This window comes from Rana temporaria, chromosome 3 (genome assembly GCF_905171775.1).
Source record: "Rana temporaria chromosome 3, aRanTem1.1, whole genome shotgun sequence".
Taxonomy (NCBI): Eukaryota; Metazoa; Chordata; class Amphibia; order Anura; family Ranidae; genus Rana; species Rana temporaria.
This window is the reverse complement of record NC_053491.1, coordinates 421,638,119-421,754,058: the sequence shown is the minus strand read 5'-3', so window position 1 is coordinate 421,754,058 and position 115,940 is coordinate 421,638,119. Positions and strand designations below refer to the sequence as shown.

Below are 115,940 nucleotides of genomic sequence, written 5' to 3'. Positions count from 1 at the left end.
GGCATGGCTGGGGGGCAGAGACTAGAAGTCAGCTGACTGGTGAGGAAAGTGAAGTGGGAGGGGCTGAAGGAGACCCCATCTCCTGATTTCAGCATAGGTGTCACTGCTGCGAGACACCGCTGTAGTACGGGTTCCAGGCTACGAAAATAATTTTACTGTTAGGGGTCCCCACAATTTGTGAAATGTTATTAAGGGGTCACGACACTAGAAAGGTTGGGAACCACTGCCCTAGAATCACGAAAGGTGGATTTGATTTGCTACGGTCAGGACCATTCTTTCAGACATATCTTCTATCAGGCTTTTCCAGTAAAGCAGTACAAAGAGCACTGATGATGTCACCTAGTTACAGTATTTTGCCCTTTGCCCGCTCTTATTACATTAGCCTGTGCTGGTCATTGGGCTTTCATCCTGACATCCAGAGGACCATGTGCTCTTCATTATATTAGATAGAAAAGTCATATGGAGTCTCTGTACGCTTTGTAATTCTTTCTGTCAGTTTAACTTCCACCCTCCTGTTGCATGAACTTGCTGTATATAATCAGATGGATACAAGGGAATATTGTATTCCTCGTAATTATATACTATGTATGGCTGTTAAGTGCCTTCCTTTGCATCATCGCCATAACCTTGTTTTATAGACAATGTTCTCAGGAGATTTTGATGTCAGATGACTTCACTCTAAATTGACATACTCTGCTCTCTGCTTCACTTTGCCCTAGTTTTGATGGTGGAGTTGGTATGCACCACTCACAGGGAGATCCACCTTTATTGGTGCCCATAGGCCCTTATTACATTAGGATGTACACCCCAAAGCTCACATGCCTTTCTCTGCAGACTCAGCTGCATGGGGCAGTGAATGAATGGGAAGTCCTCTGTGCTGGGGGGCTTCCTGTTCATTCACAAACTAAAGCATAGTAAACACGGCTTACTATGCTTCAGTTATGATTGAACAAAGTGAGTGAGTGTGTTCACTGGGTTCATTTAGAAAAGGAATGGGCTGGTAAATGACATTATTGATTAGACCCTTCTCCCACACTCCATCCTGAAACAGAGAAGCCAGCGTCACTGTGGTTGGGTGTGGGGGGAAGCCAGGGCAGTAGGGGAAATCAGCACCACACAGAGTGATTAGGGTGTGCCCAGGCATACCTGGCACACCCCCTGCGCACGCCTATGTTGGTGCCATATTTGTGGATGACTAAGGGCCCGTTCCAAACCTTAATGTGATGACTGCATTCACTTCCTTTTTAGGCTTTCATCTTCTAATTTTCAGCAGGTCTGTTGTTTTTCAAAAGCACAAGCTCTCAGTCAAAATGTATCAGTTTACATAGAGGAAACAAACCGCTTAACACTGGTAGGGGTGCTTTTATTTATGCAAAACCTTTTTCCCAAAAAGAAAAAAGAAACTGTTTGATGTAGCCCTTATCAAGTGTGAGCTGGAGTTTGCTTTAATTTGTCAGTGTATCTAAATCTGCTAATACATTTAACACTCGCCTCCCCCTAGAGCAGTGATGGGGGACCTTGTCACCCCAGATTAACTACATTTCCCATGCTGCTTATGCACTCTGCAGTGTAGTTCAGCATCATAGGAAATGTAGTTCTAAAACATCTTGGGTGCCAAGGTTCGCCATCACCGCCCTAGACTGACAATTCTGTTGTCTGCTGTGCTTGATTCCATTGCTGCTACCACTATTTCAGATTAAACAATGGTTGAACTCTTTCAGATGTCAGATTGAACTATTTCAGATTGAATGATGGTTAAACTCTTTTAGGTTTTAGGTTGAAGGAGGTTGTTGAGTGTCGTTCAATCTACTTCCTGTGAACCAAGGCTCTAGTGGACAAACTCCATGAGGGTTGTGTCATCCCATCAGGTTTCCTGCACCACTCCTGTGGAAACCTAGGCTTGTCATAGTGATTTTGAGCCTAAGTTCACACAGGAGAATTGTGGGAATCCTCCCTGCACGATGGAGTTCCACCAGCTAAGATGGATATGATTGTGGACAAGCTTTTGATCCTAGCCAGCACACCTGCCACCAGCAGTCGGTATCCAAATGCAACTGGATCCAAACTCACATTAAGGAAGGCCCGGAATGGATAGACCCCAAAGAAAAATAATGCAGGGCCGGCATGACAAGGGGGAGAGGAATGGCAAGACAGCGGTTAAGCCGTGGAGCGAGGGAGCTGAATGTAGTAGGAGGAGGAAGGAGCATGCAGCCGGGGGGCGGAGCAATATAAAAGGAGTGGGCGGGAGCGGAGGAGTCATTCGGGGATGTGTAGCAAAGAGAGAGGAAAAATTCCCACCAACCCTCCCGATGTTTTGCAAACGTTTTCTTCTGTGTTGTTGGTTTTGTTCTTTTTCTTTCAGGTTTTCTGGATTCTGGTCGTCATAACAGCTGGAGAAGGCGGTGTCTTTGGTCTTTGACGGTGGCTAAAATCAGATGGTATGGTAAATGGTGGGGGCTCATCGTTTGTATGTGCCCCTCGGTTGTATTCCAGTGGAATGGTGTCTGTTGGAATACGGTGATGGTTGCACTGCGGGAGGGGGTTGTCTCCGAGCTGGTTACGGCTGGAGGCCTGGTTATGGAAAAATTATGGCCCGCAGTGTAGTGGTGGAAAGTGAGAAGTTTCCGGGGTGCCGTCAGAGACCAATAGACTGGTAGTAAAGAAATGTGATTTAAAATGTGGTTTTACATGTTAATGGTTTTTACATGATAATGGAAAGTTATTTGATTAACGTTTTAAGGTGGAGTTAATTTTGAATATTGGTTAATAAAAAAGGCTGTTGTGGCCATTTATACTCCAAGTCTGGTGTGGTCTATTACTATTAGTATAAAATGGTGTATGGTTATGGTTAGGGGTATGGAAGGGAGGTAATAGACTGGGTTATAAAAGGTGACGCAAGTTGGGATTATCTCTAGTACACTGGTCATGAAGATTTATGGCCTGGTCACAAGGTTTGGTAAGGAGAGTTATGTGAGAGCATGCACGAGGTCCACGCTAGGTGCTCGGTGGGACCCCATTCTGTTTCTGGGAGTGAGGTATGCTGGGCTGGTGGAGTAGACTCAGGCTCAGTCACTTTTCAGAGGAACACTATATTTTAATACTGCACACAACGAAAACTCATCTCTAAGTCGGGGAACTGCCTTACTGTTTGATTCTTCACATGACTGCAGTCTACGCTTGGTCACGGGCATTGATGAGCATGCTCCTTGCGAAAAGGTAACCCTACATGCCAATTCTAAAGACAGAAGATGAGAATGACAACCCAGAAGCTTATCCCTGGTGGCATATATTGTCCTAGCTGGGACCAGGGTGTGGAACAAGGACAAAGATATGCCATGACGGAGAGATGATTTATAATGGACCTGGTAAAAACTGATGCCTCGTACACACGAGCGGTTTTCCTGGCAGGAAAACTGCCATGAGAGCTTATAGTCGGGAATCCCTGCCGTGTGTATGCTCCATCGCAGTTTTCCCGACAGGAAAACCACCGGGCGGGAAAAAAGAGAACATGTTCCTTATGGGGAAAACCTGCGTTGGAGCATACACATGGCCGGGTTTCCCGACCAAAGCTCTCATGGCAGTTTTCCTGTCGGGAATCCCAGCCATGTGTAGGGGGAAAAAGCTACCGAGCAGGTTCTTGGTTTTACCCTCAGTTTTCCCGGCTGAATTTTTACCGCCGAGAAAAACGATCGTGTGTACAAGGCATGAGAGTCAGCACAGCTGGAGATACTTATTCCTAAAAATAGCAATTTATTTTAATAAAGTACAGGAACTTTTACATCCTGCAGCAAACAGACCGACGTTCACAAAGAGTCACGTTTACTATACAATGTCATAGTCTCATCTCAATAAACTTGGTTTCTGCTGGAAATAAAAGAACATATTATAGGCTCCTGCTACTTCCCGCAGTTGGTGGATTTCAGTTAGTGAACACGACAGCAGTCCAAAGTCCAACAAAGCTCTGTAACTACTAACCAAACACATCATATAAATACATTGCATGCCATAAAGTAGGACTTTGAGAAGCTCCCAGCATTCCGCTCTGTACATTTATGGGCATATATTTATAGAAATGCAATCTATCAGATATTCTGCATACTAGCTCTGCATTCCGCTCTGTGTCTTTTATTATGGTCTGGTATATACATGTGCAGTACATAGTTGGCAACAGTCCCTAACATCACGGGACAGTCATTGATTTCATTATTTTCACCCAGGGATTTTAGTTGTTGGAGACGACCTGATTTTTATGTTAGCGGACTGTAAAAATTATTTTTCTTTTTGTTTCTCTATAAAGTAATATGAGGGTTCTTCAAAAAGTTTCTGCACATTTTTTTTAACTCTTTTAATTAAGAATTTCAAAAACAAATTTTATCACTTTTATACATACCGTGTTTCCCTGGAAATAAGGTGTATTGCATATCAATTAATTAGAGGATTGCAAATCAATCAAACGGGACAACTATGTACACAACACTTCTCCAATCTCTTCCTGCACAACTCTTGCTTCTCAGGAACAGCTACCACTCAGCCAGGCCCAAGTAACTTTCCCTTTGCAGGCAGGGACCGCAGGTCCCTATGGTGTAGCAAAAAAAATAGGAAGTCTTTTTGTGCTAGCTGTTCTATAAGTGGACTACTGCTCCCAGTCAGCCATCTTCAGGCCCTGCCAGTCCTCCTGGCTGCAGTGGCCCGACTCCACTGCCCATGACATTGCAGTCCTCACTACTGGCTCTGCACTTATCTCTGAGTGCAATCTCCCAGTCCTCTTGTCTGCACATGTCAGTCGTCAGCCCTCCTGGCTGCAACCGATGGTTCCCTCCTGAAGACTTGCCCGGCAGTACTAACTCCTCCTGTCCTCTCTTGCTCCACCTGTGCCTTCTGTTCAGAGCATCCACAATTTCCTTGAGGCTCCTTCTAGCATCCTCTAGAACAACGTTTCTCAACCAGTGTGCCGCGGCACACTGGTGTGCCGTGAAGAGTCCCCAGGTGTGCCGCAGAAAAATTACCCCCAATATAGGCATCTATGGCAGCCATCTGATGTTTTAACTACTGCTGGCCACTTGGTTAATATTTGTTATTACAGCGGTGCTGGTTAGCTGTGTAAAGCTCACTTCCTGCTGCCACAGGCACTCGGGAAGCTATGCTGGCTGTGCGGGCCTTCCGACAGCGTCCTGCCAACCTATTACGTCATCTCGTTGCTATAGGAGGGTCGGGCGCACACACCGCTATCTGTGACGTGTGAGCCGCGGGTGTCAGAGTAGATGCTGGCTGGCGTGCGTTTCCCTGAGGGGAGGAGAAGAACAACACGAGTAGAGGTGAAAGAACAGTGAGGAAACAAAACAGTGAGGAGACACAGGTACAGTACTTGTCATTTTCAATGTATGATAGTTTTATTGCAGGCATTGTGTTTCTAAAAAAAAAAAAAAAATACATAACACTTGTTTTTTTTAAATGTAATATGATATACATGGGCTATGTGGGTTATTATTGATAATGATAACTGTATATTTCAATACTGCAGTTTGGCCGCAGTGCAGGTGTAGCGCGGTTTTCATGTGGTTTCTCATTGACTCAGAAAATGTACCAAAAATGTACTACATAATAGAAGTTTATAAGAAACCACATGAAAACCGTGAAACCGTACCCTGTGCTACACCTGTGCTGCGGCCAAACTGCAGTATTGAAGTATACAGTTATCATTATCAATAATAACCCACATAGCCCATGTATATTATATAAAAAATAAATAAAATCACCATGCCTGCAATGGAATGAGTCAATGTGAAAGTGCCCTAATTGTAACAAGTGTTATGTAGGTTTTTATTTTTTTCCCCACAAGACCACAATTCGTTACAGATTTGGAATGGTTTGCAGATATCAGCCATAACCTTGGTATTGTTTTTTTCAGCCAGTGGCTGGCTTTCTCATGAAAGCGTTCCGAGCAGCTCTTGAGCCACTGGAACGATTTCAGAAGCGGCGGGAGGTGAAGTCCCCCCCTTCCACCGTCTTGCCTGAGAAACAATCCAATGGAGTGGCCAGCTAACCCCAGAGGCGATGAAAGAGTAGATTCCCCTTGATTGCCTTGAAGGACCGAAGCGACGCCATGACTTTCAGTCCAGGCTGGAAGTAAACTATTTTTATTTATTTTTTTAAAGCAATAGATCAATCTTTTTTTTTATTTAATTTTTTTTAATCTTTTTGCTTTTAAAGGTAAAGGAGAGATATGAGGTATTTTTGACCCCAGAGCTCTCCATATGGAGGACCTGTCATCACTATGGCCCAGATTCTCAAAGGACTTACGACGGCTCAGCGCCATGTACGCCATCGTAAGTCCTAATCTGACCCGTTTCTTAGAATCAGTTACGCATAGATATCCATTAGATCCGACAGGCGTAAGTCTCTTATGCCGTCGGATCTAAACTGCATTTGTTTTTTTTTACTGCTAGATGGCGCTTCCGTCGAATTCCGCGTCGAGTATGCAAATTAGCTAGATACGCGAATTCCCGAACGTACGTGCGGCCGACACAGTAAAGTTACAACGTTTACGCTAGGCTTTTCCCGGCGTAATGTTGCCCCTGCTATATGGCGGCATAAGTGCAGCGCAACAATGTTAAGTATGGCCGTCGTTCCCGCATCGAAATTTGAAAAAGTTACGTCGTTTGCGTAAGTCATCCGTGAATGGGGCTGGACGTCATTTACGTTCACATCGAAACCAATGACGTCCTTGGGGCATACTTTGGAGCAATCCACACTGGGAAATTCCACGGACGGCGCATGCGCCTTTCCGAAAAAAAAGTCAATCACGTCGGGTCACAGTAGTTTTGCATAAAACATGCCCCCTGATCCAAATTTGAATTAGGCGGGCTTACGCCGGCCGAATTACGCTACGCCGCCACAACTTACGGAGCAAGTGCTTTGAGAATACAGCACTTGCCTGTCTAAGTTGCCGAGGCGTAACGTAAATCGGATACGTTACGCCGCCGCAAGGATACGCCGTTCTACAAGAATCTGGCCCTATATCTATTAGACCTGGTTCACACTGGGGCGACTCATCAGGCGACGCAGCCGCCTGACAAGTCGCTTCCCATTCTAGTGAATAGAACCGCTCTAATAGGAGCGACGCAAGTCGCTCCGACTTAGAAAAAGGTTCTTGTACTACTTCGGGGGCGACTCGGGGTGACCTGCATTGACTTCTATACAAAAGTCATTTTGCAAGTCGCCTTAGATGTCGTCTTCATGTCGCCTGGCCGAGTCGCCCCTGAAGTCGTGCCGCCCTTGTGTGAACCGGCTCTTACAAAGAATGTTTACATCTCTTGTAACAGAAATAAAGTGATATAAAAACAAACAAAAAAATGTAAAAGAGACAGGGAAAATAAAAAAAAGTTTAATAAATAAGACAAGGTGTTTAACCTCTTGACCACTGGGCACTTAAACCCCCTTCCTGACCAGACCAATTTTCAGCTTTCGGTGCTCTCACAATTTGAATGACAATTACTCCGTCATACAACATTGTACCCATTTGAAATTGTTGTCCTTTTTTTCACACAAATAGAGCTTTCTTTTGGTGGTATTAGATCACCTCTGGGTTTTTTATTTTTTGCGCTATAAAAGAAAAACGACCGAAAATTCTGTAAAAAAATAAAAAAAAAACTTGTTTCTGTCATATTCGCAGGTTATTTCTCACACACATCATATGCATACCACGAATAACACCCCAAAACACATTCTGCTATTCCTCCCGAGTATGGCGATACCCCATGTGTGCAACTTTTACACGGCGTGGCCACATACAGAGGCCCAACATGCAGGGAGCGCCAACAGGCGTTCTGGAACACCCAGGCCAATTCTGACATTTCTCTCCTACATGGAAAAATCACAATTTATTTGCTAGAAAATTACATAGAACCCCAAAACATTATATATGCGGAGTATTGGGGTATTGCGGAGTATTGGGGTATTGCGGAGTATTGGGGTATTGCGGAGTATTGGGGTATTGCGGAGTATTGGGGTATTGCGGAGTATTTGGGTATTGCAGAGTATTGGGGTATTGGGGGTATTGCAGAGTATTGGGGGTATTGCGGAGTATTGGGGTATTGCGGAGTATTTGGGTATTGCAGAGTATTGCAGAGTATTGGGGTATTGCAGAGTATTGGGGTATTGCAGAGTATTTGGGTATTGCAGAGTATCGCGCAGGGTATTGCAGAGTATCGCGCAGGGTATTGCAGAGTATCGGGGTATTGCAGAGTATCGGGGTATTGCAGAGTATCGGGGTATTGCAGAGTATCGGGGTATTGCAGAGTATCGGGGTATTGCAGAGTATCGGGGGGTATGGCAGAGTATCGGGGGGTATGGCAGAGTATCGGGGGGTATGGCAGAGTATGGGGGGGTATGGCAGAGTATGGGGGGGTATGGCAGAGTATGGGGGGGTATGGCAGAGTATGGGGGGGTATGGCAGAGTATGTATGGGGGGGTATGGCAGAGTAAGTATGGGGGGTATGGCAGAGTAAGTATGGGGGGTATGGCAGAGTAAGTATGGGGGGTATGGCAGAGTAAGTATGGGGGGTATGGCAGAGTAAGTATGGGGGGTATGGCAGAGTAAGTATGGGGGGTATGGCAGAGTAAGTATGGGGGGTATGGCAGAGTAAGTATGGGGGGTATGGCAGAGTATTGCTGAGCTGGGAGGGATGGCTGGATCTGTGACTGCAGTTGTCACAGATCCAGCCACAGCACTGCTGACACCCCGCGCTCCCCCCCCTCCTCTCCTCTCGCACTGTACCGAACGGTACAGAGAGGAGAGGGAGGAACCGGCGTCATCAAATGACGCCGGTTTGTTTACAAGTGATCGCTCCGTCATTGACGGAGCGATCACGTGGTAAACAGCCGCGATTCGCGGCAATTTACCGTGATCCGTGATGTGCCGGGTCTTCTAGACCCGGCGAGCACGGACACTTCCGCGAGCGCGCCCCAGGGGACGCGCAAACGCGGAAGTGCACGAGGACGTCCCAGGGACGTCCTGTCACAGTAACTCGACCGCGCTGTAGCAGTATTTTTGCTATGGCGCGGTCGGCAAGTGGTTAAAGTGTTGCTTATGGAGATTTTTAAGTACCAAAGTTTGTCATCATTCCATGAGTGTGCGCAGCATGACATGTTAGGTATCTATTTACCATAACATCATCTTTCATATTATACCCCGAAATTGTGGTATATATTGTGTTTTGTTTTAATTCATTGAAGTGAATTTTTTACAAAAATAAATGTGTTTGCAAAACCACTGTGCAAATAGCATGTGGCATATTTTTTTTCCACATTTTTGGTTTAGTGTGCCTCGAGATTCTGAAAGATTTTAAAGGGTGCCTTGGTTGAAAAAAGGTTGAAAAACACTGCTCTAGAAGGAAGAGGGAGGTCTCAGTGATGCTGCCTGTGAGTAACCAGCTGCTAACTCTGAGCCACTTCCAGCCCACACAAACCAAAACAAACAGCCCTGCTTAAATTTGCCTATAATCCAAAAAAAAAAAAAAAAATCTAGCACCTACCTATGTACGTATGTTATAACACTGAGGCTGGATTCACACTTGTGCGGTGCAAATTCCAGCACTGTTATCTCTGCAAAGAGATAACAGAGCTGTTCAGCGGTTCCTGTGCGTTGTAGCTGCGAATTTGCTGACCTGGGAGAGGGAAGGGAGGAAGTGTAGTGAGCAGGGAGAGAATTCCTGTTCAGAGCGGAACACATCTCCGAATCAGATGCGTTCCCATAGAAGATAATGTGCAGACAATTCGCACCGCAATGCCTAAAAAATGCACAACGTTTTTGGGCTATGAGCAGTGTGAATGCATCGCACATATGTGAACCAGCTTCATTAAAATCATTGGGCCAAATCCACAAAAGGGATACGACGGCGTAATTGCTGTTACGCCGTCGTATCCCTGTTCCTAACTATGGAACTGATCCACAGAATCAGTTTTCCATAGTTAGGCAGAGGATCCGGCATGTATAAGGGACTTACACTGCCGGATCTTAGGATGCAGTACCGCATCCACCGCTGGGGGCATTTTGTGTCGAAATGCCGCCTCGGGTATGCAAATTAGCACTTACGGAGATCCACGAAGCTTTTCAGCTTCGTTTTTTCTCCGTAAGTTTTAGTTTGCATACGCAAAATTAGGGCTGCTTTTACATGGTGTAAAGTTAGTACACCATGTAAAAGCAGACCTTTCTGTCCAGCGACGCGATCTTTTTTAAATTTAGAATTTTTTTTTTCCCGCCGTATCTTTTTTTTTTTCCGACGCAACTTTATTGACCCGTCGCAATCGACAAAGCTCGACGTAACATAATTTCGCTCTATGCACGTCGGGAAAATGATGTCACGAGCATGCGCAGTACGGCCGGCGCGGGAGCGCGCCTAATTTAAATGGGAATCGCCCCCATTTGAAGAGGAACGCCTTGCGCCGGTGGAATTTAAGTTACACAGCCGAAAATTTCTAGGTAAGTGCTTTGTGGATCGGGCACTTAGGTAGAATTTTTAAGGCAGTGTAACTTAAATGGGAATTTTTACGTTACGCCGGCTCTTTGTGGATCTGGCCCATTGTATTTTAAAATGTTATGCTTACTTCGCATCCAATTCGCATAGGTGTGAATAGGACCTAAAGGACTGACCACAGCCGAGCCGACAGGAGCGTGGGCTAGGAAACAAATGCAGTTTTCTCATATCCCCAAGATCAAATGAGCATTTAACCTTTGCAGTGTGGGGAAGGGGCTTTAAAAATTTATATTTTAAAATATTTTTTTAGGAACAGTTTACTGACTGGTATGGTACCAGCTGATTGGAGAAAAGTCATGTAGCACCAATCTTTAAAAAAGGACCAAGATATATCCCTGGGAACTACCGACCAGTTAGCCTAACGTCAATAGTATGCAAGCTCTTGGAGGGGATAAAGGACTATATACAAGATTTTAGTAATTAAAACGGTATCATTAGCATTAATCAGCATGGGTTCATGAAAAAACATTCTTGCCAAAAAATCTTTTAACCTTCTATGAGGAGGTGAACTGCCATCTAGATGAAGGAAGGCCTGTAGACGTAGTGGATTTTGCAATGGGATTTGATACAGTTGCCCACAAACATTTACAATACTATACAAGCTAAGGTCTGTCGGCATGGACCATAGGGTGAGTACATGGATTGAAAACTGGCTACAAGGGCGAGTTCAGATGGTAGTGATAAATGGGGAATATTCCGAATGGTCCAATGTGGAAAGTGGGGTGCCCCAGGGTTCTGTCCTGGGACCAATCCTATTTAATGTATTCATAAATGATCTGGAGGATGTGATAAACAGCTCAATCTCTGTATTTGCGGGTGATACTAAGCTAAGCAGGGTAATAGCTTCTCCGCAGGATGTGGAAACCTTGCAAGAAGATCTGAACAAATTAACGGGGTAGGCAACTAAGTGGAAAATTAGGTTTAATGTGGAAAAATTTCAAATAATGCATTTGGTGGCAAATACATGAATGCAATCTACTCACTAGGGGAGAACCTCTGGGGGAACCTAGGATGTAAAAGGACCTGGGGGTCCTAGTACATGACAGGCTCAGCAATTGCATGCAATGCCAAGCTGCTGCAAGCAAAGCCAATAGAATATTGGCATGCATTGAAAGGGGAATTAACTCCAGAGAGAAAACGATAATGCTCCCACTCTACAAGACTCTGGTCTGGCTGCACCTAGAGTGCAGATCTGGGCTCCAGTCCTCAGGAAGGATCAGTGTTGCCAACCGTCTGTATTTTTATGGACAGTTCGTAAAAACGGGCACTTTTTTCCTCGTTCGTAAATGTCCATGGTTGCGGGAATGTGCCAGTAAAAATAGCCGAGATCGGTTCGGCTTGGAACTGCGCATGGAGATTGGAGGCAGGGGGTGATTGGAGGCAGGGGGTGATGGTGGCTGCGGTGGCACTGCAGAGGGGAATGGAGGCAGGGGGCAATGGAGACAGGGGGAGATTGGAGGCAGGGGCAGATTGGAGGCAGGGGGTGTTAGTGGCAGGGGGTGATTGGAGGCAGGGGGTGATTGGAGGCACCGCAGAGGGGGATGGTGGCACCGCAGAGGGTGGGGGATGGAGACAGGGGTTGTTGGTGGCACCGCAGAGGGGGATGGAGGCAGGGGGCAATGGAGACAGGGGGAGATTGGAGGCAGGGGCAGATTGGAGGCAGGGGGTGATTGGAGGCAGGGGGTGTTGGTGGCACCCCAGAGGGGGATGGTGGCACCGCAGAGGGTGGGGGATGGAGACAGGGGTTGTTGGTGGCACCGCAGAGGGGGGTGGAGGCAGAGCACGATGGAGGCAGGGGGTGATTGGAGGCAGGGGGACTGGGGGAGGTTGGAGGCAGAGGTAGATTGGAGGAAGGGGGAGATTATGGCACCACAGAGGGGGTGAAAGCAGGAGGTGTTGGTGGCAGAGGGGGATGGAGGCAGGGGGTGATGTGACTAAATAATTTGCCCTTATTATATTGAAAATAACAAAAATATGTTTTTTACCTTAATATCTACCTTAAATCACATTGCTATTTGCCTAGCGTACTTGTTTGTAGCCTAAATACTGAAATTTGCACCTAAAAATGTAACTTTTGTGAAATGCCAGTAAAAACGTGGCTGCGCCAGTAAATTTCGGGTGTCGTGCCAGTAAATTTCAATCTGGTAGGTTGGCAACACTGGGAAGGATGTGCTGGAAATGGAGTCCAGAGAAAGGCAACAAAACTAATAAAGGGTCTGGAGGATATTAGTTATGAGGAAAGATTACGAGCCCTGAACGTATTCTCTCTGGAGAAGAGACGATTGAGAGGGGATATGATACAATGTACAAATACCATATTGGCGACTGCACAATAGGGATAAAACTTTTCCATGAAAGGGCATTTAAAATGACTCGCGGCCATTCACTAAAATTAGAGGAGAAGCAATTTAACTGGAAACTGCGTAAAAGGCTCTTTACGGTAAGAGCGGTAAGAATGTGGAATTCTCTTCCACAAGCAATGGTTTCAGTGGGGAGCATCGATGATTTAAAAAAACTATTAGCTAGGCACCTAAACGACCAAAACATACAGGGTTATACAATGTAATATTGACATAAAATCACACACATAGGTTGGACTTGATGGTCTTTTTTCAACCTCACCAACTAACTCCCTATAAAAGGCTGCTCTCTCTATAGTAGCTGGTCATACTGCAGTGATCTCCGCTGACCCTGAGGCCTCGTACACACGACCGTTTTCATCGACAGAATCCATCAAGAAACTTGGTGGGAGAGCTTTTTTGCCGAGGAAATCGGTCGTGTGTATGTTTTTCATCAAGGAAACTGTTGAGGAACTCGACGAGAAAAAAAGAAAACAAGTTCTCTTTTCCTCAACGGGAGTCTCAATTTCCTCGTCATGTTCCTCGTCAGGCTGGTTTTCGACGAGAAACACGTTCGTGTGTATGCTAAGAAACCCGCGCATGCTCAGAATAAAGTATGAGACGGGAGCGCCCCTTCGGTAAAAGTAGCGTTTGTAAAGGAGATAGCACATTTGTCACGCTGTAACAGTCTGAAAAGTGCAAATCGTCTCTTACCAAAATTTTACTTAACACGCAGTAACATGAGATTAGCAAAAGCAGCCCCAAGGGTTGTGCCAGTGGAATCGAACTTCCCCTGCCGTTGTATGTGTTCTACGTCACCGCGTTTGAGAACAAGGAGATTTGGTCTTGACAGTGTGTACGCAAAGAAAGCTTGACAAGTTTCTCGACAAGCCTGACAAGGAACTCGTCGAGGAAAACGATGTGTCTTTTCCGACGAGTTCCTCAGTCGTGTGTACGAGGCCTGAGTGTTCCACTCATAGGTCTAGGAATTGGTGTCAGCATATTTTCTATAAGCATGCAGAATAAAAGGTGTATATATAGTGTACAGCAGGATGAGCTGGCCACAACCCCATCCAGGAATCTCAGGTGGCCTGATTCATACGGTGTGGATGTGGAATGTGAACACCACTTCACCTCACCTCACAGCTCTGCCTTGGGCACTGGGCACAGTGACAGGTAGAGGCACGGCTCTTCTATAAGGAACACCGCGATCTCCACACCTAAGGGAGGGTAGAACACCAGACAAGGGTGAGAAAGTGAACAGAATGAAATGGTACAAATACATAATATCCAGGCTGGAGGGGGAGCAGAGGAGAGATGGGGGAGGGAGAGTAATAAAAAACCCATTAAAATAACCACGACAACTGATTATGCTAAAATCACACAGACCCACAATATTGTAGCTGAGCTAGTCATTTATGTTGACATCTTCACTAAATAAAAACAGTATTTAACCAACTTATCAACTTTTATAAATAGAAAATAAGGGGCAGATTTAGTAAGAAATATTGAAAATCAACATAGCACAATGACCTGTTAGGCCCCTTTCACGTGGATGAATGAAGAGATCCTGAATTGGATCAGTACAGAAATGGGTGACCATATGTGACTTCTCTGTCCATTTTTTTTTCTTCTTGTGCTGAAGATAAACAGACCCATATAGCTAGATTCATAGAGATGGCCGCAACTTTAAGGTGGCGTAGCCTAGCATATTTACGCTACGCCGCCTTAAGTCAGAGAGGCAAGTACTGTATTCTCAAAGTACTTGCCTCCTAACTTACGGCGGCGTAGCGGAAAATGCGGCGGGCGCAAGCGTGTCTAATTCAAAATAGGCTGAGGGGGCGTGTTGTATGCTAATTTGCTTTGACCCGACGTGATTGACGTTTTTTTGGAACTGTGCATGCGCCGTGCGCCTACATTTCCCAGTGTGCATTGCGGCTAAGTCCGCCGCACGGGCCTATTGATTTCGACGTGGACGTAAATTACCTAAATCCCTATTCACGGACGACTTACGCAAACAACGTAAAATTTTCGAATTTCGAAGTGGGAAGGGCGGCCATACTTTAACATTACTATTCCAACTATTTGATGGAATAACTATAGGCCTGAAAATGCCTTACGTAAATGGCGTATCTGTACTGCGTCGGCCGGGCGTACGTTCGAGAATAGGCGTATCTAGTGATTTACATATTCTACGCCGACCGCAATGGAAGCGCCACCTAGCGGCCAGCCTAAATATTGCACCCTAAGATAGGACGGCGCAAGCCGTCCTATCTTAGATAGGTTTAAGTGTATCTCTGTTTGAGAATACACTTAAACTTAGGTGGGCGTAAATTCCGAGTTAGGTCGGCGTATCTACTGATACGCCGACCTAACTCTACCTAAATCTAGCTAATATACTCCTTCTGGGTGGTTGAATAAAAATTGATGTACATCCATTTATTTCTGTTCAGATCTGCAAAATCAGACCTGGATGCAAACATATTGTATTCGGTGTGAAGAACTTGAGTGGACCCGATTGTAAATGGACGCACATCTATTTACCTCCAGACACCCATAGGGATATATTAGATGTCATGTCCGTATTAATGGGGCCTTATGTGCATAGAAAAATTCAAATAATTTCCCTGAACAGTTCCAGCTATGTAAAAGACTAGCTTAACAACTCTGATTACTAGCATTCACTTTGGAAAGTGAAAATACACTTTAATTGGTAAACAGCCTTTACTCCGTTAGTAAATCATGCATGTTGTCTCACACAGCTCAGTCGTCTTCTCCTGCGTCTCACTCTGTGACCTTCCAGTGTAAAAATCCCTCAACCAGCACATATCTCTCCCCATCACTCCCCCCCTCTCTCTCTCTCTCTTTCTCTCTCTCCCCCTCTCCTTCCAGTGTAAAAATACCTCACACAGCTGTTTCCTCTCACTTTTTAACCACTTCAGCCCAGGAAGATTTGCCTGCTTATTGGCCAGGCCATTTTTTGCCATACGGCACTGCGTCGCTTTAGCTGACAATTGCGCGGTCGTGCAACGTTGTACCCAAAGTCCTTTTTTTCCACAAATGAAGCTTTCTTTTGGTGGTATTTGATCACCTCTGCGGTTTTTATTTTTTGCGCTATAAACAAAAAAGAGTGACAATTTTGAAAAAAAAAAAAACACAATATTTTGTACTTTTTGCTATAATAAATATCCCCAATTTAAAAAAAAAAAAGCATTTTTTTTCTCAGTTTAGGCCGATATGTATTCTACATATTTTTAGTAATAAAAATTGCAATAAGCGTATATTAATTGGTTTGCGCAAAAGTTATAGCGTCTACAAATTATGGGAAAGATTTATGGCATTTTTATTATTATTATATTTTTTTACTAGTAATGGCGGTGATGTGCTTTTTTTTATCTGGACTGCGACATTATGGCGGACACATGCAGCGGTTCTTCCTCAGTGCAGCAGGCATGCACCTACTATCGCTGCTTAAAGGGCCGACATACAGCAAAGACGGCTCGTGGGAACAAGCCAACCTGCCACAGTATAATGATGGCGGCTGGTCGGCAAGCGGTTAACCTGCCTCACCTAACCATCTCAGTGCACTGAACAGAGTGATTAGTGGAGGTAGGAAGATGGGGGAAGTGCTTCCCCTGCCTGTAGCAAACTGCAGACATCATTTTTCTAGGAAGCTCCTCCCCTCTAATAAGAAAGCCCAGTACTGTCTGTTTAACCACTTGCCTACTGGGCACATACACCCCCCTCCTGCCCAGATGAAATTTTAGCTTCCGGCACTGCGTCGCTTTAATTGGCAATTGCGCGGTCGTGCGACATGGCTCCCAAACAAAATTGACATCCTTTTTTCCCCACAAATAGAGCTTTTTTTTGGTGGTATTTGATCGCCTGTACGGTTTTTATTTTTTGGGCTATAAAAAAAAAAAAAAAGAGCGTAAATTTTGAAAAAAAACACAATATTTTTTACTTTTTGCTATAATAAATATCCCATTTTTTTTTTAAAAAAATGTTTTTATCTCAGTTTAGGCCGATACGTATTCTTCTACATATTTTTGGTAAAAAAAAAAAAAATTGCAATAACCCTATAGTGACTGGTTTGCGCAAAAGTTATATTGCCTACAAAATAGGGGACATAATTATGATTTTTTTTTTTTTTTTTTACTAGGAAGGGCGGCGATCTGCAATTTTTTTCGGGACTGCGACATTATAGCAGACACATCGTACACTTTTGACACATTTTTGGGATCATTCACATTTATACAGTGAACAGTGCTATAAATATGCATTGATTACTGTATAAATGTGACTGGCAGGGAAGGGGTTAACCACTAGGGGGCGGAGAAACGGTTAAATGTGTAGCCTAGTGAGTGTTCTAACTGTAGGGGGAGGGGGGTGACTGGGGGAGGTGACCGATCTGTGTCCCTATGTACAAGGGACACAGCATCAGTCTCCTCTCTCCCTGACAGGACGTGGATCTCTGTGTTAATACACAGAGATCAACGGTCCTGCTCAGTTACTGGGCAATCGCGGGTGCCCGGCGCCACGCGCATTGTGTTCCCAGTAACGCGACGGGTGTGCACGCCCCCTAGCGGCTTTAAATGTCATATGTCATATGTCATATGACGTCCTGTCAGAACAATAGAGTATTCCGCCCGCCGTCATTTGGCGGGCGGGTGTCAAGCGGTTAAAGTGGAATTCCTGCCTAACACTAACTATGTCCAAAGTGGTCCCTCCCCCTCCTATCACCTATTCTGACTAACCTGTGTATGAAAGCTATATACTTACCTATTTTCAGCCAGACACATGACCGTGTCTGCCATTGGCAGCTGCAGGGGAGAGGAGAAAGCATACCAACAATTGATGTAATGCCTGGGAGTGGTGATGTAACCCAGTGTTTCTCAACTCCAGTCCTCGAGGCGCCCCAACAGGTCATGTTTTCAGGCTTTCCATTTTTTTGCACAGGTGATTTGATCAGTTTCACTGCCTTAGTAATTACCACAGCCAATTCATCTCAGGGAAATCCTGAAAACATGACCTGTTGGGGCGCCTTGAGGACTGGAGTTGAGAAACACTGATGTAACCCATAGCTTGCATGGCCCATCCATTGTCGGCACTGCCTCCTCTCCTCTACAGTCGCCGCTGACTGACACAGGGGATCCAGATCCCATGAGTGGAGCAGAGTAGGCTGAAGATAGGCAAGTATACACACTTTTATTTCACACAGATTAGGCAGCATAAGTAGCAGGAGGGGGAGGGAGCATTTGTAAGAATAGTTAGTGTTAGGCAGGAATTCTACTTTAATTCTAGCCTGCTGCTGCTAGGATTGAGGTGGGTCTGCTATGCATGCCTGTAGAGTCAGCACAGCTGCAGAAAATCCACCACAGCATGTATAGTGCCACCTGCTGGCTGCCTGTGGTAAATATGAAATGCTCATTTTACCTTAAGTCTTTAACCAACCTATTTGAAGGCTAGGGCCCTGAGAAAATGTCCAGAATGTCTGAGTATAGGGGGGGGAGGTGAATTTCCCACAATCCAATGCTCAGACCCTGATTGGGTAATCACCAGAATGAAGCACATGCAAGGTAATTACAGTTACTTTTGCTCTCAACAGAACTGTGAAGCCATCAAGTGTCTGATGACATAACTGATCACATGTGCAGCATCCAACAGAGGCCAAGATGGCAGATTCCTTGGCTGTAAAGGAGAGGAGGGTTTAGTTCCTCTTTAAGTAATTATATATATTTTTTTTTTACGAATTGCTGTTCAGCAATAAATGCAGGAATATGTAATGATATCTGACATCTGGTAAACTGATATATCACTATATTATAATATCAGTTCCCTGCCCCCCCCAGCTATTGCAACCTCTATAGCCCCAGCCTGTCCATCCCTTGGATTCCTCATTCCGCTACAAGCTGAGACAACACAGAGCTGTGACTTTTTGGATCAGGGGGAAAATTCCACATCTTGGACAGAATTTTTCTTTTAACCTTCCCAGCCCTTCACTTCCTTTTTATGAATATCTTTCATGTCTGCTGATCTCTTCTCATGCCACTGGTTATCATTATGTTGTCTCATGTAATATCCCTTCAATTATCATGAATTAATTTAGGTTTGCGTGTTTCCTTGTCTATCCTGAATATCACATGTTCATTTAGACTTTGCTAAAGGGCAACTCCACTTTCATGAAAAATATAGCAAATACAAAAATAAAATAAAAAATGTAGCATATATAGTTACTGTATTATAATTTTGTTATTAAAAATTACTTTGTAGATGCTGTATTTTTTTTTTAAAACTCAATGCAGTTTGGCAACCTGGAGGCCAACTGTACGCAGTAGGCGTACAGAACTTCCCAAGAAATTTAATTTCCCGCATGTGTTATTGACTAACTGATTTTCCCAGAAGTTTGCATTAAAAAACAAATAACATTTTAGGCATCCTCTGCAAACGGAATTATATTTTTGGTTAGATACATAAGGGCCAATTACTTCTAAAGGGATGCTTACACAGCAACTTTCCTCATTAGAAGACCATACTGTAAGTGCATCAGCTGATTAGACTGAATGCAAACACTCCCATTTACAGCCAGACTACCAAGGACATAGTGGCACTCTTAAAGTTGTTGTAAACTCTGTTACATAACTTGTACCTACAGGTAAGCCTATAATAAGGCTTACCTGTAGGTACTGTAAATATCTCCTAAACTTGCACAGTTTAGGAAATATCCACTATATACGCTGCTGCCGACAAAATTGTTTTTTCCGTTTGTTATTTTCGTTTTTTTGTTGGAAATTCAGGAAATAAAAAATAAAAAAAATTGTTTTTGTTTCATTCGGTTTTTTTTTTGTTTTTCGTAAATTCGGGAAAATCGAAAAAAAAAAATTCATTTTTTTTTGCTTTTTTCGTAAATACGGGAAATTCGAGAATTCGGAAATTCGAAAATTCGGAATTTTCGGATTTCCGAAAAAGCAAAAAAACGAAAGAAACAGAAAAAACGAAATTTCCGAAAAAAATAGAATGAAACGAAAATGAAAAAAAAAATCGGAAATTCTAAAAATTCGGAAATTTCATATTTTCGAATTTTAGATTTTCGAACTTTAGACTTTTGAATGTTACAATTTCGAATTTTAGATTTTTGAATTTTAGAATTTTCAAATTTTTCAATTTTCGAATTTTTAATTTTCGAATTTTTAATTTTCGAAAATTCGAAAGTGAAAAATTCGTAAATTCAAAAATTTGAATATTCAAAATTTCGAAAATGAAAAATTCTAAATTTCGAAATTCGAAAATTCAAAATTCGAAAAATAAAAAATTTGAATATTCGAAATTTCAAAAATGAAAAATTAGAAAATGAAAAATTTCGAAAATTCGAAAATCGAAAATGAAAAATTAGAAAATTCGAAAAATAAAAAAATCGCAAATTCGTATATTCAAAAATGAAAAATTCGAAAATTGAAAAATTCGAAAAATAAAAAATTAGAAATTCTACAATAAAAAATGAAAAATTTGGAATTTCCAAAATTCTAAAATTTGAAAATGCGAATTTCCGAAATTCGGAAATACGAAAATTCGGAAATTAAAAATCGCCAGAATCTGCGAACTCGGAAGTAACTCTGGTGAAAGATGTTGGCCATGGGAGCAAAGTGTGGGTGCCACTGCTGGGCTTTGTTCTAAGGTAAGTGTTTAATAATGAGCTAGTATACTAGCTCATTATGACTTTGTCTTGCAGGTTTTTTTTTTTAGAGAATGTGTTGACGTTTCAACAACATTTTATATTCCTGATATGTGCCTGGTGTACCATGTACTTGTTTGGAAATGTATTTTGTTCTCTTTGTATTGCGTCTTCTGTGTAAAATCCCTGCTGTTCCTGCCAGTCCCTCTGCTTTCCAATTAAAAACTGGCCACACTAGGTATGTGAGCTCAGAGTTGCCAGTGTTCTAGCTATGCTGAGAATTCAGTCTGCTCTCCTCTAATTCCAGCTAGAATAGTATTAGTGAGCGCTCAAAAGAGGGATAGCAGCTAGCACAAAATAAGGTGATCGGCCAAACTTAGATATAAACACAAAATGTGAAAAAAAAACACAATACAACACAAAACAATACAAATGCACTATACTGTAAGTGACTAATAAAGTGCCAAAATTAGTGCCAAAATGAATACGCAACCAATGATTAGGGATAAGCTTCGTATTCGAGTCAAACTCACGTTCGACTCGAACATCGTATGTTCGATCGCTCGTCGAATTACGAACGTTTTGGGCCATTTGCGCCAAATTCAAGTGGCGTTTCACGGCCCATAATTTACATCGCAGTGCATTGCTGGCTGATGATTGGCCAAGCATGCACTATGACCCGCATGCTTGGCCAATCACAGCTTGCAAAAAACGGAGAGCCATAATTGGCCAAAGCCAGGGTGGCTTTGGCCAATTATGGCTCAGGGGGTTTAGTACACGCCCCACACTATAACAGGCCGCCTGCAGGTCGGCCTTGTGTAGTGTGTTGCGGTGGTTAAGAGAGAGAAGACAGAGAGAGAGAGTGTCATTTTTTGTAGGTAGATAGAGCAGGCAGGCAGGCAGGCTAGTCAGTTAAAGTTACAGTGTGTAGAGGATATATATGCATCCCAGGTGTTGTATATATATTTTTTTACACTGTATAATTTAGCTAGATCTGCTCTTTCTAATTTACTGGCAGGCAGGTGATTGTGCTAGCTGCAGTATTCTCACGTGGTGTATTGCCCGTGTCTTCTGCAGTGTGCACCTGAAGATACTTGGTGTGTGTACTGCCTGTGTCCTCTGCATTGTGCACCTAAAGCTACGTGGTGTGTGTACTGTCCGTGTCCTCTGCACATTGTGCACCTAACGTAAAGCTGGTGTTTCTCATATTTATTCCTAGAGTCAGGGATCTGCTCATATTAATACTACAGGCAGAGGATATTGCTGCAAGTACTTTCACGTGGTGTACTGTCTGTGTCCTCTGCAGTGTGCACCTAAAGCTACGTGGTGTGTGTACTGTCTGTGTCTGTGCTATTTTTCTCAATGATTTTCATCCATATTGCAGGGACCAGACATTACATTAAAGCCGCAAGCAGTTTTAAATGACTTTTTTCTTATAGTAATCTAATTTTGTGCAGGGACAGTTATAAACACGTGCCACTTCACAGGCATACTATAGACATCCAGCAGGTACAATATTTAAAGGAATTTTTCTTTTTTTTTTTTCACTTTAAGCATCATTAAAATCACTGCTCCAGAAAAAACACGACCGTTTTTAAAACTTTTTTTCCATTGATACATGTTCCCTGGGGCAAGACCCGGGTTCTCAAAGACGCTTTACGATAATAACTTGCATATTAGGCTTTAAAATGAGCACTTTTGAATTCGAACGTTCTAAATGTTCGGTCCGTTCGAAGGTTCTGGTGTGAACCGAAGGGGGGGGGGGGGGTGTTCGGCTCATCCCTACCAATGATAAATAATTATTCAAATACTTAGGTGCTACCTCAAATAAATTATATACAAATAAAAATCCGTCTCTAATAGTGCAAAAAAATTGTGAAGGAGAAGGTCAAAGTTTGCACATGTTGAATTTGGAACTATTTTTTTGCACTATTAGCACTTTATAAAAGACTGCTTTTTATTTGCATGTAATGTATTTGGGGTAGCACCTAAGTATATGAATATATATAATTTTTTTTTATTATTATTGTTATTACTGGTTGCATATTAATTTTGGCACTACTTTTAGCACTTTATTCATAGATCATAGTGTATTTGTATTGTTTTGAGCGCTGCACTATCACGTTTTGCTCTCCTCCAATGATTAGACTTGCAATCATTTCCCCCGCACAATGACATGCCCCCACACAGCCATTTACTGGGAAGATGTCTGCCGTTTCTCCTCCCCCAGCTGTCTGAGCCCCCTTTGCAGCCGAGAACAGAAGGTATGTGATTACTTATAAAAAAAAGAAAAGCTATTTATAATGTTTTTTTAGATGTTTACACAAATGTTTTGCCTTTTATTTCTATTTTTAACTGCATGGGTTGTTTTATGAGGGGATTTTTTTCTTAAACCGGAGTTCCAGGCTTTTTCACTTTATTAAAAGTTAGCAGCTACAAAATGTATAGCTGCTGACTTTAAAAAAAAAAAAACAGTCACCTGTCTCATGGTCCAGCGATGCAGGCACCTAGAGCCTTGCTACTCCCCCCCTCCTCGTCATGGAGTTAAGCCTATTACACACAGTTTTTTTTTAAGTTTAACAGTGGACTGAACAAAATAAAAAGTGTAGCTCGCTGTACTATCTGAATTTAGTACAGCGATCTCCCTGCTAAGCTATTGTATTTTTACCAAAACACAGCGATCAGCGCTTGCAGCCATTGGCTGCAAGTGCTGATCGAATGCTGGTCGGCTGCTGGCTTTCCAGCATGCCCGTTCGACAGAAGCCAGACGTTAGTGCTGTATACACCGGCTGAATCTTGGACAGTTTCTGTTGAACTGGCTGATATCTGTCTCATAAAGTTGTATAGAAAGATGCTTCTAGATTTTTTGTTAGGTTAAACAATATTTATTGCAATATTGCAATACCAGCTCATTTCATCAGCCTGCATAATGCAAGGGCTCAGATGTACCACAGCCCTCCAATTTATTTGGTGCAAAAAAAAAAGAAAAATGTCTGTGCATTCAAAAGCATATACAAAGAAACCTAGTATGGATAAGACCATAATACCATCCTTGTTTATTCATCTACTTTTTCTAAAATAGATTTACAGGGATTGTATACCTAAAGGAAACATACTGAGAGAGATATGTAGGCCATTGCCAACTTCCTGCTAAAAATAATAGTTGCCTGGGTACTACCATGCTACGCAGAGCTTTTTTTCTCAGAAAATAGGTGCAGGAACTCAACTACGACCAGTTCAAATTTCACAAACAGTAGAAGGGTCTTAAAGGGGCATTAAATACCAGAATTGCATTACATACAGAGTGCAGAGTTCAGGGGGGTTACAAAGCTGTCACCTGTAAACACAGAAAGTGGACTTATGTGTTTACAAGTGATTGTGGTGAGCAGGCACCAAAGGGTCTGAGCCAGAGGTGGTGGAACTGAGATCCCCCAAGTTCCCCCTGAAAAAAAGCCCTGATACTACGACTGTAAGAGAGGCATTAAAAGGATGTCACTAATCTCCTTTAGGAAGTTCCTTGTTTGGTCAGTGAACTTTTTTTAGTAAAGAGACAGCTCCTTGAGGTGTGTGGCATGATTTAGGGCACTTGTGATGAGATCTGGAGATTTGGAGGCCATGACTTCGATCTCTCTAGAGAGTGGTAAATGAGAAGTCCCCATATAGTCAGTATCTGGGTTCTCCCAACCAGGAGCAGAATAGCATTGTTGAATGTGCTCCTTTGAGCATTCCTCTTTATTTTAGAAGTGAAGAGGAAGAACATTTGGCCTCTGTATGGAGTAAGGCTCCTAGAATTCCAGTGGAAACGTTGATCTTAATATGATACGCATACTCTGAAGTGAAAAGTAGCTGTTGTAAATTCTGTGCATGCCAGAATATCAATCCAGTAAAACATTAAATTCAGACCTTAAATACAGTTATGTGGACATTGAACACTCTTTTACTTCAAAAAGAAACCTGGTCAAAACATTATACAGTTACTTTAAAAGGGAAATGGCCAACGAGAAGTCAATAGTGCAGAGACTGAGGAGACCACTGGAGAAGCAACTGGGGCCAGAAAACCTAAGCGCAATCAGACAACTTGAAGTACTTCCTGTGAGAATTTGAAGTTCATCTACGGAAGCCTGGAGAGAAAGAAAGGGATGGCTGATCTGCTGGGTATATGGGAGGGGCAGGGATGAAATGCCCATAAAACTGAGCCTAGCCTAGTGATGTCCTATACGTGGCAAACTGGGCAAGCACTAAGGCAGAGCTCAGCTGCATGAGGCCTAGTAAGGTCCTGCCCATGGTAAAGAAAAGCAAGTAGCATTGGGCACAGCACATACTTGCAGAGAAGCATCCCTTCTACCTAATATATACATTTCATCCAGGACACAAAAAAAAAACACTAGGCTTGTAAGATTGTAAGATCAGCTATACTATCAGCAAAACAAGAAAGAATAAGGTGCATTTAAAAGCTTGAAACAAGGAACATACATGGGAAAATAAGATGGCGTTATGGGGTATGGTCAAAACCAGAAAATACATTATGGACAAATTGGAGGGTGAAATCATTGGGACAAAAATATGGTATATAGTAAGAAAAATATTAGTAATTTTCCCTCAGTTGCAATGCTCTGTTCACTGACAAGGTAGGTTGCATCAACTAGTCCCCCATCGGCTGAAGGCCATGGCTAGTGTATGCCAGAAGGTTATTTCATCAATCTCTTCCTTGTAATCCAGCGTCCCCCATCAGCTGAAGGCCATGGCTAGTATATGCCGGAAGGTTATTTCATTAATCTCTTCCTTGTAATTCAATGAAATCACTGAATCAGAGGGGTTGGCACTACCAGTCCAAGAAGGATTCCGTAGAATGTCCAGAAGCACTTGAAAGTGAAGCCTCCAGGACTAAGAAGTCACATATGGAACAACATAATTTCCAGGGAAGGTTCCAAATTGCTGTGTTCTCCAGCAGACACCTGAGAAAGGGAAAGATGGATGACTTACACATTCCGGAAATATACTATATACTGTCAGGATCTTTTATTCCAGTCCAGTGTCACTTACCTACATACCACCCATCCTCACACTGCTGTGTCACAGTCACCACATCCCCTGCCAGCAACTGCAGCTCATCCGAGTTATTAGGAGAGAAAGGAAATACTGTCCGGTACCTAAAAACAGCAAGAAATTATATTTCTTGAGTAACATCTTCAGTAACATAATCCTACATACATGATTGGTACCACTGTAAAATCTTGAAAGGGACAACAATCCCTGATCTTTAAATTTTACTAACACTTCAACTGTAAAGATTTGGTTACAAAAGGCTATCAGAAGTAGTCTGTGGTATTGCCTGTGGTCTCCATGCAGGTGATTACTGACTTGCCATGCATTCTTCTGCACTTTGCTCTGTGTAGAGTCGGTCATCTTAGTATTGGAGAAGATTTTACTACCTCTTGCCATCGGTGGCGACAGGTTGTCTTGTTTGTCGCCCTTCCCAAATATACAGTACCAGGTGCCACTGCTCTGAACTGATGACTGCTAATCTGATGTGGGTTAAGTTCATAAGTAGCAGGAGAGGTGCAGAAAGCACAGATCCACAGTACAGATGAAGCAAAAACAAGGAGATCCTTGCACTGCAAATGCTCAAACACACCTTCCCCTCCAGCAAGAAGAAAAGTAAGCAGCACAGTAGTGACATCACTAAATCTCACTCCAAACCCATGACTAGTAGTCACAGGCATGCTTAGCTGATCTCACACTGCAGATTTACAGCTACGAGTCTTGTCACAGGAATGGACTGCTATTTTTTTAGGAGAAATTAAAGGCCAAAAGGTACATTTTCAGCCTACTGTTTAGGCACAACTGCCATTTCTGTATGTTTTCTATAGGATAGTAGATCTGCACTTTTTAAGTTCAGGACCACACAGGCTTTGTTTTAGCAGAAGCTGCATCCTATTAATTATATATTTATACCTGTAGCATTACCCCTGGAGGAGCTGCTGGTTGTTTTGGGTGGCACATTTACCTTCTGGCTCCCCCCAATTCCTAGGGGTGGATGATGCGTATTGCATTTGGTAGAAGTAAAGGAATGTCCCAGCCGGGTAAAAACAAAAAAACTTGTGGTGAGGAAAGTAAAGTTGAAGAAGAAGAGAGAACAGCAGATTCAGGCGTGATGATAGGGAAACAGTCCTGCTCCCAAGCATAACACTTCTCTGCGCCACTTCTGCCTGAGTGGGTCTAGTGTACCCGGACAGGCCTCTCTCACTGACCTGGCAGCCGGAGTATCACTCGGACAATTATAGGATAAAGCCTCTGCCACAGACCCTCCTTGGTGAACTTGAACTTGAGGAAAAGTCTCTGCCACAGACCCTCCTCGGTGAGCCTCAGAAAGATACCTCTGCCACAGGCCCTTTCTGGATTGTAATCACGGAGATATCCCTCCTTAGATGAATTACGCCTGAATCTCCTTCAACTTGTCGCCCAGGTACCGACTGACAGGTGATCAATCCCTCTGTGTCCAGCTACCTTGATCCCTGGTGGTTTGTTGAGGCCCTTTTGGATCGCCAGCTTCTCAATGGCGCTCCTCAGACAGACTCCCCACCGAACACTCACTGGGTCCCCGTCGCTGTTTAGATGCTCCGGGCCAACATGGTCCCGGAACCAGGAACACCGCGTGGCACGCACGCCCCGGCCAGGTAGGCCATATCGCCGGGGCGCCATGATGTGGTCACCCTAAAGGTGGGTGCAACACTCTCGAAGAAGACCCAGAACTCCACTGCTACCACCTGCAGCACCGGGGCTCGAAGAACACCCCAGCACAATAGAATAGCCACCGGCAAAGCCCATCTGAGACAGAGACCCCTGTTTTGCACTTAAAAATCTGGATCAGAGTTTAACTACACTCTGATCTACCTCTAAATTTAACTAGCCACGGTACCATAAAGTACACAGGCGCTACATACCATTTATAGAGTATTAAAGCGAGCCAGTTAAAAGCTGACGTTTAGCCATAAAAATAAAATATTCTATGTAGATTTATTGAGTTAACTTACCTGTAATGAAGGTTGTACCATGTCATGCAGGCAGCTGGATCTTGTAGAAAACCTTACTGCAGGGATGCCCTGTAATCTTCCTGTCGCTAAACTTCCTGTGCTACAAGGTTAATTGCTTTGGGTCTTCTGTGAAGCTGCTGTGAAAAAGTTCCCGAACTCACCCTCTTCTCCCACTTCCTCCATTGAGAAACATTCTTTTTTTCACTGCTTTTATTGCCTGTAACACAATCTATGAATGATGGAGAGTCTGAGAAGTCACAATATTCTCTCTCCCATTTACAGATCGAGTTTTAAACAGGTAACAGCAGGAAGGGGTTCATCATGTGGAAATTTTTCACAGCAACTTCAGAGAAGACCCAAAGTTCCAAGAAAGGAAGAGGACAGTCCACCCCTGCACAGAAGGTTTTGACTGGTTCCAACTGTTTGCACAATATGGGAAATACTTAATTACAGTTAAGTTAGGTCACAAAAGAGATAGAGAATGTGTTTTTTTTAATAGCTCAGCTTTAATTGTACCAAACTAGCAATATAAGTGCAAAGCAAGCCCCCGAAGCTGACTGCCGATACATCTTTTTGATTTCAGTGAGAACCCAGGGCATTCATAGAGAGTACTGTATGTGTAAACACTCCCAATTACCTGCTGCCAACTTCCAATGCCTTGGTGTGCAACTCTGAAGTCAAGACAAAACGTATTTCAAACTTGAGTTAGGCGTCACAGGTGTAGTTGCACATTATATGTACTATAATAAGTGACCCTGCAGCCAACTGGGCCAACAGCTCTCTCAAAAACAGAAACAGGGTAGGATACCAACCGCACATAACAGGTCCCCAATATACTGGTTCCTGTGCTGGACATCAAAGTTTGAGCCTATATTAGTGGTATCAAGCAACTGTCCGAGGGTCAGATATATGTTCCAGGGTGTACACCTATGTGATACCACTAATATAGGCTCAAACTTTGATGTCCAGCACAGGAACCAGTATATTGGGGACCTGTTATGTACGGATGGTATCCTACCCTGTTTCTGTTTTTGAGAGAGCTGTTGTCCCAGTTGGCTGAAGGGTCACTTATTATAGTACAGATAATGTGCAATTACACCTGTGACGCCTAATTCAAGTTTGAAATACGTTTTGTCTTGACTTCAGAGTCAGTGCACGATTCCTTGTCGGTTGTATCATACCGCCTGCTATACGTGCCCTTTGGATGCATCCATCGAGAGACCATCTGTTATATAACCACTTGTTCTCTGTTACACACTTTTCTACAAAATCCTTGTCATCGTCCTGAAGAAGCCTCACGGCGAAACGTGCGTCGGCGACTTCTAAGGATTTTGTGTACAGTGGTCATTTCTTGCATTTGTATTTTATTATTATGTGCTTTTGTATATTATACTGATGACATTAAAAGGTTATTTTTAAATATACTTCCTTGGCCTCAAAGTCCGACCATCAATATCTACTTGTAGTTATTGTTCTTCTTCTACTATATATATGGATGCGGCCCATGTGAGTGCCACCCCTTTTGTATTCCAACTTTCCCCTCTTTCCCTTTCTCTTCCTCTAGCCCTCCATTCTTCTCTCTCTCTATCCCCAATCCTTTTTTCATTTAGCATAGGCTGCAATGTAACATCTAAAGATTGAACTTAGTGTGCTCCCCTACCAATCAAGTGTCCTATTATGCCCTTGTTTGCTAAACGACAAATTTGTAGTTTGTAGCTAGACCTAAACACAAAACTATTTAGCCCAAAATTGAAGAATCTCAAAAAAAAGTCTCCTCACCCAAAGGGATTTTAAAGAGCTAACAAGTATGATGGATATTCCCCATCATTTATATGTCTTGGGTTCTAACACAACTTACATAGTCCCCTGGAGCTTCTGCAGTTTATTGGATGCAGGTGCCTTGACAACACATGGTTTTTCTCTGAGTGTGACACCATCGGAGACCTGATAAGGAAAATAATTTAATTGGTTTGAATATACTGTTTATGTAGTGAAGCCGTTTCAAAATGATCACTGGAGTTTTTCTACATCCTGGCACACGTAGTGGCAGACTCAGGCACCCAGCCATGCCTGGCCATCCATGTCCTCCATCGTTTGCCTGCAAGGGGACAGTGTACTAAATGCTTGTTTTTAAAAGATTGTAGTAGAACAGAAAAAAAATAAATGCAAGAACATTTTTACAAGGGAGTTGTTCAGCCTCAGACGTCAAGCAGGAAGGTTTTTTTTTTTTTTTTTTTTTTTAGAATCTATCTGTTTCACCCTAGAAGCCAAGGAACATGTATGCATAATTATGTTGTATTTACACCAGGGATCAACACAATCTAAAACCTTCCAGCAGGGCTGGACTGGGACAAAAATTTGGCCCTGGACTTCATCCAGACTGGCCCACTTTGACAGGTCTCTCCCATGGCGGCCGAACAACTCCCGCATCCCTCCCCCGGCCTCCCAAGCTCCCTCTCCCCCTTCACTAGCCACTAGCCGTTCTACTTTATTAGAGTAGAACGGCTGGTACTGGTACTCTTATAGGCAGTACCAGTGGGGAAGCCAGACATTATTTCACCCGGGGCAAAAAATCTGTTTGGTGCCCCCCTTATGGGAAAAGATTAGGCAGAAGTGAGAAACTCCCAGGCCATAGCTGTTGAGTCAGCTGTCTGTCCCCTCCCCCATGTTCCTCTGTCGTCCCCCCTGCTCCTCTGGTCCTCCCCCTGCTTCTTTGTCCCCCCAGGTGGGCGCTGCAGGGAGGGAGAGAAGGTGAGCACTGCAGGAAGGGAGAGACAGAGGGGCGGAGGGGGGCGGCGGTCCGCTGTCACTGAAACCGGCCCACTGAGCCATCGGCCCACCGGGAAACTCCCTGTAGTCCCAATGGCCAGTCCAACCCTGCCTTCCAGTAATGAACACCAGCATGCCCTAACATATAGACATACTCTAGTAGTTATCACAAAACGGCTGTCATATTAACCATTTGTGCTGAGAAAAGTTGTTTTTAAAGCTGAACTCTGGGCACAAAACTTTTCATTTAAAAACACTACACAATAAGTATAAATCCTCTTTAGGTGCACCAATTGCCTTTATTACCTTGTAAAATCAGTGATGACATCATCATTGTGCTGCATATAACCTGTGCTGAGAGCAGAGCTGTGGGAGGGACCCCTAGCAGGTCCATCCACTACAGGCTGCATGCAGAAAACTACAGGAAGGGGCGGATACTAGACCAGTCACCCTGCTCAGAAGAGAGCAGCAGCGCCCAGTCTTTATTATAGGAAGCCCCTACACAAAGATAAAGTCTTCACACTGGATTACTGCACAGATATGGAAGAAATATATAAGTAACTCAAGTAGGAATTCACATGCCTATTTAGACAATGTTAGCTTATCCCGGAGTTCAACTGTAAGTATTTAAAGCAAATGTATAGTCAAAACTTTTTATGGTTTTGGAATTAACAGAATTGCTATCAAGTTTTTATTGTGGTCTGTGTCCCTGCTAGAAAGATTCACTATATAAACCTTCACTGTTCTATTCAAACTTTGGCTTGGTTCACACCTATGCAGCTTGCATTTGATCCTTTTCTGCAGTGCTTTTTGCTGGGTGTTTTGCTTTTTTGAACACACGATTTTACCGCAAATTTCGTTTTTCATTTTTTATTCTATTTTCTTTTCAACCAATTTGTTGTTCAGTAGATTAAAAAACACATGAATTGTGGCAAAATCGTGGCAAAAACACACTATGGGCTAGATTCAGGTAGGGTGGCGCATTTGTGCGGCGTAGCGTATCGTATTTACGTTACGCCGCCGTTAATCAGAGAGGCAAGTGCTGTATTCACAAAGCACTTGCCTCCTAAGTTACGGCGGTGTAGCGTAAATGGGGCCGGCGTAAGCGCGCCTAATTCAAATGAGAATGAGGGGGGCGTGTATTATGTAAATGTGTGGTGACCCGACGTGATTGACGTTTTTTACGAACGGCGCATGAGCCGTCCGTGTACATATCCCAGTATGCATTGCTCCAAAGTACGCCGCAAGGACGTATTGGTTTCGACGTGCACGTAAATTACCTCCAGCCCCATTCAGGGACGACTTACGCAAACAACGTAAAATGTTCAAATTTCGACGCGGGAACGATGGCCATACTTAACATTGGCTACGCCACCTAGGGGGCAGCTTTATCTTTACGCGGCGTATCTCTTACAGAAACGGCATATCTTTACTGCGACGGGCAAGAGTACGTTCGTGAATCGGCGTATCTAGCATTTACATATTCTACGTCAAAAGCAACGGAAGCGCCACCTAGCGGCCAGCGGAAAAATTGCACCCTAAGATACGACGGCGCAGGCCGTCGTATCCTAGCTAGGTTTAAGTGCATCTCAGTTTGAGCATACACTTAAACTTACGACGGGCTTAGATTCGGAGTTACGTCGGCGTATCTACCGCCGGCTTAATTCTTTGTGAATCTAGCCCTATATGCTTTTCTGCAGCTTCTCCATTGAAGTCTATTGAACTAAAAAAGCAAAAAAAACACCAATTTGCATTTAAAAAAAAGTCCTTGACTCTTTCCAAAAATGCAATGGTCAAAAAAGCATTCATGTGAACGTGTCCTATATGAAAACATGTTAAATGAACTGCAGTGCGTTTCTGCAAAACACACCAAAAAAAGCATAGAAAACCAATTTTTCTGATCCTAACAGGCCTGAATGGACAATTTCCAGGCGTCAAGCACTGGCACATGGAGCAGGGAGGAACTTGCTAAGGCTGGATTCACACCTATGCATTTTGTAGATTTACACTACCGAACGTGTTTCATAGGAAACCATGTTAAATGAACTGTAGTGCAAATATGCAAAAAGCACTAAAACTGCATATATGTGAATCCAGCCTAAGTCCTGTAAAAGATTCAACTTTTATAAAGTCAAAACTGGGGAGTCTCCGGGTGTTTTGGCTGAAAGCAGCAAAGAGCACGGGTTAGGCAAATAGGGGCAACCTCATGTCTGTAGTTCCAAAACGTGTTACTGTGCCCCGTATGGGCAAGTACGGGTACACTTTTTATCATGGACAGTTTTCTTGCAAAGTAATACCTTTACAGTTGGCTTAGTTGTTTTACAAACTACCTTTCTATGAAACCAATCAGATTATTTCCTTTCAGCCATATAGCACTTGATCAATGACCTTGAGAGTCTGGTCCTCCCCTCAGTCTATGTCTAAGTTGAGAGTCAGTGTGTTAGATGTTGTTAGTACTGACCTGCACTATAGGCTTTGTACCTTTCATTGCCTTAACTTGAGGGATCTCCTTCTTTTTCTCCAAAGGCCCATCTTTGATCTGCACATAGTTTGCTGGAAACAGACCAAGACGTGGAGAACCTTCAACTCGCCCTTCAAACCACCTACCATCCACCCTGCGAGTTATGGAGACAAGCTGACCCTGTCACAGAGACAACAAAAGAGGCACATTGACACACATACAAGGACCAACACAGTTAGGGGGATCTGAGCGGGTACAGCACATGCAGGGATTGGACTGATCACAGACTGAATACAGTATTATTTGGACATGAGCACACAAACAAATACATACTTTTATTTTTATTGTGTTAAAATGGGATATAGAGAGATACAAGTTCAATGGTAAGCATGAGAAGTACAGCCACTTTGGGGATGTCATTCCACAGTTTAGTCGTTTGAGCATTACATCTTGCACAGTGGTGCAATCATGCATAACGAATGATCGCCTCAAGCAGGTCTTGGAGGAAACTAATGGATAGGATACCCGGGGGTATGAGGGAAGGATTAAGGGTGGGATAAGGGTAGGGTGACCAGACATCCCCAGATTGAGGACACTGTCCCAGGACCAAGTCTGTCCCCAGTTTTGGCCCCGGGTTGGATTTGAACAGGGACAATTTCAAAGACAGTCAGTGCAAAATAATAATAATAAAAAAATCTGAATACCCCCCCCCCCCCCCCGCTCCTCCTAGCTTAGGGGGTGTATTTTTTTCCATTATCTGTGCCCCTTTCTGATGATCATGTGCTGGTCATATCGGAGGGAATATTTCTTCAGTTTCGGGTGCATGCCCATTCAGCTCCGCTTGCATGTTCTTCTGCCTTGGCTCAAGTCCCGGCAAGTCTCCTTGCCTTCCCTGGCGGAGTGATCTTCCTCCGCTCCCCACCCAGTAGTAGCCGTGGCCTGGAGAGTAAGACTTGAGAGGCTGTGAGGCGGGCGGCGGCAATGGGCAGAGAGTCGCTGATTGCCGCCATTACTATCCGTCCCCGGATTTCATTTAAAAAATCTGGTCACCTTAGATAAGAGACATGGATAAGGGGCAGAGGAGCTAATAAAAGCACCTCCCTGAGGAGCAGGAATAGGGTTGCCACCTTCTTCTTCAAGCCAAACTCGAACTCTTTTTGCGGCACAGGGCATTTTTTTTTTGCAGTAAACACTATAGGACTATAAAAGACCTGGGACACATTTGGGTGCCCCAAAGAAAGTAGTAATGTAGCGCACAGAGTGTGCCAGTGGGTGTGGCCAAATTGGTCTTGCTGACATCATCACCCCACACTTCAGTGATGCCAAACCTGCCCCCAAACAGCCACCCACAGATCTGTGTATGACGGTTACTTGGGGAGCCACAGCCCGGTCTGAATAATGTGTCCGGGTGTCAGGTGGACTGAAACCCGGACGCATGATTCAAAACCCGAATTGTCCGGGTGAATCCTGGACAGGTGGCAACCCTAAGCAGGAGAGTACAGAGAGGTTGAAGCCCATCAAATTATGTGTAGTAGTTGTTTTTTATTATTCTGAGTATCTAAAGGCCAACTATGGAGGGAGCCAGGTAAATCAGAAAGTTTTGTCTTGATGGTTAGGAGACATGGTATAGTACAAATCCTGATTTCTAGAGAACAGATATCCACTGAAACAGGTTAGCTTACATGAGCAAAGCGTATGTGATTGTGTATATCAGTGAATCGCATCAGACACAAGAGGCAAGAGGCAACAGCCTGCTATAAAAGCAATAGACAAACAGTTGAAAAAATGTCACGTTCATACAGACCTCTAATGTATCAGGTTTTTATACATCTGCTAAATTGATGCTCCCTTCCATGAACCTAAAGGGAAGAAAAATCTGGGCTGTGTGCAAAACTGGTTTCCTTTTACTGGCTAGGGGTGAAGCACTTTGACGGGGTCTGGGTAAGGTGATGGAGGGGCTAGCATGAGAAACTCTTTCTGTCTGCTGTTATGTGTAATTATGTTTAGGACATTAAACAGCGATCTCTGGGACTGATGTGATTGTCTCGGTGCATTCTGCAATATTATATTACACGGTATAATAGTGGAGTGCTGGGAAGAAAAGGGAGTGTAGGTACTCAGGAGGTTGAACTACGCAATTAAAAATGTATTACTCTGGATTAAGAATCTAGAAAAACAAGTTGGGTGTCTGAACTTTGTTTCATACGTAGAGGTGTGTTTGGCAGCACAGTTTCTCTGTACGCATCTGAACAGAGTCTCACCATTGCTTTTTTATGTACATGGAGATGAGGCCAAACCTATAACAACAAGCCTGATATGTACTCTATCAGAGTCTCCCGTGCTACCACACAAATTGTGAACCAAATTCTATAATCAATATAAATGATTGCTGCAGCTGTTGTCATGTGTGTCCACACCAAAAAATGCAAGAAATTTAAATAAAACTCCACGCAAACAAAACTAGTCCTATACATAGCATATAAATCAAATGCGTGAAAAGATACGTGTGACAAAAAAAAATACTATCTGAATATCTTCCATCCCAAACGATAAAGTGCCAAGTCCAAAATACAGTGTAGCACCCACTTATATGCAAATGATAATAAGTAATGAAAAAATGAATAGTGAAAAAAAAGCATATATATTAATAGTCCACCTCCTTTTTCTTCCATCTTAATTTGAGTCCATAAAAAATGAAACGTGCACCAGTGAATATTCTAAATGAATACTCACCACAGGGTGCTTTTTCCAGTTCCAAACAGGCTGCTTACCTCAGATTTTGACCTATTGAAAATTAGGTCAATATGCGCTTTGCCCTTTATAAACACTTTGTCTCCATGCAAACTTTTCATCTGTGACTTTCTCCACATTGCAACACCTTTCCTCCAAAAGTAGCTCAAAAGAACAAAAATAACCTCATTGCGCAATATATCAGCTTACCAGATCAATTTGTTAAAACAAAGGGTTAAAATCTTACTCACAAAATTACTGCACTTCATCAAGTGCACATAGAAACGATGTCACTTTCTGACGTCATCCGGCCAAGCCCTTGATGCGTTTCGTCATCCAGTCATGACTGCAATCATTTCTATGTGCACTGGATAAAAGTTCAAAAGTGATTTAATGTATTGCATTGTATTTGTATTGTATTTTCGGACAAAAACTATACTGATTAAACGAATAACATGGTATCGTACGAGAAAAATTTACGAGTTTGTCCCTTTGGATAATTTTGGATGAGTTGTCGTGATCGGCTTTCGAAAGCTATGTACTAATAATCAGATTTTTGTACGATCACTTTGAAAGTGGTATTTTTCATTGATCTTCTGATCATGTGTACTAGGTTTAACATTGGTAATCAGGACAGTTAGAAAGATTGAATCTTCCTAATAGAGACCTCCAAGCAGTAGAACGCAAAGGAACTCATCGGAAAAGACACATCATTTTCCTCGACGAGTTCCTTGTTAGGCTTGTCGAGAAACTTGACAAGTTTGCTTTGCGTACACACGGTCAAGACCAAATCTCCTCGTTCTCAAACGTGGTAACGTACAACACATACAATGGCAGGGGAAGTTCGATTCCACTGGCACAACCCTTGGGGCTGCTTTTGCTAATCTCATGTTACTGCGTGTTAAGTAAAAGTTTGGTAAGAGACAATTTGCACTTTTCAGACTGTTACAGCGTGACAAATGTGCTATCTCCATTGCAACCGCTACTTTTACCGAAGGTGCGCTCCCGTCTCATACTTTATTCTGAGCATGTGCAGGTTTCTTAGCATACACACGATCATGTTTCTCGTCGAAAACCAGCCCGACGAGGAAATTGAGACTCCCGTTGAGTAAAAAGAGAACTTGTTCTCTTTTTTCCTCGTTGAGTTCCGGGAAAGTTTCCTCGATGAAAAACATACACACGACCGGTTTCCTCGGCAAAAAAGCTCTCCCACCAAGTTTCTTGATGGATTCTGTCGAGGAAAACGGTTGTGTGTATGAGGCCATACTTTTCAGAGACTGGAAGATGCAATTTCAGACTTTCCTTAATGACATTAACCTAATATTGACCATGTGACCATATGAGGGCATAACATACATTGTGCCCTAGTTAGAATGACTGTGGTTCTGCCGAGATGTGATTACTGTATCTTTATGTCCTAATTTTATTCGATTAGCCACTTCTTGTACACTGTGCGTCAAACTAGAGAATGGGAGTGTTTCTTTATTAAACAAAATGTCAAAAATGTAATGGCTCATTGAAAACCACTCTGGCATGGAGTGTATTGATTCATTGACCTATGTTATACTAAAGACAGTTAAGCACATACAACACATAATTCACTGTGCAAACAGAGGTCAGTACAAAGTATTCTTCTATTCTATTCCTTTCAGTTCAATCAGAGTGTGCAGACTAGATTGTGCCATTGCACTTGGAAAGCCATAGAACTTTAATAAACATTTAGTTATGTAATGTATGTTTGTACTTTAGTAATATGTTTCTGAGTCATAGCTAACAATACCAAACACATTTGGTGATGGTTATGGTGATTAAACACCATATTCACCAATATTTCAGTAACGGGTTATCATACAGTCATATTTGTACATCTCTATGCAAAAGCAGGCTCCATGGGCTTATACCCAGGAGTACACCCTAGGATGTCTACACAGCTGTAATAGGAGACCACGCTGCTCCTTGCAAATGTGAATGATAATACCCTTTCCCACAAATGTACCTACTATCCCCTGGGTGGACGCACCTAGTCCACCTAACTTCTTCCCACAATTTGACTATATTTAGAAAGCCCATACTCAGTTTTATCAAACTATGCTTGTTTCTGAAACTGGAACTATAGCACAGTAGACAGGTAAATTGTGAACTCTAAACTTTTTTCAGATATCACATGATTAATACGTTGCCTTTTTTTGTCAGAGGTGTTATCTTTGAATTGTGTACTCCACCAACCTTGAGCCTTTAGAGCAGTCGTCTCCAAACTGTGGTCCGCAGGGCCAGGTGCGGCCCTTTGCTTGCTGTTATCAGGCCCACGGGCACTATTCCTCCCAATGATACAAGCCATTATTCTTCCAACTGACACCAACAATGTAACACCATTCTTTCACTGATAACAATGGGGCATTATTTCTACCACTGACATCAACGAATGGGCACTATTACCCCCACTCACACTAACAATGGGGCACCATTCCTTTTACTGACGATAAGTCATTATTTCTCTCATTGAAACCACCCATAGGGCATATCACTGATACAGAGGGGCACTATTCCTACCACTAATAATAATGATGGAGTATTACGGGGCATTATGTAATATGTTTTAATCCCACTAACCACCGAGTCTGAAGCTGGCCATAGATGCATTGTTTTTGTTTTTTGATCAGCCATCGGGCTGATAAAAAAAAAAATGAACAAATGGACACACCCACCAAAGCTGGGTGGATGATGAAATCCTCCTGCTGTGCTATTATATTCTGACAGCAAAATGATTAGTCAAATGCGCTGACCTAGTGAAAATGTTCTGATACTCACAGTTAAAGAAAAGCCGATCATTAGATCAACTTCTCTCAAGCAGGTGCAGCCATAGATGGATCGAAAATTGGCCGGTCAAAGCTGAACCGGATTATTTTGGATCCATCTATTGCCAGGTTAAGACATTGTTTACTCCCACAAACCCTGGGGCATTTTTATTTATTTTTTTATCAATACATTTTTATTGGGTTTATCAATTTACAACACTTGAGGTAGTTGCATTCAATATACAACTTAAGTAGTATAATCACCTTGTACAGGCAAACATTTAACAGAAAAAGAATACGGTACTCGGCGACCTATGCCAGCCTACCCCAATTGGGTACAAACTGTAGGACTGGGAGGTCACCAAAATGATCTTCGGAGACCCTTGCTTAGAGGAAGAAGAGAAGACCGTGTAATACTTGTTTTATAGAATAGCTTTTGAAAACTCTCAGAAGTTCCTGTAGTTCATACCCCCCCTTAAACACTGCCAATATAACAGAGTGGGCACAATTTATTTGTGCACACCTGTCATTGGTTTGCCTTTGCCCTCCCCCTCTTCTTTTGTATGGGTAAGTGTGCTGGGCTAATTCTGTATTGGCCTAAGTTCACTCCCCCTTTATTCATTTGGGTGCACCTGTGGCAGGTCATTCCTGCCCAATCGTGTACAAGGAACCTGGCCAGGTGACTTGGGGCCTTGGTATATAAAGAGGCCTTGGCTGGTGGTTGGACTTTTGGCTGGACAATTTGAGCAAGAAGAGCTACCCAACCCCCCAGGCCGTCGAAAGCACTTTATGTGGTTCGCCACCTTTGTATCAAAGGGTGACTTGATTATGAATTGAAAGTTACGTTTATTCGAGTCGTTATGGCCAGGCATTATCTTTTTGTCACATGAGAATATAATGGATTTATTTTGTATTTGCCAAATGGTCTGATTTTGAAACCAATAAAAGTGCTGCAGCCAATTTAGCCCAATTTCTGTATTTTCATTAGTTAAATATGGTTGTATTTGGTATGTTTTTTGGGTCATTTGTGCAAAGTGTAATCCCATGGATTTACCCACAAATGTGCATGGGGTAATCTGATTTAAATGGTGTAGACTTCCACAACCAGGTAGGATCAGAAGACCATACCACAGAATTAAATTGTCTGTATTCAGATACAAAGTAACATACAACTTGCAGATAAATTGCTTGGATCTAAGCATAGACTTTAGTCTAGTTCAGGGGTCTCCAAACTTTCTGAGCAAATGGCCAATTTACTGTCCTTCAGACTTTGAGGGGCTGGTCTCTGGCCAGTGGGCAAAGACAATGCCCTTGTATCAATGGCAGTAAAGAATGCCCCATCAGTGGGAGGAATATTTCCCCATTGTTGGTATTAGGGGGAAGGAATAATGCCCCATCATAAATGTCGTGGGAAGAAAAGGGCCCTGCAGTTGGTGTCAGTGGGAGGAATAGCGCCCCATCATTGGTGTCAGTGGGAAAAATAGTGCCCCGTAATTGAGGTCAGTGGTAGTAATAGTACCCTTTTGGAGTCAGTGACAGGAATTATGCATTGTATCAATGGGAGAAATAGTGTCCCAAGGGCCTGATAAAGGCAAGCAAAGGGCCACAGTTTGGAGACCACTGGTCTAGTTGGTATAGGCACCCACTCCAAGACTATTACCATTTCCAGATAAGCCAGTCAAAGTGTCTGGAACTGACTGCATAGTGCCCCAAAGCAGTAAGCATTATCATACATTATCAATATATTATCATATATAGTAAGTCCAATGTCCACCTCCTTATGGTAAAGAGGATTCAAATCATATAATGAAGTATCAGCACAGAAGTGCCAAGTCCAAACTCAGCATTCACATGACGCCACTGAAACTGACACAGGCCATCTGATAAGATATAGTCAGTGACCCCGTACCTTTCTGACAGCAAAACACCATCAACGTCACTGCCTATATTGCCCATACAATCAAAGAGGCACAATGCTATTTTTCTAACTTGTATTGTGAATTTAACAGTAGAAAACAGACAGGATGCAATGGAAAAACACAGACAGCTCTTATTTCAGAAAGGTTGATCTGTGGTCATTATACAATAAAAAGTGCTAATGGACGCAAAACACTGCTGCGATGTTGTGCATATGGAATGCAAAGTGTGTGTAGAAAAAATATTTAGTAAATCAACATTATTTTCTATCTTGTATGTGATTTATTAACAAACAGAAACAACATGATCTTTCATTATCATGGTCCTTAGTTGCCTGTCCTGTGACCGATTTTGTTTTTAATTAAACATTTAGTTATTTTAGCATTTTCTTACACCAGCCTAGTCACTCCCTCAGAATCGCACTCCCCCAGTGATCAGCACTTTCAGCACCTCTCCTCCTCATTGTCCATTCTTCTACCTACATTTCTGGAATGTTCCATCAAGGCTGAGCTGATGTGTCATGTTTTGACTGTCATCCTCCTAGTAATAAACCCATGGTATTTTTTCATGTTTATGTATCCATGGCAACAACATTTGCTTCAATTTCATGCTCTCTTCAGAAAAGTATATGTATCCTTCAGGTACTTAAAGTGGTAGTAAGCTCTGCTTAGAGCAAGCTTACCTGTAGGTAAAATGACAAGTATATACCATGGGCCAGATTCTCATATATCCGGCGTATCTGTGCGGCGGAGTAACGTATGTCATTTACGTTACGCCGCCGCAAGTTTTACAGGCAAGTGCTTTATTCACAAAGCACTTGCCTGTAAAGTTGCGCGGCGTAGCGTAAATCACCCGGCGCAAGCCCGCGTAATTCAAATTAGCCGGGTAGGGGGCGTGGAGCATTTAAATTAAGCGCGTCCCCGCGCCGAACGTACTGCGCATGCGCCATTCGGAAAATATCCCAGGGTGCATTGCTCCAAATGACGTCGCAAGGACGTCATTGGTTTCGACGTGAACGTAAATGGCGTCCAGCCCCATTCACGGACGACTTACGCAAACAACTTAAATTTAAAATTTTTGACGCGGGAACAACGGCCATACTTAACATTAAATAAAGTGACAGTGCTTTTGCGCTAATATAGATCCTCAATGTAAAAACCCTAAACAAAATATATAGCAATAGATGCTGCAAAACCTAAAGTGTTTACAATACACAAAATATATAAATGCAATAAAGTGGGGTTCTGCGCACCCTAACACGCAGACATGGTGAAAAAATATATAAATAAAATACCAATCTGTGAAGACGTGGAAGAGAGCAAATAAACGCTCAATAAATCAAGTGCAAAATATAAATAAATAAAAGTCCAACCTTCAAAGTAAAAATAAATTACAATGCAATAAGGATCACCAAGATAGGTCAATAACCGTGATAAAAGTCCAAAGTAGGATGAAAACTATGTAAATGGTGATAATCAAGTGCTAATGTTAATAAAAGCTGCCAGAGAAATGTAACTGATGTGATCTCAAAGCAATCCAATATGAGTGTTGCCAGACGAGTGTAATAATCCCTCCCTGGGCTCCCGGGACTTAACATTGGTTGCCCCTCATATAGCAGGGGCAACTTTACGCGGCGCAAATCTAACGTAAACTGCGTCGACCACGCGTATGTTCGGGAAACGTCGCCTCCCAACGTTTCGTCTACTCTAGACGTGGTCACGTGGTTTCGTCTAGAGTAGACGAAACGTTGGGAGGCGACGTGCTGACGTCACCGCGATTTGAGGACCCCTTCTGACACGCCGGCCGGCTTTCTCTTTCTCTGCTGTTATTTTCATATTCAACTGTAAGTGTTGCTACCCTTTTTTATTAAATATCTTTACGATATCACACCATGTGAGTTCTCTTTCCTCCTCTCACATATCGGACCTGCTGTTCCTCCCGTTCCACCATTGGTTGAGACGCTCCATTGCTACCTACTGTGTATATCCCCTATGCTCTGACTGATCCTGTTGGATCATATGCTCTGGTAAGGGTCAGTGTGTGCACCGGTGGTGGTTGTTTTCATGTTCACACTGTCTGTTGCCAGTCACTGGGGGATGCACCTATGTGTTTTACCTTACACGGATTTACACTATATGAGTTTCTTTTTTCTCTGGTTGCTACATTGATGGATTGGTGACCCCTGGAGGGACCGTTTATACAGACAAGTTCTACTTCAACATACCCAGTGATTTCAGCTTGACTAGGTCCGTTAGGACCTCTCTTTGTGGTAAGGGTCAGCAAGTTGCATTTCCATGTTGGAGCCAGTCTTCTCTCTTTCGTTTCACATTGGGGTGTTATGCTCCGAATTTGATTTCCACTTGGACTATTAATATTTACTTTCACTTAGGTGTACCACACAACATTGATTGACATTGTTCTTTCACACAGCCTTCTGTCCTCTGAAGGCCTTCAATTTATGTCTTTTATAGCGCTACTCCATTTTTTTGTATACTTATATGCTTAAAGTGTTTGTAAATGTTCACGTTTAAAACAAATAAAATAACAAACATGTGGCCCCGAACGCTATCTTCTGGGGCTCCACGGCGGCTCTCGGGGCTCCTCCCTGCAATAAATAACCCCCTCTGGGAAGCTCTCTCCCGGGGGGGGGGGGGGTTACCTTGCGGGCACACTCCTGTGTCATACACTCGGCATCCATAGATAGTAGTGGTTAATAAAACACACCAGTCAGGTCAAGTCATGATGAAATGGTGTATGTCTGAGTAAGCCCCTGACACTAATTTGAATAAAGTCACCCAAGCAAAAAGCTGCAGACCATAGCCAGCACCATTTTCCAGTACCATCAGAATGTGTGAAATTGCGCTGAAAACCGTCACTAGTGTCATTTCACTGAAACTTTGCCCACCATAAATAGCATTAAATCTTGAATTCAATTTTGTCATACTTTGGTTCCCTTTCATGTACTAAACTTGAATGCATCTCATTGAATGCATCTGAGCTTGTTATATTTCCTCCTTCACGCCTCCCCCCCGTGACTTCACCATTAATATAAACAACACAACCATTGGTCCCTCCACACATGCCAAGGTCCTGCATGTAATCCTTGACTCTGACCCCTCCTTCAGCCCCCATATTCAATCACCTTAAGCCTCGTACACACGATAGGTTAACCAGAGGACAACGGTCTGAAGGACCGTTGTCCTAGGTTAACCTATGAAGCTGACTGATGGTCCGTCATGCGTACACACCATCAGTTAAAAAAACGATCGTGTCAGAACGCGGTGACGTAAAACACAACGACGTGCTGAAAAAAACGAAGTTCAATGCTTCCAAGCATGCGTCGACTTGATTCTGAGCATGCATGGATTTTTAACCGATGGTTGTGCGTACTAACGATCGGTTTTGACCTATCGGTTAGCAATCCATCGGTTAAATTTTAAAGCAAGTTGCCATTTTTTTAACCTAAGGTTAAATAACCTATGGGACCCACACACGATCGGTTTGGACCAATGAAAACGGTCCTTCAGACCACTGTCCTCTGGTTAACCTATCGTGTGTACGAGGCCTAAACCTCCGCAACATTTCCAGAATTCGACCTTTCCTGACTAATGACACCACAAAGCAACTTATTCACTCCTTGATTATTTCCCGCCTCGACTACTGCAACTCTCTCCTTAATGGCCTACCCTTAAGCAGGCTACCCCCCTTCAGTCTATTATGAATTCTGCTGCTAGACTAATACACCTTACTAACCGATCCGTGACTGCTGCTCCTCTCTGTCAATCCCTTCACTGGCTTCCTCTACCCCACCGTGTAAAATTCAAAATGATAACCATGACATACGAGACCATTCACAACATCGCCCCCATCTACATCACCAACCACATCTGCAGATATCGCCCAAATCATCCCCTACGCTCCTCCCAGGACTTCCTGCTCTCTAGCTCCCTTGTTACCTCCTCCCATGCTCCACTTCAAGACTTCTCCAGAGCCTCTCCCATCCTCTGGAACTCCCTGCCCTGGTATGTTCGATCAGCCCCTATCCTGTCCACCTTTAGGAGATCCCTGAAAACTCATTCATTAAGGGAAGACTATCCCACACCGACCTAACAATTGTCCCCAGGCTACCCCCATCAAATCATTCTCTGCAGCCATTACCTTTTGTACCACCACCCCCTCCCTTTAGAATGTAAGCTCTACAAGCAGGGCCCTCCTGTACCTTTTGTATTGAACTGTACTGTAATTGTGTTGTCCTCCCTCTACATTGTAAAGCTCTGCGTAAACTGTTGGCGCTATATACATCGTGTATAATAGTAATAATTAAAATACAAAGAGAACTGTGTGCTACTATATGATGGCTGACAATGTTGATTCACTTGGAGCTGTATTCACCAAAATTACAATCAAAATAAATAATTCTATATATGGAAGAAAATTCAGCACACAGATCATATTTGGCAGGTTGGCTGTGCAGATTTTACGGTTGTTTGAAAATAGCCATTTAAGAAATGTCGTTGCTAGGGATTTTATTTGTTTGCAGAGAGAGAAAGACTGAGAAATATATTAACCCAGGTGTAATAACATTGCCTTTCCCTTACTTTGAGTAGTGGTAGCTCTACGTCAGAGTCAGCCTCGAAGTCATACAGAGCAATCGCTGAGAGCTGGGGAGTGTCCGCTCCATCATGCTGATCAAGGGAGATAACCTGCAGGAACAAGCATACAATGGCTGATGCCTTAATACTAGACGGATCACACTTAGCTGATTGTTTAGTTATAGGATATAAAGACAATACGCTATAGAAAACTGGATAATAAATTGCATGTAGCACTCTGTACATACACGCAGAACACTAAAATATTGCAATATCTTAGGTGTGTCAGGGAATCTTCAGCACCTCTAAACATGACCCGATTAGAATTCTAGGTACTAGTTAGGCTGCCCTAAGCCCACTTGAGAGATGGAATCCCATTATAGGGTCTTAGGTCTTTGACAGAGTCAGGTGTTAGGGGTTGCATGACACAATTATATTACAATTCTAGAATACTCTAGTCTATAAAGACAGAATATAATAAACTCATTAAAAGTTCTATTAACATGCTGTATAGGCTCAAAGCAATGTACTAGTCAATGTGCACTGACCAATGCACATTATAACAATACAATTATATCACAAAATCTAGAATGCTGTAATCCACCCTTTTCAACTCTTTTTTATCTATTATGAAGAAACGCTTGAAATGGTGTTTAGGTATCAGAGAACCAATATTAAAAAATATCATATCTACAGATCATTGTTCATCATCCAAACCATATTGGTTGTCAGTAGAGCACCCTAACAATGGTCGTCTGTAGAAAGAATGCCCATTATAGTGGTAGTCAGTCTATTAGTCCTATACAGTGATGGACAAAGGAAAGAATGGTCTTTTACAGATAGCATTGGTGTCAGTGGTGTTTGAGATTTAAAAGGAGAAGTTCCACTGGTCCAATGACGATGGCTTTGCTGAATGACGTCGGTGCCAAAACTTTGCAGGACCATCAGGCAGGAAATCAATCTACTACTGCTCAAGGAACCCTTATCAACATACAGGGAGTGCAGAATTATTAGGCAAGTTGTATTTTTGAGGATTCATTTTATTATTGAACAACAACCATGTTCTCAATGAACCCAAAAAACTCATTAATATCAAAGCTGAATATTTTTGGAAGTAGTTTTTAGTTTGTTTTTAGTTTTAGCTATTTTAGGGGGATATCTGTGTGTGCAGGTGACTATTACTGTGCATAATTATTAGGCAACTTAACAAAAAAAAAATATATACCCATTTAAATTATTTATTTTTACCAGTGAAACCAATATAACATCTCAACATTCACAAATATACATTTCTGACATTCAAAAACAAAACAAAAACAAATCAGTGACCAATATAGCCACCTTTCTTTGCAAGGACACTCAAAAGCCTGCCATCCATGGATTCTGTCAGTGTTTTGATCTGTTCACCATCAACATTGCGTGCAGCAGCAACCACAGCCTCCCAGACACTGTTCAGAGAGGTGTCCTGGTTTCCCTCCTTGTAAATCTCACATTTGATGATGGACCACAGGTTCTCAATGGGGTTCAGATCAGGTGAACAAGGAGGCCATGTCATTAGTTTTTCTTCTTTTATACCCTTTCTTGCCAGCCACGCTGTGGAGTACTTGGATGCGTGTGATGGAGCATTGTCCTGCATGAAAATCATGTTTTTCTTGAAGGATGCAGACTTCTTCCTGTACCACTGCTTGAAGAAGGTGTCTTCCAGAAACTGGCAGTAGGACTGGGAGTTGAGCTTGACTCCATCCTCAATCCGAAAAGGCCCCACAAGCTCATCTTTGATGATACCAGCCCAAACCAGTACTCCACCTCCACCTTGCTGGAGTCGGACTGGAGCTCTCTGCCCTTTACCAATCCAGCCACGGGCCCATCCATCTGGCCCATCAAGACTCACTCTCATTTCATCAGTCCATAAAACCTTAGAAAAATCAGTCTTGAGATATTTCTTGGCCCAGTCTTGACGTTTCAGCTTGTGTGTCTTGTTCAGTGGTCGTCGTCTTTCAGCCTTTCTTACCTTGGCCATGTCTCTGAGTATTGCACACCTTGTGCTTTTGGGCACTCCAGTGATGTTGCAGCTCTGAAATATGGCCAAACTGGTGGCAAGTGGCATCTTGGCAGCTGCACGCTTGACTTTTCTCAGTTCATGGGCAGTTATTTTGCACCTTGGTTTTTCCGCACACTTCTTGCGACCCTGTTGACTATTTTGAATGAAACACTTGATTGTTCGATGATCACGCTTCAGAAGCTTTGCAATTTTAAGAGTGCTGCATCCCTCTGCAAGATATCTCACTATTTTTGACTTTTCTGAGCCTGTCAAGTCCTTCTTTTATCCCATTTTGCCAAAGGAAAGGAAGTTGCCTAATAATTATGCACACCTGATATAGGGTGTTGATGTCATTAGACCACACACCTTCTCATTACAGAGATGCACATCACCTAATATGCTTAATTGGTAGTAGGCTTTCGAGCCTATACAGCTTGGAGTAAGACAACATGCAAAAAGAGGATGATGTGGTCAAAATACTAATTTGCCCAATAATTCTGCACTCCCTGTATGGAGATACTCTAGGGCTCCATAGAACCCAGGCTGAGTCTCTAAACATGATTATGACAAGATTATAATACAATTCTATTAAATTCTATATAAACACAAATCACTACACTACTCAACATGAGCTGACCACTGGACATCATCACCACAATTACAGAATACTATATTCTATAAACAAAGAGTACAACAAAATCGTTATGCAATTCTATATATACACACAAAAGACTCCCCAACATGACTGTCAGGAATCAGCAGCAGAGGTTGCCAAATTTGCAAGGCTACACTCAGGAAACTTGGACCAAACAGTGTACAGTATGCTTTTAAGTGAGATATATTTATAGTGAAACAAAATCCTTCCAAACACCAGAACAAACATGAAAAATTAAAATATAAGTGAATAAAAAAAAAAACAGTGAAAGAATACTGGACTAATAACAAGCAGGGGGATCAAAACTGGGATCAGGAACAAGAGAGAGCAGGTACAAGGCAACAGGATACAGGGTACAATGAACAGGACAGGAGCAGGAACAGGATAACAGGTAGCAGTATCTGGCAGCAAGCAAAGCACTGGAGCCAGAGGCACTTAGTAGGAGAGGACCTAAATACCCTCCCAGCAGCCAGCATCAGGTGGAAACGGATTACTGGGGTCTGCTGGCTGCTAGGAGACACCCGTTGGTGGACACTGGAATTACAACCCACCGCCAAGGGAACCACAGTCCCACTAGTAGATGATCCAGGTCTTGACAGTGACCTAACCAGTGAATATTCAAGCAAAACAATTATAATACCTCTTATATGGGCACAAAACACTGTACTCCGCAACACAACCTGATCACTGGACATAACAATTATGTTATAATTCTAGAATACTTAATTCTATAAACCAAAAAAGATAAAGATCACAATACAAGTGTATTACACTCTATATGGTCGCAAAACACTGCAATAGCCACCATGACCTGATCACTGGACACTAAAATAATACAAATATATTACACTCTATATACACAGAACATGAAATGATTATAATAAAATTCTATCACAGATACAGACCATTACATATTTTATTTGCTGTATCTTTTAATTGGCACTGTAGGTTGGACGATAAAACTTTCACCCAATTACAGCACACCTCCCAACTTTTAGAGATGGGAACGAGGGACACCTATTAGCAAAAGTATGTAGGCATAGGACACACCCTGCCACGCCCCCTTAAAGGAGAATTATACAAACAAATGATTAGCTAAACCCACAAGTGTTTTTTTTTATTTTTTTATCACTACTATTCCTTTATATTGGCTTTTGAAATTTACAGATGCAGCAATTTAGAAATTGGATGAAAGTTTTAGCACTGGGAAACACTTTTTGAAAGATAAAAAGTGCATTTCATATACAGTGGAACCTCGGATTGCGAGTAACGCAGTTAACGAGCGTTTCGCAATACGAGCACTGTATTTTTAAAATTCCTGACTCGGCTTGTGAGTGTTGTCTCGCAAAACAAGCAGGATTCAAGCCAAAGTGCAATACCGCGTTTGGCCTAAGGGTGGGGGGGGGCTGCCGGCGCCGAGCAGAGCGATCGGCGCTGTTCAGAGCGGTTCGGAAATGCTCAGAAAATGTCGGAACTACTCCGTTCCGGAGCCTTTCCGAGTTCAGTCGAGGTGTCCTCGGGCCTTTCCAAGTGATTCCGAGGTTCTCCGGTGCCCCCCCACCTCTGGCCACATGCGGTATTGCATGCCATTGAAGTCAATGTGGAAAAAAATATTTTCATTACCATTGACTTCAATGGGGAAACTAGCTTTGATATGCGAGTACTTTGGATTACGAACATTCTCCTGGAACGGATTATGCTCGTAATTCAAGGTTCCACTGTACAACTATTCAGATGAGACCAAAATGAGGGACAAATGAGGAGGACAGAGGGACATTGTTCCAAATCAGGGACAGTCCCTCGAAATCAGGGACAGTTGGGAGGTATGTTACTGGGCCTCTTGTATCAAAAGTAAAAGTGTCTGTGTTGTCCTTTTACTTTCTGTACTCCAAATTTTACAATGACAGCTGCTATTTAACTAGTTGCTAAAGGCAACACAGCCACTTTCATTGTAGAGCCTTTTGATTCACGAGGCCCAGAATAATCATATCAGCAAGTGTGGTAACAAACCTTGACATAGCTCTCGGGGAACAGGCCTCGTCGCCCTTTTTGTTCTACCAGAAGCCAGTTTTTGTCTACTTGCTTCAAAATGTGGACTGTAGTTCCACGCTGCAATGAGATTTCTCTGTAAAAAGAAAAACAGTAAAAGAAGACTTATATGGGAAATTAGGAAGGAGTCTATGCTTGTCATATCATATATAATAATAATAATAATAATAATAATAATATACAAATAGTCTTGGGCAAATTCACGGCTCAGTCATTTGCACAGTATTCCATAGATCAGAGACTTAAACTTGCCATAAACATCAGACATGCTGCAGGACCATACCTACCATCCGAAGATGTCTTTAGGTCTAGAAGAAACATAAATGCTCAAGACATCCTAGCGTTCATTGTTCTTCTATGAAGTAAAGAGAGGTCATGCAGACACACCTGGATTCTCTTGAAGGAAACAATAGTGATCATTGTTTTCTGACTTGTCCAATTAATATCTTCTCTGTGATCTCCAAGCCCACGAGCCCAGAAAAAGCAGCTTTCCTAGTCCAGCAGGGACACTGACCATACATTGGGTGATATTTGTCTGGTTCCTAAAACACCATTCAAAATTTGGTCAGTGGGTGGCCCTGTTAGCACCACTCCGCCCAACATTGTTCGATTAATGGGTTGGTGGACTGTTGGTGGAACAGCAACTGCATCTAATTAGATGCAGCAACTGTTTGGGTATTTTGACAGCCAGTGATGTGGCAGTCACAACCATATCAAAATATTTGTCTATCTGTACTGTTTAGCATGGATAAAAAAAAAAAAACTATACTAGCGTGGCCTGCTTAATGAGGAAGCTGTACAAACACGAGACAAGAGTTGGGAATAATGGGGGCAAAGGGAGCGGATTGAAGGGGAGTGCAATTCCGACAGCAGAAGGGGAAAGAAGGGACCACACTAGAGAGCTTAAAGGGGTTGTAAAGGTACTTTTTTTTTTGTTAAATAACAAACATACCATACTTACCTCCACTGTGCGGCTCGTTTTGCACAGAGTGGCCATGATCCTCGTCTTCTGGGGTCCCTCTGCGGCTGTCTCGGCTCCTCCCCACAAGAGGTAACCCCCTTCTGGGAAGCACTCTCCCAAGGGGGTTAGATTGCGGGCGCACTCCCTTGATACAGTTGAAGGCCATAGCCGCCGACTGTATGACTCGGCCCTGCCCCCGGTGCGCCGCGTCATTGATTTGATTGACAGCAGCAGGAGCCAAAGGCTGCCCTGCTATCAATCATCCAATGAATGAGCTGAGAAGAGCAGAGAAGCCAGCGCGTTCACGAAGTGGGACTTTCGAGGACTCAGGTAAGTAAATGGGGGGGGGTCGCTAATTGTCGGATGTTTTTTCACCAGAATGCATTAAGGTGAAAAAACAAGTACCTTTACCACCCCTTTAATATTTAAAAGAGAGCTAAGGAAGGGGTAATTAATCATAGAGAAAGAGAGTAAAAAGGAAAGTAGTTAGAGGAAAAAAACACCATCTGCAAGACAAAGGCATAATGAGCTAGTATGCACAGCTCATTATGTAATACTTACCTCATTCACTGCTCGGGCGGCTGACATCTCTCCGGGGTGCTACTTCAGGGTATCGCAGCTCCGGCGATGTGATTGGCCGGAGCCACATGCACGCTGAAGCTGCCAGTCACGGCACGGCCTCCATTAGGAACGGCACGATCACCGTTGCTAAAGTGCGCCTGCACCGTGTGATTTTTGTAAATATCTCCTAAACCGTGGAGGCTTAGGAGATATTTCTAGCACCTACAGGTAAGCCTTAATCTAGGTTTACCTGTAGGTTAAAGTGGTTGTAAAGGGTTTACAACCAATTTCATGCTTCCAGAGGATGTAAAGCTTTCACAAACAGGCAAGAAGTTCCCTTCTATCTATAGAAGATTTTCTTTCTGTCCTTATAATTACCTGAATTTCAGAAAACCCATGTCCAACACATATATCCGGCCTCACTGGAATGGGCATTTTTTTCATGATGCCGCATATATGTGTGACACGGGCCAGGGGCTCACCGAGAGCCTCGTGTCCGGTACTAACTGCTGGTTCTGGGTCAGTCACTGTGAAGCCCACCCCCATGTTTTCTTTCTCTCTGAATGGAGGGTAGAAATACATTGTACTGTATCTCTCTCCTTGCAGAAAGAAAGAAATAAACAAATATGTGTGTAAAAAAAGAAAAAAATAGCTAGATTGAGGTTTGATCTAGGTCAAAGCCTGGGTTAGTGTTTGGGTCAAAGTCAGGGTCAGTATATTTTGATCAGGATTTTTTTAAATCATTTTTTAAATGAGTATCAGTATCAGTGTCAGGTAGTATCAGTGGGGTAGATTCAGGTACGTGCGCTTCTTCTTACGGCGGCGCAGCGTATCGTATTTACGCTACTCCGCCGTAACTTACAGGAGCAAGTTCAGTATTCACAAAGCACTTGCTCCGTAAGTTGCGGCGGCGTAGCGTAAATGGGGCCGGCATAAGCGCGCGTAATTCAAATGTGGAAGGGGGGGCGTGTTTTATGTAAATGTATGATGACCTGACGTGATTGACGTATTGGTTTCGACGTGAACGTAAATTACGTCCAGCCCTATTCGCGAACGACTTACGCAAACAACGTAAATAATTCAAATTTCGAAGCGCGAACGACGTCCATACTTAACATTGGCTGCGCCTCCTAATAGCAGGAGCAACCTTACGCAGAAATAGCATTTACGCAAACGACATAAAAAACTACCGCCGGGCGCACGTACGTTTGTGAATTGGCGTATCTAGGTAATTTGCATATTCTACGCCGAAAACAACGGAAGCGCCCCTAGCGGCCAACGTAATATTGCACACAATTCTACGCCGCCGCATTCAAGTTACGTCGGCGGAGGAAGCCAATTTTTTTTGCGTACCTGCCTTTGAAAATCGGCGTAACGTTACGCGGGCGTGGATTTCAAATTACGGCGGTGTGAATCTACCCCAGTGTGTTTTAGGTAGGATTAAAAAAAAAAAAAAAAGAAGCAAAATGCAAATTATTATTTCTTGGCTGTACTACAGGTACATACAACTAACTAACGTACACATAAGTAGTATCGCTGTGATCGTCGTTAGCAGGAGAATTTATTTTGGATTGCTCTTTGGTGGTAGGTTATGGTAGTATCAAGAAAAATACAGGCAAATTAAAAAAACGAAAAAACATTATTTTTTACTATTTTGGTCCAGTTTTTCTTTGATAATAATAATAATAATAATAATAATAAAAAAATAAAAAATCAGGAGATATTATTACTATTTACCATCAAATGAAAGCCTGATTTGTCGTGAAAAAAAATCAAGGTATAATCCACCTTGATGCACAAAGTAGATGTGATGATACTGTATGTACGGTTGTACTAACCCATGTCAAAGTTGCAAAATTGTGGTTAGGCAATAACATTTATTTTACCCTTAGGTGTGAAGGGGAGTGTAAGTGTGGGCAAATAGATACATTTTTACTTTTTTAAGTAGATTTATGTATTTTTTTAACATTTCTTTAAGAGTTAAAGCAAACAGTTTTTTGGGATAAAGGTTTTACATAAATGAATAAAAGCTGATCATTGTAATCCCCCATTATTATTGTAAATGGAAAAATAGTAGAAAAATAACACATTTACTGTCAAATTATTTACCAGTGTGAAAAATAAAGGAAAAAAGGCCCCCAAAAAAAGCCCAAAAAAACAAAGGCAGCCATTGCAACTGCAGTAAATATTGGTGAACCAATATAAACCATTTATGGTTTTGCATTTAATACCGCTTTAAGTTTTTCAGCAGATAAAACATTGCGTTCGCTATATTTTTCCATTTCAAAGAGGTGTACATCTAATAGACCTCCTCAGGGGCTTGCTTTACACTGCGGCAGTGGTAATTCTAACAATCAAAGAAAGAATTTACAAAACAGCTGCAAGCTCATAGTAATTTGGGCTCATTAGTGCAAATCAGGGTTATTTTTAAACTCACCCAGCAATATTGCTTTTTTTTAAACACCTTATTAACTTAAAGGACACATGCTTCTTTAATTAAAGAAAAAGAAAACGTCTTGTACAATGCCAACATTTAAAGGAAACCCATGTCAGAAAACCTGGAAGTTTCCATTGCTGACCCATCACTCGGAAAAGGCTGATTATCTGACTGTTATGCTGACTACCTGATAGCTACCCAGAGGATGCAGATAAGGACTTGGACTTACAGCATACCTGGAGCTAGGGGTGAGTGTAACAGCCAGGAAACTAGCTCAGCAGTAGAGTTGGGCGAACGGTTTGGGCCGAGCAAAAGTTCAACCTTAATTTGCTGAGCATTCGGTGGATATTGCCCTGCCCAACGCCCTGCAATGCACTGCGGGCTGCACAGTGCATTCTAAGCCCTGATTGGGCGCAGTGAATAGCTGTTTGTTAAGGAGCAGGGCCGGGAGGCTGGCCACAGCATCCTTAACAACTGATGAGTCATCAGTTGTCAATGGGCTTCCCCACTGATAGCTGAATAATAAAAAAAAAACATTGCCGGCAATAAAAAAAAAAAATGAAAAGTAATCCAACCCAATCCATACCAGGCCCCTCGCTAAAATGTAAAAAAAAAAGGCAGACCCTTAACCCGAGCATATAGCCCGGCAGGCCAGGAAAAAGCGGGAGACGCACCCACCCCAAAGCAGCTTGTCCACATGTTGATGGGGACAAGGGCCTCCTCCCGGCAACCCTGGGCGGTGGTTGTGGGGGACTGTGGGTGGGGGGCTTTTTTGAATCTAGAACCCCCCTTTACCAAGGGGCCCCCGGATCATGCCCATTATGAACGAGTAAGAGTTATATAGTACCCCTATCCATTCACAATTTTTTTTTTAAAAAGTAATAAAAACACAGACAATTTTTGACAATACCTTTATTAGAAAATAAAAAAAACAATGTCCCCCGATGCAGATCCATCGTCAAAAACGAGGCTGATGCCACCGATGATCAGAATAAAAATGCTCTACTGTCAACTAAGACAAACCACCGAGTGCCTACTTTGCTGTTTGATAGTGGCACCGCCCCCCCTTGTGACGTCACTAACCTTTTTTAATCTATTTTAGGTCAGCGGCGGCGGTGGCGGCAGCCTCGTGATTGACAATGGATCTACATAGGGGGACACTGTTTTTTATTTTTAAGGAATTGTCAAAAACTGCCTCCTGTTTTTATTTATTTTTACAATATTTTGGTGAATGGATACCCCATACTCATTCACATAGAGGGGGCGGGATCTGGGAGCCTCCAATTGTCAAAGGGGGCTTCCAGATTCCGATAAGCCCCCTGCCCGCAGACCCCTGCAACCACCATCCAGGGATGTCAGGAAGAGGCCCTTGTCCCGTTTGCTCGTCCTCAGCCCCCCTCTCCTGATCTACAAGGCTGCGTGGTCAGATAAGAGTCTGGTATAAATTTTGGGGGGGGCCCACACTGTTTGTTCCCCCATGTGACCAAGAATAATCTCTTCTCTCTTGTGTGACAGCGGTCCAGAAGTAGCCCACCAAAGATTTTCATTGATTAGTACAGTCAAATGGCTGTGCTGACCAATGACTGCTCCCGATTGTGTGTTAATAAGGCATATTGGCTTTGGGGCTGTTAGTGTAGTGTACATTGTATGGATTAAACTCTGTAACAGTAGAGTTACGCTTGAAGGAAACTCTGTTTTATATTTATCACAATTTAAGATAATCATATATTCTATTGCAAATGGCCACTAGATCACTGCTCATAAAATGTCACATACTCACTTTTCTGAATCTGCCACAAAGTCAAACTTTACGATTGCCTGTGCCACAGGGGAGAGAGCCTGCTGAGCAGAGAAAGATTTATCATAATGAAAATAGGACATGTGAGAATTAAAACAGATCTCCAGCCACAACCTTTTTATCACTAGTTTCAGTATTGTCTACCGCTGTCAGGTTTTATTGCGGTTTGTGTCCCCATTTTGGGGGGATTATGGGGAGGATTTAAAAAGGCAAGTAAATGAGAAGAACTGACATCATCCAATCATGTGCAAGCAAAAATTCAGTTTTTCCTTGCATGTGATTGTGTATTCTTTGCAAAGTGAAGGTTTACCTCATTGATTAAGCTCTGGAGCAACTGCACATTGCGAAGTGGACATTCGATTACCCTTTAGGAAATCAACACCTTAAAGGAAAAGTCCAGTCTGAGCTTGTCTGGCTGGGCTTCTCCTAAGGGTCACAGGAGTGGAATTCATTTTGAACTCCTGTGACCCGTTTTCAACAGAGAGCGGACTGGAGTCTGCTCTCTGCTGACGTCACTGGAATCAATTCAGGCACGGGCACAGCGTCATTACGACAATGGAAGTTGGGATCTGCCAGGTGCCTGGACTGATACCTGTCTCAGCCTCTCAGCGAATCCACGGAGATCCTGAGACGGCCACTCCCTGCCCCTCCAAAGCTCAGTACTCCAGTGAGCATGGAGGAAGCAGAGAGCTGCTGGTTGACAGTCAGCAGCTCTCTGCTCGGGGAGGTGAGAGAACCAAGCCATCGGCGATGTTAGATCCCTCGGTTCTCAGTGCAGAGGCGCCGGGGAACAGATGCAGCATCAGACCGATGCTGCATCCACCTAGGTAAGTATGATGTCGGAAAAAAAAAAAACCCCCATACTTCTCTTTTAATCTGACTTTCTACCATAATGACCATTGCCATTGGAGCAACGAGTGGAATTCTGAAATTTTACAGTTGTCAGGGGAACGGAGGTAGAGTAGAAATCTTTTTAGGTAGTTTTGTTGTAGTTTAAGCTCACTTGTTTTTAATCAAATTATTTTTACTATAAATACAAAATGTGTTTTACAAATGGACATTTACCAAAAGATAAAGGATTCCCAGAACACTATGGATTAGCTAAAGAGACAGCACATCAGAGAAGCTTGCTTGCTTTGAGACTCTGTCTGATTAAAGTCGACTGATAAGGTAGTCACGTGCGTCATTGAGTTCTGAGAACACTTCTTTTAGTACATCCAAGACTGATATAATGCCAATAATGTGAAAGCACTGTAAAGCCTAATAATTAAATGAATACCCACTCTGTGCTCTTACTATTGTATTAGAAGAAAGAAATGTGTGCTAGTTAGTGAATTAATCCCGCAGCTGCAGTATACACCCCAAACCTATATAACAGAATATGCAGAAACTATAAAAATCACAGGAATCTACCTTGCTGCACTGTAAAGCCTGTGCCTGCAATCTTCAAAATAATTTAAAGCAGTTCCCATGCATACATGCCAGTTTCATTATGCTGCAGGGAAGGACTATTTCTCTCTGAATGGAAGCAGTAGTCTCTATGTCGAGGTCTGACGTCTAGAGCTCTCCAACCAGCGGTAGGCATGAGCTCTACTGATTTGCATAGCTTTAGGTATGACTCAGCAAGAGGTTAGTCAGACGGACCTCTGCAGAGAAACCACTGCTTCCACACAGATAACTAGAGTCCTTCATAGAAGCATGCTGGCAGTTGACAGGCTTTTCTACTTTATAAAGCAGGGGTCTCCAAACTTTCTAAACAAAGGGCTAGTTTACAGTCCTTCAAACTTCAGGGGGGCGGACTGTAGCCAGTAGGAGAAGAAAATGTCCTGCCATCAGTAGAAGTAAATAATGCCCCGTCATTGGTATTAGGAGGGGAAATAGTGTTCCATTATTGGTATTAGGGGGAATAATAGTGCCCCATTATTGGTATGAATTGGAGGAATACTGCTCCATCATTTCTATCAGTGGAAGCAATAGTGCCCCATCCTTGGCATCAGTGAGAGGAATAGTGCTACATCATCGATTTCACTGGGTGGAATAGTGACCCATTGTTGGAGTCAGTCGGAGGAGTAATACCCATCATTGGTATCAGTGGGAGGAATAGTGTCCCATCATTAGTGTCAGTGGGAGGAATAGTGCTTCATCATTTGTATCAATGGGAGGAATAGTGTCCCATTGTTGGTGTCAGTGGGAGTATTAGTGCTCCATCTTTGGTATCAATTGGAGGAATAGTGCCCCATTGTGGGCGTCAGTGGTAGTAATCTTTGGTATCAATGGGAGGAATAGTGCTTCACCATTGCCTTTGCCATACAGGCCAGATAAAAGCAAGCAAAGGGCCACATCTGGCGCCAGGGCCACAGTTTGGAGAACACTGTTTTAAAGGAAACAAGCACACCTTTTTAAGGCACCCAATATATATATATATATATATATATATATATATATATATATATATATATATATACACACACACGGGGTACAGAACAGTAATCTAATATGAACCTGGCTTATAGTCAGATTTTGGCATTGTAATGTTCTGAAATATCACCCAGCAAGTGTTGGCATAAATCTGTGATTAGCAACTCTGGCAGTTTAATGTTACAGCTCAATATAGAAATATAGAACTGTTTTCTACGAGCCAACGTCACAGAATCCAATGCCTGCATTTTTTATTGGGATTTAATAATGGTATTTGGATGGAAGTGGCTATGAATAGTTGATTATAAGCTGGTAGGGATAAAAATACTTAAGTGGCACCGCATTCCTCACACCGCCACCATCTATAGTTAGGTCAGTAGCTTAGGACAATGACAGATGGGCGATTGTTGTAACACGTTTAACTGGAAGGACAGAATTGATAAAGTAACACCTGCTGTCACATTTGTCACAGAGTAATCCACTGGTATGATGCCAGGTGATCAACGTGCACTTCTTCCTAGAGCCTGCCCTATGTGTTCTTCTTGGAAAGGAAATGATATGCAGGGGTGGCTCTAGGCTTTGTGAGGCCTTAGGCAAAACTTGACATGGGGCCCCACTCACACTCATGGTGGGAAAAATAATTCAAGAACAAGAGCCTCTTCCCCACAACCCTGGCCGGTGGTTTTGGGGGGCCTATGGGCAGGGGGCTTATCAGGATCTGGTAGCCCCCTTTAACAAAGTGGCCCTCAGATCCTGCTCTTTAATAACTAAGGGTCTTGGGGCCACCTGGTGAACCCGCCCCTGGTGACGTCATTGACTGAGGGCATGCTGGGTCATTGACGTCATCAATATTTACTGGTTGTGGGGGACTCTGGCCAGGGCTCTTAACGCCACCTGAGCACATCAGCGTTAAGGTCCCATGTCCCTCAAAACTGGGGTAATGCATTGGGTAAGTTAGGTGGCCACAAGGCCCCTGTGAGTGTGAGGCCTTAGGCGACCGCCTAATTAAAGAGCCGCCTCTGATGATATGTAGTTCATTAATAAGCTCCACCACCCCGTCTGACAGATGGTCATGTTGTCCTTTAATTAAGTATAATTTATTTTTTTAATGCAGTGCTAAATTGCTCCTTTTACCATGTCCTTACACTACAGTGCACTATGCCACCCACCTGATTGTCCTCTGTGTCACTTCTGATGTTCTGAGCTGCACTGTTCTGTGTACTATGTAAGTTTGACTCGGCTCTGCCATCTGCTGGAAATAACATGATATAGTTACAGTATGAAGATAGCATTGAAAACGTATTGCTTCATCCATTCCTCTGGTGGTGCATAAATAAAGTGACATGTTTTTTTTTTTAAATCACGAAAAACTCTATTGAAATAAAAAAAAGACACAGCAATTCCAGAACAGATCAGTATCCACAGCCAAAGCTAGCAGTTCCATGTACAGAATCAAAATCATTCAATGGTACAGACTGGGTATGTTGTGTCCTAACAGAGACCAGCAACTTATCAAAAATCATCCTAGCGGCACAATAAATCAAAGACATTATACAACAGAGGAACCGTCTATTTTCCAGCCTCTAGGCTGAATTCAATAGCCAATGAAGTATACTTTAACCCATCAAGAACCTATCCAAGATTAGGTCAAGCGTGTCCAACCATGGGCCCCGGAGGTTATCATATTTTCAAGGGCATCCCCTGTGTTGGTATATGTACTTCTTCACCTTGAGAGTTTCTCCCATACACTGGAAACATTCTTTATAGGAAGGGGAACCAGGGGATTTCTTTCTCATGCCTTAAAATGACTCTCTGGGCTTCAAAAAGGGCTCAAGCCACAATCCACTGCTTCTCTGATGGGGGTCATTGAGCATGCCCAATAGCTTCATCCATTCCTCTGGTGCAGCATAAATAAAGTGACAGATTTTTTCCCGCAAAGCAGGGAATGAAATTAATTACTTCCCTTAGTGAAAGCACCACACATAATGCACACCATGGGTGCTCAATCTGTGGCCCTCCAGCTGTTGTGGAACTACAAGTTCCATGAGGCATTGCTAGGCTGACGGTTAGAAGCTTGACTCCCAAAGGCTGAGGCATGATTTGACTTGTAGTTCCCCAGCAGCTGGAGGGCCACAGGTTGAGCACCCATGGTGTACACAAACACTAGCTACGCACACATTTAACCCCTTGATCGCCCTAGGTGTTTAACCCCTTTAACTTGCGCAAACCAATCAATATATGCTGATTGGGATTTTTTACCAAAAGATATGTACCAAAATATGTATTGGCCTAAAATTGTGAAGACATTCTTTTTTTTTATTGGATCTGTTTTATAGCAGCAATGTAAAAATACAGTTGTTTTTTTTTTCAAAATTGTCAGTCTTTTTTCGTTGCATAGTGCACCACAGCAAATTGTGGATGTGGCTATATTGCAGCCAGTAACTGTTACTAACTGTCAGCAGAGCCTAAAGGGGTATTGGTAAATAAAACCTGTGCCTATGCTGCTATAGAATAAGGGAGCATAAAGCATAGAGCTCCGGGGTCAGGATTACATAATGCATGGACTGCAGGGCTGAGGAGTAAATAAACACCCTGGGCTAGATTCACATAGATTAGCGGATCTTTAGATCCGCGTAAGGCCCCATACACACAATTGAATTTATCCGCGAATACGGTCCAGCGGAAATGAAATCCGTGCCGAAATCCTCTGGCGATGACGTGTCGCGCCGTCGCCGCGATTATGACGCGGCGACGTGCGCGACGCTGTCATATAAGGAATTCCACGCAGGCGTCGAATCATTACGACGCATGCGGGGGATCCCTTCGGACGGATGGATCCGGTGAGTCTATACAGACCAGCGGATCCATCCGTTGGGATGGACTCCAGCAGATGGATTTGTTCTGCATGTCAGCGAATATTCGATCTGCTGGAATCCATCCCAGGGGAGAAATATCCGCGGAAACAGATCCGCTGGCGTGTACACACCATAGGATCTATCCGCTGAAACCCATTCGCTGGGATTTTTCAGCGGATGGATTCTATCGTGTGTACGGGGCCTAATCTATGTGATTTACGATCCGCCGGTGCAATTTATCGAGGCCAGTGCAGTATTCACAAAGCACTTACCTCGAAAATTGCACCGTCGGATCGTAACTCCCCCGGCGGAATTCAAATTCCGCGGCTAGGGGGAGTGTACAATTTAAATCAGGCGCCGATTTAACTGCGCATGCGCCGCCGGCGAAATTTCCCAGTGCGCATGCTCCAAATGACGTCGCTAGGACGTCATTGTTTTCGGCGGCTACGTAAATTCCGGCCATCCGTATTCCTGATCGACTTACACAAACAACGTAAAAATTTGAATCTCGGCGCTGGAACGACGGCCATACTTAACATTAGCTACCCCTCATATAGCAGGGGTAACTATCCGCCGGAAAAAGCCGAACGAAAACGACGTACAAAAAAAAGCGACGGGCGGGCGTTCGGTCTTGAATCGGCGGTTCTCCTCATTTGCATATCCGACGCGTAAAAAAACAGCGACGACACCTAGCGGCCAGCGGTAGATTGCAGCCTAAGATCCGACGGTGTAAGTCACTTACACCAGTCGGATCTAAGGGAGATCTATGCGGAACTGATTCTTATGAATCAGTCGCATAGATCCGACCGTCGGATCTCAGAGATACGACGGCGGATCAGGAGATCCGCCGTCGTATCTCTTCATGAATCTGGCCCACGGAGTGCAGGGATAAGGCGTAAAAAAAACTAAGGCCGCGTACAAACGACCGGTTCATCCGATGAGAATGGTCCGACGGACCGTTTTCATCGGTCCACCGCTGAAGTGGCCTGATGGTCTGATGTGCGTACACACCATCAGTTCAAAATCCGATCGGGTCAGAATGCGGTGATGTAAAACACACATCGTGCTGAAAAAAACGAAGTTCAATGCTTCCAAGCATGCGTCGACTTGATTCTGAGCATGCGCGGGTCTTGAACCGATGCTTTTGTGTACTAACCATCGGTTTGGACCGATCGGTCAGCGGTCCATCAGTTCGATTTTAAAGCAAGTTTAAAAATTTTGGTCTGAAGGACAACAGACCGATGGGCCGTACACACGGTCGGTTTGGACCGATGAAACTGAACTTCGGTCCATTCTCATCGGTTTTGACCGACCGTGTGTACGGGGCCTAAGTCAACACAGACTGCAGGGGTTAGGAGTAGATAAACTAATAGTGCAGGGGTAGAAATAATTAAACACAGAGTATAGGGGTCAGGAGAAAATAAAACAGAATGCAGGGGTCAGAATTATGTAACACACATAGGGGTTAGGAGTAAGAAACACGCATAGTTCAGGGGTTAGGTTAGGAGTAAGTAACACACAAGGGCCCAAAATCACAGAGAGCAAGGCGCACATTACACCGTCGTAGAGTAACCACCGTACGCTACGCCAACGCAAGGCAAAGAGAGGCAAGCATTACATTCAGCAAGCTATGGCTCCCAACGCTGCGCCGCGCGGCGTGGGTTTCGAAGGTGTACGTCGGCGTAGGTGGAAGTGGGCGTGAACCCATGCAAATGAGGTGTGACCCCATGCAAATGATGGGCCGAGCGCCAGACAGGTATGTATCACGAACTGAGCATGCGCTGTGACGCGGACGCACCCCCATGCGCCTGCTCACAACCACGCCGGCAAAACTGCATACGCTACGCCGGATCACGGCGTACGCCGTGAACATAACGTACGCCCAGCCAGACACACGTCCAACGCACAATATGCATGTCTGTTGCTGGGTTGCACCTCCTTTATGGGAAATAACTTTACTCCGGACGTACAACTTACGCGCATCTCGCGTAGCATGCGCCGGGTACATGCACGTTCGTGAATCGCTGTATTTCCCTCATTTGCATATTTGAATGGCTAAACAATGGGAGCGGCACCATGCGTCCAGCCTAAATGTGCGCCCACCCTACGCCGGCAAGTTACGTTGGCGGGGTGAAGCCTTTTTTTAGGCGCATATTAGTTTGTGGGTCTGGCGCACAGATACGTCGGCGTAACTTGTTATACGTCGGCGTAAGTGCTTTGTGAATCTGGGCCATAGTTCCTAACCCAAGTGGTTTGATACAGGTTCATAGAAGGCTTGCGTAAGGGATTTGCAAGCATTAAATATTGGACACCAGTGGAGACAAGCTCTGGAGGTCCATAAGTATAGAATAACAATAATTTCTCGATATACAGTGAGCGGACCACACCTGTAAGACATTTTTATAAACAGCTGTCTTACCTTCCCTGTATGAAGATCTCCGTAATATAACCTCCTGTAGAGATAGAGGACTGTTAGTGGGCACATTGTACATCTGTTACTAGTACTATATACTGTATCACTTTTCTGTTTCACAACTGTATTCATTATTAACACATTCTCCTTAATTACAGAAAATATTTACCAAGTACCCCTTGATGTGTGTTATTTTTTCTAAAAATATATATTTTTTATGTTTTTTAGTTAGATAAATCTAAAATACTGAATAATTGTGTATTTTTTTTTATAGTCAGCTACATTTCACATGCTTACCTGTCTATTCTATTCTGCTTTGGTTAAAAAAAACTCTTGTTCACAGGGGTCAATAGCTCAAACTGACACACACAGCTAAATAAGTCAAAGCAGTGACTCCTCTTCCATCTTGCTATGTACAGAGGACTCCATATCAATCAGAGGTATGCCGACTGAAGACAAACAGCTTCTGCTTTCTCTTTAGAAATCCCTTAGTGCTCTGTGAAGTTTGCATTATGGGTGCACCTTGTATCCAATGTTCATTTGTAAGTGTCTTGCTAAAGTTTTTTAGAATGTTGGCAAGTACATGGTACAGGAGGCGTGAAGACCCATTTAGATACAATGTAAAGTTGTTATTTTGCTATATGGGTAATTGTAATGTATAAGAGGCATGCAGAGGGACTTGTCTGAGGGCACCAAAATGTGGAAAAATTGTCCTTTCATTAGAACTTGCTGGGAATTATTGTGTTTCTATATTTTCACATGGTCAAATAACTAAGGCAGATCAATTTTTGGGGGTGAGACAGGGTTTTTTCTTTGTGGCCATTGAGCACATATATAAAAGTAACATAATTACATTTTTTTCTCATTACTATCAACAAACACAACATATTAAAGTAGAACTCTGGGCTAAAACTATGTAATCTTCAAACTGTTTCCACTGACCTCATTAAAAAAAACTATATTAATTACCCTCTAGAAGAAAGATGCATATACTTACCTATTCTCCATTCTGATCACGTGATCAGCTCTCCTCTCTTAGCCAGCAGTGGCGTAAGGAGAGAGGAGGGAGCACCGACAATGGATGGTCCATACTAAGCCTATGGGTGACGTCCCTTTTAAGGCATTCCAGCCATTGTCAAGTGCTCTCTCTTCAGGTGATTGGAGTGGAGTGCCCTGAGAATAGGTAAGTATACACTTCTTTCTTCTACAAGGTTACTATAGGTGTTAGGAAAAGGAATGGGAGCAGTTTTAAGGTTTTATAGTTTTAGCCCAGAGTTCTACTTTAAGTGCATCCATGTTAATTAAATCATATTTAGTGCCTTTAACAGAAATCACAGAACCCCTCCCTACAATGGGGTAGATTCAGATAGAATCGTCTATCTGTCTGCCCGGCGTAACGTATCTCAGATATTTAGGGCGCAAGTTCTGTATTCAGAAAGAACTTGCGCCCTTAGTTACGGCGGCGTAACGTATCTGTGTCGGCGTAAGCCCGCCTAATTCAAATGTGGATGATGTGGGTGTGTTTTATGTATATTAACTGTGACCCCGCGTATTTGACGTTTTTTACGAACTGCGCATGTTCGTGAAAAAACCCCAGTGCGCATGCTCGAAATTCCGCGGCAAATCGTCATTGCTTTCGACGTGAACGTAAATTACGTCCAGCCCTATTCGCAAATGACTTACGCAAACGACGTAAAATTTTCAAAACACGACGCGGGAACGACGGCCATACTTAACATAGGATACACCTCATATAGCAGGGGTAACTATACGCCGAAAAAAGCCTAACATAAACTACGTAAAAAAATGCGCCGGCCGGACGTACGTTTCTGAATCGGCGTATCTACCTAATTAGCATATTCCTCGCATAAATCTATGGAAGTGCCACCTAGTGGCCAGCGTAAATATGCAGCCTAAGATACGACGGTGTAAAACACTTACGCCGGTCGGATCTTAGGGAAATCTATGCGTAACTGATTCTATGAATCAGGCGCATAGATACGACCGGCCGGACTCAGAGATACGCCGTCGTATCTTCTATCTGAATTTACCCCACTGTCTTCATCTGCTTTTTTTCCAGTAGGATGAAACCATCTTTGTTCAGGTACCTACAGGGTTCACATCTATTTCCTGGACTTAGATGCTGGCTCAGAGATTAAACTATTATGCAAATCTTGGTGCCTGTGCTTATCTTGGCTGTGTTCACAAATTTCTGGCACAGATCAACTCCTGCTGCAGCCTCTTACTTTATGACTTGCTACAAAATTACAATGCCGCAGTCTGATCAGTGGGAAAGAGAGGACTATCTGACCATAGATGAAAGACAAGTCGTTTTTTTTTTTTTCATTCAGCCATTGGGAATGGAGGAATTACACCTTCTTTAAATTTGCCAACAACTTTGGAATGCAGGGGCCTGCCTGATTGGACAAAGATTGATAGGGTACTTTGGGTAGGTCCCAGGCATCTACTAGCCATCGGGACAACCGGGAGTTTCTGGTGGGCCGATGGCTCAGTGGGCCGGTTTCAGTGACAGCCTGTGAAAGTAATGGCTGCGAGGGCTTCACTAAATGGCAGACCGCAGTCCGGTTTCCGGCTCCAGTGGCCATTCTACCCAGACCGCAGCCTTGCCAAGTAGTTTCTTGTGTGTCCTCTCCCCATCGCCGGCCAGCCTGCCTGCCGCTGCCAATTCCATTATCTTCACAGCATGGCAGGCGCTACAGGTCCATTTCTTCCGTAATATTGCTGCACTACCCTCTCCCCTGGGAGACTGCCTGTCTTATTCAAACAAAACATGAAGCGCGGCCACTCTGGACAAAGGGCAGGACTTTTTAAGTTCCCAGCCATCGATTACCTACCTTTAATGTGAAAAGTCCCACCCTTTGTCCAGAGCGGCCGTGCTTCATGTTTATAAGGGCACACTGCAACTCAAAGGAGCTCAAAGAAGCTGCCCCTTCAGGCTTTTGAGCTCTTATTTTTTCTGCCTAGAAACCCCTCTCCATGTTAGCCAATGTGTCCATGCACACTATGACTTTTTCAGGCATATGCTCCTACTGGCAGGAAAAAAACCCACCAAACTTGCATTTTTGAGAGGAGCTAGTGCCCCAAAGAGCTAAAAAAAAGCTAAAAAAAGCTAAAAAAAAAAGGCGTGAAAACCCACAAAAATGCCTGTTCTAGCTTTTTCTTTTGTTTATGCAGTGGTTTAGAAAGTACTATCTAGGAAAGTTTGTGAAAAAAAATGCTTGTGCTCAAAAAAGCTCGGAAGAGCTCAATAAAAACACAAGAAAGAGCACAAAAAAGAACAAGCTTCTTCAAGCTTATATAGGCAAAAATTAAAGCTCAAACGCCTGTAAAAAGCAGCTTTTTTGAGCTGCAGTATGTATGAGCCCTAAAGGTGATAAGGACTGCTTACAGGTGTGTGTTTTTTTAGTGTGCTGGCAATGCCTCTTCTCTAGGGACAAGGCATAATTTCAACATCATGTAGGCCCCTCAACTAGGAAGAGCCTTGAGTACCATGAGAGTGCCTGGCAGTGGCGGTGCGACCATAAGGGCTCAATCAGGGCCTGAAAAATGCCCCAGTGTGAAAGGGGTCTAAAATCAGCATTAACTTTCTATAAGGCCCCTTTCACACTTATACGGCTTGTCCCACGATTTGTGATGGCAAAGTAGCAAGTCGTTTCCCATGATTTTCAATGACAACCAATCATATTAGTAAGACTTCAAGTTGTTCCGACTTCAAAGTAGTCCCTGCACTACTTTGGCCCGATTTTGATGCCACTTACACAGGCATTCCCTGAAATTGCGTCCGCAAATCGCGGCAATGTCGCAGCTGCGGCATTGTGGTAAAATCGTACGACTTGGAAGTCGCAGTAGTGTGAAGAGAACTTTACGGTCCAGTACACTATATCTGAGACCAAGGCAGATCAGCACACAGCTTCTGCCAACAAAAGGTGCCTCTGACTTCTGATCACATTTGTAGGGGGCCTCTATATATATATTTAATGTAAGTATAAACTCCTAACACTTTTCCGAACGCATTCCGAATGCGGAAAGCGTTACTCATGGCAGGATTATACTAGTGTAAATAATAGATGGTGTAAGCTTTCAGTCCACATAATGATAGGATAAATTACTGTTTAGCAGTGGAACATTTTCTTCGTCATTATATTATTGGTTTCAGTATTCGGAGATTAAATGTGTTGAGAGACACTTGATATAATGGTTTGCCATTACGTAATTCACTCATTCACATTCCTTCTAAATGTCTGTCGTTTGGGGAGACCGTCCCTCTTTTAAAACCCAATCTCTGTGCCCCTCCATTCTCCTCGTTTTAATCTCCATATAGAATTCTATACAGAATGTACTAGTTAAAGAAGAGCTTTTAATAAAAATTCGAAATATGAGAACAGGCAGGTTTTTTATTCTAGAAGAGACCTACCAAATATTCTGAGAATGTTTGTATGAAAGTTTGTGTGAACTTTTGTTCGAAATTCTAGTGGATGGCCAGCTTTACTTGCCTGTTCACAATCATCTTTCACCATCTACTGGGGCAAATTAATTCATGTGTGGGAGAAATGCCATCTTGGTGCGGCCAGTCAAGATGGCTAAAGATCCTGAACCAAGAGCAAGACTGGGCAAAGATGTCAGTGCTGGCCAGAGAGCTCACATACATCACATCGCTAGAGGGGAGTATAGTTCTTTATCTACCAAATGAGTTATACCACACCCATGGGCGTCCGCTCCATAGGGCAAGGGGGGTCAATTGCCCCCCCCCCCCTGGAAGTCAGAGTGGACTGCACATTTCAGGCTCCACATGGATACATTCCACACACACACACCATATCAAAATTATTATTTTTAATAATGTGGAATACTTTCTATGTAGAACCTGAAAAGTCCCAGTATATTCCTGACATTGTCATAAGTATAAAGAGACATACAGAACACAGCCCACCTCCAGGAAAGGGAAAAGTTCACCCTTGCACTGCTGGGGGGAAATTACCACTGTTACTTCTATGTTTCCATGTTCCAGCCAGCCACACTGCTCTCCTCCTCAACCCAAAGCCTCAGCATCATTGCATACCATACAGGAACATTAACCCTGTATGGTACAACGAGGATAATGGAGTGCTACCACAGCCTGTCACAACTTTCACAGAAGATGCAGGGGACCAGTCACAGAGATTGAGGAAATCAGGAAAAGTTTGGTACACAGAGAGTATATTTGTTCCAATTTACTATGTTTATTATGCCTCAGAGAAAGGAACTGGAGAATTCACACTCAGTCCCTTTCTATTTTTCAAAAGTGAGCTATCAGGGGTCTGTAGTCCCCTGATATTTCACCAAAGCCCCCCAACAAGACTGGTAAAAAATGTAAAGAAAGGGCCAGATTCAGGTACAAGTGCGGCGGCGTAACGTACGTTACACCGCCGCAAGTTTTCATCGCAAGTGCCTGATTCACAAAGCACTTGCGATGAAAACTACGCCGGCGGCCTCTGGCGTAAAACCGCGTAATTTAAATGGGCGTGTGCCATTTAAATTAGGCGCGCTCCCACGCCGGACCTACTGCGCATGCTCCGTTTTGTAACTCCCGCCGTGCTTTGCGCGAAGTGACGTAATTTTTTCGAACGGCGACGCGCGTATGGTAATTCCGTATTCCCGGACGTGTTACGCAAACGACGTGAAATTTTAAATTTCGACGCGGGAACGACGGCCATACTTTAGACAGCAATACATTTGACTTGGTGACTTAACTAAAGTTAAGGCACCAAAAACGACAACTAACTTTGCGACGGGAAAACTAGACTAGCGGCGACGTATCGAACGCGAAAAACCATCGTGGATCGCCGTAACTCCTAATTTGCATATCCGACGCTGGTTTACGACGCAAACTCCCCCCAGGTACTGCATCCTAAGATCCGACAGTGTAAAACAATTACACCTGTCGGATCTTAGGGATATCTATGCGTAACTGATTCTATGAATCAGTCGCATAGATACTCTGAGAGATACGACGGAGTATCTGAGATACTCCGCCGTATCTCCACTGTGAATCTGGCCCATAATTTGTAAAAAAATAAAAAATAAACGACTGTCCTACTAACACCATCCATCCTATTTGGCTGCTGGGGGGGGGGGGGTGTTAACCCCAGCTAGTGGTCGAAGACAGGGTTAAATGTGACTCTGTATTGCCGCTGCCCCCTGAAAATTTTCAGCGGACGCCCATGACCACACCCAACCTTTTCACGCCCTTCTATGACCAATGAATAGATTCATGCATTCACACTGACATCCCCTATTCAGGTGCCCGACCCATAAACCATGACCTGCTAGCACTATGCATGGCGCTTGCAGTTCAACCGGGTGTGTTAGAACAGCAAATTAATATTTGGTTGTCTAACGCTGAACTGCCTCTCCGCCAATCAGGTTCTTGGGTCTGTTCCCCGTCACCTGATTGGCTGAAATGACAGGTGCTGTGATTGGACGCCTATCAGGCATCCAATCGCCTATAGGAGAGGACAGGAGGAGAGGATGGGAGAAAACCCATGGAGGACACCGCTCGCTGTCACCTGCTGCCCCACTGAGACAGGGTAAGTGCTGGGCAGATGGCGAGTGGGCGGGGATCACAGTGACGGCATTCGATGGACACGGTGGCGGCATTCGATGGGCACAGTGGCGGCATTCGATGGGACAGTGGCAGCATTTGATGGGCACATTGGGAGCATTTGATGGAACAGTGGGAGCATTTGATGGCACAGTGGCAGCATTTGATGGGCATAGTGGCAGCATTTGATGGCACAGTGGCAGCATTTGATGGCACAGTGGCTGTGTTTGATGGCACAGTGGCTGCGTTTGATGGCACAGTGGCTGCGTTTGATGGCACAGAGGCTGCAATTGATGGCACAGTGTCTGCAATTGATGGCACAGTGTCTGCAATTGATGGCACAGTGTCTGCAATTGATGTTATTTTTCAGATTTTTTCAGTTTGTTTGTGCCCCCCCAAAAAAATTTGAGCACCATCCGCCACTGGTGCCTGGTAACTCCTGTGCTTTTCCAATGCTGAATTCAAAGCAAGAACCAAACTCTGAATGAAATGACCATAGGTTCAAACATTACAACCTACTTTGCTCTCCTTCTGAAAAACAACTTGTTCTGCTTTGAGCAGGAAATGAAATTATGCTTGTTCTCCCTGCAATGTTACATTTTGCCACTAGATGGAGCCGGGAATAAATGTACTGTTTTACAGATGTTAGAGAGTGTTTAGCTTAGTGGTTGTAAACTCTGTTACACCACTTGTACCTACAGGTAAGCCTATAATAAGGCTTACCTGTATGTACTATAAATATCTCCTAAACCTGCACAGTTTAGGAGATATTCACTATATGCGATGCTGCCGACGTCATTGGTGCATACTAGCTCATTATGCCTTTGTCTTGCAGTTTTTTTTGGGGGGAGGTTGACAACCTGTTTAATAAGAGCTCCCTTCTTCAAAAGGAAACAGGTGCATTCGGGGAGCTCAGACTCCATTTCGAGAATTGAGGGAGAGGAAACCAGCCATCATTCCTGCAGCACAGGTTGGTGAACTAAACCTACATCACCTACAGGCATCATCGCTGGTGAGCATGGACTTGCCATCTGCATCCTATTTATTTCATTGTGTTTTCGTATGTTTTATACATTGTGTGCATTTCTCATCTGTTTTCCCCAATAGTTTCACCCTACCCTGTTTTTGTCAATAAAGTTTTTAACATTACATTCAGTCTGACTTCTTGCAGAATAGGGGGGTGTAGCTGCATGTCGAGTTACACACATTAAAATGTGTAGCAAGGACAGAACACAGAGGACCTGGCCTGAGACAAGCGGTCCACCAGGAGCTGGAAGAGGAATAAAGTTCAGTACAACCAGCCTGTCGGGGTTTGTTCATGTGATTATTGTCAGCAGCTTCAGCCGCCAGCAGTGATCATTATATTCTATTGGTGGGCAAACCCTCCGCCGTCAGAATACAGCGCAGCGAGAGGGATTCCCCCATCAACACTGCCTGTGTTGATTCAGGAATTAAGAGATTTTCTTTCCTACGACCTGCAGAAGGAAAGAAAATTGCATAACCTATGGCCAGTCTAGTGAAAGTGAATAATTTCCATGACCTGTGGGGGGGAGCAGGCAAACAATTAGCTTTTCATCTAAGAACAATAAAGTCGGTACAAAAGTGCAGTGAGTCAGATGAAAACACATCACATCATCCGCTCTGATGTGTTTCCTTGCCAAAACACAGTAACTACATAATATGAGCAGCCCAGCTCTCTTCACAAAAGTTGATTGAAATGAGGGATAGAGCTAGTAAGCACGCAAGGCCTTGTGTATAATAAGTGTGCCGATCAGAACTACTCTTATTGTACATTTAAACCAAAAAGCTTCCAACATTTATTTTTGCAGTGGAGAGTTGAAAGTAGAACACAGAATTTGATTTGTTGCTAGGGCTACAAAAAACATTCTTGCATACATACTGCTATAGCCGCCAGCAGTGATCATTGCATTCTGACAGTGGAGAAGCTGGTGGTTGAAGGAAAGAAGATTGCATAATCTATGCTCAGCTTTAGTCTTCCATAAGAGCGCTCCCCCAGCAAAGCCTTCAATCAAATAGCTGTCAAAGTATTAGTCATGGGGAATTTCTGGGGTGATGATGAAAAAAAAGGTAATTTCCAACATCGCAGGGATGTGCGTTTTTTTGCGAGCAGTGCTGCACATTATGAACTTTTCATAGGCACACCGCCATCTAGTGGCAAAGGGAAGAAGATTTGATGGGAAACAAGAGCTGCTCTGCTTCATTTGTATTTGCATGACTCAGAGCTGCCTGCTGTGAAGTGCGCAGGAGGAGAGGGGATCATACGGGTATTTCACTACATTTTATAACATTTCTAAACCTTGGGGAAAGGTAAGAGCCATGTTGACCCATGAAACAGTGGGCCAGATCCACAAAGAAATTACGCTGGCGTATCTATTGATACGCCGCGTAATTTCAAAGTTCCCGCGTCGTATCTTTGTTTTGTATCAACAAAACAAGATACGACGGAATGAGGGATCGATCCGACAGGCGTACGTCTTAGTACGCCGTCGGATCGTAGGTGTATATTTACGCTGGCCGCTAGGTGGCGTTTAGGCCTTATTATAGGCTTACCTGTAGGTAAAAGTGGTGTAGCAGAGTTTGCAACCACTTTAAGCTGGTCATACACTTGCAGAATTTTAATGAACACTCATACAAACAATTGTATGAAAATTCGTATAAAAATTCCCAGTACAATTGATGACTTGATAAATATAGTTTTGGAACAAATGGACATTTCCCAAACGAAAACTACATACACTTAGAAATGTTTTCTTTCTGAAAACGTTCGATCCAGTTTCTTAAAATGTTCTCATCACTGCAGTCAAAAAACTATTTCAAATTTGACCCCACTAATGGTTAGAAAATTGAACAAACATTCTTAAAATTTAAAAATTTAAACAAAATTCTTCTAGTGTAAAACTGTCTACAAAACAAACAAATTCCTCCATCCACACAACCAAGGTAAATGGAGGGAGGAATCCCCCACCGGAACATTATATTCTGACAGTGACACCCTCTGCTATCAGAACACACTGATCAGCAGCAGTAGCCACTGATCCAGAATAGTCTTCCAATGTTTACCTTCGGCAGAAGTTGACCAAACTATCAACTTCTGTCAAGCAAGGATGGCAACCAGTGACGTATCTAGGGTATGGCAGCCATGGGGAGGGGGGCGGAAAAAAGCTGCCCCCCGCATGAAAAAAAACCCACCCGTCCTCCTGTGGCCGCCTCCTGCACTAATGTAGCTCCCGGCATCGCGGCCGGCCTGCTGAAGCGCCGCGCCGGCACAGCAATTGCTAATATTGCTACTTGGCCTGGGGAGGGGAGTGACAGGTGCCCCCCAAAAAAAAATTCAGCACCAGCCGCCAGTGGTCCCCAGTGTGCCTCTCTGTCCCTTGTTATCTTAAAGTTTTCAAATGTTTTGACATGGGCGCAATTTCAGTGCTTGCCATAGGCGCCATTTTCACTAGATACGCCTCTGATGGCAACACACTGATCGACATTCATTCGGTCTCTTCTGAAATAGTAAAATTTTAAATCAGTGTATGGCCAGCCTTAATCTGCTGGGAGTTTGGCTCATTAGGACCAGAGTTCCAAATATAACAGAGCTGGTTGTGTACTTGTTCATTTTCTCACCTCACACAGTTCCAGACTCCCTGTGTGTTTCCGGGCCTGCAGATCTCTGTCCAGCTCCTCTGTGAACTCACGCAGCTCTGTCTCCAGCTGGTCCTGTCAGGTAATGAAGAGATACAAATGCTTGTATGATATATTTACAGAAACAATGTTAGCTTCACTAGAGTGTATATATATATATATATATATATATATATATATATATATATTTTATATAAATATGCAGTGAATTTCTTCAATCTCATGCACACTTGCCCATGGTTTATCTATTCAAAGATCTGCAACACTTGTTGCCAAAAATGCCCACAGCTACTAGTCAGTTAAGTCCTGTTGTGGGCTAATAACACAACATCTTTTGTGGATTTAGAGGTGTCAGCCCTGCCCAGTTGACTTCTGCTTAAACTACTTAAATCCTCTCACTCTCCTAATCTCTGCCACATAGACGCTAATTATTCTGTGGTTTTGGATAAGAACTGAGTGGACTCATTAGACTTGAGATAACACAAGGAGAGTTAACAGGACACAGGACAACTATGAACATGACATGATCAGTGGCGGTCTGTCTATAAGGGGCGTCACCCTCCCCTAATCTCCATGCGCTGGACTTTTTTGGAAGCATATGATTAGAGCCTGAGGCTTTAATAGTCTTCAATAAGGTTGGGCTCAGGGCACAGAGCACTGCCCCCTGAAACCATCCACTTGTGACATTAGCAAATCAATATTCGCTATTGTCTTCCGGTAAACAAACCCCCCCCGCCAGGTCCGCACTCACCCCATCCACGGTTGTGGCTTCCCCGGTTTTTCTCCTGGCCAATCAGGACAGGAGGTGGATCTTAAGACCGGATTAACCAGGAGGAGAAGCTGTGGAAGCCACAACCTTGGATGGGGTGAGTGCAGACCTGGCGGGGGGGTTTGTTTGCGCCCCCCAAAAAAAAATTAAACACCAGCCTCCACTGCATATGATCAACATTTGTTTTTGCTTTGCACTTACACAATAGATATAACAAAATGCCTTTGATGATATATTTAACAGACCAAAAGTGAACAAATAAGAAAAGTAATTGTTAGGCTTTATGTTTGTGGATATCTTTGCCAATTTAAATGATTGTATGGTCTTGAAAACATGGCATGATTTTAGCCGATAAAAAAAAAAAAGATTATTCTAGCCAATGAAGAGAGATGATGTTATCTAGGTAGACCATAGAGGACAACACTATTCTTAGGCCCCATACACACGAGAGGATTTATCTGCAGATACGGTCCAGCGGACCGTTTCCACGGATAAATCCTCTCAAAGATATCCGCTGATTTCGATGGGATGGAGTGTACACACCATCGCATTGAAATCCGCGCGGAAATCCTCTGCCGATGACGTGTCGCGCCGTCGCCGCGATTATGACGCGGCGACGGGCGCGACGCTGTCATATAAGGAATTCCACGCATGCGTCAAATCATTACGACGCGTGCGGGGAATCCCTTTGGACGAATGGATCCAGTAAGTCTGTACAGACGAGCGGATCCATCCGTTGGAATGGATTCCAGCAGATGGATATGTTGTGCAGCACAACAAATATTCGATCTGCTGGAATCCATCCCAGAGGAGATTTCTCCGCGGAAACAGATCCGCTGGCGTGTACACACCATAGGATCTATCCGCAGAAACCCATTTGCTGGGATTTATCTGCGGATGGATTCTATCGTGTGTACGGGGCCTTAGAGCCCTGATTCACACTGGTACAATTTGACATGCGATTTGACAGCAATGAAACCGTCCTAATCGGTTCAACGCCGCATCTGCGATGCTGCACAGATTTTAAAAAGTCGTTTCTGTATTACTTTTTGCGATTTCAGCCCGCGATTTACATTGACATTGGTGCAGAAACCTGCACAGATGTCTCTGTAATCGTGGCTGAAATCGGGACTGACAGGCAGGAGTTTGGCTTCATTTCTGCAGCCCAGTGTGAACCTGGGCTAAAAGTCAGATTTTCAGTCTGAGTTTTCACAGCTGCTACTCAGGAATTGCTAGAGATTGGCATAAGAGGGAAAAATAAAGAGTATATGTCAGTCTCTATGTACACGTACATCAGCTATTGGATAGCAAGGGCAATGGCACAGTTCAGCTTAAATAAAACACTCTACTGCTGAAAAACTCTAATAGCTAGATTCAGAGACAGTTACGCCAGCGTATCAGTAGATACGCCGTCGTAACTCTGAATCTACGCCGTCGTAAATTTAAGCGTATTCTGGAAACCAGATACGCTTAAATTAGGCTAAGATACGAGCGGCGTAAGTCTCCAATGCCGTCGTATCTTAGGGTGCATATTTACGCTGGTCGCTAGGTGGCGCTTCCGTTGATTTTGGCGTAGAATATGCAAATGAGCTAGATACGCTGATTCAGAAACGTACGTGCGCCCGGCGCATTTTTTTACGTCGTTTACGTAAGGCTTTTTCCAGTGTAAAGTTAGTCGAACAAATAGCTGGCCTAGCCAATGTTAAGTATGGACGTTGTTCCTGCGTCGAATTTTGAAATTTTTACGTCGTTTGCGTAAGTCGTCCGTGAATGGGGCTGGACGTAATTTACGTTCACGTCGAAACCAATACGTCCTTGCGGCGTACTTTGGAGCAATGCACACTGAGATATGTCCACAAACGGCACATGCGCCGTTCGTTAAAAACGTCAATCACGTCGGATCACTAGTCATTAACATAAAACACGCCCCCCTGTTCATCATTTGAATTAGGCGCGCTTACGCCGGCCCATTTACGCTACGCCGCCGTAACTTAGAAGGCAAGTGCTTTGTGAATACAGCACTTGCCTCTCTGACTTACGGCGATGTAGCGTATATGTGATACGCTACGCCGCCTCAAAATTAAGCTAGTCTATCTGAAGCTGGCTATAAACCTGTATTTTAACATCACATCTGTTCGAAGGGGAGTTTTAATCTGACTGTTAGGTGTGCACAATGTAGACAGCTAGTAAACAAGACATATAAGAAACATTTAAAATCAAAATATGTTTTTTTGGGGGTTTGGCTAGTAAATGGTTAAAACCCCTGTCAGGTATATTGGTGCCTGATTCCCATAAGGGTGATATCCCTTCACTTCATATCCCACAGAACAAAGATAGGTGAAAGGGAGGGAAAATCCTCTCTTTGCCGGTTATCACCAGGGCAGATATCCCAACTGGAAGATTTTTCCAATTATTTCTGTTCCAACTGCAAATTTTGGATTTCCTCCCATTATCCTTTCCACCTGCCATGGTCACGAGGACTAATAAAGTGTAATAGCCAGATTCAGAGACGTTTACGCCGGCGTATTAATAGATACGCCGTCGTAACTCTGAATCTAAGCCGTCGTACATTTAGGTGTATTCTCAAATTGAGATACACTTAAATGTAGCTAAGATACGACGGCCTGCACCGTCGTATCTTAGCTGTCTAGTTCCGCCGGCCGCTAGGGACGTGAACGCTGATTTACGCCTAGAATGCGTAAATTAGCGAGATACGCCTATTCACGAACGTACGCTTGCCCGTCGCAGTAAAGATACGCCGTTTACGTAAGGCGTTTTCCGGCGTAAAGTTAGTTGAACAAAAAGCTGGCCTAGCCAATGTTAAGTATGGACGTCGTTAACGTTTCGAATTTTGACATTTTTACGTCGTTTGCGTAAGTCGTCCGTGAATGGGGCTGGACGTAATTTACGTTCACGTCGAGACCAATACGTCCTTGCGGCGTACTTTGGAGCAATGCACACTGGGATATGTCCACGGATGGCGCATGCGGCGTTCGTTAAAAACGGCAATCACGTCGGGTCACCAGTCATTAACATAAAAAACGCCCCCCTGTTCCTCATTTGAATTAGGCGCGCTTACGCCGGCCCATTTACGCTACGCCGTAACTTAGGAGGCAAGTGTCTTGTGAATACAGCACTTGCCTCTCTGACTTACGGCGGCGTAGCGTATATGTGATATGCTACGCCGCCTCAAAGTTAAGCCAGTCTTTCTGAATCTGGCTATAAATCTCCCCAGCAGAAACACAGACAATAATAGAAACATGGTGGATTTAACACTTTTCTATTCTATTCAAAACTTTAAAAAAGTTAAAAAGTCTTTCATTAGTCTGAATCAAAATAGGTGAATGGATGTTCTGCACATATATTGGTCACAAAAAATCTTGTTCCATAATATCTGGAACACACATCATATTCCAGACTTTTCACACATCCACTCAGTCACCACTTACCAACACTTTAGTGGATTTCACTCGATCTCTGGATGTGGGGCTTAAAGGACGGGCCGAAGAGTTGACTCCTAAAGTGAAGTACTTGATCTTCTCTGTGGGGCTTTTTGGAGAAGACGTCTCTCTGTTTGTAAGGAGTGATTGAGTATGAGGAAAGTCAGAGACTCTCGAAGTGTACGATGGCCTAGAAGAGTCTGAATTAGGTTCTGAAGTTTGCTTTTGGTTGGCATTGGCCTGTGTTTGTTGAGACTGTTTGGAGGTAGAGATTGTTGAGGAATGGGTACCAGTGGAGCGACGTGTAAACTGTGACTCTTCAGACCTGCTAGGTGGAGATCGTTGTTCTTCTGATGGTTTATTTAATACGAGATGAGAATATCCAGTGGCGTGTAACAAGGTTGATGAAGGGACTACAGATGTCTGAACTTTGGAGGTTCCGCTTATCGTGCTGGGTGACTCCCTGACAGTAGGATTCAGTTTTATATGCAGGTCGCTGGTTTCTTTACTTCTTATGGATTGCTCATCCTTATCTGGCTCATTTTGTGGTCCTTTATTTAGATTTCTGTAGAGAAGAAAATTATGTATATTGAATAATATAAACTATAAATGTAAATTTAGTGATCCGGTCATGTAGTATAATCAGGCTGTAAAACATTGCTGTATCTGAACCCAAGAAAAAAAAAAAAAAGCATATCAATAAAATGCTGTTATGAAGTGACAGAGTTAATTCAATATTTACCTAGAAACTGTTTTCACATGGTGGGTCCGTGATCCGTCTTCAGCCTGGATAGACCCCTCACTGTCACTGTCTTCAGCATCTGAAGAAAAAATTGTTTCATACTGATCTTTATGGAGATTTCTATTTTCTATTGAGTTATTTAGTGTTAGTGGTACTTACCTGACAGCGGATGGAGAATTCTAAACATGTTCTTGTACCATTCTCTGGGTTTGTCCACACTCTGAAAAAAACAAAAATCAAGTGATTATTTTTTTTGTAGGGGCCCATGCCCTTGTAACACGCCACTGGATAAACACTTTCAATTTGTATGCAATCAGGCAGGCCCTTACACTGCACGGTTGAAGGTAAATCTATAGAAAATTGTATAATTGTCCCAAAGCCATACAGAAAGTGAGAGGAAATCCCCGCAAGTTGAGGTAATTTCTTGGGTACACTAGCTTTGGTGACCTGTGGGTCCCCAAGAAATTTCCTTAACTTGCAGGGATTTCCTCTTACTTCCTGTTTGGCTATGGGACAGGAAGTGAAGGGAGATCTCCACAATGAAACAGAGATGGCGTTATATCCCTCCCTTACTCTATCCAAAATGAAAAAAAAAAGTTTGCCTTTAGTTCTACTTTTTTTTTTTTTAAAAGGTTTTTATTTGCCATATACACATACATAGGGGATAACAGAATATGCAAGGTACAAGGGCATTTGAAAACATTCCTAAAGTGTAGGAGAGAAAAAAACATGGTCCTTGACCTCCATATACAACAATACTTCAAAAACCTTTAGTTCTACTTTAACCACTAAACCATCAAATGACGGCAGCAAGGTAGCCCAATTGTTCTGACAGGACGTCATATGACGTCCTGTCTTTTAAAAGCCGATAGGGGGCGCGTTACTGGGAACACCATGCGCGTGCCCGGCGGCCGCGATTGCCCAGTAACTAAGCAGGACCGGGGATCTCTGTGTGTAAACACAGAGATCCATGTCCTGTCAGGGAGAGGAGACCGATGCTGTGTCCCTTGTACATAGGGACACAGATCGGTCACCTCCCCCAGTCACCCCCCTCCCCCTACAGTTAGAACACTGACTAGGCTACATATTTAACCCCTTCCCCGCCCCCTAGTGGTTAACCCTTTCCCTGCCAGTCACATTTATACAGTAATCAATGCATATTTATAGCACTGTTCACTGTATAAATGTGAATGGTCCCAAAAATGTGTCAAAAGTGTCCGATGTGTCCGCTATAATGTCGCAATCGCAGATCGCCGCCATTCCTAGTAAAAAAAAAAAAAAAAAAAAAATCATAATTATGTCCCCTATTTTGTAGGCGCTATAACTTTTGCGCAAACCAGTCACTAAACGCTTATTGCGATTTTTTTTTACCAAAAATATGTAGAAGAATACGTATCACCCTAAACTGATTTTTTTTTTAAATAGGATATTTATTATAGCAAAAAGTAAAAAAGTGTTTTTTTCAAAATTGACGCTCTTTTTTTGTTTATAGCACAAAAAATAAAAACCGCACAGGCGATCAAATACCACCAAAAGAAATCGCTATTTGTGAGAAAAAAAGGATGTAAATTTTGTTTGGGAGCCACGTCCCACGAACGCGCAATTGTCAGTTAAAGCGACGCAGTGCCGGAAGCTGAAATTTCGCCTGGGCAGGAAGGGGGTGTATGTGCCCAGTAAGCAAGTGGTTAAGTAAGGAGATGTTTTACAAAAATAAACAAAAGAATGTCTTGATTGTCCTATGGGAAATACAGCAATTGTAATAATATCAGAAGGAACCTGCAGCTCACAAGTCATACTGCAGAATGTAAAATGTAACCTTTATTATACCTTTTAAAATAAAAAAAAACCTCTAAGGCCTTGTACACACGATAGGTTAACCAGAGGACGACGGTCTGATGGACCGTTTTCATCGGTCAAAACTGATCATGTGTGGGCCCCATAGGTTATTTAACCATCGGTTAAAAAAAAGCCAACTTGCTTTAAATTTAAAGATCGATACCTAACCGATGGGAAAAAAACGATCGTTAGTAGGCACAACCATCGGTTAAAAATCCACGCATGCTCAGAATCAAGTCGACGCATGCTTGGAAGCATTGAACTTCGTTTTTTTCAGTACGTCGTTGTGTTTTACGTCACCGCGTTCTGACACGATCAGTTTTTTAACCGATGGTGTGTAGGCACGACGGACCATCAGTCAGCTTCATAGGTTAACCGACGACAACGGTCCATCAGACCGTTCTCATCGGATGGACTGATCGTGTGTACGAGGCTATAGATTCTCTGTATAGTACCCTATGGTGAACTATAGTCAGACCAGGGACCAATGACTAACCTCTCATCATCTAGAAGAGACTGTAGATATATAAGATAGAGAAGAGGGACAGCTAGAGTAAAATATGGGCCAGATTCACATATAACTGCGGCGGCGTAACGTATCGTAGATACGTTACACCGCCGCAAGTTTTCATCGCAAGTGCCTGATTCACCAAGCACTTGCGATTAAATCCTCCGCGGGTGGCCTCCGGCGCAAGGCGGGCCAATTTAAATGGGCGTGTGCCATTTAAATTAGGCGCGCTCCCCCCCCGGACCTACTGCGCATGCTCCGTTTCGGAATTCCCGTCGTGCTTTGCGCGCCGTGACGTCATTTTTTCGAACGGCGACGCGCGTAGCGTAATTCCGTATTCCCGGACGGCTTACGCAAACGACGTTATTTTTTAAATTTCGACGCGGGAACGACGGCCATACTTTATACAGCAATACGATTGCTGGGTAAATTTAAGGCACCAAAAAAACCGACTAACTTTGCGACGGGAAACTAGACTAGCGGCGACGTAGCGAACGCGAAAATCCATCGGGAATCGCCGTAACTCCTAATTTGCATACCCGACGCTGGTTTACGACGCGAACACCCCCAGCGGCGGCCGCGGTATTGCATCCTAAGATCCGACAGTGTAAAACAATTACACCTGTCGGATCTTCTGGCTATCTATGCGTAACTGATTCTATGAATCAGTCGCATAGATAGAAACAGAGATATAACGGCGTATCAGCAGATACGCCGTCGTATCTCTTATGTGAATCTAGCCCTATATTCCTTTTGCTAAAATACTTTTTGCCTTCTTTTCGTTTTTGCAATCAAGTCTACAAGAATGTCTTTCTTTTTATTTGCTCACCAGGTTGGAGCAAGAATATATTTTTATTCTAATGCCTGAACCCTGAACTAAAGAAAAAATAAAACGTCCAACATTTTTCGCCAATATACAAGGTGATATGAAAAAGTTTTTAGACTAGTTTTGTAACACGCCAACAGATGGCAGCACAAGGCTGCACGCATAGTCACAGCGAGCACCGACCTTCATGAGTCAGTGTGCCAAAAGACATCGTCCTGTGTACATCGGGAGCTGTGCAACTGGTGCTAATCTGACCACATGCGTTTCCACATCTTCTATTTCATCGTGGACAGAAAGTTAGAACAAAAAGCAGACGTGAAATTCTGCGGGAAACTTGGCATATCTGCCACAGAGATGTTTGACATGATTTAGCAAGTTTATTGGGCGATGCTGCGATGAGTTAAAGATTCAGCTCAAAGGTCGCCGTTTTGACAGCATTGTGGAGATCCAGCGCAGATAGCAGAATGTGCTTGACACGTTTCAAAAAGAAGACTTCCAGGACACATTCCAGAAGTGGCAGGAATGCTGGGAGCGCTGTATTGCTGTGAAAGCGGACTATTTTGAAGGTGATAGTGTGTAAACATAAATAAATAAAGTACTTTCTTGCAAACAGAGCTATTCTCTAAACTTTTTGATACCACCTCATATTGGTTTCATCAGGGGGATCTGTGAAAAAATCAAAAACAGAAAAGTGAGGTGCACACCATAGAAGTAATTGCCTTTCACACACACTAAACACTCACAGATCTGGACGCGAAGGGCAGTCCGTCTTCATCTGTAGGTCCAATGCCTTCATAGCGGATCCAGCGCCTCTGTGTACGTGGACTTGGGCTGTCCCAGGTGTCTTCAGAGGTGAGCACCAACTTGGCTTTGTACATATGGTTTTCATCATCAGAGATAACCTGTATTTATATTAGGATGTAATAAACAATTTAGGTCCTGTATTCAAGATGGTCTAGCTGTGCTACTGCAAAGTCCCTTCTTTTAGGATTTATAGTGTCTGGCAGAGGGACAAGGGCCTCTTCCCGACAACCCTGGCTGGTGGTTGTCAGGGTCTGGAAGCCCCCTTTAACAAGGTAGCTCCCAGATCCCGGCCCTCTACCCTATGTGAACGGGTAGCGGGTACATCGTACCCCTACCCATGCACCAAAAAAGCAGTGAAAAGTAAAAAAAAACTCCTTTATTAATAGCTCTGAGCTGTCTTCTTCTGCCGTCATCTCTCCCCGAGCTGTTTCTCCCACCGCTGTCTTCTCCCGCCGCTGTCTCTTGTGGTGCCGTCTTCTCCTGGTGCCATCTCTGCCGGTGCCATATTCACCCTCTGCTGTCTTCTTCCTCACCGCCAGAGAGCCCGCCCCCTGTCATGTCACAAGGGCAGGCTTTCCGGGTGACGTCATTGGATAGCCACGCCCCATGGCTATATAACAGATGCCAGACAGCGAGCAACAACACAACGGAGGAAGACAGCCAGAGAACAACAGCGGATTTTTTTTTGCGGGTATCTGGCGGCGAGAAAGAAGACAGCAGAGGGAGAGACAACACCGGTAGAGACAGCGGTGGGAGAAGACGGCAGCAGGAGAGATGTCATTGGGAGAGACGGCATCGGGAGAAGACAGCTCAGAGCTATTAATAAAGGACGTGTCAAAACCACTCTTGTTTTTTTAACTTTCCACTGCTTTTTGGTGAATGGGTAAGATGTACCCGATACCCACTTACATTGGGGGGGGGGCCAGGATATGGGGGCCCTTTTGTTAAAGGGGGCTTCCAGATTCCGATAAGCCCCCCACCCGCAGACCCCGACAACCATCAGCCAGGGTTTTCAGGATGAAGCCCTAGTCCCCATCAACATGGGGAGCAAGGTGCAAAACAAAGGTAAAGCAGCCACCCTCAATGTTGAGGGCATGTGGCCTGGAATGGTTCAGGAGGGGGGGCTCGCTCGTCCCCTCTCTTCCCTGACCTGCCAGGCTGCATGCTTGTATAAGGGTCTGATATGGATTTTGGGGGGACCCACGCCATTTTTTTTCATATTTTGCCATGGGGGGTCCCCTCCAAATCCATACTAGACCTGAAGAGCCTGGTATGGACCCCACACCCCTTTTTTTCCCAATTATTTTTGTCCGGCGATTCTTTTCTTTTTTTACATTTAGCTGATGACTCATCGGATGTTATGGACATGGCAGCCGGCTTCCTCCTTAGCAATCAGCTATATAAAGTCTGTAATGAGGGGGGGGGGGGTTGAAAAACGGATGTCAGCGGATCGGATGTAAACGAATGGCCTGCCAACATCGGTTTTCCGTCCGTTCTGTTTTTTTAACGGAAGAAAAAATAGGTTTTTCTTCCGCCTTAAAAACCGAAGCTTAGCTTAGCTTAACGGAGACAGATGTCAGCAGATGATCATCCGCTAACGTCCGCTATACCATAGAGATACATGTATGTCTGTTTTTCATCAGTCAATGGATGGATGAAAAACAGACTTACGTAACCGTGTGAAAGGGGCCTAAATAGTATAGACTTTCTATAGTGTCTAGCAGAGTTGTCTGGATTAGACTAGATTAGTTAGAACATGCTCTATTTTTTCGCCTTGTTTTTCACGTTGTCGTTTTTCATGTTGTAAAAAAATGGTCATCCGTAGGCTTTAACGACATGAAAAAATTATGCATGCTCAGAAGCAAGTTATGAGACGGGAGCGCTCATTCTGATAAAACTAGCGTTCATAATGGAGATAGCACATTCGTCACGCTGTAACATACACATACATACTGTAACATACTGAAAAGCACGAAGACTGAAAAGCGCGAAGACTGAAAAGCGCGAATCATCTCTCACCAAACTTTTACTAACACAAAATCAGCAAAAGCAGCCCCAAGGGCGGCGCCATCCGAATAGAACTTCCCCTTTATAGTGCGCCGTACACGTTGTAGGCAGGCTTAACAAGAATCGGGTTGAAAAAAACGTTGTTTTTTCTAGACCATTAAAAATGGTCATGTGTATGTGGCATAAGTCAAAACACAATGCAAACACATCAAAAACGAATTAAAAAATGCATTAAAAACGCATTGTGCAGTACAGTAAATTTAACGCACGTGGCAAAAAAGTGACAATAATGCAATTGTGTTTTTCATGCAGTTTTGCTGCGAAGCAGTGTAAAAATTGTATGAATAAGTTCAAAGTTGTGCAAAGAGTGAATCCTTATAATTGAAATATAAAGAAAAGTCCAAATAATCTTTAAGACAGGTATTCCACCACCAAGTCATGTAGGGCCTCTTGTGACACTCCACACCCCGTGAGCAGGGACGCTTACCAGATGGTAGGGACCACCTATCACTAGGATGGTCAAACAGACAGGTAGAACAACCTCTGCAGGGTATATGGGACCAGACGACCTCTAGGACACTCCAATGATCAGAGGTGAACCATACAAAAGGAAAAGTCCAATAGTGTGATACCGTTGAATGGCATTTATTGAAAAAAGAAAGCCAATTGGCTACTTACAATGCATAAAATATAATCTCACATAGATAAAATTGGGCTGCTGGCAAACTCTAAATACAATCACCCGCCATTGGGGTGCAATAGCGTCAGCGCCTAGCTCCACCCGACATGTTTCGTCAAGGGGATAATTTTTTCCACTGTGTAATTCTTTATTTATGTATTTATTAGTTTAATTTGCGCTGCACTTCTTCACTTGATTTATGATACCGTTGAATAGCATTTATTGAAAAAAGAAAGCCAATTGGCTACTTACAATGTATAAAATATAATCTCGCATAGATAAAATTGGGCTGACGCTTCAATAAATACAATCACCCGCCATTGGGGTGCAATAACGTCAGCGCCTAGCTCCACCCGACATGTTTTGTCAAATGTGACATCTTCATGGTGCCCCAGGAAGACGTCACATGTGATGAAACATATCGGGTGATGCCCACACGGAAATGTACAGGTTTTCCATGCATTCCTGTGCAGGCAGTCCCCATGCGGTCAAACACAGCCCTATGCCCATGTGAACAAGGCCTAAAGGGATGCAGATGCTGAAATGTTCCTCATTAGGTCATTGAAGTGCACAAGGTGGTTATAATGGGTGCAGACCCTTGTATTCAGGAATTAGCCTTGAAAGGATATAGTGGAACAAACAGCTTTTTCTTCAGAACAGAAAAAGGTAGGACTTTGCTACAAAGTTTGTTAAAATCCTGCAGGAATCTCAAGATCTTCCTGCAGCATAAGACGTACCCTTACCTGGTCTTCTGTGTATTTGTTGCTGGACCTGCTCTTCCTCTGCAGGTGCGGAGGGATGAAGTCATCCAATGATAACTGGAGATCATTCTCTACCCACTGCAGCGCCATCTAGAGGAACAGAAAGCACATATCAACCTGCAGCACATAGCAGACCAAATCAGAGCACATTAGAGCACACCAACTCAGAGCTTACCCAGGTCGTGCAAACCTGTAGAGCGCTCTGAGTTCAATTTGATATCAAACACAGTCCTTTCTTCTACATACCAAGCACCGATCTTCACATTACCATCTGTATACACACATCACTGCCACTCACAACACACTGCCACTATGCTCCCTGCACACAGTCCTGGATACCTGGCAGCCTGTCACCCCACAACAAAGGAATACTCACACAAGTTACACAACACTGTGCACGTCACACCAGATCCGACAATGATATCTGTTGTCACACACTTATGTGCAGAAAAAAAAGTATTTTCTAGTGTTCTGCAAGGTTGGAGCACACACCCTGCACTATAGTGAAGCACCATACACACCCCGGCTGTATATTTTCCATGGTACACTGTACACACCCTGTCCCGTTTGTGACACACACACCCTCTGAACTCTGCCCTACAGGCTAGATAATGTTTAATAGTAGTAGAAGGACAGGGATGGCGGGGAGAGGTGGGAAAGAAGAGCAGGGATGACGGGGAAGGGAAAGGATGGGGATGGCAGTGGTTGTAGAGAGGTGGAGGGAGGGGGAGAAGGAGAGAATGTGACAGGGAGGAGAGAGGACTGGTGACTCACACAGAGGTCAGGAAAAGTTGGATGCAGAACCTGATATAGGAAAAAATGATGGCGCAAATGAGAGGAAAAAATACCAATTTCCATAACATAATACAGACCTGCATCTGCAGAGGTTTTCATTATTTATTCTGGATTGTGCTTTTTCATCATTATATACAACAACCAGCAATACATTTATTGCCGCCCACCTGAACAGCCCTGACCGGTTGAGACATGGACTAGACCTCTGAAGGTATACTGTGGTATCTGCCACCAAGTCCTCAGTAGCAGACCCTTTAAGTCCTGTAAGTTGGGAGGTGGGGCCTCCATAGATTGGACTTGTTTTTCCAGCACATCCCACAGATGTTTGATTGGATTGAGATCTGGAGAATTTGGAGGCCAAGTCAACACCTCAAACTCATTGTTGTGTTCCTTAAAGTGGTTGTAAAGTCCGAAGGCTTTTTATCTTAATGCATTTTATGCATTAAGATAAAAAAAACTTCTGTATGCAGCAGCCTCCCTAACACTTACCTGAGGTCCCTTTCTGTCCAAGAGTGTCTCAGCGGTACGAGAGTCTGGCTGAGATACAGCAGTGGTGCCATTGGCTCCCGCTGCTGTCAATCAAAGTCAGCTAGTCAATCAGGAGAGAAAGGGGGCGGGACCGGGGCAGGGCTTCATGTCTGAATGGACACAAGAAGCTGTGACTCAGCTTGGGTGCCCCCATAGCAAGCTGCTTGCTGTGGGGGCACACAGCAGGAGGAAGGGGCCAGAGAAGAGGAGGATCGGGGTTCCTCTGTGGAAATCCACTGCAACACGTTTGTTATTTTTATAGGAACAAAAATTAGACTTTACAATCACTTTAAATCATTCTTAAACCATTTTTGCAGTGTGGCAGGGCACATTTTGCTCCTGAAAGAGACCACTGCCACCAGGGAATACCATTTCCATGAAGAGGTGTACTTCAGGAACAATGTTTAGGTAGGTGATTTGTTTCAAAGTAACATCCACATGAATGGCAGAACCCAAGGTTTCCCAGAGCATCACACTGCCTCGCCTGGCTTGCCTTCTTCCCAAAATGCATCCTGGTGCCATCTCTTCCCCAGGTAAGTGATGCACACACCCATCCATCCACATGATATAAAAGGAAATGTGGTTCATCAGACTAGGCCACCTTCTTCCATGACTCCGTGGTCCAGTTCTGATGCGGACGTACAAATTGTAGGTACTTTTGGCTGTGGACATGGGTCAGCATGGCCAGGTGGGTAGGTGCAGCGTGATGCAGGGAGCAGAAAACACATGGGGCTAGATTCAGCATTGAATTACGCCGGCGTATCGATAGATACGCCGTGTAAATTCAAAGCTGCGCCGGCGTATCTTTTTTCTGTATTCAGAAAGCAAGATACGCCGACATTAGCCTAAGATCCGACTGGCGTAAGTCTCTTTCACGTCGTATCTTAGGGTGCATATTTACGCTGGCCGCTAGGTGGCGCTTCCGTCGTTTTCGGCGTAGAATATGCAAATGACCTAGATACGCCGATTCACAAATGTACGTACGCCCGGCGCTATTTTTTTACGTAGTTTACGTTAGGCTTTTTCGGCATAAGGTTACTCCTGCTATTAGGAGGCGCACGCAATGTTAAGTATGGCCGTCGTTCCCGCGTCGAAATTTGAAAATTTTACGTTGTTTGCATAACTCGTCTGTGAATGGGGCTGGATGTAATTTACGTTCACGTCGAAACCAATGACGTCCTTGCGGCGTACTTTGGAGCAATGCACACTGGGAAATTCCACGGACGGCGCATGCGCCGTTCGGGAAAAACGTCAATCACGTTGGGTTACCAAGAATTAACATAAAACACTCCCCCTCATCCTCATTTGAATTAGGCGTGCTTACGCCGGCCCCATTTACGCTACGCCGCCGTAACTTAGGAGGCAAGTGCTTTGTGAATACAGCACTTGCCTCTCTAACTTACGGCGGCGTAGCGTAAATACGATACGCTGCACCGCCGTAACAATGTGCGCCCCTACCTGAATCTAGCCCATGGAGTCCAAGTGCAGCAACAGGAAAATGTCCACAGATGTCCAGCAATACACAGCAGACCTGGCAGGAAGGCTCTCCAGCAGGGGACACTCACGAGTTGTATAGCAATGGAACAGTAGATTAAAAACTCAGAGGTGCCGACAGCGTCTGTCTTGAGAAGCGGAATGCAGCCTGGCCGGTCCGTACCCAAATGGGGAGGCTTCCAGGAAGGATGGCATGTCCCTGAACTTTCCCTACTCCTCTGGAACCTTTCTCTGACAGCGGTGGGAACCTGTCCTAATGCTGCCACTAGCAAACCTGGGAGCCAGTGACCTAAATAGACTCTGCCTGACCCAAGATGGGCACAAAAGTCACATAGGGCGCCAGCATCCAATCCATTAGCTGCCTACCTGTGACTGAGGAAACCATCGAGGAATTAGGTTCCTCTTCACTTTCTCCCCCACTACAGACGAGCGCCACCTGCAGTGGAGAAAATTGACTGCACTGGCCTACAGGCACCCTGAATGTTCTGCAGCTATATGGTCCCATATACAACAAACTTGCAATGCCAATTTTTCCTGCTTTTAACTTCAGGAACAACATGTTTACTTGCTGCCTAATATATTGCACCAACTTTCAGATGCCATTTTAATGAGATAAACAGTGTTATTTATGTAACCTGTCAGCAACTTTGAACGTGGCATGGTTGTTGGTGCAAGACGGGCTGGTCTGAGTATTTCGAAAACTGCTGATCCACTGGGATTTCCACGCACAACTATCTCTAGGGTTTACAGAGAATGGTCCGGAAAAGAGAAAATATCCAGTGAGCGGCAGGTGTGTGCAGGAAAATGCCTTGTTAATGTCAGAGGTCAGAGGAGAATGGGCAGACTGGTTTGAGATGATAGAAAGGCGACAGTAACTCAAATAACCAGTCGTTACAACCAAGGAATGTAGAATACCATCTCTCAACGCACAACAGATGGAACCTTAAAGCAGATGGGCTACAGCAGCAGAAGACCACACCGGATGCCACTCCTGTCAGCTAAGAACAGGAAACTGAGGCTACAATTCGCACAGGATCACCAAAACTGGACAATAGAACATTGGAAAAATGTTGCCTGGTCTGTTGAGTCTCTATTTCAGCTGCGACATTCAGATGCCTTGTATCAAAGATTCGGGTTGGTGGTGGTGTAATGGTGTGGGGGGATATTTTCTTGGCACACTTTGACCCCCTTAGTACCCAATTGTGCATTGTTTAAATGCCACGGCCTACCTGAGTATTGTTGCTGACCATCCCTTTATGACTACAGTGTCCCCATCTTCTGATGGCTCCTTCCAGCAGGATAATGTCACAAAGCTCAGATCATCTCACCATGAAAGAATTGCCATCACTTGTTGTCCTTGTTATGACGCCCTGTGATTGGACACAATACTGCAATACAACCTAACAGTGGGATAGATTCAGATAGCTGCGCCTATTCTCACGGCGGCGCAGCGTATTGTATTTACGCTGCGCCGCCGTAAGTTTGAGAGGCAAGTGCTGTATTCACAATGCACTTGCCTCCTAACTTACGGCGGCGTAGCGTAAATGGGGCCGGCGTAAGCGCGCCTAATTCAAATGATGATGAGGGGGCGTGTTTTATGTAAATTAATGGTGACCCTGCGTATTTTACGAACGGCGCATGCGCCGTTCGTGAAAGAATCCCAGTGCGCATGCTCGAAATTCCGCCGCAAATCGTCATTGCTTTCGACGTGAACGTAAATTACGTCCAGCCCTATTCGCGAACCACTTACACAAACGATGTAAAAAATTCAAATTTCGAAGCGGGAACGACGTCCATACTTAACATTGGCTGCGCCTCCTAATAGCAGGCATAAGGTTACGCCGAAAAAGCCTAACGTAAACGACGTAACTAAATTGTGCCGGGCGTACGTACGTTTGTGAATCGGCGTATCTAGGTCATTTGCATATTCTACCCCGAAAACGACGGAAGCGCCCCTAGCGGCCAGAGTAAAATTGCACACAATTATACGCCGCCGTATTCAAGTTACGACGGCGGAGGAAGCCTTTTTTTTTTAACGTATCTGCCTTTGAGAATCGGCGTAAAGATACGACGGCGCAGATTTGAAATTAAGGCGACGTATCTGGAGATACGCCGTCGTAACTTCTACCTGAATCTAGCCCAGTGACTTCAAAATTCTCCCCTTCATACAAACCTAAAAAAACAAGTGCTTGAAGTTGGGCTTTAGGGAAATGCAGGGGCTGCCATTGTTTAGTCTGAAAATGCTAGTTGCCTGGCTGTTACATGTCATGTTGACTATCTGGCTACAATGATTTTCTGAGTCACTCACCCAAGACGTGCAGATCGGGAGTTCTGTCCTCACAGTGCCAGAGATGGAGGGAGGGAGATTGTTATAGAGAGTGGGAGAAGGAGAGAATGTCACAGGGAGGAGAGAGGGGACGAGGGACGTAGAGAAAGGTCAGGACAAGTAGATGAGGGGACAGCGCAGAGACGAGGGTTCAGGGAAGACAACATCCGGTACCTGTGGAAGGATGGAGTGAGCTGTCACAGGGAGGAGAGAGGGGACGAGGGACGTAGAGAAAGGTCAGGACAAGTAGATGAGGGGACGAGGGACGTAGAGAAAGGTCAGGACAAGTAGATGAGGGGACGAGGGACGTAGAGAAAGGTCAGGACAAGTAGATGAGGGGACGAGGGACGTAGAGAAAGGTCAGGACAAGTAGATGAGGGGACGAGGGACGTAGAGAAAGGTCAGGACAAGTAGATGAGGGGACGAGGGACGTAGAGAAAGGTCAGGACAAGTAGATGAGGGGACGAGGGACGTAGAGAAAGGTCAGGACAAGTAGATGAGGGGACAGCGCAGAGACAAGGGTTCAGGGAAGACAACATCCAGTACCTGTGGAAGGATGGAGTGAGCTGTCACAGGGAGGAGAGAGGGGACATGGGACACCGCAGAGACAAGGGTTCAGGGAAGACAACATCCGGTACCTGTGGAAGGATGGAGTGAAAGGAGAGCTGGAATAAAGAAAAGGATAGTATTACACAATACACGGCTATGGCTCACACACATACAGTACATACAAGTGGGACGTAGACGGGCAGTTCTAGAAGGGCCTCAATCATACAAACCTGAAATTCTATAGACCCAGATTCTCAAAGGGCTTACGACGGCGCAACGCAATGTACGCCGTCGTAAATCCTAATCTGGGCCGTCGTATCTATGCGTCCGATTCTTAGAATCAGTTACGCATAGATAACCATTAGATCCGACAGGTGTAAGGCTCTTACGCTGTCGGATCTTAAATGCAATTTTTTTTTTCGCCGCTAGGTGTCGCCTCCGTCGTTTTCCCCGTCGGGTATGCAAATTAGCAAAATACGCGAATTCCCGAACGTACGCGCGGTCGACGCAGTGAAGTTACGACGTTTACGTTAGATTTGCAACGCGTAAAGTTGCCCCTGCTATATGAGGGGCAACCAATGTTAAAGCGGTGGTTCACGCTCATTACCAACATTTTAGCATTAAATTAAGCATAGTAGCGCGAGCTACAGTATACCTGTATTTATTTTTTTAGCCCCGTACTCACTGTGCACTCGTATAGATAAGATTCCGACTCCCCGCGGGGAATGGGCGTTCCTATCCAGAGGAAGGATGATTGGCGGCCGGCTATGGCACGTCACGCTCCCCGAAGATAGCCGGAGTCGGTCTTGGCTCTTCACGGCGCCTGCGCACAGACTATGCGTCAGGCGCCGTGAAGGGCCAAGTCCTATTTCGGCTATTTCCGGAGAAGCGTGACGTGCCATAGCCGGCCGTCAATCATCCTCCCTCTGGATAGGAAAGCCCATTCCCCGCGGGGAGTTGGAATCTTCTATATAGGATTGCACAGTGAGTACCGGGCTAAAAAAATAAATACAGGCATACTGTAGCTTGCGCTACTATGCCTAATTTAATGCTAGAAAAAAAAAAATTGTTTTATTAGGGTGAACCCCCGCTTTAAGTATGGCCGTCGTTCCCGCTTTGAAATTTAAAAATGTACGTTGTTTGCGTAAGTCGTCCGTGAATGGGGCTGGACGCCATTTACGTTCACGTCGAAACCAACGACGTCCTTGCGATGTCATTTAGCGCAATGCACGTCGGGAAATTTTAGGGGCGGCGCATGCGCAGTACGTTCGGCGAGGGAACGCGCCTAATTTAAATGCTCCACGCCCCCTACCCGGCTCATTTGAATTAGGCGGGCTTGCGCCGGGGGGGATTTACGCTACGCCGCCGCAACTTTACAGGCAAGTTCTTTGTGAATAAAGCACTTGCCTGTAAAACTTGCGGCGGCGTAACGTAAATGACATACGTTACGCCGCCGCAGTCTTACTCCCATCTACGAGAATCTGGGCCTATGTTTTTACAAGACATTTATAAACGTAATGATTTTTCAGGCCTCATTCACATGGGATCACTAATCCGTACATCCATGCGAAGGGAAATCCTGATGTACCCAGGAGTTTCATGCAACTGCGTGCAGGTAGCCTGCTAAAATCAATAGAAGCCGGGTGCATCCCTGACTGCACATCCGTGTAGAACCGATACATAGATCAGAACGCAGTACCATGCGATTCAGGGCAGGCAAACGCACTGCCTCTGTGACCTGCATTTATGGTGTTGTTAAAGCAGATCTTCAGTCATTTTTTTCAACTTTCCATCTATTAAACCTTCTGTCCTTGTTTTAACTTTGAATAGTAAAACATTTTTTTTTTTCTGCCAGTAGATACCTTATACAGCCCACTTCCTGTTTCTTGTCTGGTAAAATTCCTAGGCTTATGACATAGGAGGGCCAAAGAGAGCTGGGGGTGTGTCTGTGTAAATCCAGGAAGTGAACAGGCAGCAGCTTCAGCTGCCCACAGTTACAATGGCTGCAGCCAGACTCAGTGGAGGGAGATTTCTGCAGCATATTTGGCAAGTACAGAATCACATTATATATAAAATAATATGCAAAGTGGTTGGAGGGAAGCTTCAGAATGGCAAAGATGTTTTTATTAGAAATGATGTGAGCAGACTGCAGGTCATCTTTAGGTTAGCACTGACAGCAGCTGCAGATTGCAAGTGCAGTGCGTTTAGAATGTGCGGCAAATGCACACAGAAGCGTATTTCCCACACTGCGTTGTGGTGTGAAGTTTCCCAATGGGACAAGTTTTGCCTTTAGTGACTCCTTCATGGAGACCTGTACTTGTTATGATCCGTCTATACACTTGTGAGGGATGCAGCTTAAAGCAGAACTCTGGAGTCCAGGCATCTTCCAGCCAGACAGGTGATGACCTGACACCTTTTTTTTTTGTTCTTCCAGGAATGGCGGTGGGCGGGTTTCCCTACTACAAAGAGTGGCTCTGGTGTTGTGACATTATCGCTGCTCTCTAATATGTTCTACCAAGAGCCAAGGAGGACAGGGATTGGACATTGTTGATCATTTAACTCAGAAGAGGACTGAAGCTGGGTGTCAGAAGCAGTGGACAGCTCTAGACAGAAGTGAGTATAGCAGCTGGAGCATTGTTTTGTTACAACACATTGCGTTTACTTTTTTTTCTAACTTTATTGAAGTGTCACAAACTGACAATTCACTAAAGTCTATGCACTGCAGGGATATGTTGCATTTCTATGCAACACACGACACTGCACCTCAGCACAAGTGGTATGATGTGCATTAGAGTTGCCACCTTTTCTTCAAGCCAAAGCCATACACTTTTGCGGCACAGGGCATTTTTTTGTTTGTTTTGCAGTTAACACTATAGGATTATAAAAGACCTGAGACACATTTGGGTGCCCCAAGAAGAGTAGTAACATAGCGCACTAAGCGTGCCAGTGGATGTGGCCAAATTGCTCTTGCTGACATCATCACCCCACCCTTCAATGATGCCAAACCTGCCCCCGAGAACCCCAGTGCTGGAAGGCAAAGTGCTATCCACTAAGCCGCTGTACTGCCATCCAAACACTAAATCCTCCAATTCAAATACTAGTTTTAGATGGATTTTCCTCAGAAAAACACACCCAATTGTTAATAAAGGTTTGGTGTTTGTTAGGCTATACCATTTCCTTTTTTAATCAGAAAAAGAAGAATTCTTGTGTTAATCTTTAACCCTTCCTATCGCTGTGTAAACTGAAAGCAGGGGTAGAGACCTGACAATCATTATCATCAGGAAAGTTTACACATGGCATTCATGCTGACAATTAAAAGGAATTTAAGACACTTCACTTTCCAAGATATTTACACAAAGGGTGTTCCCCTAATAAAACATCAATGGTATTCACACTTAGTGACAGAACATCTGACTTATAAAACTGCTCATAACAGCAATCTTTTATTTCCGAATAGGTCCGTTACCATCATAAACATACATATACACTATGGCCCAGATTCACATACCTCGGCGCATCTTTATGCGGGCGTATCGAAAGTACGCTGCGCAGAGCGGCGAGCACAGTATTCACAAAGGAAATGCTCCCAACGTTGCGCCGGCGTAACGTAAATTCATAGGCGTAAGCCGGCCTAATTCAAAGTAGGTGGAAGTGGGCGTGATCCATATAAATGAACCGTGACGCCATGCAAATGATGGGCCAAACAAACGGCGCATGCGCCGTCCCGTGGACGCTTCCCAATGTGCATGCTCAGAATCACGTCGGAACGAACGCCTAAGATACGTCGAATCACTGCCTACAACGTGAACGTAACCTACGCCCAACAGCTGTGTTCCCTGGTGCATTGATGCTGCCGACTTACACCTGCTTTATGAGGCATAACTTTACGCTGGACGTATGACTTACGTAAACCGCGTATATTACTGCGACGGGCGCAAGTACGTTCGTGAATCGGCGTATCTCAGTCATTTGCATATTCTAAGCGTTAATCAATGGGAGCACCCCTTGCGGCCAGCGTAAATATGCGCTAACGATACGACGGCGTAGGAAACTTACGTCGGTCGGATGAAGCCTAATTTCAGGCGTATCTTGCTTTCAAAGTCAGGCGCATAGATACAACGGCGCATCTGTGCACTTACGCGGCGTATCTCGAGATACGTCGGCGTAAGTGCTACGTGAATCCGGGGCCTATATTGTCAAAAGTATCGGGACTCCCGTCTTTACACACACACATGAACTTAATGGCATCCCATATTGATTTCAAGAAGGAAGGGAATAGATGAGGGGCAAAAAAGAAAATAAGAAAGAAGAAGGGGGGGAGAGAAAAAAAGGGGGAAAAAGGAAAAGGAAATAAAAAAGAAAAGAAAGGGGGGAGGGGGGGGGGGGGAAACAGGGGGAGGGGGGGGGGAAAGAAGGGGGGGGGGGGAAAAGGGGGAAGAAGAGGAAAGAAAATTGAAAAAATGGGAGAAAACGTAAGGAAAGCACTCACATGGGCCACATCTGTAAAGTATTAAAGAAAAGAAACAATATCTAACGAGTGGACATTGATGGTCAGACTTTAAGGCCAAGGAAGTAGTTTAAAAAAGTTTTAATTGATAGCATATAAATACAAAAGCAGATACAAAAATAATACAAAGAATTGTTATAATTATTAGCCACTGTATATTCCTCAGAAGTCGCCAACGCACGTTTCGCCGTGGGGCTTCTTCAGGACGAAGACGAGGAATGCATGTTTAGCAGAAACACAGATTTGTGTCTGTAATGATACAGTTTAAAGGGTTAATAACATATATATAGAAAATAAAAATAAAAAGAATGAATATCTAAGTGTATAATTACATGACATATGGTCCTCAGTGGAAGTATCCATAGGGCATATATGATGCATAGTAAACGACAGCATTCGTCGAAAGTGCAATTTGGCAGAAGTTTTCAAGCGTAACACCAGGAATCTGATTTAGTGTAAAAAAGATTATTATATACATATGCTGAATAAGTGGTAATCAAGATCCACAATGTAAGCACACTCATATGAAAGAAAAAAGAAGACATATAATAGAGGTTAGAATATAGCCGAAGTAAGTATAGATACAAAAATAGAGAGAAATTATATAGGTAATAATAGAAATGTCCTTGATAATAAAGGTATAGCGTTTTTGACATAGCAACGCAGCAAATCACCTTTGGTGGGCCAATAGAGGTCAAAAGCAAAGGGTCCGTAGGTTGCAGGGCTAGAAAATCCCCAACAGGCTGCACAGCTCACAAAAGACTGTGTTTACAAAGAAGGAGAAAAAATGCATAAATAAAGGTAAATAAATAGAAAAGCGCCTCATGCTGAGCAGCTAAATAATAACCAGTATTGATAACAAGAGGGAGAGCCTTAATTTGCCTAATTGAAATGGTCTCAGGCTTGCTGGGACAGCAGATAGTGGTCAACATGTACAACATGTGAATCCAAGTGTTCAGACCGGTAACGCCGCTGGTGAACATACACTGCAATTCAAACAGGGGGTCTATGAATCAGAGGGGATATAAGTGGAGGTGTAACAGATAACACTCTCAGAAAGCATCGAGGGACATCCGGTGGCGCAAAAGCATAAGTACTTACCATAGAGCAGCGTAGTTAACGGGTATCTGTGTCCCAGGGTGTACACGAGGCAACACAAGGCAAGTGCGTTTGTTGTTCCCTTAAATAGGGCACATCCCTGCGTCAGCGTCCGACGTATGACGTCATTAGCATGCGCCCACTCAATACGGCGGCGCATAGACAGGTCGCAATTATCGATGTGACAGCGGAACAAATATGATAGCATAGCCGTGAATCACGGCCAAGCAAAGGCTATTAAAAAAAAGCGCACATAGGAGGATTGGGCCACTAATAAAGAGGGACAATAAATAATAAGGAAAGAAGGAATTTGTAGAGAAAAAACGGACTCACATAGTAGGACTAGGGAAAAGGGAAAAGCTTGTATTTAAATATCAAAAATAGTGGATACTTTGGCGATCTCGAGCTTGCCATCATGTGGACAAATAGGGACAAGACATCCTATATTAATAGGCAGATATTAGGCTTTGAAAAAAGGGGATAGTAAGGTAGACACACTATAGACTAAAAGGAAAAAATTAGAAGAGTGTTTGTATACATAGAGGATAGTGATTATATCCTAAAAATAGGAAAGTAAATACAGCCAATATTTGATCAGTTCCAGGTTAGCCGATGTAAGGCCAAAAACATAAAAAATAATAATAATAGTAGATTGCAGCAACCGGATCCAAAAATGCTGACAGTGAGTCATAGACTCAATACATCTGCCCCCGGTACAACCGTAGAGGACCAAGCGATCAAGCAATCAACAAAGAGATATCCAAACATCTAAAAATACTCATCCATAGATTATATAAAAATATATGATTGCACATTACTTCCTGAGATTTGGTATGGTAGTTCCATTATCATTATGTTGAAAAATAGCACATAACATATATTTTAACATTGTTTATAAGACAAAAATAACTAGTAAAACATATGTTTTACTAGTTATTTTTGTCTTATAAACAATGTTAAAATATATGTTATGTGCTATTTTTCAACATAATGATAATGGAACTACCATACCAAATCTCAGGAAGTAATGTGCAATCATATATTTTTATATAATCTATGGATGAGTATTTTTAGATGTTTGGATATCTCTTTGTTGATTGCTTGATCGCTTGGTCCTCTACGGTTGTACCGGGGGCAGATGTATTGAGTCTATGACTCACTGTCAGCATTTTTGGATCCGGTTGCTGCAATCTACTATTATTATTATTTTTTATGTTTTTGGCCTTACATCGGCTAACCTGGAACTGATCAAATATTGGCTGTATTTACTTTCCTATTTTTAGGATATAATCACTATCCTCTATGTATACAAACACTCTTCTAATTTTTTCCTTTTAGTCTATAGTGTGTCTACCTTACTATCCCCTTTTTTCAAAGCCTAATATCTGCCTATTAATATAGGATGTCTTGTCCCTATTTGTCCACATGATGGCAAGCTCGAGATCGCCAAAGTATCCACTATTTTTGATATTTAAATACAAGCTTTTCCCTTTTCCCTAGTCCTACTATGTGAGTCCGTTTTTTCTCTACAAATTCCTTCTTTCCTTATTATTTATTGTCCCTCTTTATTAGTGGCCCAATCCTCCTATGTGCGCTTTTATTTAATAGCCTTTGCTTGGCCGTGATTCACGGCTATGCTATCATATTTGTTCCGCTGACACATTGATAATTGCGACCTGTCTATGCGCCGCCGTATTGAGTGGGCGCATGCTAATGACGTCATACGTCGGACGCTGACGCAGGGATGTGCCCTATTTAAGGGAACAACAAACGCACTTGCCTTGTGTTGCCTCGTGTACACCCTGGGACACAGATACCCGTTAACTACGCTGCTCTATGGTAAGTACTTATGCTTTTGCGCCACCGGATGTCCCTCGATGCTTTCTGAGAGTGTTATCTGTTACACCTCCACTTATATCCCCTCTGATTCATAGACCCCCTGTTTGAATTGCAGTGTATGTTCACCAGCGGCGTTACCGGTCTGAACACTTGGATTCACATGTTGTACATGTTGACCACTATCTGCTGTCCCAGCAAGCCTGAGACCATTTCAATTAGGTAAATTAAGGCTCTCCCTCTTGTTATCAATACTGGTTATTATTTAGCTGCTCAGCATGAGGCGCTTTTCTATTTATTTACCTTTATTTATGCATTTTTTCTCCTTCTTTGTAAACACAGTCTTTTGTGAGCTGTGCAGCCTGTTGGGGATTTTCTAGCCCTGCAACCTACGGACCCTTTGCTTTTGACCTCTATTGGCCCACCAAAGGTGATTTGCTGCGTTGCTATGTCAAAAACGCTATACCTTTATTATCAAGGACATTTCTATTATTACCTATATAATTTCTCTCTATTTTTGTATCTATACTTACTTCGGCTATATTCTAACCTCTATTATATGTCTTCTTTTTTCTTTCCTATGAGTGTGCTTACATTGTGGATCTTGATTACCACTTATTCAGCATATGTATATAATAATCTTTTTTACACTAAATCAGATTCCTGGTGTTACGCTTGAAAACTTCTGCCAAATTGCACTTTCGACGAATGCTGTCGTTTACTATGCATCATATATGCCCTATGGATACTTCCACTGAGGACCATATGTCATGTAATTATACACTTAGATATTCATTCTTTTTATTTTTCTTTTCTATATATATGTTATTAACCCTTTAAACTGTATCATTACAGACACAAATCTGTGTTTCTGCTAAACATGCATTCCTCGTCTTCGTCCTGAAGAAGCCCCACGGCGAAACGTGCGTTGGCGACTTCTGAGGAATATACAGTGGCTAATAATTATAACAATTCTTTGTATTATTTTTGTATCTGCTTTTGTATTTATATGCTATCAATTAAAACTTTTTTAAACTACTTCCTTGGCCTTAAAGTCTGACCATCAATGTCCACTCGTTAGATATTGTTTCTTTTCTTTAATGGCATCCCAGTCTTAGTCTGTAGTGTTGAATATTGAGTTGGCCCACCCTTTGCAGCTATAACAGCTTCAACTCTTCTGGGGAGTCTATCCACAAGGTTTAGGAGTGTCAATGGAAATGTTTGACCATTCTTCCAGAAGTGCAGTTGTGAGGTCAGGCACTGATGTTGGATAAGAAGGTTCTGACTCGCAGTCTCCACTCCAATTCATCCCAATGGTGTTCTATCGGGTTGAGGTCAGGACTCTGTGCAGGCCAGTAACGCTCCTGTCTTTATGGACCTTGCTTTGAGCACTGGGGGATTATAGCGTGGGGTTGTTTCTCTGGGGTTGGGCTTGGCCCCCTAGTTTCAGTGAAAGGAACTGTTAAGGCGTCAGCATACCGAAAGCCCTCGGTCTTTCACACTGGAGTGAATGGAGCCGCTCTTTCAGGGCGCTTTGCAGGCACTATTTTTAGCGCTATAGCGCCTGCAAAGCACCTCAGTGTGAAAGGGGTCTAACTAAAATCTAGTGGAACCAATTGACTTCAGAAGTCACCTAATTAGTAAATAGAGACCACCTGTGTGTAATTTAATCTCAGTATAGTATAGATACAGCTGTTCTGTGAAGCCCTCAGGGGAGGGGGTGTCAGGAAAACTTGGAGTAGAGTACACCGAGTACCCAGCATTGTTAGACCGTTTTCACACCGAGGTGTCGGCGGTAAAGCGCCGCTATTTTTAGCAGCGCTTTACTGTCGTTTTTGCATATTTGGCCACTAACGGGGTGCTTTTAACCCCCCGCTAGCGGCCGAAAAAGGATTAGAACTACCCGTAAATCCCCGTTGTAGCCCTTGGGCTTTCACACTGAGACTGCAGGGGAGCCATTTTTCAGGCGCTATTTTTAGCCCAAAAGCGCCTGAAAAACACCTCAGTGTAAAAGGGGTCTTAGACAACTGACTGCAATGTGTTCTCCTGCTTAGTGTGGTCAGTTTTTATTAGGAACGCAGAGGGACTGGCAGAAACCCCAGGGTTTTCACACAATGGAAGCTATGAAGGGAGAACATGATATTTCTTTTTATACAAGTACATGGTACAGCAGGCATATAATGTATAAGCAATATGTAATGTTGGGTTTATATATTAGGTCACCTCCCCACTCCCAGCCTTTGTTTCTGCTCCTTTGCTGTCCAATCAAACTGATGAGGCCATCTCTCTGCTCTCTCCTGTCAGCAAGTTTCTTACCAGCACAGGCACATTAAGCACATCTTATTGGCTCCCAGTGCTGCCCTCCATCTTTAAAACTAGTTATCTTGCAACTTGAACTCCAATATGACCACTTACCCATGCCTTATTTGTTTTCTTTCCTCCGATAAGCATAGAAGATTACTTGTAAGCTCCACTGAAAATGATTTTATGATTATCAGATAAAAAGAAAACCAATAGGGTGAAAAATATCTAATCAGAGAATATTTAAAAAAAAATGGTATGCTAGTTTTAAACGATCACTAAAGGAAAAAATTTTTTTAGCTTAATAGCTTCCTTTACCTTACTGCAGTACTGGTTTCATGTTCTCATTGTTCGTTTTTGCTTTGAAGTTGCTGTAATTCTGCTCTGATCTCCACACTTCCTGGTTGCCTGTTTCCCTATAACCATCGTACTGGGAGATTTTCACGGTGGTCTAAGCTGTCATTACTGTGTGTCTAAAACTCCTCAGAACCAATCAGATTCATTTTAAAAACAAAACACTGCCCTGGATTTGTTTGTTTTTGTTCTGTGAGTCTTCCCGACTCACCTCTCACCCGGAACTTCATGTATGTCCTTTAAAACCGAAAGTGAAACTAGAGGCACATTATATGATAGATTAAATTCAATTTTTAATCATTTTTAAAAGCAATCAGTTAACTTTTATGTCTCTATACCCAATAAACAGTCATTTCAGCAAAAAAAATGTTTTCCTTTAGTGACCCTTTAAGTCGGAGTTCTGCTGTACAGGGGATCACCAGAGGCTGATATCAAGTCAAATTCAGGTATTTACACTAGCTGCATTTACAATAAATTGAATGACCTTTTCATAAATTCAGAAATGCAATCATTGATTTATTTTTATACCTGCCTTGAGTTTAGATTGAAAGGGAAACTATAATCACTTTGGATCCATTTTATTTTTTAATAGAAAAACAGCTTTAGTATGTATACATTTATATGTTTTTTATTATATACAGTTGTGTTCAAAATTATTCAACCCCCCACTGAAATTGATTGTTTTGGCCAGTTTGACATTGATTTTGATCATTCAGTCATCCTGCTTACAATTAAATCAAAGAGGCACGTGTAGGTCAGATAAATATAACATAACATTTATAATAAAATAACCACAAATGTCTTTTCTGTGCTTACATCATTATCAGTTTTATTCAACCCCCAAGTGACATTCAATCTTAGTACTTAGTACAACATCCTTTTACAGTTAGAACAGCTTTTAAACTTGAAGCATAGCTTGAGACAAGTGTCTTGCAGCGATCTACGGGTATCTTCGCCCGTTCGTCATGGGCAAAAGCCTCCAGTTCAGTCACATTCTTAGGCTTGCGCACTGCAACTGCTTTCTTTAAGTCCCACCAGAGGTTCTCAATCGGATTTAAGTCTGGTGACTGCGATGGCCACTCCAAAATGTTCCAGCCTTTAATCTGCAACCATGCTCTAGTGGACTTGGAGGTATGCTTGGGATCATTGTCCTGTTGAAAGGTCCAACGTCTCCCAAGCCTCAGGTTTGTGACGGACTGCATCACATTGTTATCCACTATCTCCTGGTACTGAAGAGAATTCATGGTACCTTGCACACGCTGAAGCTTCCCTGTACCTGCAGAAGCAAAACAGCCACAAAGCATGATTGAACCCCCGCCATGCTTCACAGTAGGCAAGGTGTTCTTTTCATCATAGGCCTTGTTCTTCCTCCTCCAAACATAGCGTTGATCCATGGGCCCAAACAGTTTCATCAGTCCACAGAACACAATCCCAAAACTTCTGTGGTTTGTCCACATGACTTTTGGCATACTGCAGTCGACTCTTCTTATTCTTTAGAGACAGCAAGGGGGTGCGCCTGGGAGTTCTGGCATGGAGGCCTTCATTACGCAGTGTGCGCCGTATTGTCTGAGCAGAAACTTCAGTACCCACATCTGACAAATATTTTCTCAGTTCCTCAGCAGTCACACGGGGACTTTTCTCCACTCTACGCTTCAGGTAGCGCACAGCAGTCGAAGTCAGCATCTTTTTTCTGCCACGACCAGGTAGCGTTTCAACAGTGCCCTTTGCCTTGAATTTGTGAATGATGCTTCCTATGGTGTCTTTTGGTATGTTTAACATCTTTGCAATCTTCTTATAGCCATTGCCCTTCCTGTGAAGAGTAATCACCTCTTCTCTTGTCTTCCTGGACCATTCCCTTGACCTCACCATGTTTGTAACCACACCAGTAAATGTCTAGAAGGAGCTGAGTATCACAGTCATTTTAAAGCTGCCTAATTAATGCTTATTAGGCTTTATTGCTGCTCCCTGACATCCACAGGTGTTTTCAATACCTGATTGAAATTGAACTTCAATGAACCTCTGTTCCTCAGAGTGGTAGTCTTTAAGGGGTTGAATAATTGTGTAAATGAAGAATTCACAAAATAAATATTTACTACTGTATTACAAAACCGATTGATGTCATTTTAGTTGCATATGCTTCTTTAAGAAGTCCTTGTAGGATTTCATTCTGAATACAATTACAAATGTACACTAAATTCCCTAAAACCCTTTACAGCATTGGGGGGTTGAATAATTTTGAACACAACTGTAGATAGCATATTTGTTTAAAAAAATAAGTATGTATACATTTATATGTTTTTTATTATATAGATAGCATATTTGTTTAAAAAAATAAACTTCTATTGCATAATGAGGGACTCCCAGAGCACCGTGGGTTAGATGGGACAGTAAGGTGGATTCAGGTAGGCAGGCGCATAGTTGCGGCGGCGTAGCGTATGGCATTTACACTACGCCGCCGTAAGTTAGCGAGGCAAGTACATGATTCACAAAGTACTTGCCTGCTAAGTTACGGCGGCGTAGCGTAAATCGGGCGGGCGTAAGCGCGCATAATTCAAATTCAGCTGAGGGGGCGTGTTTTATGCTAATGGCGGGTGACCTAACGTGATTGAAGTATTTTACGAACGGCGCATGCGCCGTCCGCCTACATATCCCAGTGTGCATTGCGGCAAAGTACGCCGCACGGTCCTATTGGTTTTGACGTGGACGTAAATCCCTATTCACGGACGACTTACGCAAACGACGTAAAATTTTCGACGCGGGAACGACGGCCATACTTAACATTACTATTCCAGCTATTTGATGGAATAACTTTAGGCCTGATAATGCGTTACATAAACGGCGTTTCTGTACTGCGTCGGCCGGGCGTATGTTCGTGAATAGGCGTATCTAGTGTTTTATATATTCTACGCCGACCGCAATCGAATCGCCACCTAGCGTTCAGCCTAAAAATTACACTTTAGGATACACGACGGTGTAAGACACTTACGCCGCTCGTATCTGAGCCTAATTTAAGCGTATCTGGTTTCCAGAATACGCTTAAATTAGCGCCGGCGCACATTCAGACTTAGGCTGGCATATCTACTGATACGCCAGCCTTAGGCCCCTTTCACATTGGGGCGTGTTTCATGCGGTACAGCGCTAAAAATAGCGCTGCTATACCGCATGAAAAATCATGCCCCGTAGTGTTCAATGTGAAAGCCCAAAGGCTTTCACACTGAAGCGGTGCGCTAGCAGGAGCGCTCCAAAAGTCACCGCTAGCGCCCGAATATCGCGGTAAACACGACGGTATAGCCGCGCTACAAATAGCGCAGCTATACCGTCACCGCGGCTCCACGCTGCAATGTGAAAGCAGCCTTAGGCCCCGTACACACGACCGAGGAACTCGACGTGCCAAACACGTCGAGTTCAGTGTGTGAAGCCGCCGAGGAACTTGGCGGGCCGACTTTTCCCATTGACTAAACGAGAAAATAGAGAACATGTTCTCTTTTCGGTCCGACGAGTTCCTCGACGGGTTCCTCGCTGAAAAGTGTACACACGACTGGGTTTCTCGGCAGAATCCGTCTCCGACCGAGTTTCTCGCTGAATTCTGTCGAGAAACTCGGTCGTGTGTATGGGGCCTAAGTCTTTCTGAATCCACCTAATTGACTTTTAACATTGGGCTACTTTCACCAGAGTGGAACTGACTTTGTAGAAAAAAAAAAACAACACTACAGCTCCATCTGCTGGCTGGATAAAAGATTGCATAATATTAAAATGTAATGTTTTATATTTAGTTGACTAAAAATATAAAATATTTCTGTTCATAATAATATGTATAGAGCCACTACACATTCATTTTAATAGGAATTGCATATTTTATTATCTCAGTTTTCTAATAAAACTGTGTTTTTGTTTGGAAATGTTTTCAATAGTAAAATTATACGTACACTTGAATATGTTTTTCTAGTTAATAAAGTGAGCTACCTTGCTGTGAGAAATACTTGGGGCTAATCAAAGCAAGTAAGTAAACGTGTAACAAAAACTGCCTGATTTTGGAATAAACATTTACAGTAACTAACAATGACTGTTCACTGGAATCCCCTTAAAAATGTAAAGAATAAAGTTTTGTTTTAAAGTGTGTGGGGTGTTCATGAATCTGTCATTCCCTTGTGACATGACCTGTTGACAGTGATAAAATAATACATTATAAAATGATGTGTATAATTGCCCCCCCCGGCTCATTCCTGAGCTCTACAAGACATGCCATTCGGAGTCTGGTCATTGTGAGTTGGAAGACAGTGACATAAATGAACCCTTCACCCCACACACATATTGTGGGCATGAAAGGTCTATTGTGCTTTTATTTGCATTTTGCCCATTTTTAAATCTGTCTTTTCAAGAGCTGCAACAAACAGAGGGGTGAAAATGAGTCACAGTGGATAGAATTGAGGCCCATCAAGAGACAGATTCTCCTTAATATCATTAACTTCTTCATGCTAAGCGCACGCATATATGCCTTGGCGCCGAGTGGTTGCATATTTGTGTGCATTAGCGCCGACAGTGCAGTGCTGTGACTTTTCTGGTCATGCGAGTGCCGTGACAGCCAATCACAGCAGTTACAGGCCATAATCCCTGCCCCGGCACAGCAAACTCCTTACAGGGAAGGAGCAGGGGGTTAAATGCAGAAGGTTGTTGTGACAGAACCCACTGTCACTGTGTGTTTTGGAAGGGACTGGGGGCGGGCCTCTTACCCACAGACTATGGGCCAGAAAATACTGGAGACCTGAAGCAGGCATTGAGATAATGTAATGCTACATCCCTTCTCCCCCACCCCCCCTTGTTGCTGTGCCCAATTGTGTTGATTCATGACACATAGACAATGGAGACATCTCTCCGCAGGGGGTGTGTATTGAAAGGCTGCCTGCTTACCATAATCTCATTAGGTTTATCTGTAGCCTGTTTCAATGTACAAATGTTCAGTTCCCATTGGTTGTTCCTTGCCCCCCTCCCCTCTTAGACAAGGCTAAGGGGAGTGTCCCTAACTGTGTGTAAAACTGTATGTTTTGGATTTAATAAACAGTTTAAGCTCTGCATGTTAAACCCTCAACACCTGTGTGGATTGTCTCGTGATTGAGGGGTTAAGGGCTGGTTATGGCAAATCTACAGGCTGCGGGTGCGTTTGGAGGACAGGCGACACAGGTCTGGCGGATGTGCCCATCTGGAGTATCTGAGATCCGTCACAGTTGTATTAACCCAAATAACATGCATTGACATGGCAATACAGATGTCATTTTGATATGTCTTTCCTGCTTCTTCTCTAAAACCGGCCTTAAACGGTTCAACTCTGCTGGGCACGCGGTTTGTACCCAAGTCAGGCCATCGATCAACTTGGATATTATCAGCATGTTGGATTTTGAGGATGCGAGGGGCTGGGGAAGACCCAGCTGTCATGGTGCATGTTGGCACCAATGACAAAGTCAGATTCAGATGGAATGTCCTAAAGAATGATTTTAGGGACTTGGGAGCTAAATTGAGGAAAAGGACCTCCAAGGTAGTATTCTCAGGCATACTACCGGTACATTGAGCCACACCAGAAAGGCAGAGGGAGATTAGGGATGTAATAAGTGGCTGGGGCACTGGTGTAGTAAGGAGCAGTTTGGGTTCCTGGAGGACTTGGCAGACTTCTCAGTTGAAAACCAGTATTATAGAAGAGACAGACTGCACCTAAATGAGGAGGGTGCAGATCAGCTGGGAATGAAGATGGCCAAAAAGGTAGAGGGGTTTTTAAACTAGGGGAGGATCCAGAGGGTCAGCGCGGAACATATTTCAGAGGGTAGTATTGGGGGCATTAGTGGTAGGGTAACTAAAAGCACATAAACCCAAGGTAAGTATAGTAGCAAGTCCTAGTTGCAACCTCAGAACACCCAATAAGGATAGTATGCGACCGGTCTAAACTACATGGCATGTTCACCAATGCCAAGAGCCTGGCAGACAAGATGGGTGAACTAGAGATACTGTTGTACGAAGAGGATTTGGATTTTGTGGAAATTTCAGAGACCTGCTTCAACAGCTCTCATGATTGGCTGGCAACCATTCAAGGGTATACCCTTTATTGCAAGGATAGAGTGGGTAAAAAAGGGGGAGGGGTATGCCTATGTATCAAGAATAATATAAAAGTGAACGTGAGAGATGATATCACTAAGGAGGAGGTGGAATCCTTATGGGTAGAGCTCCAATGGGATCAAGCCAAGGGGAAAATAATAATATTAGGCGTATGCTATAGGCCCCCTAACCTGAGGGAGGAGGGGGAATCAGATCTCCTATCACAATTTGGATTAGCAGCAAGGATGGGAAGTGTTATCATAATGGGGGATTTTAATTATCCAGACATAGCCTCGGCAAAGGGAACCACGCATTAATCTAAGGCTCGCCTGTTCTTAAATGTAAATGTTATGGGTCAGATGGTAGACGCACCAACTAGAATTAAAGCGTTACTGGATCTATTGATTACCAACAATACAGACTTGTAGAAATACAAAGTAATTTAGGTAACACCGATCACAGGTCAATTGGCTTTAGTATAAATCACACGAATAGGAAACATAAGGGGAATACAAAGACTAAATTTCAAAAGAGCCAACTTCCCTAAACAACAAAACTTGCTAGAAGGCATAAAATCTTAGGAACAAAGAACACAGAGAAGAGATGGGTTTTCTTTAAGAGCTTAATAAATAAGGGCATAAGCTGATGCATCCCATTGGGTAATACATTTAAAAGAGCAAGCAAAAGTCCCGGATGGCTTAATGCCAATGTAAAAATGCATATAAAAACAAAGGAGAAGGCCTTCAAAAAAAATACAGGGTTGAGGGATCATCATCAGCATTCAAACTTTATAAAGAATGCAACAAGAAATGTAAGGGTGCAATTAGGGCGGCAAAGATAGAACATGAAAGACACATAGCAGAGGAGAGCAAAAAAAAATCCCAAGAAATTCTTTAAGTATGTAAACAGTAAAAAAGGGAGGACAGACCATATTGGCTCCATAAAGAATGAGGAAGGACATATGGTTACAAAGGATGGGGAGATGGCAAAGGTATTGAATTTATTTTTCTCCTCAGTCTTCAGTGTCTATCCTCATGACACATCACAGGAAGCACCTCCGTGTTTAACAGAGGAAGTAATTAAAATTTTACTTGGGAAACTTAACATTAATAAATCACCGGGACCAGATGGCTTGCACCCAAGGGTACTTAGGGAACTCAGTCAAGTAATTGCCAGATCATTGTTCTTCATTTTTACTGACTGGTAGGGTACCAGCTGATTGGAGAAAATCCAATGTAGCACCAATATTTAAATAGGGCCCAAAATACATCCCTGGGAATTACAGACCAGTTAGCCTAGTTAACATCAATAGTATGTAATGGGGTTGTCCCGATACAAGTACCGATACTTTTTTTCCAAGTACTCGCCGATACCGATTACTGATACTTTTTTTTTTAATGCCATGTGACAGAGGCACGTGATCACTGACTCTGTTCATTCGGAAAAGGAAGGAGCCGGGTTTTGCAGTTCCTACCTAGGACATTGAAGAGGACGCATGCAACTCCCCCCCGCCGCACCGATCATCCCTGACTGCCCAGGTATCGGGTGAAGCATTTCCCCGAGTACAAGTACTCGGGGAAATGCTCTGTATCGGTACTGATACTAGTATCGGGACAACACTAGTATGTAAGCACTTGGAGGGGATGATAATGGACTATATACAAGATTTTAGTAATGAGAACAGTATCATTAGCAGTAATCTGAGGAGTTGAGTTGTCATCTAGATAAAGAAGGCACGTAGACGTGGTGTATCCGATTTTTGCAAAAGCATTCGACACAGTTCCCCATAAACGTTTACTGTACAAAATAAGGTCTGTTGGCATGGACCAAGCACTGGCCACAAGGACAAGTTCAGAGGGTGGTGATAAATGGAGAGTACTCGGAATGGCCAGAGGTGGGTCGTGGGGTCCCCCAGGGTTCTGTGCTAGGACCAATGCCGTTTAATTTGTTCATAAAGGACCTGGAGGATGGGGTAAGCAGTGCAATCTCTGTATTTGCGGACAATACTAAACTAAGCAGGCTAATAACTTATCCGCAGGATGTGGAAAACTTGAAAAAAAAATCTGAACAAATTAATGGGGTGGGCAACTACATGGCAAATGAGGTTCAATGTAGAAAAATGTAAAATAATACATTTGGGTGGCAAAAATACGAATGCAATCTATACTCTGGGGGGGAGAACCTCTGGGGGAATCTAGGATGGAAAAGGACCTGGGGGTCCTAGTACATGACAGGCTCAATGGCATGCAATGCCAAGCTGCTGCTAACAAAGCAAACAGAATATTGGCATGCATTAAAAAGGGGATTAACTCCAGAGATAAAACGAAAAAGTCTTCTCCTTTACAAGACTCTGGTTCGGCCGCACCTAGAGTATGCTGTCTGGTTCTGGGCACCAGTCCTCAGGAGGGATGTACTGGAAATGGAGAGAGTACAAAGAAGGGCAACAAAGCTAATAAAAGGGTCTGGAGGATATTAATTATGAGAAAAGGTTGCAAGCACTGAACTTATTCTCTCTGGAGAAGAGAAGCTTGAGAGGGGATAGGATTTCAATTTACAAATACCGTACTGGTGATCCCACAATAGGGATAAAAAACGTTTTTGAAGAAGGGAGTTTAACAAGACACGTGGCCACTCATTAAAATTAGAAGAAAATTGTTTGTTTTTTGAAGAAGAAAAGAGGTTTAACCTCATTTTGAGGGTTCTTTACTGTAAGAGTGGCAAGGATATGGAATTCCCTTCCACAGGCTGTGGTCTCAGCGGGGGGCATCGATGGTTGACAAAATATGGAAAATTTAAAAAGGGAATGAATACTTTTTCAGGGCACTGTAACAGCAGCTTATAAATGTACACATAAAATGTTCTCCTTTCTATATCCTTCTGTATGTTATTCATATTTACAGAAACATGTCGGCAGTTGCTATACACGCTTCCCTGGCAGTCATAGGGTTAAAGAGTACATATATGCTTATGCCATAAAAATATACAAAGGTCATAACAAATAGGATATCATGTTGTGCAGCAACACATCGTACAAAATACAGCCATAAAAGGGAATCTATTAATAGAATGTGCACCATATAACCTACCCATTTCCCCAGAGATTCTAGAAATGTCACCAGTATAAAATCTCTGTACAGTCTTTACTCAGCACCACCAGTACACACTGTTTTTTTGTAAGGGCAGTAACCCTGAGCGGGAGAAGTTTTTCCCATGTTGCTTCCACCTGTGCCTTAGATGGAGAAACTGTTGCCATTTCCTGAGTTATTCATATTTCTAGTCAATGTATAAATCGTTATATAAATTTTTTTAAATATACCAAAAAGGTACATGCACACAGGCGTTGGCGGTAAAGTGCTGCTATTTTTAGCGGCACTTTACGGCCACTAGTGGGGCACTTTTTAACCCCACTATCGGCCAAAAAAGGGGTTAAAACCGCTGGCAAAGCTATCGGTTTGGAGTTGCTGCCCATCGATTTCAATGGGCAGGAGCGCTTTCTTCACCGCTCCTACAGCGCCTCAAAGATGCGGCTGGCAGGACTTTTTTGAGCAGCCTGCCAGTGCACCTCTCCAGTGTGAAAGCAGCTGCTCTTTCAGGGCCCTTTGCAGGCACGATTTTTTAGTACTATAGCGTCTGCAAAGCGTCCCAGTGTGAAAGTAGCCCAAGTTTATCTATTCTGCTCATTTGTCTGCTTTACAGAGAACAAGCCATCAGATCAGTCACTGCTCCAATATCCCCAACACAAACTATAGGTCCATTGTATGTGTGAGCCAATTAACCTCTGCTGGTGCGTTTTTGGTTTGGGGAAGGAAACCAGCAGACACAGAGGAAACCTGTGCAAAAACAGAGAAAAAATACAAATTGACTACATATAACAGTGTCCCTGATGACAATTGGGTCCCAGCATTGCCAGGTAAGCATACTTACCCTCTTCTGCATCATGCATATAATTGCAATTTGCTTTAGAATAGGGATTGATAGTAAATAATGAATGACATTGCACAAATAGAACTGCATATAACCACATACACATGCCTTGGCACTCCAACATCAGGCAACTCCACTGTTCAGAACACAGTCACTGCTCACCTCTCATATCAGCTCAACACAGCCCTACTCACAATAAAAGACAACAGACACCTTGGTTAACTATTTTGTCATTTAATCTGAACATTATTTTTTTCCTCCCATTCTCTTGTGGAAAAAAAATCAGCATTGTACTTCTTTAAAAACATTTCCATAATTTTTTTTCTTTTCCTTTTTAATACAAGACAACTCAGCAAATAATAAACTTAATGGAGAGAAGATTAATGAAGATGAAGAGCAGGGGACTGGGCACATCGCCAAGCTCCCCCTAGGATGGGCCATCTAAAACCTGAATGTGGATGTAGGAATTACTGTGCCGCTACGTGTCTAGAGGAACCATGGAAAACATCCTCATATCTGGATGATGTGCCTCTTATGTGGTTCTCAAAGTACCCCGCAGGAGATGTTCTAAGGATGAGATTGTCTAAGGTAACCCAGCTCCTGAGTGCCTTATTGCCATGGCAGTACTGGCCCCTGGTTATTAAAGAAGAACTCCAGTTGGTGCCATTACAGTCTAACAAAGTCATGTGGCAAACTCTGTGTTGAATTACAAAGAAAAAAAGAAGAAAGTTGGTTCCTTCTGGTTGAATTACCCAAAAGCAGATTTCAGCACCCCTCACAGGTGATATCAGGAAGTAAGGGTAGGCATACACAGCTTGATTTTCTATTAAGTCCGTGGTTCCCCCATCCATGCCAAGATGAATTTACACTCATGTATCATGTGATCTTGCATACATTCACAATGTGCAAAATAAGAATAGTTACTGTTGCACTTGCGGTATCATTCATGGTTAATGGCACCCCAAAATACGCCAATCAACATGTGCGGTTTTGTGCTTGAAAGTTCAAGAAGAACTGCCTGAACAGGAACTGCACCCAATAGAACGCAGCAATTGTTCAGCTAATAATTTTCTACCTGGCGCACCAACAGCTCACATTTCAGTTTATTCAGCAGGAACCAGCCAAAATTCAAGCCATCTATGCCCAGCTTACGTATCACAGGGTTCTTTTTATTAGATTCCACTTTAGAGACCCAACAAATGCATGTGAGAATGCAAACATTCATTGGCACTAGCACTTTATGCCAAATAGAGATTAAAACATTTGATGTCACATTTCAGGGAAGGGCAGGATTTCTCCTCCATCATCAGGACAATCAACAACTTTTACATTCATGATTACCTGCCAGAAAGTGGAAATTAAAGTCTGGCCTAAAGCAAATACCACTTGGTCTTCTTTCTTAGGGATCAGCCAGTAAAGCATCTTCTGTGTACCTCTCTCAGACTCTATCCTGCCAACTATCACTGAGAATACGAAATCAGATTCCAACAATAAAGAGATAGCAGTTCATATGAGGAGCACACTTTCCAGCAGATATGAAAAGAGCAAACCTAGGCAGAAATTTAATACTAAAAGTTCAAAATGGTTGACAGGATTACTTTAAAGTGCTGTCACATTTCTATCTGATTAGTTGATTGTGCTAAATTTAGAAAATTCTGAAATATGCGACATTATTTTTGACCAAAACTCTTGGTATTAGAAAGTCAACTTGTGGCAAGCCACGGCTCACAATCTCAGCAAAGTTCCAGAAAAAAAGGGAGTTTATGGCAACACATAACAGCCATATTAATTTGTATATTAAATTAAAAAAAAAAAAAGTTAAGTGAAAACATGTGTACCCGTAATTTTGGCTTTAGGCTGCACTTAGCATCCTAGCCTGGAGTTCTCCTTTACAATATGGGTATCCTAGTATTTGAGTGCCATATTAAATTTACAACTTTGTGTCACCAAAAGCCCTTGTAGTACAAAGGTTTCCTCTGTAGATAGCCCTAAAATGACCCCCCAACACAATGGATGTGCCCTGACAGAGGGAGGTACAGGGGTGAACAGAAGTGTGCAAGGTTCTTTATGACCCCCTTCAAGAATGAAAATAAATTAAATTCTCTTAGTTACAAGTTCCATTAGTGCTTGCAAGACCAGCTGTGCGCAGCCACCTCTCTACCAGCGGTACATTCTGTGCATGCAGAGCCGCCCAGTTACAGCAGAGCCACCCACGGCAGTGCAATTGGAGTGAGGTGTCACCCATGACAGAGTTCAGTCTGCAGAAGTCCTATGATGTTGCCTTCTGCAAAGGGGGAATCATACCCCAGGCAGCGTGGTAGATAATATGTGCAGTACATGGTCAAAGGAGGGCAGCTTGTCCGTTTGCGGTTATCCTGCATTCCATGTCAGGCTAAGTTCTGAGAGGTGGGTTACTTACATCTGCAGAAGTGGGGAAAACCAGGCTCAGGAGGTATGGTGGCACAAGGGTGCCATTTAGACGAGCACTTTGTCAAGAAATTTACCAAAAACGGAAGAAAATCTGAGCCGAGACCAGCCTGCCACTGAGTCCTTCTTCTGATAAAGCCAACTGCTTGACTGTCATATTGATCCTATGGCTTCAGTTCCTTGAACAAGAATGTAGATTAGGACTTCACTGGAGAAGTGAAAAGAGCAGCATGACACAGACAGGCTACTAGCATTTTCAGATGAAGTCGGCAATGGCGGCCTACATATTCTCGCAAGACAGTATTCCTTTAATGTGGTCTACCAGTAAAATAGAAACATGTTGCACTAAAACCCAATAAGGGGAACACGGCCTTTAGTTCTGGCTTTTGTACCTGGCTCTGCCACCACCCTTATCTGAAAAGTAAGGCCGGGTTCACATACGTGCAGCCTCTGCTCAAAGCATTGGGTCCAGTGTGTCCCTGTTCACCAGTTCAGGTGTGAATCAGGTCAGAATTTTTGCCTAAGTTCACACCTAAACCAGAACCAAAGACGCACGGGACCCTTTTGGAATGTGGACTGTGGCCGCTCCGGAACCGGTTTGAAACGGCTCCATTGCAAGCCGGGCAGATTTGCCTGTCATGCAAATTGGATGCAGAAAAACCACATCCAATTCGCACATATGTGAATCCAGCCTTAGTGAATGGGAAGCCAAAATGCACACCATACTTTGAGACGGCAGCAGAGTCAGCCACACACATGCTGCAGAGACATGCAACAAGAGGTTACAGTTCCATATAGAAGCAGTGTGAGAAGCCGGATGAGTGTGGCTAGCAGGGAATACATAACATTACATGGGTACTTCTTTCAGTCAGTTATGAAAGAAGCACATCACTAGCAATCATTTAAAAAAAAAAACACCACCCACCAATGTGTGACCTCAGGTAATCATATGTTTGTTATTAAATGCTGCATACAGCATCTTGAAAAAATGTAATAAAAAAAATTGCATCATGTACAGTTCTCTCACTTGTACATTAAAAATCTTCAATCAAAAAAAGAAATATTTTAAAAAAATGCAGAGGACTAAAGCTGTCTGACCTTATTTATGAGCACTGCCTGATACAGAGAATCATGCAGCAGTATGAAATTAAAACTCATCATAGAAAGGTCACATTTTATAAAACACACAGCAGATCATCGGAATGTGACAAGTAGGCAAAATATAACCAACACTCTATAGGCAGAGATGTGTTTTTTTTACCCTGTAGTATTGGTTTTAACACATTTACACAGCTGTACATACCCAATAATTAACCCTGGGTAGATTCTGCTGAAGTCCTACCCCAACTAAGCTTGCCAATGCCTGCTGAATGAGCTATAATTCAAGCTGTGGGCAGATTTGAATGGTTTCCTAAACAGCGTATGACCAGCTTTAGCCATTATCACAATTAAAGCGGAAGTAAACCCATTGATTTAAAGGTTTCAGAAAACAGTTAAATTCCCGACATGCCGAAATTGCTTACGGTCACATTTTCTTGTGCGGTCAACCAAACTGTCAAATCACCCATTGGCTGGTGTCATATGTACAGCATCATGGCAGTTAAGGATTAAACAGAGGCGAAGATGGCCGCTTCCTTGGCTGAAAACGATAGGAGGGTTTATTTCCACTTTAAGGGAGAAAGGATGAGTAGGATGGAAGAAAGACACTGCAGCCTATGAAAGGAAGTACACACGTTGGCTGCTGTAAGCTGCTCGAGAATCAGATTACATGCAATCTGTTCATTCAGAGTCTGTCTCTCCTTTTGTGAGTTTTATGCTTGGTATACACGGGCCACAAATCAGCCAAAGTAGTCTTTCAGCCAGTGTGTACAGCTCCTCATCCGACAGAAACGGTCCAACGAGCAGCTTCTGTTGAAAGAGCATGCTGGAAAACCAGTAGCCTTTCGGCATCCGTTTAGTGCTCACAGCCAATGGTTGCGAGTGCCGACTGGTGTGTCCTGGTGGGGAGGCAGTCCCTCTGTCAGAACACAAATCGCACAGTGGGGAGATCGTTGTACCAAC

At 43.4% G+C, this 115,940-nt stretch overlaps 1 protein-coding gene across 1 annotated transcript; it reads right to left on the bottom strand.

Annotated features, from left to right (window-relative positions):
* Window positions 1-24,463: 24,463 nt before the first annotated feature.
* On the bottom strand, window positions 24,464-90,887 carry SORBS3 (sorbin and SH3 domain containing 3). Its single transcript, XM_040346163.1, has 16 exons — window positions 90,785-90,887; window positions 85,642-85,749; window positions 82,152-82,310; window positions 78,398-78,458; window positions 78,239-78,317; window positions 77,506-78,061; window positions 73,270-73,362; window positions 63,039-63,072; window positions 58,934-59,016; window positions 55,329-55,390; window positions 49,551-49,665; window positions 44,851-44,955; window positions 32,811-32,990; window positions 29,439-29,524; window positions 25,590-25,696; window positions 24,464-25,501 (listed from the first exon to the last, which is right to left on the bottom strand). Exons 2-16 carry the CDS (start codon window positions 85,747-85,749, stop codon window positions 25,431-25,433), a joined length of 1,899 nt encoding a protein of 632 aa, XP_040202097.1. The 5' UTR covers window positions 90,785-90,887; the 3' UTR covers window positions 24,464-25,430.
* Between the last annotated feature and the right edge of the window lie 25,053 nt (window positions 90,888-115,940).

What these genes read in the sequence shown, in the direction of transcription:
- SORBS3 (XM_040346163.1), bottom strand. Translation starts at nt 85,749, where the DNA reads ATGGCGCTGCAGTGGGTAGAGAATGATCTCCAGTTATCATTGGATGAC. An exon ending in ACAAATACACAGAAGACCAG is followed by an intron (nt 82,311 to 85,641) that starts GTAAGGGTACGT and finishes ATATAAATACAG; the next exon opens with GTTATCTCTGATGATGAAAA. An exon ending in TAGAGCTACCACTACTCAAA is followed by an intron (nt 32,991 to 44,850) that starts GTAAGGGAAAGG and finishes TCTCTGTGACAG; the next exon opens with GGTCAGCTTGTCTCCATAAC.